We start from the raw sequence: 144179 nt of genomic DNA, 5'->3' as shown, positions 1-144179 counted from the left end.
TCTCGCTCATGCTCTCACTCTGGGACTCTCGCTCTCGGGCTCGTGCTCTCGCTCTCGGGCTCTCGCTCTCTCGCTCTCCCGTGTGCTCCCTCCACGTGGCTTGGTGAAGGGGCCTTCTCCATGTGGCTTGGAGAAGGGGTCTCCAGGCTGCTTTAAGAGGCTCTCGCCATGTGGTTTTGAGGAGGAGAGGAGATCTGTGCGGTTTGCAGGAAGAAGGCAGTTTGCAAGGAGGCTGAGAATCCAGGCGATCCTGCATTGAGAGCTGGAGGGCACCACAGCACAGAAAGGACCTCCCCAATCAGATTGAATGATTGGCAGCTGCTGGTAAAGCTGAACTGTGTTGGGAAAGTAGGGAAACGGTTTCTCTGACTTCCCTAAAACTAGCCTGGTTTGGAAGTGGGGGAGGCAAGGATATGTGTTTGTGGGTATTTTAAAGAGCATAAGACTTAACAACAGAAATCCGCAAATAACTAAATCTATATAACTGTTAAATAAACAATTCTTTTTCTTTTCACCAAACTCTGGTATTGAGAGTTATAATTTTGGCGGCGGGCAATCGGGCCCCTAACTAAAGAGCCCGTGGGTTTGTTTTCAATTGGAGCAGCCCAGGGGTTCTGTAACAATAGCACCAAAAAGAATAAAATATTTAGGAATAAACTTGAGCAAGGAGTTGAAAGACACTGAAAACTACAAAACATTGATCAAAGAAATTAAAGAAGACGCCAACAAATACAAAGGCATCTGTGTACATGAATTAGAAGACAATATTGTTTAAAGGTCCGTATTACCTGTGATGGTTAGTTCTATGTGTCAATTTGTCTGGGCCACAGAGTGTCTAGATATTTGGTAAAACATTACTTTGGATTGTAACCCTGGCTGGTTTAGCTCAGTGGATTGAGCGTCGGCCTGCGAGCTAAGTGTCGCTGGTTCGATCTTCCAGTCAGGGTACATCAGAGAAGGAAAACTCTGACTCCAAAAAACCTCCACTGCCTTGCGGCATACCTCTTCAGGGGAAAGGCTAAGGGAGTAAACCCCGACAGAAAATCCGGAGCCGGAGTCCCTAAGGCGGTTTGACGTTGTAGTCAACACCGGCAACTCCTGCGGCGCACCTGAAGCCAAGCTGTATTGACTCCGTCTTTCCCTTGGACCCTTCAGCTGCGAAGAGAGGGTGGGTCTGCTGCATGGGCAACAGCAGACCCTCCATATCACCCTGCCCAGGCTCTGTAGCTTCAGCTTCACTGGAGAGGACACTCCAGCGTCATCGCAAGATGTCGATCCAACACGGGAGGAGGCAGATACCGTGTCACTCCCGAGTCGGACTGCACAGCCATTCTCGGAGGTGCAGATAGACTCTTAAGAAGCTACACCATCGTCTCTCGAGACGGACGGCTGCCGACGACTTTGGATTGTGTGGGCCAGATGGCAATAAGTAGCTTACCTGAAATATCTTAATCCCCACTTCACCTAATATCTATTTTCAGCCCAATGAGTTGGACTCTTATTTTCAGCTAATACCCAATGAGGAAGAAAGTTTTGCTACTAGACCAAACCAAGGCACACCAGATGAAGGGATTTCATTAACTTTCTTGTAAAAACAAACAAATGAACATTACTCTGGATGTTTCTGTGAGGGTATTTTGATGAGATTAACATTTAAATCAACAAATTCAGTAAAGCAGATCACCCTCTCTAATATGGGTGGGCCTCATCCAATCAGTCGAAGGTCTGAATGGAACAAAAAAGCTGAACTTTCCTACAGTAAGGAATTCTTCCTGCATAAAAGCCTTTGGACTGGTGATTGCTGGGGGGCAGGATGATATAAGGGGGCTAAATCGTAATGGAAAAAACACAGTCCATATTAAATAAAAAAAAATAAAACCATAATGAGATATCATCTCATTAAGATGGCTACCATTAAAAATAAAACAGAATGTAAGGGACCAAAGATGGTGGTGAAGTAGGTAGAAGTTAAATTCACCTCCTCCCAGGACCAAACTGCAATTACAACTAAATTATAGAACAATCAGCCTGAATAATCAACTGAAGGCTGGCTGAACAGAACTCTTATGACCAAGGATTTACAGAAGTGACATCAAAACTTGTAGGAGGGGCAGAGACAGGAAATAAGCTGGCCCCATGCTTATGTACAGTGGTTGAGAATCCAAGGGATATATATCTCAGCTGCAAAGGTCCCCCCTGAGAAGGACAGGGCTCCCCAACCCAGACCACCAGAGCTGGAAAGAGGAGCCCACATAACATTTGGCTGTGAAAAGCATCAGTGATTCTGAAAACCAGGGAGAGACAAGGGTCTGCTAGAGAAAAATGTGCCCTCTTAAAGGGCCAATGCATAGAATCTCCTTGGAAACCACCTGGGGCTCCACTGGAAGAAAGGTGGCTCTGAGTGAACTGGAGTCAAAGAAGGAGAGACTGAATTGTGTGGATCCAAGGAGAAGGCTAAAGTAACAACTACCAAGGTCCTTGTGCTGAGTCCCTCTCTCACACACAGCAGACATCATCTCTCCTAGGTCCAGAACTCCCCTCCATGCAGCATCAGCCTGGTTGAATGCACTAGTTCCACCCTCTAGACTACTTGTGGTTCTGCCCTGATGAGCCTGTGCCCTGCAGAGGAGTCAGCTACCTGAAGCCAACCTGGACTGATGGTGCAGACTTTTTTTTTTGGAGGGTTCTTGAGGAGGTCCAGGCAGACTCAGGGGGTGTCAAAGACAGGCATATAGATAGACTGAGTTGTGTGGCTCTGAGCAGGAGTCATTTTCCCTTGCATGCCCTACCAGCACCACCATTCCTATGCAGAGCCCTCCCTTCACATGTCCAAACCCTGGTCTTTTTTGGTCTGATAAACTCTGCTAGCCTCACCCTAATGACTTCCTGAGACCCCGCCTCACCACAAAGGTCTACAGTCCCCCAGCAGGTGGTGGCTGGTCTTGGTGTACCCTGAGAATTTTGTTGAGCAGCCTGAGACCCAGGACTGGCACTGAGTTTGAATCTGTGTCAACAGGGTAAACACAACTAATCTGTGCCTGATGACTCACTGAGAACCTATCTCAGACAACTCAAGTACTACCAGAGGCTCTTTCAGTGACTGGGCCTAACAAGCTAACAGCAAGTAGAGGCAGATCTCAGGGTGCTTTGGGCCTTTTGCTGACTTGCCACCATACTCTGTTCTGGTGGAAGCTGGCTTTGAATATTCTGGTTCACCCTTCCCACACACACCCAGGCCTACCAGAGGCAGCCACAAACTGTAGATTGCTTTGTAACTCAGAACAAGTCTAGCCCAGTGCCAGTCACAAGAAGCATCTGACATTAACCTGCACCAGAGTCACTCTCCAACAGTCCCAGAACCAACACACCCAGTGACAAACTTCAGACCACATCAGAGCAGGATCCAATTAGTTCCACAAGCAGCACACCCAAAGGGAGATCTCGGCAGGCACTAGACACTTCAGGGACAAATTCCATTTCATGGGTTTAGGTCCCGAACAGAAGCTTCCACACTATAGTTGGTACCAGTCAGTCAACCTAACCCATGAATGGGAAAATAGCAACCAAGACTCAGCTAGAAAAGAGGGCACACAAAATCCACACAGGGGACATTCCTGGAACACTTAGCTCAGGTGAACAAGGGAGAGAGATTACACCACTGAGCTCCACAAGACACCTACTACATAAGGCAACTATATCAGACTGGGACACATAGAAGATCTACATAATAGATAGAAACAAACACAGAGAGGCAGCCAAAATGGGGAAACAAGAAACGTGCTCCAGATGAAAGAACAGGAAAAATGCCCACAAAAAAGAACCAAATAAAATGGAGGCAAGGTATTTCCAGATACAGAGGTAAAAAATAATGATTATAAGGATGCTCAAGGAACTTAGGAGAATGAATGAACTCAGTGAGGACTTAAACAGTAAACATAAAAGAGGACACAGAAACCATAAAAAAGAACCAGTCAGAAATGAAGAATAGAGTATCTAAAATGAAGAATACACTACAAGGAAGGCACAGCAGGTTAGATGAAGCAGAGGATCAAATCAGCAATTTGGAAGACAGGAAAGTAGGAAACACCCAATCACAGCAGCAAAAATAAAAATAATTTTTAAAAATGCATATGGTTTAAGGGACTTCTGGGACAACATGAGGCATAACAATATGTACATCACAAGACTACCAGAAGGAAGAGAAAGAGAGAGCAAGGGATCGAGAATCTAGTTGAAGAAATGATGACTGAAAACTTCCCTGACTTGGGGAAGGAAACACACACAAGTCCAGAAAGTACAGAGAGGCTCAAACAACATGAAGCCAGAAAGGTCCAAACCAAGACATGTCATAATTAAAATGTCAAAAGTTAAATAAAAAGAGAGAATGTTAAAAGCAGCCAGAGACAGTTACCTAAAAGGGGGCTCCCATAAAACTATCAGCTGATTTCTTAACAGATACATTTCAGGCCAGAAGGGATTGCACAACATATTCAAAGTGATGGAAAAGAAAGGACTTACAATCAAGACTACTGTACCAGAAAAGCTATCATTTAGAATTGAAGGGCAGATAAAGAGCTTCCCAAGTAAGAGAAAGCTAAAGGGATTCATTACCACTAAACCAGTATTACAGGAAATGTTAAATAGACTCAAGAAGAAGAAGGAAAAGAGGAACATAGTTATAAAGAATAAAATGGCTCTATTTTCTGTCCTAATGTCTCGGACAGAAAGGGCCCAGAGGTTTGAAAAAAAAAAACAAAAGAAAGAAAAGAGAATAAAATGGCAATGAATATGCAATTATCAATAATCACTTTAAATATAAAAGGATTAAATGCTCCCATCAAACGACATGAGATCGCTGAATGGATAAGAAAATGAGACCCATACACACAAGGTCTGTCCGGAAAAAGTCCAGCCACTGTTAATGTAAAAATAACAGCTTGTGTAACTTCGATGTAATCTGGTAGTCAAGGAGAGTGGACTGCAATGTGCATGTATGAACAATGACAACTTCACTGTACTAGTCAGTGGGAGTGGTAGACACCGTTGAGTGAGCATGTGTACTGTGCGGCCATCACATTCAAAATGACTGAGCGAATAGAGTAACAAATCTGCATCAAATTTTGCATTAAGCTTGAACATTTCTCCATGGAAACTATTCAGATGACTCAGAAGGCCGCAGCTATGGGCAACTGGTGATTGGCAGCTTCATCACAACAAAGCGCGTGCTCATGCATCATGTCTCATGTGTAGCTTTTGGTGAAACATCAAATCACCCAGGTGACTTGCCCCCTACAGCCCAGATTTGGCATCCTGTGACTTATGGCCTTTCCCAACACTAAAGTCACCTTTGAAAGGGAAGAGATTTCATACAGTCAATGAGATTCAGGGAAATATGATGGGGCAGCTGATGGCAATTGGGAGAACTATGTAAGGTCCGCAGGTGCCTACTTTGAAGGGGACTGAGGCATCATTGCCTTATGTACAATATTTCTTGTGTTTTCTTCAACAAATGTCTGTTTTTCATATTACATGGCTGTATACCATCTGGACAGTCCTTGTATGCTGTCTATAAGAAACACACCCCAGAAAGAAAACACACAGACTAAAAGTAAAGGGATGGAAAAAGATGTTACGTGAAAATGGAAATGACTTAAAAAGCTGGAGTAGCAACATTTGTATCAGACAAAATAGATCAGTAAGAGACAAAGAAAGACACTACGTAATGAAAAAGAGAACAACAAATTATAGCCAACAAAAGGATATAATCCTTGCAAACATTTATGTACTCAACATAGGAGCATCTAAATATTTAAAACAAATATTGACAGACATAAAGGGAGAAATTGACCATAACACATCCCACTGACTTCACTGGGTAGATGTTCCAGACAGAAAATCAACAAGGAAACAGCAACCTAAATGACACATTAGACCAGATGAATTTAATTAATATTTTTAGAGTGTTTCTCTGTAAAGCAGCAGAAATACATTTTTTTCAAGTGCGCATGGAATAGTTCCTAGGATAGATCATATGCTAGAACACAAAACAAGTCTCAATAAATTTTAAAAATTTGAAATTATATCAAGCATCTTCTCTAACCACAGTTGCATGAAACAACAAACAAACGAGCAAAATAGAATCAGTGACACGTGCCAGGCTGCTTTTGCTCTGAAAAGATTCCCAGAGAACAGTCTAAGATTTTACAGCAGGTTTATTGAAAGAGGAAAGAAGAAAGCGTTAGAGACAAAAGAAAACTTTCAGTCGACCTCAAGAGCCTGTTGAAGTTCCCTGTCTATGTGTCTGCAGGCACTGTCTCTACACCTTTCCGAATATACATTTCAGTTAGGGTAAGTTTACCCATCAACACATTTGGCAGGTTATTTACATCTCCCTGCTTTTTCCCCACCAGGCCAGTCAATATATCATGTGAGGTTCATCAACATTTCTTCTGGGAATGAGCAAAGTCCATTTTTATTATGGGAGAAGCTGGGACCAGGTTAATTTGCATATGGTTCATTTGCATACCTCAAAAGTCCAGTGGGCAGTCCCGCTGCTGCCATGTTCTGACAACATGGAAATAAGAAACAAACTGACAGTGACCAGAGGGGAGGGGAGAGGGGGGATAATGGAGGAAAGAAGGGGAACAAGTATAAAGTACCCATGGACATGAACAACAGGGCGGGGATTGACTGTGGGAGCAGGGGATGGGAGGGGCAGAAGGAATGGGGAGAAAATTGGGACAACTGTAATTGAAAGACAATTTTTAAAAATATAACATTTTTAAAAAGTGAAAGAAGAAGGCAGAAGATTGAAGTACAAAAGCTGAAAAAGAGGCTGAAAAGATTCAAATTACATGATGGACTTGACTCACTATCACTAGTTTTAAAGATAGAAGAAGAAAGTTACTAGCTTAGAAACCTGGGTGACCTCTAAGAGCTGGCAGCAAGGAAATGGTGACCACAGCCATAAAACCACGAGGAACTGAATTCTGCCAATAACCTGAGTGAGCAAAGAAAGTCTCTCCTAGAGCCTCCAGAAAGAAATGCACCCTTAGTTCAAGAAGCACAGAGAGTCCCAATGAAGAGGAACCCCCAAAAACCCACTCCAAGGCACATCATAATTAAAATGGCAACATTCAAAGACAAAGAAAGAATCCTAAAAGCAGCAAGAGAAAAACAGCAAATAACATACAAGGGAGCTCCGATAAGACTATCAACTGATTTCTCAACAGAAACACTACAAGCCAGAAGGGAATGGTCAAAAATATTTCAAGCAATGAAAAACAAAGGCCTACAACCAAGAATACTCTACCCAGCAAGGCTCTCATTCAAAATGGAAGGTGAAATAAGGAGTTTCTCAGACAAAGGAAGACTAAAAGAACACATCTCCACCAAACCAGCATTGCAAGAGATGCTAAAGGGAATGTTTTAAGAAAAAGAAGAAAAAAAGAGGAAAGAAACACAGCTACAAAGGGAAATGAATAAAAAGATGTCAATAATAACCTTAAATATAATGGATTAAATGCTCCAATTAAAAGACATAGGGTAACGGAATGGATAAGAAAACAGGACCCACATATTTGCTGTCTACAGAAACACACCTCAAAACAAAATATTTACACAGACTGAAAGTAAAGGGATACAAAAAAGTATTCCAAGCAAACAAACATGGGAAAAAAAGCTGGGGTAGCAGTACTCATATCAGACAAAACGGATTTCAAAGCAAGGGCAGTAAAAAGAAATAAAGAAGGACATTTCATAATACTTAAGGGAACAATCCATCAAGAAGATATAACACTGATAAACATATATGCACCCAACATAGGAACACCCAAATACATAAAGAAAATACTAGAAGACCACAAGAAGGATAACAGCAACACACTCATAGTAGGGGACTTTAACATTCCATTATCAACAATAGACAGATCTTCGAAGCAAAGAAACACCAAGGATATACAAGCATCGAACAACACACTAAATCACATGGACTTAACTGATATATATAGAACTTTTCACCCCAAAGAAGCAAAATATACATTCTTTTCAAATGCACATGGGACATTTTCAAAGATAGACCACATGATAGGACACAAAACAAGCCTGAACAAATTCAAGAAAATTGAAATCATATCAAGCATCTTTTTAGACCACAATGCCTTGAAACTAAAAATCAACCTCAGAGAAAAAAAATCAAAGACATCCAAACTCATGGAGAACGAATAACATGCTATTAAATAATGAATGGGTTAACAATGACATCAAAGAAGAAATCAAGAAATTTCTGGAAACTAATGATAACGAACACACAACAGTCCAAAACCTATGGGACACAGCAAAAGCAGTCCTAAGAGGGAAGTTCATAGCAATACAGGCATATCTGAAAAGGATAGAAGAATCTCAAATAAAAAATCTAACCCTAAAGCTACAAGAACTAGAACAACAACAACAAACAAAGCCTAGGGCAAGAAGAAGGAAGGAAATCATCAAGATCAGAGCAGAATTAAATGACATAGAGACAAAACAAACAATTCAAAAGATCAACAAAACTAGGAGCTGATTCTTTGAAAAAATAAACAAAATCGACAAGCCTTTGGCCAGGCTCATCAAGAAAAAAAAGAGAGAAGACCCAAATAAACAAAATCAGAAACGAAAAAGGAGAAATCACAACTGATACCACAGAAATACAAAGGATTGTAAGAAATTACTACAAACAACTGTATGGCAAGAAATTTGACAACCTAGAAGAAATGGACAAATTTCTAGAAACATATGACCTTGCAAAACTGAATCAAGAAGAAGTAGAAAGTCTCAACAGACCAATAACAAAGAAGGAAATTGAAACAGTAATCAAAAATCTCCCGGCACACAAAAGCCCTGGACCTGATGGCTTCACAGGTGAATTTTACAGAACATTTAGGGAAGAACTAACTCCTACCCTCCTCAAACTATTCCAAAAAATCCAAGAAGAGGGAAAAATTCCAAACTCTTTCTATGAAGCCAGTATCACCCTAATTCCAAAACCAGGTCAAGACACAACAAAGAAAGAAAACTACAGGCCAATATCACTGATGAACATAGATACTAAAATCCTCAACAAAATATTGGCAAACAAGATCCAGCAATACATCAAAAAGATCATACACCACGATCAAGTGGGATTCATCCCAGGGATGCAAGGATGGTTTAACATTTGCAAATCAATAAATATAATACATCACCTAAACAAAATGAAAGACAAAAATCACATGATCATATCAACAGATGCAGAAAAAGCATTTGATAAAGTACAACACCCTTTTATGATGAAAACACTCAGCAAAAATGGGAATAGGGGGAGCATACCTTAACATAATTAAGGCTATATATGAGAAGCCTGAAGCCAACATCATACTCAATGGACAAAAACTGAAAGCATTCCCCCTGAAATCAGAAACTAGACAAGGATGTCCACTCTCTCCACTCCTATTCAACATAGTGTTGGAAGTCCTAGCCACAGCAATCAGATAAGAAAAAGAAATAAAAGGCATCCAAATTGGGAAATAAGAAGTAAAACTATCATTATATGCAGATGGCATGATAGTATTCATAGAAAACCCTATAAACTCCACTAAAAGACTACTTGATATAATAAGTGAATTTGGCAAAATAGCAGGGTACAAAATAAATATACAGAAATCTAAGGCATTTCTGTACAACAACAATAAAATATCAGAGACAGAGACAAAAAAGAAAATACCATTTACAATAGTAACAAGAAAAATAAAGTACCTAGGAATAAACTTAACCAAAGAGATAAAAAACTGTACTCTGAAAATTATGTAACATTGAAGAGAGAAATTAAGGAAGATATAAATAAATGGAAGCAAATACCATGTTCTTGGATGGGAAGAATCAGCATCATCAAAATGGCCATACTACCCAAAGCAATTTACAGATTCAATGCAATCCCTATTAAAATACCAATGACATATTTCACAGACCTAGGACAAATACTCCAAAAATTTATATGGAACCAGAAAAGACCCCGAATAGCAAAAGTAATCTTGAGACAAAAGAACACAGCAGGAGGAATCACAATGCCAGACATCAAACAATACTACAAAGCCACTGTGATCAAAACAGTCTGGTACTGGCATAAGAACAGACATATAGATCAATGGAACAGAATAGAGAGTCTAGAAATAAATCCAGGACTATACAGTCAACTAATATTTGATAAAGGAGGAAGGAACATAAAATAGAGTGAGAAGAGCCTCTGTAACAAACGGTGCTGGGAGAACTGGACAGGGACGTGCAAAAAAATGAAACTAAACCACCAACTTACACCACACATGAGAATAAACTCAAGATGGATCAAAGACTTAAATGTAAGACATGACACCATAAAAGTCCTAGAGGAAAACATAGACAGGAAAATCTCAGATATCCCACATAACAATATTTTCACGGATACATCTCCTAATGCAAGAGAAATAAAGGAAAAAATAAACAAATGGGACTACATCAAACTAAAGAGTTTCTGCTCATCAAAAGAAAACATCAGCAAGATGAAAAGGAAACCAACCATATGGGAAAACATATTTGCCAATGATATCTCAGAAAGGGGACTGATCTCCAAAATATATAAAGAGCTTATTTGACTCAACATCAAGAAAACAAACAACCCAATTAAAAAATGGGCAAAGGAACTGAACAAACACTTCTGCAAAGAGGACATACAGAGGGTCCATGGGCATAGGAAGAATGCTCAACATCACTAGCCATCAGAGAGATGCAAATAAAAACCACAATGAGATACCACTTTACACCAGTCAGAATGGCCATCATCAACAAATCAACAAACAACAAGTGCTGGCGAGGATGTGGAGAAACGGGAACCCTACTGCACTGTTGGTGGGAATGCAGACTGGTGCAGCCACTATGGAGAACAGTATGGAATTTCCTCTAAAAACTAAAAATGGAACTGCTTTTGAACCAGCGATTCCACTGCTAGGATTATACCCGAAAAATCCTAAAACCCTAATTCAAAAGAACTTATGCACCCCTATGTTCACAGCAGCCCTGTTTACAATAGCTAAGTGGTGGAAACAACCTAAGTGCCCATCTGTAGATGAGTGGATCCAAAAACTGTGGTACATCTACACAATGGAATACTATGTAGCAGAAAGAAGGAAGGAACTCCTGCCATTTGCGACAACATGGATGGAACTAGAGAGAATTATGCTTAGTGAAATAAGCCAGGCAAAGAAAGCAAAATACCATATGATATCACCTAATACAGGAAACTAAAGAACAATACAAACAAATGAACTAAATAGGACAAGGAACAGAATAGCAGTCAATAGGGGGGAGGGGGAGGGGAGAGAAGGGGATAAGTAAGGGAAGGGTCCAGTCAGGGAACGTGTATAAATGACTCATGGACATGGACAACGGGGTGGGATATGACTGTGGGAGAAGGGGTGGGCTGGGTGAGGGAGAGCAATGGGGAAAAAATGGGACAACTGTAGTTGAAAAACCAAAAAATAAAACTAAAAAAAGAAAAAAGAAATGCACCCTTAAATATAATGTGATTTTCACTCAGTGGGACCTGTCAGAGTCTGACCTACAGAGCTGTGAGATAATAAGTTTATGTTCTTTTTAAGACAAAAGAAGAAGTTTTAGCAAAATAATTAGATCTTTAAAGTTGAAAGCAGCTTTTTATGGTGGGTTACCCAGTCTACAGATCTACATATAGTTACCACTCAAAAGTTATTGAATTATCACACAAAGGAGCACTTTGAAATTTTTTCCTAAGGCAGGATATTTCTTTTAGCAGAATTCCCATACTTTAGTTTGAGTCAGCAGTAACATTTGTGCAATTACAGAGCACATGTAGGAGCCCTAAAAGAATTGTATTGTAAATATAATAATAACATATTAACTTATACGGGGCTTCTTCTATTTGTGATATCAGTTGGTTGCTTCTCACAGGTCCCCAGGGACCTGGCCCACAACCCAGACATGTGTCCTGATGGGAATTGAACCAGCAAACTTTTAGTTTGCAGGCTGGCACTCAATCCACTGAGCCACACCAGCCAAGGCATCTATTCTGTTTCATTGATCTGTATGTCGAGGGTTTTTTTTGGTAGTATCATGCTGTTTTGATTACTATGGCATTGTAGCATAGTTTGATATCAGGTAGCATGATCCCTACAACTTTGTTCTTCTTTCTCAAGATTGCTGTGGCTATTCGGGGTCTTTTGTAGTTCTATATAATTTTTTGGAATATTTGTTCTAGTTCTCTGAAATATGCTGTCTGTATCTTGATAGGAATTGCATTGAATATATTGACTGATTTGGGTAGTTGGACATTTTAATGATGTTAATTTTTCCTATACATGAACATGGTATGTTTTTATTTATTTGTCTCATCTTCAGTTTTTTTCTTCAGTGTCTTATAATTTTCTAAGTACAGGTCTTTTACCTTCTTGGTTAAATTTATTCCTGGGGATTTTTTTTGATGTAGTTGTAAATGGGATTGTTTTCTTAGTTTCCCTTTCTGATATTTTTATGATTAGTGTATAAAAATGCAGCTGCCCTGCCAGGTGGCTCTGTTGCTCAGTTGGTTGGAGTATCATTTCATCTTGTACACCAAAATGTTGTGGGTTCAATACCCAGTCAGGGTCTCTCTTTCTCTTTCTCTCCAAAAAAAAAAAGAAAAAAGCAACTGATTTCTGGATATTTATTTTGTGTCCTGATAATTTACTGATCAATTCTAGTAGTTTTTAGTGTAATATTTAGAGTTTTCTGTATACAACAACATGTCATCTGCTTCTTGCTTCTTGAGGTAGCCTTGTATTGCTATAAAGTTCTCTGTTAGGACTGCTTTAGCCATGTCCCATAGATTTTTAGGTTGCTGTGTTTTCATTTTCATGTGACTCAAGGTAAGTTTTGATTTCTTCCTTGATCTCTTTGTTAACCCATTCATTGTTTTGTAACATGTTATTTAGCATCCATGTGTTTGTGTGTTTCTCTTTTTGTAACTGATTTCTTTTTTTAATATACTTTAGATTGCTTTTTTAAGTACACACTTAAGTACACATGTGTGTACTTAAACACATGTCCCTGGCTGGTTTGGCTCAGTGGATTGAGCGTCGGCCTGCGAGCTAAGTGTCGCTGGTTCGATCTTCCAGTCAGGGCACATCAGAGAAGGAAAACTCTGACTCCAAAAACCTCCGCTGCCTTGCGGCATACCTCTTCAGGGGAAAGGCTAAGGGAGTAAACCCCGACAGAAAATCCGGAGCCGGAGTCCCTAAGGCGGTTCGACGTTGTAGTCAACACCGGCAACTCCTGCGGCGCACCTGAAGCCAAGCTGTATTGACTCCGTCTTTCCCTTGGACCCTTCAGCTGCGAAGAGAGGGGGGGTCTGCTGCATGGGCAACAGCAGACCCTCCATATCACCCTGCCCAGGCTCTGTAGCTTCAGCTTCACTGGAGAGGACACTCCAGCGTCATTGCAAGATGTCGATTCAACACGGGAGGAGACAGATACCGTGTCACTCCCGAGTCGGACTGTACAGCCATTCTCGGGGGTGCAGATAGACTCTTAAGAAGCTACACCATCGTCTCTCGAGACGGACAGCTGCCGACGACGACGAGATTGCTTTTTTATTTTTACTTATTTTTCCTGATTAGATAACAATAATACCTAATTCAATTAAAAAGAAAATAGAAAGAAGAGATTATAAGAAAAAATAAAAATAAAATAAAATAAATGTGTAATGACATAATAGGGTCACTGTCAACAGTCACTGGCATACATTATTTTCCACATGTGTATTTCTACAACTACTAAAACAACAAAGCGTAAAAAGCAAACAACAGCATCAAGTCTATTAACTTGAGCCATCTTCCAACCCTCTGGCCTCTCATAACCTTAACTTTGCATCTGACTGTTGTAACTTCCATTTCTTACAAAGAATGGCACCATTCCCATCTTCTAACTATATGAACTTTTTGCTAGTAACATATATATTTCCCATTACACTGAAGAAAATAAAACATAAATGGCAATAAGAATCCTGAAGTTGGTTAGAGTTACCAGGTTTGTAAGAATAAATCGATATTTTTAAACTTTCATATTTTGGAAATAAAATATTCTTAACTTTCAAAAGAAGAAGCAAAAATTTTTTCAAATAAACAATCTAATCTTACACCTAAAGAAACTAGAAGAAAGAACAACAAACAAAGCCCAAAGTGAGCAGAAGGAAGGAAACTGTAAAGATCAGAGTGGAAATAAAAAAAATAAAGTCTAAAAAAACAATACAAAAGATCAATGAAACCAAGAACTGATTCTTTGAAAAGATAAACATCATTGTTAAACCTTTAACCGGACTCATCAAGAGAAAAGGAGAGAGATCCAAGTAAATAAAATCAAAAATAAAGGGGGGAAAAGGAAAAGATGAAGGGCTCAAGTAATGCAAATAGGCAAATAGGTAGTTACGGAATAGTCATGGGAAGTAAAGTACAGCGTAGGAGACAAAGTAGCCAAAGAACATATATGCATGACCCATGGACATGGACAGCAGTATGGGGATTGTCTGAGGGAGTGGAGGGCTGGGTAGATGGGGGGAAAGGGGGAAAAATTGGGACAACTGTAATAGCATAAACAATAAAATATAATTCAAAAAAATAAAAGAGGTAATAATTGACTCCACAGAAATACTAAGAATTATAAGAAACTATTACAAACTACTACATACCAACAAATTAGACAATCGGGAAGAAATGGATAAATTCCTGGAAACATTCAATCTCCCAAAACTGAATCACGAAACAGAAAATCTGAACAGACCAATTACAACTAACAAAATTGAAGCAGTAATTTAAAAAAAAGACTCGCAGCATGCCCTAAGTTAATTGGAGTGTCATGCCATAAACCAAAAGGTTGCAGGTTTGATTCCCAGTTCAGGGCACATACCTAGGTTGCAGGTTTGACCCCTGGTTGTGGCACATATGGGAGGCAACCAATTGATGTTTCTCTTTCTTATTGATCTCTCTCTCTCTCTCTCTCTCCCCCTATCATCCCCTTCCTCTTTCTCCAAAAGCAATTGTTTAAAATGTCCTCAGTAGAGAATAAAATAAAACTCCCAACAAACAAAAGTCCTAGGCTGGTTGACCTCACAGGTAAATTTTAAAAATTCAAAGAAAAACTAACACCTATCTTTCTCAAACTATTCCAAAAAAATTCAAGAGGAGGGAAGACTCCCAAGCTCATTCAATGAGGCCAGCATTATCCTAATTTCAAAACCAGATAAAGATACTGCAAAGAAAGAAGATTACAGGCCAATGTCCCTGATGAACATAAATGCAAAAATCCTCAACAGAATATCAACAAATCAGATCCAGCAGTACACTGAAAAGATCATACACCATGATCAAGAGGGATGTATTCCTGGGATCCAAGATTGGTACATATTCACAAATCAATTAATGTAATACATCATATAAACAAAATGATGGGTAAAAATCATATAATCATATCAATAGATGCAGAAAAAGCATTTGACAAAATCCCCCATCCATTTATGATAAATACTGTTAGCAAAGTGGGAATAGAGGAAACATACCTAAATGTAATAAAGGCCATATATGACAAACCCACAACAAACCTCATACTCAAAGGGCAAAAACTAAAAGCGTTTCTCTTAAGATCAAGAACAAGACAGGGATGTGCACTTTCATCTTTTATTCAGCATAGTACTGGAAGTCTTAGCTACAGCAATGAGACCAAAAGAAGAAATAAAAAGCATACAATTTGGAAAGAAGGAAGTAAAACTGTCATTTTTTCCCAGATAACATGATACTGTATATAGAAAACTCTAAAGATTCCACCAAAAAACAACTAGAACTGATAAATGAATTCAGTAAAATAACAGGATACAAAATAAATATTCAGAAATTATTTGCATTTTTATACACCATTAATAAACTATCAGAAAGGGAAACTAAGAAAACAATCTCATTTACAATTGCATTGAAAGAAAAAAAAAAGCCCTGGCAGTTGGTTTACTTGCTCGGAGTGTTTGTCCTGTACACCAAAAAAAAGTTACGGGTTCGATTCCAGTCAGGGCATATAGCTAGGTTGTGGGTTTTTGTGAGTTTGATCTCTGGTCAGGGCATGCACAAGAAGCAACCAATAGATGTTTCTCTCTCTCTCTCTCTCTCTCTCTCTCTCTCTCAAATCAATGAACATATCCTCAGGTGAGGATTAAAAAATAATAATTAATAAATAAAATTCCTAAGAATAAATTTAACCAAAAAGGTAAAAGACCTGTACTTGGAAAATTATAAGACACTGGCCCTGGCTGGTGTGGCTCAGTGGATTGAGCGCCAGCCTGCAAACCAGAGGGCCGTCAGTTCCATTCCCAGTCAGGGCACACGCCTGGGTTGGGGGCCAGGTCCCCGGCTGGGGACATGCAAGAGGCAACCACACATTGATGTTTCTCTCCTTCTCTTTCTCCCTCCCTCCCTTTTTCTCTAAAAATAAATAAATAAAATCTAAAAAAAGAAAATTATAAGACACTGAAGAAAAAATTGAAGAAAATACAAACAAATACAAACATATACCATGCTCATGCATAAGAAAAATTAATGTCATTACAATGTCCATAATACCCAAAGCAACCTATAGATTCAACACAATTCCTATCAAGATTCCAATGGCATATTTCACAGACTAGAAAAAATAATCCAAAACTTTATATGGAATCACAAAAGACCCCAAATAGCCACAGCTTCTTTAGAAAGAAGAACAAAGTTGGAGGAATCATGCTACCTGATGTCAAATTATACTACATCAAAACAGCATGGTATTGGGATAAAAACCAGATATATAGATCAATGGAACAGAATAGAGAGCCAAGAAATAAACTCACACGTATATGGTTAATTAATGTTTAACTAAGGAGGCAAGAACATACAATGGAGTAAGGATAGTCTATTCAATAAATGGTGTTGGAAAAACTGGACAGATATGTGAAAAAAATGAAACTAGACCACTTTCTCACACCAGATACAAGAATAAACTCAAAATGGGTTAAAGACTTAATGTAAGACTGGAAAGAGTAATGCAAAAGAATATACGCACCCCTATGTTCATGGCAGTGTTATTTACAATAGCCAAGAGGTTGAAGCAACCCAAGTGCCCATCAATGAATGAATGAACTAATGAATGAATGAATGAAGAAACTGTGGTTTATATATACAGTGGGATATTATTCAGCCTTATAAAAGAAGAAAATCTTGTTATATGCTACACTATGGATGAACTTTGGGGACATTATACAAAGTAAATAAGCCATTCACAGAAAGACCAGTAGTGCATAATTTTACTTATATAAGTAAAACCTGAAGTAGTCAAGTTCATAGAAACAGAAAGTAGAGTGGTGGTTATCAAAGAATGGGGGAAGGGGAAAAGGGAATTTTTTATTTAATAGACATAAAGTTTCAGATTTGCAAGATGGAAATTTTTGGAGATCTGTTTCACAACAATGTGAATATATTTAACATTACTGAACTGTGCATTTAAAAATGATTAAGATGGCAAATCTCATTTTATGTTACATGTTTTTAGCACAATAAAAAATAACCTAAGCCCTGGCTGGTGTGGCTCAGTGGATTGAGTGCCAGCCTATGAACTAAAGGGTCACTGGTTCAATTACCAGTCAGGGCACATGCCTGGGTTGCGGGCTGGGTCCCAGGTTGGGGGCATGCAAGAGGCAACCACACATTGAAGTTTCTCTCCCTCTTTTCCTCCCTCCCTCCCCCTCTTTCTAAAAATAAATAAATAAAATCTTAAAAAAAAAAAAAAACCTAAAAAAGAAAATCCCTGACTGCAGGGTAACGCTTAGCTTGAACTGGGGCACAGATTAGAGACAGGGAATACAGTGAGGAGGCTTTGATAATTGTTCACAGGAGGGATGTTCTGGGCTTGGAGCAAGACAAATTGAATGGAGTGGAGACAAGGTGAGGTTTTCAAGAGACTGTTAGGAAGTAACACTGCCAGTAGTTTAGGAAAGGTGAGAAAAGTCAGAGTGGCTGAGATTTTGAACCTGGATGATTAAGATAATTATTATGCCATTAGCAGATAGGTAACTCAGGAAAAGAAAGTGATTAGGGGTGACAAATTTGGTTTGGAACACATTGAATTTGAGGAGCACATGGGATAGCAAAGTATAGATGTCAGGTGGGCAACTGGAAGCACAAGTGGGGAACTCAGCAGACTTCCTTTCAAAGAGGTCGGAGCTGGAAGTGTCAAGTGGGAGTTTTCTGCTTAGAGGTGGTGGTTGAAAGCAGGGCCACCCTAGAGCCCACAGACCAAATCAAACCCACAATTTGGTTTTGTATAGCTTGTGGGCTTAAAAACAATTTTTCCATTTTATTTTTTATTTATTTTTTTGAGAGAGGGGAAGGGAGGGAGAAAGAGAGGGAGAGAAACATCAGTGTGTGGTTGCCTCTCACACTCGCCCAACCGGGGACCTGGACCACAACCCAGGCATGTGCCCTGACTGGGAGTTGAACTAGTGACCCTTCGGTTTGCAAGCCAGGGCTGAATCCGCTGAGCCACACCAGCCAGGGCAATTTTTCCATTTTAAATGTTTATATAAGTACCTACAAAATTGCCTCGATTTTGCCTCTTGGCCCACAAAGCTGAAAATATTTATTCTCTGACCTTTGAGAAAAAGTGTGCCAACTCTTGGTCAAAACCATGAGTGGTGTCGAGGGAACAGCATCATGGGTAAGTAAGAGAACAGAGGGAAACCCAGAATGAAGCAGCAATAGAGATCAAGGAAGGAGAGTGCTTCAAGAAAGATAGCTAGGCCAAAGTGCCAAGTGCTGCATGGAGTGTGACAAGTGCCATCTGAGTTTGGCAGCTATCACACCTTTCGGGGTTGTTATGTTGGCAACCAAATAGAGTGATGGAAGTGGTGAAAGCAGAAGTCATCTTAAGGAATGAAAAAGAGAGAGGGTGATGAGCAGGTGGGAAGCATGTTTAGAATATTCTTTGAAGAAGTTTAATGTTAGCATGAATTGGCATAGGGCGGAATCTGAGTGGAAGGCCAAGGAGGTGGTCTTAGAATGGAGGAGATATGAGTTTGTTATATGTTGAGGAAGAGGAGATGTAGAAAAAACAACTAAAGAGGCACATGGGAGAGAAGAAAGGCCTGGCAGAGGCTCTATGCAGTGGGAGCCAAGGCTCCTGTCACGGGAGACTGGAAACAAAGAAGGGGGTGGTTCTTCCTCAGCCAGGGCACGAGGATGTCAGGGAGAAGCAGACAGGCTTTTCAGTGAGGAGGGTGCTCATATAGCATAGGAGGAAACAACTCCTTCTGCTAACTTGGGCATCTGGAAGCTAAAACAGGAAGCAGAGAGCTGTCCTGGCCTGGAGGCCATCCAGAGAATGGGAGCGTGGAAATGCAAGGTGGCGCTGAGAGCATGACTCACCATGGGGTCCTGGTTGGCGAGAGAGGTGGCTGAAACCAGATCAGGGTGGCTTGCAGGGCTAGAAGCCCAGCTGAAGACAAGCGACTTAGGTGGAAGGAAGAAAATGGAAAGAACCAGGGGTTCTACTCAGAAAAGAAGATTTCCAAGTTTTAACTCTTGAAAGTGAAACTCTGAGTGAAGAAGGCATCCTAGGTGTGATGAAACATGTGGGAGGCTGAGTAACAGCGGAGATGGAGCTTACTGAAATCGAAAGGAACAGTTACGTGGCTTCATTTTTTCCTCATCAAATGCCTGGGAAATAAAAGATGAAGAAACAGAGGCACTGAGAGGTTAAGTAGCCGGTCCAAAGGCACGCCACTAGGAAACGGCAGACTTGACATTTGAACCCAGATCTGTGACTCTGATATGCAGATGACCGTGTCATGGAAGAGACCTGGTGCTTTTCTGTCACTAGGGAGAGAGTCACACAGATGGCATGGGAAGAGGAGGACAATGTCCTCTGGGTGAAAGCACAATTAGGTACAAAGTCTGAGCAGTGGAAAAGGAATAAGGAGGGTTTCATCTGTAAAACCAGCCTCCTAAATTAGGGGCTTGATTTTTATGTCTCTTGTCCTTGGCCACTTTTCACTAAGGTGCTTCTCTGGAGGTTATTATTAGTATGTGGCATATGACAATTTGCAGAGCACTTTCACTTCTCCCTTTACCTTCGTGACAGTCTCTGAGGGTATCAATTATTACTATTCTGCTCATTTTCCTGACAAGATACTCGAATGCTGATTTGTCCATGAAGGCACAGGAAGTCACAGATATGAGCAAGCAGCCTGATACTGTGTTTTTCCACTGAGCCATCTAAGTGAGTGTCGGACTTACTGCCCCTACTCCTGTGGTTGAAGAGATTTCCGGCTCCAGCCCCTTCAGCATGAGGGGACTGAGACCAGAATGAAGTGGTCTGGAAGAATGAGAAGCCCCATGTGCCTGAAACCATATCCTCAGAGAGAACCATTGGAAATCTTACAAAATGGCAGAAATAACGACAGACATAGCTTGCACTTTCAAAGAACACATCGGTGGAAGAGAGAATTGTTTTTCAAATTACAATCCAGTATGCTAATTTCTATTCCGTTCTTGTGCACACTGTACTGTGAGAACCTAAAGGAGAAGCAGTTACTACTGTGTTGCGAATTCAAGGCCAGCTTCTGAAAGGAACAGCTTGCTGGTGGATAAGGAGGCAAATGTGTTAGGGCAGAGCAGGGGGTAACAGCATGCACAGAGGCACAGAAAGAAGTGCTGACCCATTTGGCAAATGAACTTTGCAGCATGCTTAGAAAGTGGGGTGGTTGTTAAGGAGCCAATAACAGGGGTCTTGTGTGGCAAGCTCAGAGCATTGGCCTATATACAGGGGAGGGCGGAAGGTCTACAGTTGCATTGTGACATTATTTTTGAGTTGGTAAAGCTATTGTCATGATCGTAACCTGCATGCCTTTTTACATACGAACAACTGTAACCTACTATTGCCCACCCCTGTACGGAGGGCAGTGGAGAAGAGCATTGTTGAGTTTTGAACAGGGAGGTGATATGATCGGGTTTGTATTCTGAGTAATCTCTTTGTAGACTGGCAGGAGTGGGCACTGGAAAATCAGATAGGAGGCTGTCACAGTAGGCCAGGTAACAGATGCCAGCTTGAACCAGGAGGAAGCCTAGACAGGAGGAAAGCTATTTGAGAACATCCTTGTATGAATGTGTTTGAGCACTTGTGCTGTTGGGAGTGCTGAATCATAGAAGTCACGCCTGTTTACTGGAGACTGCCCAGTTGCTCTCCACAAAGGCTGGCCAGTTGAAGTAGGCAATGTTCTTTAGAGCTCCTCAACTATTTTCTATTCTCTCTCTCTCTCTCTACCTATAATGGTCTTTCATATAAACTCTTCCATGGAGGAGATTGTATTCTCTGCTGGTGGATAAATAAAATCAAAAGCTTCATTTTAAGCATGTGATTTCCCACGTAGCCACGTGGCTCCCTTCTTCCTTCTCTCCCACTGTTCCCAAGCTCTTCAACAGATTGAAAGCTGCATTTCTTTCTTGTTGTTACTCCCAGACAATAATCTAAGTGTGCAAGAAATATTGCCTCTTTATTGCTTTTGGAAATCAACTTAATTTCAATTCTGCACCCCATCTCGGCAATGTTGGAAAATTCTACCTGAGTCATTCTTGCAGTTGCTGACTCCTTAAGATCAAGACTAGGTCTTGGAAACTTCCATGGTCCCAGACATCTGGTCATCAGTTGTCTGGAGTATGAAAGTTGCCATTCATCCATTCATCATTTCCTGCCCATTGTTGCTCTGTGGGAAGCTGAGGAAATCTGTCAGATGGCTGGGAGCCTTGCTGTTTCTGGATGAACCTGAGATGGCGGGCTACTCCAGTTTGGGAAATTACCAACTCCTCAGAGCACTACGAGAAAACAGGGTCAAGGAAACCATAGTCTTCCCTCTCCTCCCTTTACCAGGGTGATGGAAGGTGGGATTAGAACAGATAGCCCACCTCTGGCCCTGGCCACATGAGCTCTTAGAAATCAATGTCCCTTCCTGGCTCTCCAATCCATCCAAAACCAAGTCTTGGCTAGAGACAAGTGCTGACAGCTGCTGGGCCTACAAACAGGTCCTCCTTCCAGGCACATGGCAGGACTGCACTGCCAGTGCCCCCTGAAGTCAGGAGTGGCCATGTGGCTTGCTTCGGCCAGTGAGGCTTTAGGAGATAGTGTGCAATTCATCTCATTCTCATCCCACTGAGGCAGTGACCATGAGAGCATGTGTCAAGTAGGGCCACCAGCTACCTGAGTCCTTGAGGGACTACAGTGAGCCATGCTCTCACCAAGCACTGTTGAACATCTAACGTGAGTGGAAAAGAAAGTTCTGTTTGGTTAACCCTCTGGGGTTGGTGGATTTTTTATTATCACAGCATAGCCTTGTTTAGCCTGCACTGACAAACTTGGGTCTTACCGGAGTGCTCTCTCCCAGTCAACCTCCTGATTCATGTGGCCACAAGAGGTGGAGCTTGAGCTTCCTCACTTTGGGCACAAACTTGTACAACATGGCCTCTGGCCCCAGCCTCATGCCCTTTGCCTCACTTGACTCACTTTGACCTCTGCTTTCTCATGATATACTCTGGAATACTGTATCAGTCAGCATGCTTTTGGCTATGAGTAAAACCAGACCTTCAGTTTATAGAAGCAGACCTAAGGCAGAAACTGGAGCATGCCAGAGAAATGACAGATGAAGCAAAAGGAACCTTGAAAGATTTCAGGGCTCAGAGGACGCAAGTGGAGAAGTTCATTAGCAGCATAACAACCTGGCTGACAAAACTAGAGGAGTCCTTGGTGAGCTGTGCCCAGACTGAGACCTGTGAAGCGCTGAGGAAAGTCAAGGTAGGTGACAAACTCTCATTAAGTGCTTACACTCCAGTGGAAATAGTAGTTCTCCCGCTTTGTGGTGACTCTACTCAAAATACAACCTCTGCTCTTAATTACTTATAGTAACACAAGACACAGCCACGTAAGTAACGGGTAAAGAAGTCAATGCAAAATGAATGATCTAAAAACAACAAAGCATGCATTGCCATAGGGTCTGCTTATAGGTTGTACTTTGTTATTATTATTATTATTATTATCATTATTATTAAAAAGGTGACATCTATAGAAGTGTTTGAATATCCATGAATTTTCAAACTTGATTGCCAAATAGTTTTTCCTCAATTATTTTTATTGGTTAGTATGACTGCTTTTATAGACAGAAGTGTGTATATATATATATATATATACACACAACCCTGGCTGGTTTAGCTCAGTGGATTGAGCGTCGGCCTGCGAGCTAAGTGTCGCTGGTTCGATCTTCCAGTCAGGGCACATCAGAGAAGGAAAACTCTGACTCCAAAAAACCTCCGCTGCCTTGCGGCATACCTCTTCAGGGGAAAGGCTAAGGGAGTAAACCCCGACAGAAAATCCGGAGCCGGAGTCCCTAAGGCGGTTTGACGTTGTAGTCAACACCGGCAACTCCTGCGGCGCACCTGAACCCAAGCTGTATCGACTCCGTCTTTCCCTTGGACCCTTCAGCTGCGAAGAGAGGGGGGGTCTGCTGCATGGGCAACAGCAGACCCTCCATATCACCCTGCCCAGGCTCTGTAGCTTCAGTAGAAGCTACACCATCGTCTCTCGAGACGGATGGATGCCGACGACGAGAAAACAAGTAAGTGATAAGGACTTTTATTCTCTCATTTCATAAATCCACAGTGGTCCCAGGTTTTATTCAGGAGCACAAAGCATGTTCATGTTTGTTCTTAGGTTTGTCACACCATAGCTGTAAGATGGTATCTCTGTATAGCCAAAGTCAAAGACAAGAAGCTGGGGTGTGTGTGGAGGGGGGGCATTCTTCACCAACGTCTTTTTTAAAGCAGGAAACCCTTTCCCCGAAGCCATCCAGATGATTTCTCCTTATGCATCATGGTCCAGAACTCAGCCATCATATCTGCTACTCCTACTTACAAGAGAGCCTTGGAAAGTGAGTACCTGGTATTTCCAACCTGTGTTGTGGGAGAAAGGCTCTTGCAGTGGAGAAGAAATGGTGGAGGACGATGGATGTCAGGCAGACAACCAACAGTCTTCCAGAACCACCATCTGCCCAAGCTTCATCCTGCTTGCTTCTCCACAGGAGCATCTTCAAGTGGACATCTCACTCCCTCCCACACAAGAAGTGACCTCATGATTCACTCTGAGGTGTGGGTTTGCTTCTGCTCCTTCCCACACTGCTGGGGAGATGAGCACCTGGGTTATGGCACACCTGAGCCACAAAACGGAGTGTGATTTGTAGCTGAAACACCCCTTGAAGTCTTAATGGCAATCCTTAGAGAATTTTGATTCCTCTAACTCCTGTGATTGTTAGAGGGGCTGGCATTCCTTTGAGAAAGACAAAAAGGATATGGTTACTTTGAGGAGGTTTCCCACACTCTTAGATGCAAAGGAGTTTTCAAAGTGTCATGCAAAGCTTTGGTGAGGTACTTGATGCCTACATGTCTAGTGGTAGTGGCGGGAGGTGGGGGGTGGATAAAAAATGAGGTCAATACCACTTGTAAAAAAAAGTTGCTTCTCAGTCCTAGCCTGGACAGGAATTTCCTGTCAGGAACTTGCTTGCCTCTCTCTCCCTCCAGCTTCTCCTGGGAGCTGTAGTAGTAATCTTGAAGAATAAATGTGCCCTATTAGAGACCAAGGTGTCAGGAAGACTTAGAAGGTAGGAACAGGTGAGGAGAGAGACCCCCAAGATCTTCTTTTGGTCAGAAACAGGTGTAAGTGTCACCCAATCAGAGGAGCCCAGCCATCTGGCTCGGAGTGGGCGTGGAGTGAAGTGTTGAATATGATCGTGGACGCTGAGATAAATCCAGCAAGCTGGATGATTGGCCAGTAATGAACGGAAGACTGTGGCTTGCTCTGACCAACAGCAGAGAGCGGGAAGCCTCATCCTCCTTTTATTAGGATTTCAAAAGTTATTAGAACAGGGGATGTGACATTCCAACCAACAATAGGAGAATTTTACAAGTGAAAGAACTCTTACAAAGTGTCATTAATATGTAAAATACAGTCAGGGTAACTCCTGGTTTAGCTAGCACCTATCGGGGAAGCAAAGCAGACCCATTAATCCTCAATGCCAGCTCCATTTTAAGACTTCATTAACAAGGAGACAGATGGAGTACACAACAGAACTCACCGTTCCCAGGATTCCATGACCCAGTGGCCTTAACAGCCTAAAGCCGAAAGCGGAGACAAGATTTGCTCATCATCTCCTGGGTCATGGGACGACACCTGGGCGGAGGAGCATGAGAATGCCCCTACCCAGAGATCTGTGTTCCTGCAACAGTGGGGGCTTGTGCAAGACAAAGAGAAAGCTTTCTCCATAAGGGTCTTTACTAATGGGCCCAATCCAAGCTTCCAAGGAGTGTGAATGGCCAGTTCACAGGATAGGTAGGGCTATTGCAGGTAGAAAGGTGGAGAACAGGGCAACTCTTTCTTTGGAGGCTACCTAGCCCAGCCAATGAGTAGGATTTGTGTCAAGCCAGCATTTAAATCCTGGCCCTGCCACTGATTTGCTGTGTGATCCTTTGTGAACCTCACCTTCCTCTACTGCAACATTATTTACAATAGCTCAGAATTGGAAGCAATCCAAATGTCCATTGATATATAAATAGATAAATGAACTGTAGTATATCTATACAAGGAATATTATTCAGCTTTAAAAAGGAAGGAAATTGCCCTGGCTGGTGTGGCTCAGTGGATTGAGCGCTGGCCTGAGAGCCTAAGGGTCACTGGTTCGATTGCCAATCAAGGCACATGCCTGGGTTGCAGGCCAGGTCCCCAGTTGGGGACACGTGAGAGGCAATAACATATTGATGTTTCTCTCCCTCTCTTTCTCCCTCCCTTCTTCTCTCTCTGTAAATAAATAAATAAGACAGAAGTTATCAGAGTCCCAAACAAGATGAACCCAAAGACGCTCAAACCAAGACACACTGTAATTAAAATGGCAAAAAGTAAAGACAAACAGAGAATCTTAAAGGCAGCAACAGAGAGACAGTTAGTTCCCTACAAGTGAACTCTCATAAGACTGTCAGCTGATTTTCTCAACAGGAACCTAGCAGGCCAGAAGGGATTGGCAAGAAATATTCAAAGTGATGGAAAGCAAGGACCACCCTGGCTGGTGTGGCCCAGTTGGTTGGAGCATCAACCCATACACCAAAAGACTGTGAGTTTGACTCTTGGTCAGGGCACATCTGAGGTTGGACACCCCCAAAACCAGAATTTATTTTTTTAAATTATATATTTATTCTCACGTATTTAAACTTCAGTCACATTTGAAGTACTCTCCATTCAATGCAATATACCTATCAATAAACTTTTTCCACTGTTCAAACAGTTTTTGAACTCATTGATTTGGATGCTTTTCAGTGCTTCTGCTGGTTTTTGTTTCACCTCTTCCACTTAAGCAAAATCTTTCCCTTTAAGGAATTTTCATCCTGGGAAACAAAAAAAAAAAGTTACTCGGGGCAAGATCAGGTGAAGACGGAGGATGGGGTAATGCCACTTTTCGGAACACTTAGCATGGTGTGGGCAGGTGCACTCATAAATCAGTCATGATGAAATGGACCAATGCATTGAACAAGCTTTTTAAAAATTTACTGAAGTCGAATGCAGCCTTTCACAACAACACCAGCTAGTACTGATACCTATGGGTTCCTAGAACACTCACCTAGTAGGGGAAGCCTATACTACAAGAGGCCCACACTCCACAAGATAATCTCTGTTTTGGGGGGGTTCCCTCCTTGTACCTAGGTTGTGGGGTCAATCTCCAGGCCGAGAAGCCTACGAGAGATAACCAATTGATATTTCTCTCTCACATCAATGTTTCTCTAACCCACAACTCCACGCCTTCCCCCTCTCTAAAAGCAAATTTTAAAAAATGTCCTTGGGTGAGGATAAAATTTTTTTTTTTTTTACTCTACCCAACAAAGGGATCATTTAGAATTGAAGGATAGATAAAAGAGCTTCCCGGACAACAAAAAGCTGAAGGAGTTCACCACTACCAAACCAGTATTACATGAAATGTTAAAGGGTCTTCTTTAAAAAGAAGAAGAAAAGAAAAGATCAAAAGTATGAACAACAACATGGCAAAAGAAATACATATCTATCAATGATTGAATCTAAGAAACAAAATGAACAAGCTGAACAGAAACACAATCATAGATACAGAGAAAATTTTGACAGTTGTCAGAAAGAAAGGTGGTTGGAGGGATGAGCAAAAAAGGTAAAGGGATTAAGAAGCACAAATTCATTGTTACAGAATGGGGATGTAAAGTACATCATAGAAATACAGTAAAAAATATTCTAATAATTATATTATGGTGTCAGATGGGCACAAAATTTATCGGAATGATCACTTAGTAATTTATGTAATGTCTAATTACTGTGATGTACACCTGAAACTGATATAATATTATATGTCAACTGTAATTGAAAACTTTTTAAATTTTTTAAAAATGAGGCTCCAGAAAGCTCCCTTGCCCTTGCACCACATGAAGTTATATAGCAAGAAGATGACTAACTATGATCAAGAGGTAGATCCTCACCAGACATTTAATTTGCCAGCATGTTGATTTTGGGCTTCCCAGCCTTCAGATCTATGAGAAATAAATTTCCGTTGTTACTAAGCAAAAAAAAAAAAAAAAAAAAAAAGAAAGAAAGAAAGAAAAAAAAAAAGAAAGGAAGGAAATTGTATCATATGCTACCACATGAAGAACCTTGAAGACATTAAGCTACATGAACTAAACCAGTCACAAAAGGGCAAATACTATATGACTCAAGTTATATGAGGTCTCTGGAGTAGTCAAATACATAGAAACAGAAAGTAGAATGGTGCTTTCCAGGTGCTGGAGGGGGAGGGGGAATGGGAGGCAGTGTTGAATGGGTACAGAAGTCCAGTTGAGGAAGGCGAAGACAGCTCTGCAGATGGATGATGGCGATGGTTGCACAAACTTGTGAATATACTTAATGCCACTGAACTTTGCACATAAAAAATGGTTAAGATGTGAAACTTCAAGTTATGCATATTCTGCCACAATTATTAAAAATTGCATGCCCACTACCAAAGTAAAAGAACTTACATTAGAATAATAAGTATTTAAATTAAATGACTCAAACAAAGGGCCTGATTCCATGTTGACATACAGTTCTTACTCCACCCAATAATTGTGGGGGGGGGGGGAGGCTGAGAATCAGACGTAAAATGTAATAAATAGTGTATTCTTCCTGATATTTATAATAATTCAAAATAATCTAGACCTTTAAAGTTTACAAAAAGCAACTTCAAAGACATATCCCATTTTATCCTTTCAATATACTGAAATGATTTGGGATTTTGAGGTTAATGTGATGTTCTATATGTGAAGAATATATTGCCTATCATAAACATGTATCTATGTTTCCTTGTCCAAAAAATGGTTAAGATAGTAAGTTTTATGGTATGTATACTTGCCACAATTTTTTAAAGATTTTATTTATTTTCAGAGAGAGGGGAAGGGAGGAAGAAAGAGAGGGAAAGAAACATAGATGTGTGAGAGAAACATTGATCAGTTGCCTTTTGCATGCCCCCAAACCAGGGACCGGCTTGCAACCCAGGCATGTGCCCTGACTGGGAATCAAACCAGTGATCTTTTGCTTTGGGATGATGTTCAACCAACTGAGCCATGCTAGTCAGGGCTATTTGTCACAGTTTTTAAAATGAGAAAAAATAACAATAATGCCCGCCTGGCTTATCTCCCCAGGGAGCTGTGGCAGGGAGTTAGAGAGATAAGGATAGGAAAGACTTAGATAAGACCCTGTAGAAAAAGGAAGGAGGATTCCTTTCTGGAAGCTCCAACCTCAAAAGTTTAGTCCACCCTTTATGAAGTCTCATAGCAGTTAGCTTTAACCTCACATGTACGTTGAATACTTTGGCACCAAAAGCGTTTGGGCCATCCTAACGGCCAACTTCTCTATCCATCAGGGAGCCAGCAGAGTTGCCAAAGATACCCCCCTTCCCTCCACACCCATGGCAGGGTTACCCTCTCCTGCCGGGTCAGAAGGGAGTCGATGCACCTGACCAAGGAGCCAAGACCAAAGGCTTTTCCCATTTTTATTCAATAAACAACACCTTCACTTTCTTCCTGGCGACTCTTGGCAGCTCGTTGCTGGTTTCCTATGTACCCCAGCCCTGGCCCTGTAGTCTCCATCTGGGGGCCGAGGCTTTTGAACATCAGCGGCTGCAGAGATGCTTCCTGCTTTCTCTCTGCACCTCATACTTGCTTAGCATCCCCCACCCCCACCCCCGCCACTCTCCCATAGGTAGCCAATGTTCCTGACACTTGCACACTTGTTATTATCTCATTGAGATGGTCAAGAGGGTTAATTCTTGATGTCAACATTATGAGCTTGGTTACTACTCTTAAAGATAATGTTCGTTAACAGCTGTATTTTGAAATTCTCATTGCCTCAACACTATTGTCTAGTGGTTTTCCACTCGTGCTACGCATGGCAATTACCTGGAGAGCTCTTGAAAACCATCCACGCCCAGACACCCTCTCTGGCCTAATTAAATGAGAGGCACAGCACAGTCATTACTATTCATCAGGAGTAATTACCTCTCCAAGTCTTTGTACCAGTGGGGCTCAGTCCTTGATGCACAAAAAGAATCAGCAGGCGAGTTTGGTCAATATGCATCCCATCTCTCCCATCCTGAGGAGGGCCTTTTAAATTTCAAGTAGTTGTTTATTTCTGTACTCCACTCCTGTCTCTACCCCCATTCTTTCTAAAAACTTCTTTTTCTCAAATCACCTTTTCTCATAGTGTACTCTGTAGTGATAATAGTGGTGTTGGAAAAATAGGGTAGTCAGTGACTGTGGTTGGCTTATAATGGCTCCCAAAGATCTGTCTAGTCCTAGACCCCAGAACCTGTGAATATTATCTTATCTGCAGCATGGTGTTTACAGATATGATTAATTTAAAGATCTTGAGATGAGGAGACTATCTGGATTATCTGGCTGGGCCCTAAATGCCATCACAAGTCTCCTTAGAAGAGAGAGAAAGAGGGATATTGGACATACAAAAGGCAGGGAGGCCATATGAAGACAGTGGCAGAAATTGGAGTGATGTGGTGGTCACAAGTCAAGGCAAGCTGGCCAGTAGCCACCAGAAGCTGGGAGAGGCAAAGAACGGATTCTCCCCTAGAGTTCTGGAGGGAGTATGACTCTACCAACACTTTGATTTCAGACTTCTGGCCTTCATCACTGTGAGAGAATGGATTTCTGTTGTTCAATTTGTTATGGCAGCCTTAGGAAGCTGTTACAGTGACCAAATGAGTCTGGTAACTATTGTCTTTATAGCAGAACTTCTTGAAACTTTTTCTATGCCAATAGGCATTGTTTCGCAAACACAGGCCCTAGACAGGTGCTCTTCAGAACCCATGTGGTACTAAGTCACATGCTAGTCATAAGCTATGACCCAAACTCACAGCACTGCAAGTCGTATGCATGCAAAACCTTTAAGCATGAGAGTTACAGAGGTATATATATCAATCATGCATCTACTCCTTCAGAACCTACTATCCATTCAGTAAATATTTATGAGCACCTATTAGAAATGATGCAAGGCATTGGGTATATAGTGATTTAAAAAACCAAAATCATCTTTCTTGTGAAAGTATATTCTAGTGGAGTAGCCAATAAAGAAATAAGCAAATAAACAGCAGATGGTGATGAATGTTCTGAAGAATATAAAACAAGCTAAAGGGGTAGAGAAGGATGGGGAATGGTTACATTCAACTGGGTATCAGAGAATGCCAAGCATTGCACCAGGTGATTTACCAAAATTAATCTCATGTAATCCTCTCAGCAACAATTTTATCTTTATCATATGAAGTAGGTATTATCTCCACTTGGCAGATGAGAAAATTGAGGCTCAGAGAATTGAAGTGATTTGGCCAAATTATACAGCTCTTAAGTGGCTAACATGGGACTGAAACCCAGGCCTGCTGGACACAAGACAAAGCTCATTTACTACCACCATGTTACACGATTCCTGTATTCAGTTGGCCTCCCATTGCGATCCTCAGCCAGCCAACTTAATTGGCCTGCCTTGGCCTTCCTATACTTGTTCAATGATTCCCAGTGGAATGAATGGTTCCAAGGGTGAGAAGGTTGGGGGCAAGAAATTAGATGGCAAAAAATACTTCAAGTCAGAGACTGGCCCTGCAGAATTACTTCAACATATTTCTATGTTTGGAAGGTAGACATAGGGTACTGAAACTTCCTGCTTCCTCCCCTGGGTCTTCTTGCCTCTCTTTTCTGTTCTGCCCCATCAGCTGAGACCCTCAGGGCAGAGCCACAGGGACTCACTAGAGGCAGACTGGGCTGGAGTTAGCCACAGGTCCAGGTAAAGGGATGTTTTTTTTGCCTTCATAGCTCTGAGCTGCACCTCTGGGTCCTAAAGAGTGTATAGGACTTGGGCAGAGACCAGCCAAGCAGGGGAAACTTGGGGTATGCTTGCAACAGCATGTGGCCCAGTTTGGCTCAAATATAAGATGCACAAAGCAGAGTGGAAAGTCGGGCTGGGCAGGAGGCTGGGACAAGATCTTGGAAGGGCTTGAAGGCAGGCCAAGAAAACAGCCTTCATCCTCTGGCTGGTATTTGCCAAAGCGTGTCCTGCTCCTTGTCAATAAGTCGGAGTTCAAAGAGGGTACACAGACTTCCAAGACTTGACATGAGAGCAGAGAAAGAGGCGAGGGGCCACAGTGGATGCCGTCTTCATGGCAAAGATACATGGAGACTCGCTAGAGCAGATGGGGCTGGGGCTAGCCAGTCAGTGCAGTGGAGTCCATCTCTAAATCATCTTCTATCTCCCCTTCCCTGCCACCCCAGCCTCCCCGACTTCAGCTAACACTGTCCCTCCTTCTAACTTCTCTCCCTGAACCTACCGGCCCCCAAACTATCTCCCTTCCTTCACCCCACCCTCTCCACCCTCTTCAACCACCTCATCCTGTGCCTCTCCTACAAATGCAAGCACTTCTTTAGCTAACGTTACAAGCTACAATAATATACAAATACTTGGGATAGGTGTGTGAAAGACCACTATTCATTAGCAAATATGCAAAAGAGAAAAATTCAGGCTAGTTCCACACAAGGGTTTGTCCTAAGCCAGACTCCAAAAACTCTAGCATCTTTAAAAATGTTATTTGGGTATTTTTAGAACCTGACAACTCAGCTTTAAGCTTTAGGGCACTGTTGGTTTCCATGGTAACTATCCCTCAGTCCTGACTCCTGTCCTTCATCTTCTGTCCCCAAGGCCAATTGCAGAACACCTGAAGAGCTCCCTTGTTCCAGGAAGCGGCCCAGCCCCCGCACTGGCTCAGCCACTCTGAACCTTGCTTAGGGATTTGCATGATGAACAGCACACCCAGGCCAGGCACAGTGTGGGGGAGGTGGGGGCGGAGCAGTTTCAGACTCCTCTGCTCCTCTTAAGTTCACATAATGGCCTTTTCAAACCCAGACAGTAGAGCAGAGTGGACTTCAAGCCAGACTGCTGGTTTTGAAATCCAGACTCTGTCACTTATTAGCTGTTTAACTGTGGGAACTTACTTGATTTATTTGAGTCTGTCTCCTCATCCTTTTTTTTGTTTTTGTTTTTGATCCTCACCCCAGGACATTTTTCCATTGCTTTTACAGAGAAAGGGGGAGAGAGAAATATCAATGTGAGAGAGAAGCATTGATTGGCTGCGTCTCGTACATGCTGGAACAGGAGATCCTACATACCCTCAGACTGTATCAGTGATCAAACCAGCAACCTAGGCACCTGCCCTGACAAGGAATTGAACCCACGACGCTTTTGTACTTGGATGATGCTCCAACCAACTGAGCCACACCAGCCAGGGCTGTCTCCTCATCTTTAAAACAGGAATAAGAATGGCACCTATCTCAAAGGCTTGTTAGAGGATACGTATGTGTAAAAGTGCTTCAAACAACACCTGGCACATAATGAGTGCTACATAAGCATTACTGATTAAGATTATTGTTGTTGCGCATCTGTCACATCATCTACAGACATTTTGACTGAGTCAGCAATTAATGTGGTATTCTGTGAGTGAGGAACCTGTGGTTATCACACGGGAAAGCAGGTTTTCAATTAGGTGTCTCCTCAAGCTCCTATTAAGTCCAGTTTCTGAGCCCAGTCCTTTTGCACCTGCAGCGCAGAGTACACAGCCCACCCAGCTGGGCTCAGCATCTGGAAGGAATTTCCCACCCCATTACCTCTGAAGACTTGGGCACAGGACTCAAAGGAGCATTCAGGCTGCACAGCCAAAAGCATCAGCGCTTTGACCAATTCTGCAGCTGAGACGAAGCCCAGGCTTAGGCTTTCCAGTCTTAGGTGTGCTAGCTCAGAGCAAATGAAGCTGCCCCATGGGTGTTCCCAGTCTTGGGGAGGACTTCAGCAGCCACAGTAAGGAGGGCAGCTACCAATTCATATAGAGCAATGACCATGTGCCAAGCATTGTTTTAAGCACCTTTACATATATGGGCATATCAACTCTTTTCAGCCAGAGAGGGAAACCAAAGCATAGAGCAATGACACAAACTATGCAAGGTCACACAGCTAGTCGCACTTCAGAGTCAGGAGTGCAATCTGGACAGCCTGCTCCAGAGTCCATGTGCTTGTCTCCTCTGCCACACTGACTCACATGGGGCTAGCGCAGCTCTGGCCAAACAAGCGCCTATGCCTGAACCTATGCAGTGGACTTGGTGCCTAGTTGGGGAAATAGGAGCTCAACACTAATAGGAGGCAGGACTCAGGCCATGGCAGCCCTGCATTGGACATTGTGGACAAAGTTCCCAAGGTCACTATTGCATGCTGGTGGCATTTTAGGAAATTTGTTTGGCTGGCTGAGAAATTTTCCAGGAAGCTGGAGAGGCCAGGCAGGTAGAATCCAGACTGGAGTCAAGCCCATCTTCAAGGGGCCTCATGCAAGGTCCTGGGAGGGCTGATTAAAGCACAGCTGGGTACCTTCTAAGGTGAGGACCCATAGAGGGATGCTCCTCAGCAGCTTGTGCTCAGTGGAGTACCTTTGGGGTGAGCACTGTGGTTTCTGGGGTACACCTTTTCTTCTTCGTGGGATCCAAGCAGTAGCCAAGAATTCCAGCGCAGGCTGCCTGATGCTCAGAGACAGTGACCTTCCTGGCAGGGGCTCCCCTGGCTTCCCAGGCCCACTTCCATTTGGGAAAAAGAACTCCAGACTCTCAACTTCCGGCCAAGATGGAGGCCTAGACAGGCATGCTACAGCTCCCTCCACAACTAAGAAGGAATACAACTACCTGAAAACTAGAGACAACCAGAAGTCCCAGAAAACCGAGCTGCATGGAAGTCCAACAAACAAAAATATAAAGAAGAAATACTCATCCAGACAGGTAGGAGGGGCAGAGCCAGGGCGGAGAGGATGCAGTGTGGTGGTGGCAGCAGCGGCAGGCCGGCAGAAAGTGCAGTCACACACTTAAAAAAGTCGGGAGGGTCACCTGGGGAGCTCTCCTAGCACCAGACCAGACCTCACAGCTCATAGTCCCAGTGCCGGGAAAAATAAAGCCTCATTGCTTTTGACTGTGCAAACCAGTGGGGGTTGGGGTGAAGGAAGAAACTGCTGGTCTTTCAGCAGAGTCTGGTTGTTAAAAGGGCCCCCACAATCCTAGAACGTCCACAGACCTACCCACTCTGGGAACAACGGCCAGGGCAACAGCTAGAGAGGTGCCAGCCCCATACGGAAGTGGAAGAAGTGCTTCGAAAAGGGGCGAGTGCTGAGCAGGCGACATTGTTCCCTTTTGAACCCCTCCCCCACACACAGCACCACAACATGGTGAAATTGGTCACCCTCTATTGGCGAATACCTAAGGTTCCTCCCCTTCAATGTAACAGGAGTGACAGCTCCACCTAAGGCACAGGCAAACAAACACAGGACCCTGTCAAGATGAGGAGACAGAGAAGTATGGCCCAAAAGGGGGAACGGATCAAGGTTCCAGTGGGAGAACTGAGCGACGAGGAGATAGTCAACATAACAGGCGCAGAGTTCAAAACACTGGTGATAAAGATGCTCACAGACTTGACAGATATGCTTAAGTACGGCAAACAATAAGGAAAGAAGTGAAGGCTATGCTAAATGAAATGAAGGAAAATCCACACAAAACCAGTGGTGAAGGGAAAGAAACCAGGGTTCAAATCAATAAGGAAGAAATAAACAGTCAACCAGTACAGAATGAGGAAACAAAAATTGAAAAAAATGAGGAGAGACTTAGGAACCCCTGGGACAACTTTAAACGTGCCATAGGGGTGCCAGGAGAAGAGCAAGAAATTGAAAACTTATATGAGAAAATAATGAAGGAAAACTCCCCAAATTTGGTGAAGGAAATAGACACACAAGTCCAGGAAGCACAGAAAGTCCCAAACAAGCTACACCCAAGGAGGACCACACCAAGACACTTCATAATTAAAATGCCAAAAGTTAAAGACAAAGAGAGAATCTTAAAAGCAGCAAGAGAAAAGAAGAGAGTTACCTACAAAGGGGTGCCTATAAGACTGGCAGCTGATTTCTCAAAAGAAACTTTGCAGGCAAGAAGGGACTGGCAAGCAGTATACAGGGTGATGAAAAGCAAGGACTTACAACCAAGTTTATTCTGTTCAGCAAAGCTATCATTTAGAATGGAAGGGCAGATAAAGTGCTTCCCAGACAAGGAAAAGCTAAAGGAGCTCATCATCACCAAACTATTATTATATGAAATGTCAAAGGGACTTACTTAAGAAAAAGAAAATCAAAATTATGAACATTAAGATGACCACACACTCACAACTATCAACAACTGAATCTAAAAAATAAAAACAAAATCCAATGAAGCAAACCAGAATAGGAACAGAATCATAGGTATGGGGATCATTTGGAGGCTTATCAACTGGGAGGGGGAAGGGGGAGAAATGGGGAAATGCTGCAGGGATTAAGAAGCATAATTGGTTGGTACAAAATAGACAGGGGGAAGTTAAGAATAATATAGGAAAGGGTGGAGCCAAAGAACTTATATGCATGACCCATAGACATGAACTAAGGGGGCTGGGATTTCTGGAGGGAAGAGGGGAACTGGGCAGAGGGAAGCAAAGGGCAAAAAGTTGGGACTACTGTAACAACATCATCAATAAAATACACTTAAAAAAAAGATGGAGGCGTAGGTAAACTCTGCTTGGCTCCTTACACAACCACAGCAAAAATTATAACTAGATTACAAAACAAATATCACCCAGAGTCATTAGAAAATTGATCTGTATGGAAGTCCAACAATCAAAGTATTAAAGGAGTCACATTCATCCAGACGGGTAGGAGGGGCGGAGATGTGCAGAGAGGCACGGAGATGTGGAACGAGCGATCCCACACCCAAGTGTGATGGATAAAAATTGGGAGGGATATACCTCGGGAGCAAGGGATGCCAGACCCACACCAGACCGCAGAGCCCCGGATTCCAGTTCCAGCAAGGTAAGTCCCCACAACTTCTGGCTATAAAAACCAGTGGGGGTTGCTGTCGTGGAAGAAACTGTGGGATTCTCAGCAGTCTCCTCTTAAAGGGCCCACAATGGACTTAGGACTTATGCAGGCTCACTCCCTCTGGGCAACAGCTGGAAGGGCACCAGTGGCATACGGGAGAAATTGAAGTGTCTGGCATCAGAGCGAGTGCTGGAGGACAACTTCTTCCTGGACAGAATTCCAGAGGCCAGGCAGCAGCATTGCCCCCTTTTGAGCCCTCCCCCATACAGAGCCACAGAGTGGCAACACCATATCTGAGACTCCATCAACCTGATTTCACATGGGCTACCCTTTCCTGGTGATTACCTAAGTCTCTGTCCCATCAAGCTTACCAGTGTGCTTTTTTCTACAATAGGCCATGCTACTAAGACAGCAAGTCAAAACAGCTCTACCTAATACACAGGGAGGCTGCCAAAATAAGGAGACAAAGAAGTATGGCCCAAATGAAAGAACAGAAAAAAAAAAAATAAAGAAACTCCAGGAAAAGAGCTAAATAAAGTGGAGATAAGCAATCTATCAGATGCGGAATTCAAAGCACTGGTTATCAGGATGCTCAAGGAACTCATTGGGTAATTCAACAGCATAAAAAAAGACACAGGCAGAAATGAAGGATACACTAAGTGAAATAAAGAAAAACTTACAAGGAATCAACAGTGGAGTGGATGAAGCCAAGAATCAAATCAATGATTTGGAACATAAGGAAGAAAAAGCATTCAATCAGAACAGCAAGAAGAAAGAAAGAATCCCCCCGAAACAAGGATAGGGTAAGGAACCTCTGGGACAACTTCAAGCATGCCAACATCCAAATCATAGGGATGCCAGAAGGAGAAGAGCAAGAAATTGAAAACTTGAGAAAATACTGAAAAAAAAAAAACAAAAAACTTCCCTAACTTGGAGAAATACATAGACATACAAGCCCAGGAAGCACAGATTCCCAAACAAGTTAGACCCAAAGAGGACCACACCGAGACACATCATAATGAAAATGCCAAAGTCAAAAGATAAAGAGAAGATCTTAAAAGAAGCAAAAGAAGAGAGTTACCTACAAAGGAGTTCCCATAAGACTATCAGCTGATTACTCAAAAGATACTTGGCAGGCTGGAAGGGACTGGCAAGAAGTATTCAAAATGATGAAAAGCAAGGACCTACAACCAAGATTACTCTATCCAGCAAAGTTATCATTGAGAATCAAAGGGCAGATAAAAGAGTTTCCCAGACAAGGTAAAGCTAAAGAAGTTCATCATCATCAAGTCATTATTATATGAAATGTTAAAAGGAATTATTTAAGAAAAAGAAGAAGGTAAAAACTATGAACATTAAAATGACAACAAATTCAAACCATCAACAACTGAATTAAAAAAAAAAAAACTAACTAAGCAAACCACTGGAAAGGAACAGAATCACAGATATGAAGGTCATTTTGTGGGTTATCAGTGAGGAGGGGTAAGGAGGAGAATGGGGGGAAGGGTGCAGGGATTAAGAGGTACAAATTGGTAGGTACAGAATAGACAAGGGGATGTTAAGAACACTATAGGAAATGAAGTTGCCAAAGAATTTATATGTATGGCCTATGGACATGAACTAAGGGGGGGATTGCTGGAGGGAATGGGGGGTACTGGGTGGAGGTGGGCAAAGGGGGTAAAATTAGGACAACTGTAATAGCATAATCAATAAAATACATATAAAAAAGAACTCCAGGCTCTCATCTCTTGACACCCTCTGAAGGACACAGGTCCCAATCTCTTTTCTTCATCCAGTCTGAGCCAAGGATGGGTTCACTCTGAGAGCCTCAGGCACAGCCTATATTCTCTGAGGGACCCTGGGGGGGCTCTGAGAAGGCGCTCTCAGGCTGCTAATACCTTCCGCTCTGTGAGCAGGCAGCGCTAACTTTCCAGGTTCATTGAGGTTTGCAGGAAAAGTCAGGAGGAACTCAAGGCTGAGAGGTAGGAAGTAGCTAGAGTGGGAAAAGGGATCAGCCCAGGAGTCCCGGTGGAAGCAATGTGAGCCCAGAGGGAGGAGAGGTAGGGACTGAACTGTCCCCAAAGGCCACAGACAGGGACCATTTGTTCCCAGGCAGCCTTCTCTCCAGCTTCTCCCAAGGCCTCTAAGCCGGTCCTGGGAATAGCATCTGACAACAAACCCATTGTGCATGAGAGATATTCTTTCAGTAACTGTTATTTTGATGCGATTTCAAATTTGCACAAAAGCTGCAAGAATAATACAAAGAACTCCATTATACTCTTTCCCCATATCACCAACTGTTAGCAAGGCTCCCCATTTGTACATCCTCTCACTCTGCCCACTTCCCAAGTCACGTGAACATAAGTTGTCAATGTGATGGCCCCATTGTGCATTTCCTACACATGAAGACATTTTTTGACATTGTCAAGATTAGCAAAATAGCATGGATCTAAAGTTTTTGTCTAATCTCTACGCTAGATTCAAATTTCACCAATTGTCCCAGTTTGTTAGCTTAATTTTAATTTCCTTTTTGTTGGCTTTACATTAATACAGTTCCCAGGTAAAACATTACAGACAGGCCAAAGCAGTCCCTTGTGAACACCACTCTCTACCCTGGTCCCTCCAACCCTAATGGGCATTACAGTGTAACAGGAAGAGCACGAGGACTCTGCCACTTGCTGGCTATGTGGCTTTGAGTGCGTTTCTTAAACTTTCTGTGTTTCTGTCGTCTGTAAAACAGGAAGGAATGCGAATAGTAACAATATCATAACTATCACATAGTTATGGGTATTAAATTAATTCATCCCAGTAAAGCTGTCGGAATAGTGCCCAGCACATAGTTAAGTAATCAGCTGTTATTATTATCCTGTTTGACTTCCTCTGTGGGCAAGTGCAGGGAATGTTAAAAAGCAAACGTTGGGCCTGACGATGACTTCCTTTCCAGGGGTGGCCCAGCTGAGCAGTGCAGGGGGACAGCCTTCTCCTGTTCCCTGAGGGAGCAACTGGGACTTAAGTATCCATCAAGGTCAGGATTCCATAGTCAGATCTTCGTGCACTGGTAAGGTTGCCACCTGTACCTCCGGAGAGTTTGCACAGGCCCGTGCTGAGATGGAGTCCCAGGTACAGGGCAGAATGGGAACAGATGGCGTGCGATGGGCTGGGGACTTCTGGGAGCATTACAGACTGTCCTGGGGGTCATTGCAAAAGGGGTCTGGCACTAAGCATATTTTTGCTGGGTCCTTGGGGCCACTCATCCTGGAGATTCTGACATTTCTTCTCCCTGGCGAGTGGGGAGGAGCAGGGCGAGAAGAACGGGGATGCCGTGAGGTTTACCTAAGTTTCTTCTATGACACACTGCTGGGTGAGCACCTGCCCTCACACAAGAGGCCCGCTTGGGGGCATGCGGTGAGTCTGGTGTGGCTCCTGAAAGAACCAGTCCTCGGGCCATGGTATTCTTGCAGGGGGCTGGCAGGGATCTCAAGCCTAGCAGTTAGGATAACACATCAGAAAGTAGCCTGAATAGGGATCTTGTTACAGAAGCCCTGGGCTATTCCAATTGAAACAGAACCCACGGGCTCTTTAGTTAGGGGCAATTTGCCCGTGGCCAGAATTATAACTCTCAATACCAGAGTTTGGTGAAAAGAAAAAGAATTGTTTATTTAACAGTTATATAGATTTAGTTATTTGCGGATTTCTGTTGTTAAGTCTTATGTTCTTTAAAACACCCATAAACACATATCCTTGCCTCCCCCTACCAAACCAGGATAGTTTTAGAAAAGTTAGAGAAACCATTTCTCTACTTTCCAAACACAGTTCAGCTTTACCAGTAGCTGCCAATCATTCAATTCTGATTGGGGAGACCTCGTCTGTTATGGGGTCCACCAGCTTTTAATCCAGAACCTCGTGGATTCTCAGCCTCCTTGTAAACTGCATAGTTAGTCCTTTTGTAATCCATGTGGTCAGTCTGTTCCTTTTCAAAGCAGCAAGGTATGTCCCTTCCTTAAAACTGCATCGTCAGACCCCATTAAATCCGCATAGTCAGCCTGTCCCCAGTTTAATTCACATGGTCCGCCTTTCCCCAGTTAAATCCACATGGTCAGCCTGGCTAAAATGTCTGCTGCTTATTTTTAAATCCCTGACTCCGTCCTCTGATGCAGTGAGTGTGGTAACCAGTTCTGACCATTCACAGAACCTCACACAAGCTCTGTGTGCTTTCTCCATACCATCCCCTGGTCCAAGTCCCCTCCCATCTACCTGAGGCTTTGGCTTCATTAAAGCCATTTTGCATAAGAAAGACACCAGCCACCAGCCTCAGGCATGTGGAGGCATTCTGAAAGCTGCTTCCTTCTCCCCATCCCCCAGCCGCAAACTCTGGGGTTTTTTTGGAACACCCCTGTTTCTGTAACAATCTTGCCAGGAATCCTACGAATTGACTGGCCTGGGACAAGTCACTTCACCACTCTGAGCTCCCACCTCCATTCTGCAAAATGGGTACAGTAACCTCTGCCTTCCCAGGTGGCTGACGGGTTTTTAAAAAGAGGTCATGTGTGTGAAAGTTCGAGCTTGCTCAATGGAAGCTATTTTTTATTTAACAGTTTCCAGGCACTTCTGGGGGCAGGATGACAGGAAGATCATCGTGCCTGGTGTCTGGCCTGTCCTCTACCCTCCTGCTCTCATGTGTACCTTCTTTTCCAAGAAGACTGACTGTCCCTGGGCTGACAAGCTCTTCCTTAAACTTCCTTGCCTTGGCACCTGCTTTTCCCACAGCCTGAATCACCTTGTCTCCCTTTGCCACCTGACAAATGACAGCAACATCCTCCTTCCTTGGTCCCCAAATCAGTGAGCACCCCATAGCTTGGGAACTCACCACCACTAGCCTGGACTTCCTAGGCCCCAGCTCTTTGCCCCAGCACTTAGAAAAGGCTTGCCTCTCAGTAGGGCTCAGAGCCGCAGGAAGAGGGGCACAGGAAGGGGTGGTCCCCAGTCCCCAGGCCTTGGGTGACTAAAGCTCTCCTTCTTTTGGGAAATTCAGGGCCAGCAGAAGGAGGCCTAGAGCCCAAGCAGAGCCTGGGGCAGACCTCCGCCCCTTCCTGGGGCGGGGACTCTGGTAAATTTCATGCAAGGAAGGCTCTACCTCAGCCTAGGCCACTGCCTGAGCCCCATGGAAGCTTGGGCCTCCCTGAGCCTGCTCCTCAGACAGCCTGGGGCCAGTGGCTGAGTCCCGGGGTTCTGGGAGCAGCCTCCGGAGTCATTCCAATGATCTGGAGAACAGGCTGTGAGGTCACAGATGCTGAGAGGGAGGAGGAGGAAATGGCCCCCTTCCCTGGCTGGTCTGACAGACATGGTGGAGGCCCTCCTTCCTGTAAGGGGCTGGGCCCAGGGCTCAGACCTCCTAGCCTCCCATCTCCCAAACCACAGCCCAAAGGTGTGAAAGAAAGAAAAAAAACAGGGGGAGGGGTGGCCAAGAACAGACAGGTGCACATTTCACACCTTGACCGCAGGTGGGGCCCGGAGCAGCTTCACTCTGACTAACTTCCTCCTCAAGCTTCCCCCAGCTGCTGCTCAGGAGGGCAGAATCAAGAAGCAGGTGAACCCTTCTATCGTAACTCAGAGTACAAGACTCCTGGCTAGATCTGTCTCCCCAACGGCTGGGCCTGCCTTGGACCCCATCTGGGGGCTGCTAGGAACCAGAGAGGATCAAAGCAGAGGGGCAGACAAGGGCTTAGCTCAGCACCATGACACAGACACCTTCCAAGATCTCAGGGCTGGGGAAGACTGCCGAAGCCCACTGCACAGCTGCCGTTTTGCAGCCTAGGTGGGAAGGAAACTGCTGCTCGCTGGACCCCCATCCTCTGCCAGACACTTCCCACATATGTCCCTTGCAGTCCAATCACACATGCAATCTCTTTATTCCTCCTTTTCAGATGAGGAAACTGAGGAAGGGAGGCAAAATGGTTTGCCTGACATCACGCAGCTGGGAAGCCAGAGCCTTAGGCCGGGACTGGCTGAGCCTTCTCAGCTAAGGTGAGCGGCAGCCTTTCTAGACAAGCCATGCTCAGGACAAAGCCAGACCTGCTCATCCCATGGGGTAGCACACTCTATCCCAGGGCTCCCTGGCGCGAAGGCTCCCAGGGACTCCAAGTCTGTAGCCAATACCCCTCCCACTCAGCATTCTCAACTGCGTACCTGCAAAGTGCAAAGGCCTGTGCCAGGGGCCTTACAGCCTTGGTTACCTCAAATTATCTTATAACAACACTGCTGAGGAGAACACTTCAAATTAGCTATGTCATTTGTCCAAGGTCACACAGCTCGAACAGAATGGAGTCAGGGCTGGAGCCAGACAAGTTCAACGTTCTGCCCACTGCATCATGGCCACACAGCTAAGCGGCCACACAGTGAGCAGCTCTCTGCACCTTTGCAAAGCTCTTGTCCAACATGCTCTCATTTCTCCTTCCCAGAAGCCCGGGAAGGTGGAGATTATCGTCCCCATGTGACAAACGAGGAGACTGTGGCCCAGGAAGAAGATCAGGGGTCCTTAGACTGAAATTCCACATGAACTGGTAACTTGCAACATACATTTGGAGGACCCACAGCGGGCTGTCAACTCCTGCCGACAGGAGATAACTTCCAAAACTCTCAGCTATTTCCACCATCTTCTCATAAGGAAAACATTCTTTTAATACCGAAAAGGGGATAAAGGACAAACTTGCAGGATAGAAGACCGTCCTTCAGGTTGAACAAACAGAGCTTTGGGTTGTTCCCCTTTCTCTCGTGGGTAGAAGCCCAGCAAACAGAAACTGTTCATGTACCAGCATCAGGAAGCTGTGGTCCTGGCTCCCACATCTCCTCCTCCCCTGGCAGGCAGTCAGTCACTCGCCAAATCCCTGCTAACCTCCATGGCTTCTGGAACCCTCCCAGTCCCTTCTGCTGACACTGCTCCTGACCTCCTGTCCTGGCCCGTGCAGGTGACAAGCTATTTGGAGCAAGATAGTCACACACCTTCTGTCCACACAAGGTGGGGAAGGGCCTTGGGGCTTCGCCAGTATGCATCCAGTCAGTAAGTTTGAACTGAATCCCAGGCCTTAGACTGGGAGCTCTTGTGACGTGCTCTGGCTGAAAAGCAGACCCCAAGGCTATGGGCCAGCATTGCCTCTCTGTCTCCTTTTCATCTGCGGGGAGAGAGGAAAAGCGGAAACTGCTTGAGAAAGGCAAGTTAAGGGCCCCCTTTCCCCGCTGATAATGAGAACAGGGTGATCAGGAGGGGAGAGGAGGGTAGGACAGAGCTGAGGGCAAGGTGGGGAGCAGGACTACCCACAGTGCTCAGCCAGAAAGGGACTGATTGCCTCCACAGACGCTGTTTACAACTTCTCCTCAAAATCGGGAGGTCCCCATGTCCTGTTCTCCTTCCCCAGTCCCTTTCTTCTTGCTCCGGGAGCCACTGCTCTCCTGTACTTGTGGTATCACTAGCCCCTCTTTCAGACTTCTAGAACAAATCTCTGTATCCAAAACAACTCAGCATTGTTTTGTGTGTGTGGTTTTTAGAATTTACGTAAGCAGTGGCAAACTATACACAATCTTCTGTAACTTGCCTCTTCCACCATGCGGTCACTGGCTTTTTTAGATGCATTCATGTTAAAATATATAGCTTTAGTTCACTGGCACTTTAGCTGCATGAATATGACATAGTTTATCTATTAAAATAAAAAAAAAAAACTGAAGGCGGTGTGATGAGAGGTAAAAGCAGAGAGAGTCAGACAGCCGTGGGTCCAGTCTTAGCAGCCACCTGGTGAAGACCTTTCTCCTTTCTGGATTAGTCATAAGGATAGCCCCCCCAGCCCACTCCGACAAGAGAGCTGTGTGGTTGGAATGAGGTAGTGACAGAGAAAGCACCAAAAGCGACATCTGGCACATAGCAAGGTTGTTACTAGTCCTTGCCCCTGTTGATTAGCAAGAAGGGGCAATAGTAAAGGACTAGATTTAGTGTCATTAATTTCTTTTCAACACTTTGATTTTTTAAAAGAAGGGCAATATCCTTTACAGTCCTAACATGTTTAGTGGTCCATTCTACAATCAGGCAAAAATGGACTCCAGCCCCGGACGAATGAGCATAAATTCTCACTGATTTGAGCGCTGGCTGCACCAGTGCAAGAGAAGCAGTCCTTTCCCTGTGGGAGGCAGGGCTGTCCTTCACTTTCCAGCAGCGCTGCTTCTCCCTCAGACCTGTCCCCTGGGAGGCCCTGCCTCTGCCCTTCCTGAGGCCTCAGACTTTCTTGCCCTAGGCAGCTTCCCTAGCCAGGGGAATGGCTGGGATGGGAGCTCCATGGCATTGGCTCTAGAGAGGTCTGGTGTACATAACCCATGGAAGAGGAGGCTGTCGAGAACCACACGAAACCCTCACTTCCTCTGTGCAGCACAGGTTCCCAACCACAAGCACCAAGCAGAAAGACAGGCAGCACGCGCCTGGCAGCCAGAGCACCAGTCCAACCATGTTCTCTGAGGTAAGTGCCACTGTCCAGCCAGGCCAGGCCACTGTCAGGATGGAGAGCCCAGGACAATAGGGGACTGGCAGGGCTGGCCCATGAGCCAGCACCAGCAGAAGGTGGGTGAGTAGGTAGAAAATGCAGCAGTTGTGTAGAATGTAGAAGGGGCACCAGACAGGGAATTAAGAGCCCACCGTGGCTGCTGACTTGTGCCAATGACCACCCAGTGAGTCATTTCCCCTCTATGGCTGGTGTCTCACCTGCAAAATCCAGGAGATAGAGGATTATCCCTAACACCCTCCAAGGCGCCCTTCAGTTCTGACTTGGAACTTTGACTCCTCTGTGCTGGACTGGACTGGCCCTGGGGAGGCCTGCCGCTCTGGGGTGGTTTGTGGGAGAAGAGGGGGAAAGACTATTTCTGCTAGAGCTTGTTGGAAGAGCACCCGGTGGGTGGCAGTCCTTGGTGTAAGGGAGGGAAAGAAGGGGCAGAAAGCATGCATGGGGGGTACAGTGATTTATGCAGGGGCCCCCTGGGGAACAGGAAGTTGGGGTCCCCAGACTAGGGCTGAGTAGGGAAGAGTAGGTCCAGTGACTAGGAGATAGTGGGGTGGTACGTGGGAAGGGAGGTGGTAGAACTAGGTGTGGCCGGGACACTGAAAACAGCAAGCCTTAAAGGAAGAGAAAGGAGAAAAGGGAGGGGGAGCAGGGAGGGCTCTTGGCACAGGAGGAAAGCTTTCGTCCAGCCCGCAATCCCTGGGCTAAAGGCATGGCCCCAAGGGTGAGGGCAAATCAACCTTTGAGCAGTTACTTGGTAGAGCCAAGGGTGCACCCAAGGCATTCAGGAGGCGTGGCGTTGGAAGAAAGGTGGGGACAATTACAGGGTGTGGCCCTGGCCTCAGAGCTTGCCTTGCAGTAGAGCGGCTAAACTTCGGAAGGAGTCTGTGTACAGGGTCTGTATCCTCCGTCCCTCCCTCCCTCTCTCCACAGTTCAGTGACCACCTCGAGTTCCTAGGCTCTGATACTGCCCTGTTGCTGGAAAACTATAGCTCTTCCTCTGACTATGGAGGAGAAAACGAGAGCTACATCTGCTGCGACTCATCGCCCTGCCCACAAGACTTCAGCCTGAACTTTGACAAGGCCTTCCTGCCAGCCCTCTATGGCCTCCTGTTCGTGCTAGGGCTGCTGGGCAACGGCGCAGTGGCGGCCGTGCTGCTGAGCCAGCGAGCGGCCCTGAGTAGCACCGACACCTTCCTGCTCCACCTGGCTGTGGCTGACGCCCTGCTAGTGCTAACCCTCCCACTCTGGGCAGTGAACGCTGCAGTCCAGTGGGTTTTCGGCTCTGCGCTCTGCAAAGTGGCAGGTGCCCTCTTCAACATCAATTTCTACGCAGGGGCCCTCCTGCTGGCCTGCATCAGCTTTGACAGGTACCTGAGCATAGTGCATGCCACCCAGCTCTACCGCCGGGGCCCCCCCGCCCGCGTGGCCCTCACTTGTATAGTTGTCTGGGGGCTCTGTCTGCTCTTTGCCCTCCCTGACTTTATCTTCTTGTCGGTCCACCATGACATCCGCCTCAATGTCACCCAGTGCCAGTACAACTTCCCACAGATGGGCCACACGGCTCTGCGCCTACTGCAGCTGCTGGCTGGGTTCCTGCTGCCCCTGGTGGTCATGGCCTACTGCTATGCCCGCATCCTGGCTGTGCTGCTCGTCTCCAGGGGCCAGAGGCGGCTGCGAGCCATGCGGCTGGTGGTGGTGGTAGTGGTGGCCTTTGCCCTCTGCTGGACCCCGTACCACTTGGTGGTGCTGGTGGACATCCTCACGGACATGAAGGCCCTGGTCCGCAACTGTAGCCGAGAAAGCCGTGTGGACGTGGCCAGGTCCATCACCTCAGGCCTGGGCTATATGCACTGCTGCCTCAACCCACTGCTCTATGCCTTCGTGGGTGTCAAGTTCCGAGAGCGGATGTGGACGCTACTGCTACGTCTGCGCTGCCTGGGCCAGAGTGGGCACCAGCGGCAGCTGCCATCTTCCCGCCGGGATTCATCCTGGTCTGAAACCACAGAGGCGTCCTACACAGGCTTGTGAGGCTGGGCTGGGGGGGGTGAGCCTTTCATCACACAGCCTGACTCCCACCATGTTCCAAACCCCTCCCTCCCTCTCCCCTGGGTCTGGCTCCCCAGGTGCGTACTCTTGGGGTTTCCTGGCAGCCCTAGCACCACCAGGTCTCACAGGGGGCACCCTCCTGGCTCTGGGGACGTCCGTCACTGCTCCTTAGTTGCCAAGCCCCATCCTGCTGATTGAGAGATGGCTGCCTTGAGACCCTTCTTTCCTTGGCTCCCCAGAGCCCCACCGCCCTCTTTACCCAGTAATTAGACCTTGGCCTTCCCTATATGCAAGGAGCTTAAGGCACACAGCATGGTGGAAGCTGCCCCTGTGGAGTCTTGGCCCAGACCTTCAGCCCAGAAGTGACCAGCTATGGTCCTCAAGACCTCTGTCTTTGCTCATTTTTATGTCTAAAATTCTATGCTTAAGACTTTTCAATAAACAAGAGCATCGGGACCAAGGTGTACTAGTAGTGCATCATTCCAGCCCGCCCTTCCCAGGCTCCGGGACGCCCTTCCTGCTGCTCCTTGCCTGTGCCTGGCACTGTGCCAACCAATGCTGCCTGTGTTAATGTTCATGTCTGGCCCACTCTCTGCCGTCCTGGGCACTTCCGTCATTCGTAGGGAAGCACCTAGGTACATGGGTGCAGGGTAAACAGTCAACCGGGTTGCTGGACACTGAGCAGGCATGTTTTAGGGAAGGGGCCTTCAGACATAAATAAGACATGGTTCCTGCACTCCAGATGCTGAGGAGAGCAGGGAGGATGCACAAGACATAACAACACCCCGCAGTCTAGGCCACGAGGCAAACACGTGGTGCACACAGCAAACCTGGGGTCAGAGAACTGTGGCTGGAGCCATTTGGGGAGGCTTCCTGAAGACAGAAATGAACAGACCTTAAAATAAAAGGCAAGCGCTATTTCCAGGGCAAAAAGAAGGAAAGATGGTGTTTCCAGGCAGAAGGGAGGGCAGAAGCAAAGGTGGGAAGACTGAAAAGAGCAATGCTTACTGGAGGAATTAGATGTGGTCCCAGCAGAATAAAGGATTCAGGAAGGGAAGCGTTGAACACAAAACTGAAAGCTAGTTTGGAGTCAGGTGATGGTATTATAAAGACTAATTAGAAGGCAGTCATGGTTAGTCAGGTTATAGGTACTGCAGGCTTTTACTAGGGAAATGGCAGTGGGATGGAAGAAAAGCAATGAGATCTGATGGTTAGCCAACAGTCGTTAGCACAAAGGCCCCCTGGAGTGGGCTGTGAGCAGCATTTTTCCATGGCTATAGCTAGGGTGGAACTGCATGGAAGAAATGACCAGGGCTCCCCAGGAAGGCATGTGACAGGGTTACTGAGTTCAGACAGGGTCCCAGACCCTCCCTTCGTGGGGGTGGAACCACGGCACTGTCAGCTCCCTTTAAGTCAGCAGCGTGCCAATGATCCAGTCTCACAGGCTGGCCGGGCCTTCACTGAGACAACAGATATGGCTGGAGGCGGGACTACTGAGGAGCCACCCAAGGATCTAGCTGGGAAAGCTTGTTCCACCACCCTGTGTGCACAACCGATCCCATCTAGACTGCTGGTTAGACTTCCATGTGTGGTCACTAAAGGAACACTAAGCATTCACAAAACAAAGGAAGGATGGAAGGAGGGACAGTGACAGAACACATCCAGCCTCTAAAAAAAGCAATGACACCGGACCAGCAAAGATGTGTCTATACTCTACTCCCCAGAACTTTGGAAGCTGTTACTTTACGTGGCAAAGGGGACTGAAGTTGTCTACCAGTTGACTTGGAAAGAAGCTTCTGGATTATCCAGGTGGGCCCAATGTTATCACATGGATCCTTAAAAGTAAAAGAGGGAGGTGGAATGGGAGAGAGCCAGAGAAACAGACGTCGCAGGCTTTGGAGATGGATGAAGGGGCCACACACCAGGGACTGCAGCAGCCTCTAGCAGCTGAAATATACAAAGAAACTGCTCCCCCTATGCCCCCCACCTCAGGGCCTCCAGAAAGGAGCACAGCCCTGCCCACACCTGGATTACAGCTCAGTGAGGTCTGTGCCCACTCCTGACCTAGAGTTTTAAGATAATACGCGCATGTCTGTGGTAATTTGTTAGAACACCAATAGGCAACAAATAACAACACTGATTCCATCCACATCCCAGAGAGCTCCCAGAGGTGGGGCAGCTGCTGAAAACCTTGTGAGCAGTCACAAGAATCAGAGAAAAACCCCAAACAGAGAATGCTCTTTCTGGCACATGCAGGAGAGCTTCAGATGCCCGGGGTCCCAGACAGAAAGAAGACTCCATGGCTTGTTCTGCTTTCAGCACAGGTTGTTAATGAACAGACTTTGCTAATGAGTGAATTGCAGAAAACACTTTATTTTTCTATATTATGAACAATTACATTGGCCCAGATGACAAGAGTAAATTGATGAAGTATGTTTTTTTTTAATCTTCTGAGTGCCGTGCGTACCTCGAAATTTGCGTAAACATGAAAAAAAATTTTTATCAATATATAATCTGAGGTACAAAAAAAAAAAAAAGAACAGAACATAAAATACAAGTTATTCCATTGTCATTTACATTTTATAGCCATCGAAAAAGGAGTCGCTGGGAGCGACGCTGGCACTTTTGAAAAAATTTATCAGTGTCGCTCACAGCGACGTTGGCACTTAAGGAGTTAAACATGTTCGCTTTCCAATGTTCTCATTCTCTCAACTGAATGTTATTCGTATTCTCTCAACAGGCCACTCTCAAAAATGTATTTTGCCTTTGCATTTTGTTCTATACATCACAACTATGGGGTGTAAGTATGTTGTACTCGTTACAACCATAGAGTGTAAGGAAGACACATGGTGGGTCCAAAGGGCCTCCAAGTACATCCAAGGGCACAATGTACTGAACAACAGAACACTTGATTAAAGATCACTAACAATATGAAGCTATAAGAAGGATTTAAATTCTAATGTAACTTACAGACACAACTATTTTTCCAAACTTTCTTCTCAATCAAAGGACTAGGCTCATACAGATATCCTCTCATAAACTCAAAGTGTTTTGTTTTGCTTGCAGATGAAATAATTGCTGAGCTTTCTCATCACATCACCATCGGTTATGCCTTTCGTTGCCTGCTTGATGGTTCTGTAATGCTGTTTCATATACTTGGCAACTCAAAGGGCTTTTTCTTATTTGCAGACAAAATAACTCTTGCTGAGCTTTCTCATCACATCACCATGGTTTACGTCGTTCTCATCCTCGTTGATGTTTCTGTAATGCTGTTGCATATACCTGGAGAAGGGTCTAACACGCGACCTGACGGGGGTTCCATCTTTGCAAGTTAACGGCAGCATGACCACCTTGCGCTTGCATGTGGAACAGGTATAGAGCTTGGTTTTCAGCAACTTGGTGCAGCGGCCAATCCTAAAGAGGAAAGCGACACCACACAGCAAAGGGTCAGTCACTCTAACTCGGCCTGTCCTCTGAACTGCTGGCTTTGGGTCCAAAGCCAGACTTTTCTGGGGGTTCTCTGAGAGCAGGACACCAAAACAGCAGCAGGGGTCAGGCCAGCTCAGAGTAGGAGAGACTGGAGAAAAGAGGACATGGAAAGGAGTAGAGATGTTTTATTTACTCCTCAAGTCAGAGAGCCGATAGAAATCACTGAAGAGCCACTTGGAGGCCATAGTAAAAAAAATCACTGGGAGCCCTGGCTGATGCGGCTCAGTGGATTGAACACTGGCCTGCAAACCAAAGGGTCACTGGTTTGATTCCCAGTCAGGGCACATGAGTAGGTTGCACGTCAGGTCCCCAGTTGGGGGCATGTGAGAGGCAACCACACATTAATGTTTCTCTCCCTCTCTTTCTTCCTCCTTTCCCCTCTCTAAAAAAAAAAAAAAATCACTGGGAAAAGTCTGAGGATAAGGGTCTTACCTGGCTTTGCACTTGGTACATTCATAGTAAATCTTGTAGTTAACCGTGTAGTTATGGCAACGGGTGATCAAGGGCAGCTCTGGGTGCACCATGTTGCACATTCTGGCATAGTTTTTCCAGTGCTTACCATGTAAATCACGGATGCCATCCAGCCGCCAGGTGGCTGCATGGCATAGTTCATGGACCAAAGTATCTCGGACTCGGTCTTGAAAGAGGAATAAAAAGAAACCATGAGCACTTCTACTGACTCCCTTTGGGTCACTACCCAACCAGCCCTGGACTCTCCACCCCACCAGACAAGAAAGCCATCATAGATAAGCACATGCAGAGGTAGGAGCAAGTGTTATGTTGCCAGGATTCTGAAAGTGAAATTTCTACCCACTTTAAGCCTATCAATATGGTCAATGCAGCGAACCTTGAGAGGGTGAGTGTTTTTGAAGCAGTTCCAACCTGCTCATCTTTTTGTGGGATGTCACTGTCAGAAACACTTCTGGCCAAGACCGGCTTTCCATTCTCCAGGAATGTAAGTGGACAGGGTGGGGAAGCAATCACCCTGGCCATGGGATTTGGTCAGGAGAAGCGTCATGGAGAAGTTGGGATCTGAGCTGGGACTTTAACAATTGATTGGATTTGCAAAATGAAAAAAGCCATTCCAGGCATGAACAATGTGAACAAAGTTTGAGGCCAGGAAAAGCATGCGATCCATTCTGAACGTCAGTGGGAAGCCAGCCTCACCGGAGCATAAGCTAGTGGTGAAGCAGTGGGAGCCCAGGCTGGCTGAGAGGTGAGAGGCATAGCGGTAGACTAGGATGTGGCCATGAAAGCCAGGTTCAAGGCACTGGCCAGCCCTAGGTTTCTTAGCAGGAAAGCAATGCAGTGTGCAGGAGACTGAACGGTGCAGGGAGAAGAGGGAGGTGACGAGGGCCCATACCTGGGCAGAGGCAAAGATGGAGGAGGAATAATGATAGGAGAGTCATTATGAAGATTTGGTGATTGGCTAGATACAGGGGACCTTGAACCTCAGTTACTGGGAGAATGAAGCTGCTGCTGCTGTCAGCAGGGAGCTGTAGAGAGAAAGGCCTACTAGAAAGATGGACAAGTGGGACTCCCAGGGGTGGAGAAACATCCAATAACAGTATCCCCTAAGCAACACACAGTAGGCCTGTCCACCCAGGAGTGACAGGCAGGCAGAGCTGTGCTGCAGGCTGCCAGAGAACACCAGCAACTAAGAGTAACTCAACAGGTGCAGTGTCAGAAGAAAAGAGCCCAACAGGACAGCTGCCATGCTCCTGCCATTACCTGCAGAGTCGCAGACTTTAGAAGAAATAATAATCTGAGAGTAGTGCTCTTCTGGGTTACGGAATAGGCAAGAGATGCACACGCCAGCGGAACTCAGCATCTTATTATTCCAGTAGATGTCCATTTTCTTTGGCAGCTGAGAAGAACAAGCAAACAGTGAATGAGAAAGCAGTTCTAAGTGGACCAGAAAATGTTAACTCAAGAGTTTTGCAAAGTGAAAACTTCTGGGGAGAATAAAAGCCAAGCAGAAGCCCAGGTAAAGACAACTAGCAGGCCATCAGGACACGAGGCAGACCGCTGAGAGCACCTTGGAGTGCAGCCAAGGTTTGTGCTCCCCAGCACGGAGACCAAATCGGGGGCAGCCAAGGAGGGAGGGACAAGCCAGCTGGCGTAGATGTGACCCGTGTGTGAGTTCAGTGGCACAACGGGTTCCGCTCATCAGCCATCTGATGTGACATCAAGAAAGGCACCAAAGAATGGAGCCTTTAGAACAATAGAACTTTCCCTGCAGAGATGATAAAGTCTGAAAAACATCATGCCCGAAGGGTCTGTCTCTGCCTCCAGATTCTCTTCAATCTGGTCATACCCCTGCTTCTGACAGAGGAGCTTCTTTCAGCAGCCACTTCCTATCGTGTCCCTGTGCAGTGGTGCCTACTGATGTCAACCGAAGCTCCTTCAGCTTGATTCCCGAGGCCTTCCATTATCTAATCCTATGCTATCCAAAAAAAAAAAAAAAAAAAAAAGCCAACATGTATTTCTGACTGTATCATAAGTCCTGTTCTAGGCCTTTCGGGTGTATTAACTTACCTAGGCCAAACAATAATTCTATGAAGTAGGAGGTACTATGATTGTCCCCATTTTACAGACAAGGGAACTGAGGCCAAGAAGACTTAAGTCACTTGCCCAAGGTCACATTATTCTTCAACAGGAACCCTCTCTTCCAGATAGTCAAACCTCAACAGATGCCCTGTCCCCCATCACTGTTTTTTTTTTTTTCCCTCCACTTACCATCCTTCAAGAACCAGAAGGAGTCTCACTTCCTCCAGGCAATCCTACTTCCTGACCACTCAGGCACTCAGTGATTTCCTCTCTGTTGGTCTCCTGTGGCAGTAACAGTCTGTACCATGTATTATAAACCACAAACATTCTCTATTTCTTTCACACAAGCATGTCTCATCTCCCCACCCAAGGACAGGACATGTACTTAGCACATCTGCACACCTCACAACACCCAAGAGTGCTGGGCATGTAGCAGGTGCTCAATAAGGGCTTCTTCATTGATTTTACCTTGTTATTGAAGATAGTCTTGTTGAACAGGGCATACAATCTGTTGACCAGTTCATCTTTATTTCTCTTGAAGTTCCTTCCAGAATACTCCTTTAACTTTTCAATGTCACGCAAAAAACATCCAGGTATGTTGCAATTAAGTTGCCTATGGAAGAAAATTCAAGTGAGTCTCATATGGCTAAAGAAATATGTAGAAGAAATACATGTGCGCAGGTCAAGAAAGACTTGGAAAACCTGCTGATCCCTCCTGTTTCCAGCTCCTTATATGAGGGTGTTTTCCAAGGTTCCATTTACAGCCTTTTCCTCCTCATTCCTTACATATGCTCAGAGATGCAAGGCCTATGGTTTTAACCTCAACAGGAGTGCTCCCACACGTACATCTTCAGTCTCAATCTCTCTCCCGAGGTCTAGTTCTGAGTTTACGATGAACTGTCTGATGCAATTTTCCAACTGGCTGATATGAGCACATCTCCAGCTCAATGTGTTCTAACAGGCGGAAAACCTCAAAGCCTTAATTCACTTCTCCCTCATCCTATGTCCAATCGTGCACGAAGGCAAACCGCTGTCTCCTTCCCACCTTATTGTCACCACCGTAGATAAAGTTCCTGTCCCCCACCTCTTTATGGGATATGAGAGCATTCCTCTGTGTTCCTTGCCTCCAGGCTCTTTTGCTTCTAATGGAACCCACAAACATACCTCCATATTAATTTTCCTCAGCCATGTTCCAATTATGTCCCACTGACTTCTTGGCCTGGCAATCAAGGCCCAGGTCAAGCTGGTCTTTGATTTCTATTTCCAGCTGCCATTACCACTCTGAACAAAGTGGGAAACTCAAATGTGCCCTGGATGGGAACTGCGATTTCCCACAGTTCCTTCAGGCCTCGGTTTAACCTATTTGCCCATAGCCTGGAATGACTGTGTCTCCATGAAAAACAACTATCTGTGTAGTGCTTTATAATTTGCCAAGAATTTCCTTTTGCTTCATGATAGCCAATCCTCACAACCACCATCCAAAGAAATTACCACCAGTCTTATGATATCCACTTTGCAGATAAGGAAACTGAAGCTCAAAGGTTGTGACTTAGCCAAAGTTCACACAGACACAATCTCCTGACCCAAATCTCGTGGTCTTTCCATTAGACCACTATTGCTGCCCCACCTTTCAAGGCCTAATTCAAATGCACAAAGAGTAGTGGTCCACAAAGAAAGGACTAGCACTTGTCATAACTATTTGTTGAAACTAAAGTATTTTTGTCTTGGCTGGGAATAATCCGTAAGTCCAAAGAGATGAACCACAGAGCGGGAAAGATAACACATGAGCAAACATGGGGAGGAGAGTTTCTGATTTAACAGAACACTCATTAACCCTTAAGTCACAAAATAAACCCTATGTGAGGTGGCTGAGGCAGAGAGAGGGAAAAAGTACCCCATCGGGCAAATGCAGCTAAAGGAAGGTTCTTCATCCCAAGGACTAACATTTCTGCCTCAAGTTACTTAGTTCGGAAAGCAAATTTGTATCAGAAAAGGCGGTAGATGAAGACCTAAACCCTCTGCAGACCTCAGCAAGAACAGGACCCTGTAGGTGTTTGTGCACACATGAAGCGGGCCTTGTGGCTTAGCACACCTTCACCTCAATGTCTGTGCCACTTGACTGCAGGCTGAGCATCTCCACATCAGAGGAGTCAACAAGACCCCACATGGGAACATCAGATACGATGACCAGTAAGCAGCCTCCATAAGAACGATGCTAAGCACAACAGGAAGCCTACAGACTGAAACAGGAAGTACCAAAACAACAAGGAGCAGTCCAGACAGGCTAGCCTCCTTTGCATGATGCAGAGAAAAATGACAAAGGGTAAGCTTCTTCTTTTGTTACACTCTCCAGTCAAGCAACCGGGCAGTGACCCAAAACACACGTTCCTATAGGCAAAGCGGCTTAGATACGTATCTAGGAATCCAGAGGAGAAACTTTGCTGAAAGGGGAGCCATCTTAATAGAGAATAAGCCAAGCTGCTGTCAGCTACCTTGCCCAGAGAGAAGCGCAGAACCAGAGCCTCTCCTCAGGCCCAAGTTGCTCTGTTGCCCAATGTTTGACACATCATTTTTCTCCCCTTCAGATGCATTTATGGACCCAAACCATGGGTAAAAAAATAAACAGACAATCCTTCAACTATATCCCTTCTCTTGTAAGGTAATTAAGATCTAAGTATGTATTACTCCTGAACGCAAGTAAAAAACAAAGGAAGTTCTGCTTATTGCATCATGTTATTAAGGAAAAAAATGAGCAATTCCTGGGATCCAAATGAGAAAATGTATCAATTCCTCGCTTCCTTTAAGTATTAGCATACCTTTGGTCTAAATGGCCCATTGTTTTCAGGATCACTTATATATAGCTTAATAAAAATAAAGGAACTATAAACAATCTATTTCACGCTAACATCTAATAAAGCTTGAAAAATTTGCACGAACACATACAAGTAGTCAGAGTAACTGAGTTCAGCCAAAGCACTAGAAAAACCTGGAAGACAATCCTGACTCTGCCCTCCCTCTGATCCCAGTGGATTGAGACAACACATCTGTTCTGTCTTCTCACCACTTCCACTGCGTTTGCTTTGGTTGAGGGCAAACTGGTGGCCATGAGGCTGAGGATAAAAATAGTATCTTGTTTGGTTACACATCACTCTTTTACCCAAATTAAAGGACAAAGAAAACCTCAGAGGCCAGAACAGCTGCTGTGGCTAAAGGGCTCCAGTTGCCTGGGGAACTGCAGGGGTCTTTGTCCAGCTCTGTTAGGGGACAGGGAGGAGGCGGTCAGCAGACTCCTCCTGCTCATGCCTTCCCATTTCAGGGATGGAAACTTTGGCCCCTTCCCCTACCAGACTCCTTCACCCCCTTGAATCCCTCAACATGTGCCCAGTGGGCTACTTAATATCTCACTATCAGGCAATCAATTCCTGTTCGGTTGAACATAAGCAGCACATACTCATGCTCATGCTGGTGTCGTGGCTGTTGAGATCTTGCTGCTCGGAGTTTCCTCTTTGGAGGCTCGGCTGGCTGAGCCCGCTTTCTCTTGGGAGGCTCGGCTGGCTGAGCCCGCTTTCTCTTGGGAGGCTCGGCTGGCTGAGCCCGCTTTCTCTTGGGAGGCTCGGCTGGCTGAGCCCGCTTTCTCTTGGGAGGCTCGGCTGGCTGAGCCCGCTTTCTCTTGGGAGGCTCGGCTGGCTGAGCCCGCTTTCTCTTGGGAGGCTCGGCTGGCTGAGCCCGCTTTCTCTTGGGAGGCTCGGCTGGCTGAGTCCGCTTTCTCTTGGGAGGCTCGGCTGGCTGAGCCCGCTTTCTCTTGGGAGGCTTGGCTGGCTCGGCTGGCTCAGCCCGCTTTCTCTTTAGAGGCTTGGCTGGCTCGGCTGGCTCAGCCCGTTTTCTCTTCGGAGGCTCGGCTGGCTCGGCTGGCTCAGCCCGCTTTCTCTTTAGAGGCTTGGCTGGCTCGGCTGGCTCGGCTGGCTCAGCTCGTTTTCTCTTCGGAGGCTCGGCTGGCTTTCTCTTGGGAGGCTCAGCTGGCTCGGCTGGCTGAGCCCGCTTTCTCTTGGGAGGCTCGGCTGGCTGAGCCCGCTTTCTCTTGGGAGGCTCGGCTGGCTGAGCCCGCTTTCTCTTGGGAGGCTCGGCTGGCTGAGCCCGCTTTCTCTTGGGAGGCTTGGCTGGCTCGGCTGGCTCGGCTGGCTCAGCCCGTTTTCTCTTCGGAGGCTCGGCTGGCTTGGCTGGCTTTCTCTTCGGAGGCTCAGCTGGCTCGGCTGGCTCAGCCCGTTTTCTCTTCGGAGGCTCGGCTGGCTCGGCTGGCTCAGCCCGCTTTCTTTTTGGAGGCTGAATTTTCTCTGAAGGCTGAGTCCCCTTTTGTCCTGTAGGAACAGCTGGAGAGAGAACAGTTAAAGAGATAAGAGTTCGTTTGTTCCCTGAAAATTGGTGCCATCAAGCAACTGACAGAAACCCAGGAGCAGCCCCCACAACCAAGCCCAGAGCAACATCTACAAGCAACAACGGTCTGTCTGAAGCCCGCATACTGCTCCATCAGTCAGCATGAAAGATTTTACGGCTGGTGATGCAGAGCTGCCAGCGGAATAAGCTGGGTAGGATTCTGTCACAGGCCCCAAGACATACAATGAGTCACAGGAGCAGGAGTGCCTTAGTAGAGGCGGGTCTAAGAACTGTGGGAACCCAGGAAGGAGGAGCAACTCTGACTTATCACTTCTTATAGGAAGTGACAACTGGGCTGGGTCCTCAGAAAAATGGGATATTCTCGGGACAACAGGCTCAGGGAGAAAGCACTCTAGGCAGATGGAATGGTGACTACTAAGACTTGGGTGTTCCGCCCCATTCCTAGAAAGAACCTCTTCATTGCAATGGTGGCCTCCTTTGGCTACCGGATAGCTACTGAAATAGCACAGGGCTGGTAGGCAGGAAAGGCAGACCCCACAAGACAGGCATATGCAGAGGAAAGGGCAAGGCAGGCACAGCTGGCACACTGGATGGGCCAGGCACATTCCAGGGGACAGGGATACTTGCGTTGACCAGCTTACCAGGTGTCACACATATATGCTTGGTTTTACATTTCGTATTCTTTGGTTGGTCCTCCACAGGTTTAATATGCTCATCAGCTGGCCTCTTTGTGCAGCTCTCTTGTCCAGCCTGAAGATCATTTGGTGGGTGGGAGAGATTTCCACCAGTATTAGATGGCTCCAATGAGGAGATAGCAAACTGCATCATCATCTTTTCAATTAAGGAAATCTGGTCCTGAATAGATGAACTGTCTCTTCTTGTCACAGGGGACTCCATGTCACTAGCATCATCATCACTGATGGGTGCTGGCAACTCCTGGGGCAAAGACTGCTCATCAGTATCAGATACATCTTCCAGAATCTCATCTGAAATTCAAGAGGCACAATCACATATAAGCAGACTTCCTCCACCCCCACCGAGGCCTCCAACCAGATTATTGAGGAGAAATTTAACAAGCAGGAAACTGTGGCATTATGAATCACAGTTAACAATCAGTTATTTTAGATTCTTTTCCCTCTATTAGTTTTTTTGCTTTACAGAGAACAGGGACAGATTAAACAGCAACCCAAGTCCAGTGGCAATTTTCAAATCACATTCTCTGAACAGCACGATGTAGGTGCTCAGAGGTTTCCAAACACAGCAGCTGTGCAGACTTGTATATTTTCACTGGTCCACAGAAAAATAAGAGACAACAGAATAATAGAGTGGGTTTTTCCCATCAGGTTCAATTTCTATAATTTAAAGGACTGTCCTTCATTTTGAGATTAAGTCCTCACAAAACTTTCGATGCTTTTTACTTTATGAAATTATGGTGATAGTTGGAGCATATTTCCATCATTGCACAAATTAAAAATTGGCAATTCTATGCTTGCTACCAAAATGTAATTTTCTCACTCATCCCTAAGTGCAAAGCACTCAGAACCACTGGTGTAAGACAGAGGAGTTAAGTCCTGATGTCAGCACTGAGAGACCCTGGGGACATTCAGAAGGTCACATGAGGGGTAGCATGTCTAACACCAGATGCTTTCAGAGGTCTGTTCAGAGCTCAGCTTCTAGGTTTCTATGATTCTCAATGTAAAAAATATAAACCAGAGCATAGGCAAGATATGAAAACGTATTTATGGTGCAAAAATTCTTTATTGTAAAATTGCAGATTTGGGAGAATATATATTGAGACCCTCATCCATTATATGAATTATCAAAGAACTTTAGATATGCAATAAGGGAAGAGAAAGGAGTGGGTGTTCCTATGGTAAAGTCATTTTTCCTAGAAAATGTAAAAGATTTCCCACCTGCAGTTGAAATTCTAAAAATAAGAATAGTAGGGACACGCTGCTTACAATCCCTGAAAATGACCTTGTGCGGTTAGACGTGAGACGGGAAGTATGTGGTTAAAGCTCTCCGGGCCCTTTTTTTTTTCTGCCAAATTACCAAAATTCATTACAGTAACAAAGGAAACGCATGTGGAGAACAGTAAAGAGACAAAGACAGTTCTTTGGGGCCTTCTTCGTCCCCACATGACTGCAGTGGATGCTCACAGGTACAGCCCACTGATCAGAGAGGCAAGAGCAGCCTGAGTTGCAAGTTCACCCTCAAGAGACTATGGATCTTCTGATTCAAGGAGTCAGCACCCAGTGCCCTAGGGTGATGAATTGGTTTCTGGCTCCATCGCTCATGCTTTAGCCTACAGCTACTTCCCTGGGGGAACCCCTTTGCATGGCAGCACCTGGACCTCTGTCCTGTTCAGGCACAGCCAGAGAAAAGGAAGAAATGAAATTTGAGTGGACAGGGGGGAAAGCGGCAGAATAAGATTCTAAGCCACCTCTCGTTCCCCTGCTCTCATATCCCAGGTTAGCTAGGAAACTCTAGCTAATGGTCGCCCTTGGGCAGTTATCAGAGGAGTAGCCAGTACTTGAACTAGGCACTGACGTATCCTGGCCTACACCTTGTACTGAGCAAACAAAGATGAATAAAATACCATCCCCGATGCGTAAGAAGCTCCTAGTCTTCCTTCATCTTCCCATCCTCTGAGGAGGTTCTGAGCCAGGAAGTGAAGCTCCACACCTCCCACAAGTTAAAAGGATGTCTGCATCCACAGAGGCAGGGAGTGGCCTCTGAAAACAGGCTGTGAGAAAAACAGGAATCTCTAGAAAGCACAAAGGAAGTAGCGGAAGGCAAAGACAAAGAGCTAGATGGGGAAAGCGTGATTCCCTTAGAAGTCACCACCTGCTGGCCCATGGTCATCACCCACTCAAGTCTCCGTGGGACAGAAAGGAGCCCATGCCAGTTTTTTCCTCTTTATCACTCCCACAGAGAGAAGAATGAGAGGCAGAAGGAGGAGGAGCAGAGCAGCCTGCCTTCACTCTTCACAGTCCCTGGTCTTGACTCGCTTCCCTCTGCTCCCTCGATATAGTGCTACGTAGGTGAGAACTCTACTAAGAGAAATGCCCAGGTCTGAGGCAGCAGCAGGAGCAGCTGCAGCCATGTTAGGAAATCTACCAAGGGGTGCGGGCATCCAGCCACATCCACACCCAGCGCACAGGAGGAAAGCAATGGTGGCAGAATGGCCCAACAGCTGCCTTATGCTGAAATGCCTGTGTGTGACGGACGAGCCCGCAGAGTTCAGCTGCTTCTCTAGGGTTGCGGTATACTTGCCTTGGTTATGGAATTTGAGGAACTTGGCTTCCTTCTTGTAAGGCAGCTGCTCATCAGAGTCCAAGTCAGTCATCATGCAGCTGAGTGATGAGATAGGGAAACACCAAAGAGAAGCGTGAATGCAACATTCTTTTTGCGACATTTGCTACCTTTTCTCCAACGACTGGGATTGTTTGGGAATGTGTTCGTTTGTTTTCCTGCAGCAACTCTGTTACCCTTCCTTGGAGCCACTCAATCATTATTCCTGACTTTCCATCTTTCTATTCAACCTCTCCATCTGTCTCAGTCCTTTCAGGAGGAGGTATCTGTCAAGTACTGAGAGTGAAACGGGCTACCAGAGGGCATGCATTCCAACACCAAGGTTAACATCGACATCCAGCTGCCTGAGAACAGTAGAGGGCAGATTCCTTCTCCCCCGTGCCCCGAGCCAGCACCACCCCCCCTCAGTGACAGACTGCTCTGGCAGGAGTTAACCTCAGCAGTACCCCTGTACCACCCAGGGTGCTGGTGCCAAGCGAGCACCCCACCCCTCTGGGGCCTTCATTCCCTGGTATTCAGGTCAGAGGTTCCAGAAGGTTGAAATTTGCCACCTCTCTGTATTTCCCAAATAGTGTACAATAAGCCTGATACACCTTTATGATGAGGATGGCTAGGGGACTTGTCTACACCTGTTACACATACAAATCCATCCATCCGTTTCTACCATATTCACCACTTTTAAGCTGCCAAGTTGATAGGTCTTTGCTATCCTGTTGACCTCACTTCTTTCCCTCAACTCCTTCCCAGAGTTTAGCCACAGCCTTTTCATACCAACCTGATCAGTTCCTTGGGACTGTGTAAGCAGTATCCATCTGCTGGTCCAACCCATTCTATGCAGCGCAACTTTGCTTCTGAGTTTTAGCTCCTCAAGTCCAACTCCTTACCTGGACGTCCGGTGTGTAGGGTCTATTTTTCACCAGCATGCACAGGAATAGCCTTCCCAATGGTTGATTGATGGTGTCTGTTCTGACCACTCAGGCAGCCATCCTACCTAATCTCTCTCTGTACTCCACTGGTTGGTAAATGTTTTGAATACCAGCCCTGCCTATAGGCCCCTTAATTCCAACATGTCCCAAAGTGAACTCATCACTTTCCTCCCCAAATCCACCCTTCCTATAGTATCCCATAGAGAGAAGCTTCCCAGCACTGAGCCAAGATCTGTGGGCACTCCTGGCAGGTCCCTTAAAAAAGATTTCCTTTACATATTTAGTCTAATAGAGGCAGAAAGAAACCAATTTTTCTATTTAAAAAGAGATACTTTTTAATTTATCAAATAAGGACTTTAGTATATATAATACTGTAAACCAGATTACTTCTAAGGATCTATGATAAAGCTATTTAAAATATAAATAACAGTGATGGAAGTATTCTGCATCTTTGATCGTGGTAATGGTTACACTATAGTGTACAATACAGTATATGAATTATGTCAAGATTCATCAAACTGTACATCTAAAAAGTGTGAATTTTGCTGTATGTAAACCAAACTTCAATAAACCTGATTCAAGTATAAATAATAAAACCGACCATTTCCAATAGATGGCTTTAGACGAGGCACTATTTGATTCCAGAATTTCAGCTGACTGCAACTGCTGACTTCAAATCACTTGAAATCACTTGTCACACACTGGTGTCAGGCTTGATGGCTACGTGTTGCAAAATAATCAGCAGAGATAAATCAGAGCTAGCTAGAGAGAATTTTCCCGCTTGACAGTGCTATTTGGCTTGATGTGGGGGGGGGGAGGTGAGAACAGGGATGACCAATTCACATTTCTACAGAAATTTAAGGAGTCGATGTGGAAACCACAGCCATTTAGCACCATATTTCAGATTTGTTCCAGTAATTATTATAGCACCTCCTTTAGTCTGGCACCTGGGCAACACCTGTTCATCTAGCTCTGGCTAGATCGGAGGGCTCCTTAAATAGGAAGATAATGCTGAAAGATAGGAGAGGGTCAGACCGCAGAGGACTTTAACTACTGGACTAAACAGCTTGACTTTCCTATGACAAGCAATCTAAATAAGGGATGGTATGGCCACAGCAGTGCCTCTGGAAATTAACATGGAAGTGGGATACAGACTAGATCAAAGGACAAAGAGATCAAGGTGAAGAGCCACTTAAAAAAAAAAAAAAAAAAAAAACTTTTGCACTAACACAAGAGCAAAAACTAATCAAGGCCTGCACAGTGGAGACTAGAAGTTAAGAGATGGTTCAGAGATATTTTGAAGAAGAATCTGATTAGATAGTGGGCTGGAATCAAGGAATGTAATATTTTGAACCTGGTTGTGAGATCGAGCACCTATTATGACCCTGAACACGGTGTTTACAGAGGAAGAGTGATGTCTATTCTGAAATCTTACCCAAAACGTTGTTCCTTAAAAAAGGTCAAATTTCATTAATTCTACTACTCACCGCTCATTCCCTTCCTTGATGTCCCTTCTGGCCACAACTAAATCAGAGAAAGAAAGGGCATCAGCATCAGAAAACACCTGGAGCATGACGAAATCTGGTTACCCATGTTTTTAACTCCCTAAAACCAAAGTTTGTAAATTGGAGCTGGTTAAAATTTATGATGGACTCGCATATTTCCCATGAGAGACGGAGAGGAAATAAAAGGAGACCCAGAATGAAAAAGGTATCGGAATCAAATTAGAAAAGGAGCACAAGAAACTTCCAGAGAGAAGGCCCTACAAGAGACGAACCCAGGACCAGCTCACACCCAATTTCCCAAATCACATTTCAGTCATCTCTACAAAGACATGGTTCAATCACACTTTAAAATGCAAATTACTGTCTTGAATGTAGTCTACTTACAGGGCTCAAGTTCTTCACCACTGGCTGAGTCCAGAATAGTGCTACAGCAAAAATAAAACACATATTGTTTTAAAGGAAAACTACTAATATCATAAGCAATCAAATGTCAAAAATCTCAAATGAAGAGAATGCTCAATCATAGTTTCTGAAATGCAAATCGGTTTTAAGGGCTTATGAAATTAATATCACAATAGGGGAGTGAAGAAAAATGAGAAGCAACTTGTTCTTTACTGGAGAATCAAAGACAGGGGAAGAATGTTATTTGAGTATCCTTAGCTATCAGTGAAAAGCCTGTTTCCTGCCTAATGATCTCTTTCTATTTAAAGATATAAAAGTGATTTCTGCCCTGGCCAGTGTGGCTCAGTTGGTTGGAGTGTCATCCCGTAACCGAAAGGTTGTTGGTTCAATTCCCTGTCAGGGCACATGCTGGTTGAGCCCCAGCACATACGGGAGGCAACCAATCAATGCTTCTCTTTTGCATCAATATTTGTTTCTCTCCCCACCGCACCCCCACCCCACCTTCCTCTCCCTCTCTAAAAGCAATGAAAAAAAAATGTCCTCAGGAGAGGATAAAAAAAATAAATAAATAAAGACATAAAATGAGAGAGGAGCCACAGAGGAAAGGACTTCAGGATGAAGAGAACACAGACAGGAAAAGGGCTAAAAGGGCAAAATAACAAGGAGGACAACTCTTGCGTGAAGAGACTACTATCAGTGCTACCATTGGTATTTAGCTACAGAAGGGGAGCAAAGGGAACTAGACATTGTAATTAATAAACTGGGGAATCTAAGCCTGTTTGCTTGCTTTGCCAGGAAGCTACAGCTTCACACTCCGCCAAGGGGATTAACACTCCTCCTGTTCCCCTGTCCTGAACAAGATTGTTGAGGGACCCAGGAGGAGGTGCTGGACCAAAGAGGCCTGCCAGTCTCAACAGGGAGTGTCGTAAACCCATCCAAAGTCTGCAAACGTTTGGGAAGCTGATTGGTTCTTTTGAAAAGGCACCTGGTCCGTCCCAAACCCAAGCTCCTGGTTATAATACCAGGGGGAAAAAAGAAGTGTTCTCTCTCTTTCTCTTGCCCACCCGGTGATACACTCGCCCTGTGCACTTGTGTGTTCTCTCTCTATAGCTGTGGCCATAGCGGCTGCTACGGACTCACGTGGACTCTGCCACCAGAGCAGCTGGGAACAGCACTAAGCTACCTGGATGGGGACTGAGACCGCCTAGCAGCCATATGCAGGCTCCAAAGGACTAGGCTCTAACATGAAGCAGAAACTCTGGACACTGGCTTTTGTGTTGGCCCTGCTGAGGACAAGATTGCACCTTTTCCACTGCAGGACAGAGGGAGATGTGATATTGAAACCCCAGGGGCAGCTTCTATTTCCACACGAATAAACCGTGCCACACCACAAGCTCCTATGCATGAGTCTTTGGAATGCTTTCCTTGTGATCCCCATGGAGGGACTTAATCCCCACCTACAACATTGGGACTACTCTCTAGATAAACAGACAAACACTGGAGCCCACTTCTTGGGGAGGAAACAAAGGGTGATTTCAAAGCTGCAACTGCTCCCTGCCTGGAGCTATGATGTTAGGGCCTCTGGCTTCTCTGCCTCACTATCTGCCAGAGACCTTGAACTCATTCTTTCCCACCCCGTGGCACCCTGAGGTGAGGCCAAAGCAAACCAGATAGTAGCTGGAAGCCACCCAAGTGCCCATCGACAGATGAGTGGATAAAAAAGCTGGAGTACATTTACATAATGGACTACTTACTCAGCCATAAAAAAGAATTAAATCTTACCATTTGTGACAGCATGCAGGGACCTGGAGAGTATTATACTAAGTGAAATAAGCCAGTCAGAGAAAGAAAAATACCATGATTTCACTTATATGTGGAATCTAAAGAACAAAATAATTGACAGGCAAAATAGAAACAGATTCATAGGTAGAGAACACACTGGCAGCTGTCAGAGGGGAAGGAGGTTGGGGAAATAGGTGAAAGAGGTAAAGATATTAAAAAGTACAGATCTGCAGTCACAAAACAGTCACAGGGATGTAAGGACAGCACAGGGAATATAGTCACTAATATTATAATAACTACGCACGGTGCCAGGTGGGTGCTGGAAACATCAGGGGGAACACTTTGTAAAGGGTGTGATTGTCTAACCACTATGCTGTACACTTGAAACTAGTATCAAAAATATTGAATGTAAACTTCAGTTGGGAAATGAAATTTAGAGTTAAAAAAAAAAAACAATTTTGGGCTAACAAATAAAGTACGAATTAGACTTTGGTTGATAAATGAAAACCAGTCCCTGACCCTTTGCATTATCTATTTCAGTAGCACTTTTGCCTTCAAACTGCCAAAACACCCTCCCCCCTCTGTGAATGACCTCGTCTCATAAGCCGCTGGGAAAATAGAAGCAATCAGACAAGAATGCTCTCATCCTCCCACCAGCAAACCTACCGACCTATCTATAATGACACCCAACTCCCTACCCTCTGTGTTCTCAACAAGAACATAGCTTTCCTACCACTAAGCCCAAGCCCTCCCTCCCTTGTACTTTGGATCTCATCCCCCTCCAGCCTTCTCAAGGATTTTATTCCTGCAATTTTCTGTGCTGCATTATTGTCCCCTCTCCCCTGGATCTTCGTTTTACTATCCCTAGACCCCGTGGTCCCCCAATTTTACATTTCTAGCATTGAGCTCCCCACTGAAATCCAGCTATCTGGGTAACATCTTGGGCACTACTAAGTATTTAGAACCTAACACAGCCAGCACAGAACTCTGGATTTCCTCCCTCAGTCCTGTTCCTATGCCAGTTTTACCCATCTCAGTCAATGAGTGGTACCACCATCTACCCGGTAACACAAACCAAAAACCTAGGAGTCATCCTTGACTTGTATGTTTCTCACCTCCCACATCCAATCCATCAGCAAGACCTATTGGCTCTACCTCGAGAGTAAATTTCATCTAATCTAAGACATTACTCATATGTACCTCTAAGGAGGAGAAAAACACTGCCAAATGACACACTATCAAACATAATGTACCCCAATTTCAGAAATGTTCCAATGGGAAAAAAAATGTCTCAGAACTGATGTACTACAGTGTATTCTATATTCATCCAGCTCTCTCTAACTCCACTATTACCACCCTACTCTAACTAACGTCACTTCTCACCAAACTTCTGCAGATCTAGCTCTTGGGCCTTGGCTGTAAAAAAACTATTTTTAGTTCTTTTAGGGCTATTGTGAAAATTAAGATAATGTCTGCCCTCCTATAGGGTTGTATACTTCTCCCCCACAGCACTTATCACACTATACTGACTGTTAACATGTTTCTATCTTCCATCCCAGACAGTAAGCCATGCAAGGATTTGGTAGTATATCTGCTTCACACTATTCAGCACAAAGTCAGTACTCAAAAAAGTATCTGTTGAATAAATGAATGAATGAATCTCAAAAGGTGGTTCCAAGAACCCCTTTTTATATTTTCTACCCTCTCACCTATACCCCGATAGAGCCTTATCTTTAAAGGATTTTGCCTACCATATCTCACTAAGTAATAAAATGGGACAACTGTAATAGAACAATATAAAAAGTAAAAATAAATAAAAATAAAAAGGAATTATACATATACATCCACTTATGCAAAAGTTTGAGGTGCAGAGTCAGTCCAAAGAAAAAAACAAATAAACACAAGACTAACATATTGTCTGCATTAATGAAAATACAGCGCCCGGACACAGATGCAGTGAGAGTAGGTGGAGAGACTGGCAGGTTGTTGTAGAGCCTTAAGGATGACCTCCCACCACAAGTTAAGGATCTGGTCTTGCATCTGTAGCTTCAAAAACTCAGGTTTCTCAATTCTTCATCAAATGCTAGAGGAGTAACTCCCATCAACCAACCAAATTTGCAAGGGGCTGACTGATTACTGCGCAGGAGAACTAATACCAACCGTCATCCCTGGGCACTCTCCAAAATGGGGCAAATGATGGAGGGTCACACAGAGCGCTAAGATTCTACCTTGTGCACTTTTTAAAATCACACACACATATTAATTTTTTTTTTTTAGTTGAATGTTGCCAACAAGCATCTTCATGCATTTAATTACTTTCACAAATTGGATTTTCCTAAAATTGATTCCCCCAAGTCAAATTACTCAATCAAAAGTACGACCAATTTTACAGCTCTTGGTACATTTGCTTAATCATTTCCAAGGTGTATCAGTTTACAATGTCAGTAGTATCACTATAATAGAATTCAATATTTTGAATTTGTACATTTAATAGGTAACTTTTAAATTAGCGTTTTTTATTACTTCTTAAGCTATGTTTGTTTGCCACATTCTTTTGCTGATCTCCCCCCTCTTTAATGACTATCACAAAATAATGCTTACCAAAGAGTTTTGTGACTGATAAAGAACACTGAAAAGAGAGGGGAAGAGGAACACTTTATGCCTGTTCTTTCAACAGTCCTACTCCCTAGAGACAAACAATGTATTTTATTCTTTTAGAAAGTTCTTAAGCATATGCACATACCAGCACAAGTCACTTTTGTTTTTAATCCTCACCCAAGGATATGTTTATTGATTTTAGAGTAAGGGGGGAGAGACAGAGAGAGACAGAAGAGAGAGAGAGAGAGAGAGAGAGAGAGAGAGAGAGAGAGAGAGAGAGAGAAAGACATCAACTGGTTGCCTCCTGTATGCGCCCTGACCAGAGATTAAATCTGCAACCTTTTAGTGTATAGGACAAGACTCCAAGCAACTGAGCCACCGGCCATGGCCACACAACTGAAAAAAAAAATTATTATGCTATATGGATTGTTCCACAGCTTGCAGTTTTTCACTTGATATATTTTAGTAGTCTCTCCATTATCAGTACATATAGCTCTTGTCACATTTTTTCGATTAACCAGTTTATTCAACATTTAGGACATTTAAGCTTCTTCCAAATTTGTGCTATTACAAACAATGCTGCAGTGAATATCCTTGTATGTATGTGTCTGCGTACTAGTAATTAAGCCATGTATCCTTCTTCCACAGAACCTGAACAAACACCAAAATAACCTGTGCTTGTTTACAGATGATTAAATGAACATGAGTTACTGGCAAAATGGACATGGGAAAGGGGGAAAGGAGTCTAGACAGGATAAGAGTGAACTACAAAAACAGCATGTATGATAGAACCACATTTATGCACTTATGTGACTCTATGTATACAGAAATTAAATGAAATTGTTCTAAAAGAAAAAGTCCTGAGGGGGTGGGTTGGGTGGGGGAGAGAAATTGGGGGAAAAGGGGACAACTGTAATTCAAAAACCAAAAATAAAAAATAAATAAAAATAAAAAAAAAAGAAAAAGTCCTGATAATATAATAACTGGGTTAAAAAAAGGAACTTCTAAAATTTTGATATTGCCAGATTACCCTCCAAAAAGGCTGCACCAATTTATAGCCCCACGCTGACTGTATGAAATTGCCTGTTTCCCTACAAATTTCTGCGTGTCATCAAATTTTTTAAAATCTTTGTGAATTTGATATATGAAAAATTATATCTCATTTGTATTTTTTTCCTGAGAATTATCTTCTATATCTTTTTACCCATTTCCTCTTTTTCCTTTTATTGATTCTAGAGACAGGGAAAGGGAGGGAGAACGAGAGAAACATCAATGTGAGAAACATCGATCGATTGCCTCTTGCACATGCCTCAAGCAGGAATCAAAACCAAGACCCCCAGGCCTGCAGGATGACGTCCAACCAACTGAGCCACACTAGCCAGGGCGTATATCTTTTAACCCATCTTCTATTTGTTTTTTCACCTTTTAAAAATTATGACTATGCAGCCCTGGCCAGTATGGTTCTGTTGGTTGGAGCGTTGTCCAATAACTGAAAGGTAGTGGGTCAGATTCCCAGTCAAGGCACAGGCCTGGGTTGCGGGTTTGATCCTGGTCCAGGCACATGTGACCAACAGTCCTGGCACGTAAGGGAGGCAACCCACTGATGCTTTGCTCTCACATCAATGTTTCTCTCTCTCCCTTTCTATCTAAAAAGCAATGAAAAAAATGTCCTCAGGCGAGGATTAAAAATAAATAAATAAGTTGATATGTAAACGTTCTTTGTAGCCTTTTGTCATAGGTAATGCAAATATTTTGTATCTTATCATTTTTATGCTTTTAATATCAAACCTAGAAAGACCTCCACTTCAAAATTATTAAGAAACAAAATCCGCGTACATTTTATAATATTTTTAATGGTTTCCATTTTTATTTTAAAATATTTTACCCACATGTAATTTGTTTTGGTATAACAGTAGTGAGGTAAGAATCCAATTCTTATTTTTTCCCCAAATGGTCAGCCAATTATCTTTAAAATATTTGATTTATCTATCTTTTCTCCACTGATCTGAAGTGTCATTTTTATCACAAACTAAAAATTTTTAAGTATTTGGATCTATTTCCAGACTCTGTGTTCTGTGGTTTCTATATTCTCCCATATTATACATTTATCTGCTTGTCTGTGAAGGAGGAAAACAGGGCAGTGTCCCAAGAGAAGACTTTGAGGAGGTAAGACACCTTAAAATACTGTACCTCCTTACCTCAGAGGAGAAAAATACTACATCTGTATACCTCTAGAGGGCTTCACAATGAAAAGTAACATAAGGGCAGGTTTGAAGTTCTTCAGAATGAAAAAAATTCCAGATATTACCCTGTACACATATTCAACAATGCCATTGTGTTACTTAATGGAGTTGTGCATTCCTGGCCACTAACAGAATAGCAGTCCCCAACCTTTTTGGCACCAGGGACTGGTTTTGTGGAAGACCATTTTTCCATGGACAGGGGAGGTTGTGGGAGGAGATAGCAGACAGAGCTCAGGCAGTAATGTGAGTGAAGATGCTCTGGCTTGTCTGCTAAGACAGGAAGCAGAAATCAGGCAGTAACGCAAGCCAAGCTTCGCTCGCCTGCCACCCTGCTCCTGCTATAGCCAGTTCCGAACAGACCACTGCTGGTACCGGTTCTTGTCCTGAAGGTTGGGGACCCCTGATATAGAGGATTGGGTAGGAGGTTGGATTCCTGTTATTCTAAAATCCTTTTATAATTCTCATTTTATAAGTAATCAAGTTATACACTCTACAGACTCTAAATAAAACAAACATTTTTTGAGAAAGTCGTTTTCCAATAGAGTAGGACTAAACTAAGAGAAAAGAGAATTTTTCAAATCTCACCAAATTTCATCCTGAATATCTGAGTCGACATCTTTTTTTCTGGGCATTTTCTTGCCTGTAGTCAAGACAAAGATATACTTTAAAAAAACCAAAAGCCGGAACCAATAATACATTTCAACATTGTGCATTTACTTTTGAGCAGCTTCTTCGCCCTAATTTAAAGGCAAAATTTTGCTCTGTGTAATGAGAAGTATTTACATTTCTTTGTTGCAGAATGCCTGGGTGGAGAAAACTATTGACACAGCACACCATACCACTATCCCACCTTGCCCCGGATCAATGAGACAGCCCAAAGCACCTGATATCGTCACTCAACCGCCACGTGTTATGGAGACGTGCAAGGACGATCATTCCTCCACATTGTAAGGTTTTAGCATGCACTAACCCCTACTCAGCCCGGGGCTCTCTTTCCCCCCAATTTCCTACCCTGCATATCAGCCCTCCACTCTCCCAACGCCTTCGTTTTCCTTACTCCTGCCTCACACCTCAAGGAAGTCTACCTATCAAGCTTCGAACCTTCAAATCTCCCCCTCCCCTCCACCTCCCTAACACCTGCTCCCAGGCAATCTTACACAAACCGGGCCACCAGAGCCCACACACGCCTCCATCCAACCACTACCCTCCCACTCCCATTTTCTGCCTGTAGCCAATCAGGCCTCAACTCCTCCACTCACCCCCCCCACCCCCCCATGTCCCGCTTTTCTTCATCAGGACTTAACATTGGCAGACCTAGACCACGCCCCCACCCCCACTGCCAGCCAATCAGGCCTGGACTCTTTCACTCACCCCCGCCCATAACCACTGCCCCCCTGCTTCTGCTTCTCCTCATCAGGGCGGTTTACACCGGCAAGCCTAGACCACGCCCCCACCCCCACTTCCAGCCAATCAGGCCTGGACTCTTCCACCCACCCCACCGACGACCACTGCCCCCTGCTTCTGCCTCTCCTCAGGAGAGTTTTTACACCGGCAGGCCTAGACTGTGCCTACCTCCAGCCAGGCAAGCATCGGCTCCGACTCACGGTCCCACCCGCCCGCGCCCCCTCCAAGCCTCTCCTCGTCAGGAGAGCTTACACCGGCAGGCCTAGACCCCTACCCCACTCCTGCTTCGCCCCTGCAGCAAGCCTTGCATTACTCAGGCAGATTCCCCCGCTTATGCCGCCCAAAACCGCTTTTGCCGCTCAAAACCGCTTTTGCCCCCGCGCCCACTTTTATGCCCTATTCCCACCTTAGCCAGCCCGCTTAGCCGGCTGGCCGGCCTTCTACAGATCAGGCATCAACCACCCCCACACCCCCGCCACCTTCCCCCCGTGACTCACGCCTCACTCCCCCAGCCGTTCTGCAGTATTCGGCCCCTAGGCCCTCCCCACACACCCCTACATTCCCCACCTTTAATTTAGCAGAGTTAATATCATTAACAACAACAACAAAAAAAACCTTCCGGAGGCTTTTTAAAAAGTAGAAACAAAGTATTTTTCTAGAATCTCCATCCCATAGTTCGCGGACAATGTCCAGGGTGTACAGCGGTCCTGAATTAAGTCTGCTCAACTAGGGTGAGCTTTCAAGACTGTTCCCACTCCACTACCCACCGCGGGCCCTTCTGTCACCTACCTGCTTCTGCCGCCTCTGGAATGGGCCGATCGATCCTGAGGTCCTGAGATCCTGCAAACCGGAGATCCCGCGAACCGGAGATCCCAAGCGGCAAAAGACCAAACTCCCCCTGAGCACACGCTTTTATAGAGCCCGGTGGTGGGCGGTTAAGATCCAGGGTGATTGTGCCCGCCCTCTTTGTACCCACCTATCACAATCTTCTTCCCCAGGCCTGGTTATAGGCTGACTTACACTTGGCGCTATAAACTGAAATTGCAACAGTTGGTAATGCTCCTAGAATCAGGCCTCTCCCTTTCGGGAGGTACCGCCTATATCCTGAAATTGCCACTTTCTGCAGAGCTCAGGGACCCCCCAGTTAATTTTTGTAGCTAGGCAATCCCTAAATTAACTTTTTGGCTGACGGGAGGAAACTGAGCTGAGTCCTCCCAAAGTTGCTACATCCTTAGGAGGACTTGGACAAACGAGCCCCGTTCGTTTCTTCCTTGAACCGCCCGAACCGCTACAGCGGTCTGCTTGCTCTCCGAAGAACTCCGAGCTGGAGGGAGGGGGGAGGGGCACCTAGACCCTTAGATAAGAGCAAAGCAGCAGCCCAACAGTGCTTGGCAACGCTGGCGTTTGCTTCCAAAAGCCTTCGAACCCGGGAGATAAAGAGAGGTTGGCTACTTGAAGCTTTTTGGCACTCGCTCCAGACACACTGAGAAAACCGGCCGGGGGAAGCAAATGCTTTCTAGATTGTGCCCGTTTCTCCGGCAGGCACCTGTACGTTTTCGTTTAACCATTTCGCCAACAGGACACAAATAACATGTCCCTGCATTTAAAGGTATTAATAACATTGAGCTTATTTCATGCTAGGCACTGCTCCCAGTATTTTGTGTAGATTTAATCCTTACAAGCACTTGAAAAAGTAGGCAGCTTTGGCACTCTCACTTCAGGGCAATCACATCCATGGCTAGCAAGTGGCAGAGCTGGGATTCAAACCCCAGAAATACTAGTTTCAAAACCTGAACTCTTAAGCACCGAACTGTCCACATATGTAAAAGTACTTTAAATTGATAGGGAATTGGATAAAAGACACATCATTATAATCTTATCTCTTTAACAAATTCGCACCTTCATCTCTCTACAAGCCTCTCCTATAAAAACGGAGGTTACGGAGCTGTGTGCTTCAGAGGTTTGGGCGATGAACTTGAATGTTAACTGTAGTTAATACTACAAGCCACGTGCTTCCAGTAACGAGTGGGTTAGGACTGGAATCAAATCTTAAATTACACGAGTTTATTCAAGGTGCACAGGAAATCCTTTAGTAACTAATGCAGATTTCTAATAAACAGAAGAGGATGGAAGTAAGAACTTTTCTGAGTAGGTTACTGGACCTTTCTTCCCTCACTATCTTTTAGTTAACAGCCTAGTTTGCATCAGGGCTTTGAGGGTCACAATCCACAGAAATTGAGAGGTAAATTACCTGAAATTTAATTGAAAAAGGATTCTCATTCGTATCTCTGAGAAAACAGGCAGCTAAGCAGCCTGTTCTGGTCCCTGATGCATGGCTGTTTGTTTTGGTTCCCTCCCTCACACCAGTGGCTGAGTTCAACCACTGTACAGAGCAGGAAGGGGACGTCCATGTAAAGAGAGAGACAAGGGTAGTGAAGCCAGAGCAGTCACAAGCAAAACAGGAACAAGCATGAATGGGTGTGCTGGGAAATGCAGGCTTTGTCATCCTAAAGGACCATGTGCCAAGCCCACCCCTCCACCACACCTGGCCGAGAAAACAAAATAATTCTTAGTCTCTTAGCCGCCCTAGGAAAATCTGGCCTTGTAGTCTGGAGCTGTTCAAATGTAGGTTTCATCATTGGATGACCTGAGTATTTTGTCCAACACTCAATGTAACAGAACAGAAACTACATCAGCCATATTAAGGGCAAATCATTCATTTATTATTTAAAGATCACAAGACAACACCAGATTTCTGTAGCACAATTTAAATGTTTTACTTTTTTGATAAAGCATAGCATAATAGAAAAAAACCTCATTTCCAGTAATATCTATATCTCTATTCATAATTAAGTCTTCCATAGACCTGTTACCTGGAAACCAAAGCCTGTCACAATAAGCAAAGCTTTAACCAGAGTGGCTACTTTTCGTGCCAGAAAAAAGCCATCCCTATAGGAGGAATGATGTGCTATGGAAAAGGGCTGGAAGGTCACACAGCCTTGAGGGCACTAGAAGTATATCACCCTATTATTCCACATTAAGTAGTTTGGTGAATTGCAAATATCACTATCTGCAACCATGCTGGCAACCTTTAATATTTCCATCAGATAAAAAATAAATTAAGGAATTCCCTAAACCGATGTTCTTTGATTCACACTGTTAAAAGATAACACAGTTCATTAACACATAATTCTGGCTAAGAATTATACTTGAGACTCCTTGTTCAGGTTTTGGTTAACAGTAAGACTTTCAGAAATTCAAGTTCTTATTAATAATTTGTCAGCTAGAATACATTCAGGCATCAGCTGCAACTACAGAATAGGTACACTGCCTCAGTGCTTTGGAAAGACACTATAATCTAGAACACTACTAGCAGACAAAAAATTATCTGTTACTGGATAGCATAAGTGCAGTACAGCAAGACAAAACATATCCATATGTTGGTTTGTTTAAGCCTCGAGTCCTCCATCCTTTGTTGAAATTCAGTAATTTTATTCCTGTGGTTTAAAAATCAAGCTCCATGTGGCCTAAACTGGAATTTGTACTTCAAACCAAATAGCAGTACAGTCCGCTACTGCTGAGGCCGAATATATACAGACTCCAAGACCAAGTCCGTAAGACAGTTAGTACATAATTCCCCTAGAAGGTCTGAAAAACAATAACTCATATATATAGCTGGTCCTTTAGTGCTTTTTACCTATAACATATCTTTGATGGAAGTTGTTTAATGTAGTCACAAATAAGTATAACTTACTGATCAAATATTTGAATACTTATACTTACCTGGGATTTCATTTCTGCTGACAGAAATAGGAAGAACAGGACTCACTTTAAAAAAAAAAGCAAACCTTAGAAAGGAAGGCAAAACTTTTATCACACACTATCACTCTGGCAGCAGCATAGAGGGGCAGTTGAAGGTAAAAACACTGGTGAAGTAGGTGAAAACTAAGCCAAAAAAAATCAGTATTATTATCATCAATGATAGTACCACAACTGTGCCCTTCATAATTAATAATCATTCTTATGAATTTCCATTTGGCACCAGATAATGTGTTTCAGAGAAACACTCCAGGATGTTCTGAATCAGACTTGGTTTTGTTAGCTGAGTTACGGGAGAAATTTTAAAGTAGGGTTAGGGGAAGAAAATAGACTAGAAAAACAATTCTGAGCCATCATCTAAACCAACAAAGCACTGATAGCTCCAAACATTAGGTCAGACAATCAAACAACTGATATAGACTCAAGTGGTTTATAAAACCTATAAAAGACTACACCAGCAAAGTTTCCATTAATCTGTAGAACTCAGAAACTAAAACAAGGAGTAACATTTTAGCTTAAAACCTTATCTCAAGAGAATCATATATACTTCACATGAATAAAACACCTGAAACCAAACATTTTTAAAAACTCCAATACCCAAATATAAAGAAGAAATCAATTCAGAAGATTCAATCAAGCCACAGAATCACAAAAATGGCTGGACAGTTCAGATCTCCCTACCACACTAAGCATCCCATGGCAGACCAAGGGCGAGCAGACCTTCCAGACCTATGCACCATCTGGTTGCTGCAAAATTCTATGGAGATTCCTTGTAGAACAGCAGTTTCCATCTCTTGGGTCTCTCCCTATCTTGCACGAAGCAACTCCGGCTGTGCTATTCTATTATCATTATTTGTCACCCATCTGTAGCATGATACTTATACAGACAAGTAAAAGGTCCATTATCTAGTTCCCTTTCCCCTGAAGGTTTAGGCTCAGGTAGGGAGGCAATTCTGTTGTGCACAGTCTTTAGTTAGGCCGACTCAGTGACTTCAACAGGCTTAATCATGTGATCGGGTTTGTTGCCAGCTGCGTAATGCTCCCACATCTGTAGATAGAGCCGCTCTAGTTCCATTGTGTATTGTTTGGTGTTGAAGAGAGGGCTAGATATTCTCTGTTTCCAGACTTTGCCACGAATTTTCTTCAGGCTGAGTAATTTAAAAAGAGAGAGCGTGCGCCAAGTTTACGAACAGAGCAGAGACTCAGAACTAGCCCCCCTAAATACCCAGTCATCTTTGGTAAAATGCATAATGAAACTTCACATGACCTCAGTGCTGAGAAAGGGTCACAACTAACATAATGCTAACACTTATTGAGTTCACATCCCCTGAGAAGCTGAGTTCTTTCTTAAACAAGTATATCCAGAAGATACCAAACTTCTTCCATTTCATCTCATTTCTACCTTTAAAATATGACACATCTATTCCTATACACTCTGGTTAGAATATAAACCGCTTACCCTTTTGGTAAACAATTTAATAATGTGTATATTAAGAGCCTCAAATGTTCATAACTCTGACAATCAAAAACACTTTTAAATCTACTCAGAAGAAATAATCAGAAATGCAGACACACCTGGCCATGCAAAGATCTTTACTGAAGCACCATTTACAATAGCTAAGGCACATATACAAGATATAGTATTTGGTTTACTAACAGAAAATATTAAATGTAAACTCTAATTGAAAAAAAATATTTTAACAAAAATGAAAATAAAAAGTGGCTCTAATGTTTGTTGCAACAGAACTAGTGAAATGGTTGTGTATATTTATCTCTGTTGGCCTCAACCCAACCGTGACCTTATAAAAATGCTACCTTCCAAATAATACTTTTGTGCTCTAGTTTTTTATAAGTTCTGTATGCCAATGTAAGAATGGCTAAACTGTGGTACATCCATACAATGAACTACTGCTCAACAATAAAAAGGAATGAATACTGAGGGAAGCCAAAAATATGGACGAATCTCAAAATATTAGGCCTAGTGAAAGAAGCCTTTAGGAGTACATGCTGTATGCATTCCATTTGTATAACATAAAATTAATTTATGGTGGGGAAAAAATTCAAAACGGTGGTTGCCGAGGATTGCTGAGGGCACTAAATGAGAAAGAGGCATGAAGGAACTTTCTGGAATGATGGAAGTATTCTATATCTTGTTAAGGGTTTGGGCTTTAAAGGTTAATGTAAGATTTGTATATTCATTGTATATAAAGTCTGCCTCAGAAGAAAAAAATTAAAAAATATTAAGTTAGTTAATAATGTCCACATTCTGAAGTATTTGGGGAGAACAGTACTGATATCTGCAATTTAATTCTAAATGTATCAAATAAGACAGACTGCTAGATGAACAGAGAAATAAATAGATGGACATATATGTAATAAAACAAGCATAGTAAATGGTAGTGGTGGAATCTAGACAGTAGGTAAATATAAGTGTTTATTATATAAACTTTAGTTTTCCTTACAAAATATTGACAAAAAATATTGTATGAAATCAACTACATTCCAAAAAGTTAGAAAAAAGACACTAAATTATTTGCTGTAGCTATCTCTAGGATGATGGGCATGAAAATCTTTTTAATTCCAGGGCTCAAAATTTTCACTCATTTTCCTCAGATGTATATGATGCTCAACAGAGAAAATTATGAAAACACTGAACATCTGCTGAATGCTCAGTACAGATCAAAACCTGCTGTGTTTTACACAGAACACCTCTTTTAATCCTCACATCTCTGCAAGGTAGGTACTGTTGTTCATCCCCATTTTGCAGATGGAAAAACCCAAGGCACATAGAAACTAATTTGCCCAAAGTCACAAGCTTGTAAGTGGGAGAGCCTGGATTCAAACCCAGGCAATTTGACTCAAAGACGGTGCTTCTTTACACTTCTATATAATATGCTACTTCTTAGAAAAACACAGACAAAATAATAATCATAATAATAATAACCCATAATACCCAAAGAAACATCTCAGTTAAGAGAGAAACACTTTTTCATTGTATGGGTAAAGCGTCATTTTCCTAAGCATCACCCCTATTAACTCCCACCCATTTGGGGGCATGTAAGTTATGCTGTTTCTTCTTTATGCTATAGTGAAGATGTGGCATTATTATGGTCAAAGCGCTGGCATTTTAAAAAAGAATCTTTTAACTTTGAGGAAGGGTTGTACCAATTTACTCACCAATGTATGAAAAGGCCAGCACCTCAATGTTCCCTCATCATGGGTATCATATTAAAAATCATTTGTTTTATAAGCAAATAATGGGTATGCCTCAATGTTATTTTAATGTACATTTCTACTACAGAGATTGAAACTTTGTCTTGTTACCCATTTGTATTTCTACTTCAGTGAGTTGTCTGGTGATTTCCTTGTTTATTTCCCTATTAAGGGATTTAAAATGTAAATGTGCTTCAGTCTTTATATAGCCAGGCTATTAATATCTTACATAAAAAGCAATTTTTTGCTCTTATTTGTCCTTTTAATTTTTTTTAGTCACTTTTATTCAGCCATTTAAATCTTTACATAGTAAAACCTATCGGTCACTTAATTTATGAAAGTTTAGAAGGTTCTTCTCCCATCCAGAGATCATGAAACTCATTCACCTATTTTATATAACCCTGATTTTATTATTTCATTTTATAGCACCTATATTCTCTTTAACCTTCCCTGATTCCCTTCACTTTATCATATGATTCATTCACAGAAAAGTTTACTTACTATTCTAGATCAGTTCCCAGTTTCACAGCTATATCTTCATATTCTTGTCTATTTTTAGCAATAAGCTCAAGACAACCTAAACAAGTGAGCTGGGAAGCTGCTACTCGGGAAGCCAGAGTTTCTCCTGTAATAAGAAAAGAGACAAATTGCTCACGTGAGAATGCAAATAGCACGTGGTTATTAATGTTAGTTATGCTAAGTACCCACACAATGCAGATGAGGGAAATGGAACCAAGTGCTCGGAACAAGTCTCATTATGTTTTTCATCCTCCTCCCCTAGTACACACAATTTCGCCTGGAGATTCTAAAAATAACAAGGAAGATTTCAACGATTTAGCAGCAACTTACCTGGCATAGTCACCATGGGTGTCCCAGCCCACAGGACATCCATGCCTGTAGTGTGCCCATTACAGAGTGGGGTGTCCAGGCAGACATCTGCGAGCTGGCCTCTCCTGACATGTTCCTCTTTAGGAGCAACAGGTGAAAAAATGATACGGTTCTGGGGAAGGCCCATGTTTTGTGCGTACTGTTGGATATTAGGTTCTCCTACTGCTGGAAACCGCAACAGCCACAGCACGCTATTGGGAACACGCTTCAGAATCTAAAATAGGGAAAATAACTATTATTAATAGCAGCTCTCCCCTTCTCAAGAAGGGCTCCTCTAGGTCTCTAATAATTTGGTCACACTGTATTCTTTTCGCCCAGATAGCAGCCTACTCTGAACTTGTCTTTCCTTCATATAGATGAATTAGATCAACTGAATATCGGCTACTGTTCTAAGCTGTCTCCGAAGATAGTTTTAAAAGAAAGAGGAGGGCACTGTCTGGGTATCTCAGATGTTGTCCTGATACGCCAAGGTTGCAGGTTCGATCTCCAGTCAGGGCACATAAAAAGAATCAACCAATTAATGTATAAACGAGTGGAGCAACAAATCAATGCCTCTGTCTCTCCCTCTCTCTCAAATCAATAATTAAAAAACAAAAGAAAAAAAAGAGGGCACTGATGTAAGAAGACACAAAACCAGACACTAATTGGCAAAATGTGAGGCTATGTCCTGTGGGAACTGATGCTGGCAGTGATTTTGTAGAGGAGATAGCAATTTCCATTTCAAATTTTAAATCTCCCACCATAACACAACAGTTAGCTTACACTCGCCCAACTTTATTAGCCTAACCCAGATCAGGTGTCAGTAGACTTTTTCAGTGAAGGTCCAGAGAGCAATATTTTTGTCTTTCCAACCGCACGGACTCCGCGCTAACTTTAGGCTCAATTCTCCCCTTTGCACTGGAAGACAGCCACAGTCAGAATGTGAACCAGTAGGTATGGTTGTGAGTCAAAAAAATCTGATTTATAAAAGCAGGAAGTGGGCTGAATTTGACCCACAGGCCACAGTTTGCCAAGCTCTGATTAAAACCTGTATCTACTCAATGTACCTCACACATTCACCGTGCCTTCTCTGAAAGCCACAGGAACAGATGGAATTTCAGAACTTGGACTATTTCAGATTTTTAACAAGTTGTACAGTGTATGTATGTAGTCATTACACCCTCAGCAACGACTCCCTGTAAACAAACAGCAGTGCTTCTGCTTCAAGATGCAGAAATATTCACACTAAATGAAATAAAGAGAAGACCATAAATAGAGTAGTTCAGGTCGTTTTGCTGCCAAATACATTTGCCACAAACATGTGACAAAACTTTTCAGGTACCAGTTTTTTTTGTTTTTTTTTTTAATATTAGGAAGTGAAGGTTAAGGGATAGTAAACCTGCATTCACCTGCTTCCTCTTCTCCTCCACCCTACCCTCTCCAAAGGAAAAAAAATGATGAGACAACTAATCAGAGAGGAAATCAACCAAGAATCATCTCCATTTTTACCTCTCTAGAACAAGAACGAATTATGGGTACCAAAGGTTAGAACCTTCAGAGGTCCTACTTGTGAAAACTGGTCCGATGAGCTCGATGGTAATGGCATAAATGGATTCCTTCCTGGTTATAGTCCTACAATACAGGAGTCCCTCTCTATATCACGGTTCACTTATCGCGGCCTCACTGTATAGCGGGATTTTAAAAATATTATATTTAATTATTTATCGCGGATTTTTCTCTATATCGTGGGCTTTTGTGGTACTGTGTATGTATGTTGTTAAAGTTACATAGGTTTAAGAGTGTAGAATATGTTTAAGAACATAAGTAGTGTTTATAAAAGTGTGGGAAAGGTTAATAAGGGAGTGGGAAAGGTTAATAAGGGGCTGGGAACGACTTCTAAGTGTGTGGGAAGGGCTTATAAAGCCTTAAAATACATATAAATACTAAAACAAATGTAAGGTTCCTACTTCGCGGATTCTCACCTATCACGGGGGGTTCTAGAACGTAATACCCGCAGTAAGTGAGGGAATGCTGTATTGTAAGAATGTTAAATACGGGTGAATGTTAAAACGTGGGTGAATAAGCATGAAAACTTTTGCTATCAGTTCAAATCATGGGTTGGCAAACTATAGCCTGTGAGCCAAATCTCGCATGTTGCCTGTTTGTTGAAAATCAAATTTTATTGGAACACACCTACACTCATTCCCTTACATAATGTCTATGCTGTTTTCCTGCTACAAGGGCAGAGTTCAATAGATGTGACAGAGAGTGTGGAATGCAAGACTGACAACTTTAACCATCTGGCCCTCCAAGAAAGTCTGCTGATCCCTGTTTCTGAATACATAAATTTAAAAGGTTCATAAGGTGTTAAGACATTGGAAGGAGAAATCAAAAATGACTTAAAAGGTTACAACTCTTTGGAAGATTCAAAATGAGCACAATACACCGGAAGGTCAAGACAGCACAGTAAGTGAATTACAGCTAAAGTACAGAACGATAATCATTGAGAACCACCTGAGGACTGGCTGATCAGAATTCCTGTAACTAAGGATGTAAAGAAGCCACATCGGGGCTGGTAGAAGTGGCAGAGACATGGACCAGGCAGGCCTCACACCCATGGTGCGGTGATTAAGAAGAGGGATATCTTGGCTGAGGAGGTTCCCCATGAGGAGCTAAGGGTCCCAGGCACACATTAGGCTCCCTAGCCCAGCACACCAGTGATGAGAAGGTAAGTCCCCATAACATCTCACTGTGAAAACCAGGGGCACTGTGTCCCAGATAGACAAAGGGCTGCTGGAGACTGAGGCAGGCTGCTCTTAAAGGGCCAGTGCACAAACTCCCTCCCTCTAAGCTCCAGGGCAAGGGCAGCAGCTCAGAAAGCACCAGTGCATATGAGGGAGAACTAAATGGACTATCTTCATGGTGAGGGCCGGAGGGCGGTGGTCAGGGCAACTCTCTCCGGGGACCCAAGCACTGGCAAGTACCACTGTTCCTTTATTGTGCTCTCCTCCCACCCAGCCCACCCAATGGAGGCAGATACGTAATCCGTGCTCCCCTTTAACGTGGCTGGCACTGTACATCCTGCCCTGGTGACTCCCTTCACCAGGCCCGAGTCTCTTCCAGTGGGTCCTCCACAGGAACAGTCTGCCTCGGCTAATGCTGCAGACTCAAAGGACTACAAATCTCACAGGGGTGGTGGCTGCCCAAGGCTTGTGCTGCTGACTTTCTCAAAGGTCCTCAGAACGCACAAAAGTAGTGGGCGCCCTACGCTCACGCAACAGACTCTCTCCAAGGTCCACAAACCCCATACAAGCAGGGGCTGGCCTCACATAAATTATAACTCCTGCGGCAGCCCCAATCTTGCACAAATGCTGTCTGTTTTCAGTCTAAATCAAGAGCCCCTCCCAAGAGGTTCCAGGGGCCAGCTTCGAGGTGCATCAAATCTCCTCCCCCAACCAGTTCCACAACAGACATACCCAGAGGGCGAAATCAGCTTGAATAAGAATCCTGCTAAAGTGACTGTGAACAGGAGGTGTCAGCCCCCAGACAACAGCTCATCTGTGGCAGGCACGGCCAGAGCACACAGCTAGTCAGTGGGAGGGTCAACTCCACCTGCTGACATATCAGCACCAATTGAGGCCTAACTACAGCAGGGGGTGGGGGTGGGGGTGGGGCGACAACCCACACAAGGAACATCCCTGGAGAACCCAGCTCCGGTGGCCTGGGAGACTGTGCCACTGAGCCCCACAGGACACTTCCTATATAAGGCCACTAGGTCAAGACTGAGAGACGAAACAGATCTATCTCATACATAGAAATAAACACAGGGAGGCAGCCAAAATGAGGAGACAAAGAAACATGCTCCAAATGGAAAACAAGACACACCACCATAAAAAGAACTAAATAAAATGGAGGCAAGCAATCTAACACATACAAAGGTCAAAACACTGCTTATCAGGATGCTCAACAAACTTAGGGGAACAACAGATGAACTCAGTGAGAACTTAATAAGGAGATAGATACCATAAAAAAGAGCTAGTGAAAAATGAAAAGTAAAACAACTGAAATGAAGACTACATTAGATGGAATAAACAGCACATTAGATGTAGCAGAAGACTGAATCAGCAATTTGGATGACAAGGTAGTAGAAAACACCCAATTGGAACAGTAAAATGAAAAAAGAATTTTAAAAAACGAACACAGTTTGCCCTGGCTGGTGTGGCTCAGTGGACTGAGTGCAAGTCTGTGAACCAAAGGGTCACTGGTTCAATTCCCGGTCAGGGCACATATCTGGGTCATGCGCCAGGTCCCCAGTTGGGGGCCCGCCAGAGGCAACCACACACTGATGTTTCTCTCCCTCTCTATCTCCCTCCCTTCCCCTCTCTGTAAAAATAAATAAATAAAATCTTTAAAAAACAAACACACACACAGTTTAAGGGACCTCTGGGACAACACCAAGTATAACAATATTTGTATCACAAGGGCACCAGAAGGACAATAGAGCAAGCAAGGGATCGAGAACTTATTTGAAGAAATAATGACCGAAAACTTCCCTAACCTGGTGAAGGAAAAAAACACACAAGTCCAGGAAGCACAGAGTCCCAAATAAAAGGGACTCAAAGAGGACCCCGCCTGAGACACATTAATTACCATGGTAAACGTTAAAGACAAATGGAGAATCATAAAAGCCTCAAGAGAAAAGCGGTTCCCTACAAGGGAGCTCTGATAAGACTGTCACCTGATCTCTCAACAGAAGTATTTCAGGCCAGAAGGGACTGGCAAAAAATATTCAAAGTAATGAAAACAGTGATCCAAGATGTCACTGAAGTAGGTGGATGTTACACTGACCGCCCCCAGGACAAAACTGAAATTACAACTAAAATACAGATCAATCTAAATAACCAACTGAAGAGTAGCTGGAGAGAAGTTTCAAAACCAAGGATTTACCAGAAGAAGCCACATCGAGACTGGGAGGAAGGGTGGAGTCACAAAAAGGATTGGCCCCATTCCCGTGGCCGGTGGCTGAGATTCTGGAAGGATATCTCAGCTGCAAACGTTCCCCCAGGAAGTGTGGGGTCTCAAACCCATGCTGGGATCCCCAGCCCAGAGCACCAGAGCCAGGAAGAGGTGCCTATATAACATCCGCCTATGACAAGCAGTGGGGATTTGGTCCACCAAGGAGAGAGACAGGGGTCTGCTAGAGACTCAGGCACCCTCTTAATGTGCTAGTGCACAAAATTCTGTTTGCAGCCACTCACCCTGGGCTCCGGCGGAGGGAGGGTGGAGTAGACTAGAGTCGTGTCAGGAGAGACTGGGGTTTGTGGCTCTGGGGAAAAACCTGAAGAGACAACTGTCAGGATACCTGTGCTGAATCCATCTCCCACACTGCAGACAACACTGTTCTTGGGTGGAGCACTCCCCTCCTTACGGCATCAGCCTGGGGGAATACATTAATGCCACGCTCTGCAATCCTGTTACCCCACAATGTAGAGCTCACACCATGCTCAGGAGATAGCTGCTTGGACTGGCATGTAGGGAGATCCATGCAGACTCAGGGGATGTCAGTAACTGAGGTGTGTGACTTTGAGGCAGGGGCCATTCCCTCAATCTCCTGAGAACTTGACTGGTAGCGCCTGTCCTGCATGGGAAATCTGCTAGCCCTATCCTTGGGGCTCCTGGAAGCCCCACCCTCCCAACTCCTGGTAAGCCCGCCCTGCTGAGCTTCGGCTCATGGCATAATCTAGGACTCATGGGATTGCTTGGCTCTATGACAAGGGTCATTTTTCCCTCAAACGCCCAACCAGTGCAGAGCCTTACCTTCATATGGTCATATCATAGTCTGTTGTGGCCTGATCAAATATGCTGGCCTCATCCTGCCCCACCACAAAGGTGTGCAGGCCCCGTGCAGTGGTCAGCTAGACTTGATATATCCTGGGACTTTTGCTATGTGGCCTCAGACCCAGCATTGGCACCGAGTCTGAACCTGTATCAATCTGCTGAACATCACTCATGCCTACCTGGTAACTGAGCACCTACCTCATGCAACTCGAGTGCTGCCAGAGGATCTTTCAGTGACTGAGCCTAACAGGCAGTCGATAGGCGGATGCAGGCAGAGGCAGATCTAGGGGTGCCTTGAGCCTTTTGCTGACCTACCCCAGGCTCAGTGCTGGTGGAAGCCAGCCTTGGTGCACAGGTTGGTCCTTCCAATCCACACCAAGGACAAGCAGAGGCAGCCACAACCTGTGGATTGTTTTGTAGCTCCAAATAAGTTGCCCACGGCCAGTCACAGGCAATGACTGAAACTAACCTTCACCAGAGTCCCTGCCAACAGGTCCCCAAAGGGACACACCCAGTGGCCAGATTCAGACAATATCATAGTAGGATATAATTAGCTTCACAGGCAGCATATCCAAAGGAAGATCTCAGCAGGCAACAGATCCTGCTGAGGCAAAATCCACTTAGTGGTAGTCAGCACCTGAACAGCATCTAATACCCTGCGGCCAGGGTTGATCCTCACAGTCATTAAGCTTCAGGGCCCTTCCCACGAACAAAAAGGCCAATAGCAATCAAGACTCAATTACAGGGTGCTGGGCGGAGGGGAGCAAAGGGGAAAAAACTGGAACTATTGTAACAATACAATCAATAAAATATACTTAAAAAATAAAAAAAAATAAAAAAATTAAAAAAAAAAAAAAAGACTCAATTACAACAGGAGGGACCACATAACCCACATAAGGCACATTTCTGGAGCACCCAGCTCAAGTGACCAAAGAGACTGCACCACTGCGTCCTACAGGACACCTACCACATAAGGCCACCCCACGAAGACTGGGAATCGAAACAGATCTATCTAATACATAGAAACAAACACAAACAGGGAGCCAAAATGGGGAGCAAAGAAATATGCCCCAAATGGAACTGAAGAAATCTTCAGGAAAAAAGCTAAATAAAATGGAGGCAAGCAATTTACCAGATAGAGGAAAGTAGTAAGAACTTGAACAGCATGAAAACAGACATAGAAACCACACAAAAGAACCAGTCAGACATGAAGAATACATTATCTGAAATAAAGAATACACTAGAAGGAATAAACTGTAGGTTAGATGAAGGAGAGGATCAAATCAGCAATTTAGAAGACAAGTTAGCAGCAAAGGAAGGAAGGAAGAAAAAGAAGTAAAAAATTGAGGGCATTTTAAGAGACCTTTGGGACAACATAAAGCATATAACAACTTCTACATTATAGGGGTACCAGAAGGAGAAGAGAGACAGCAAGGGATCGAGAACTTCCCTAACCTGATGAAGGAAGCAAACACACAAGTCCAGGAAGCACATAGAGTCCTAAACAAAATAAACCTAACAAGGCCCACACCAAGACACATCATAATTAAACTGCAGACGTTTAAAGACAAAGAGAACATCTTTAAAGTAGAAAGAGGAAAGCCGTTAATCACCTACAAGGGACCTCAAGTAAGAATGGCAGCTGATTCCTCAAAGAAACATGCCAGGCCATAAGAAACAGCCATGAAATATTCAAGTGATGAAAAGCAAGGACCCGCAACCAACACTATTTTATTTTACCAAGCAAGGCGATCATTAAAAATGCAAGAACAAATAAAGAGCTTCCCAGACAAGAAAAAGCTAAAGGAGTTCATTACCACCAAGCAATTATTACAAGAAATGTTAAAGGATCTTCTTGAAGGAGAGAGAAAAAGAGAAACATCATTATAAAGAATAAAATGGCAATAAATAGGCCCTGGCTGCTGTGGCTCAGTGGATTGAGCGTCGGCCTGGGAGCCAAGTGTCGCTGGTTCAATTCCCAGTCAGGGCACATTACTAGGTTGCATGTCAGGTCCCCAGTTGGGGGCGCGTGAGAGGCAACCACACAGTGATGTTTCTCTCCCTCTCTAAAAACTAAAATAAATAAACAAATAAAAAAATAATAATAATAAAATGGCAATAAATACCTATTGATAATCTAGTATTTCCTTCCTTCCTTCCTTCCTTCCTTCCTTCCTTCCTTCCTTTGTTTCTTTCTTTTCAGAGAGAGGGGAAGGGAGTGAAGAGAGGGAGAGAACCATCGATGCGCAAAACAAACATCGATCAGTCACCTCCCACAGCCCCAACAGGGGACCAGCTGGCAACCCAGGCATGTGCCCTGACTGGGAATAAAACCAGCGCCCATTTCCTCTGCAGGATGACGCCCAACCAACTGAGCCATGCAGGCAAGGGCTTGATAATCACTTTAAATGTAAATGGCTTAAATGCTCCAGCCTAAAGACACAGGGTAGCTGAATGGCGAGGAAAACAAGACACACACACATGCTATCTACATGAGATCCACCTCAGAAAAAAAATAAAGGGGTGAAAAAAGATACTTCATGCAAATGAAAAGAAAAAGATAGCGTAGCAATGCTTATAAAAGATAAAAGAGACTTTAAAACAAATGTAGGAGCACCTAAATATACCAAGTACATATTGGTGGACATAAAGGGAGAAACTGACCATAATACAGTCATAGTAGGGGACTTTAACACCCCCATTGACTTCACTGGATCGATGCTCCCAAGAGAAAATCCACAAGGAAACAGCAGCCTTAAATGACACACTAGACCAGATGGATTAATTGATATCTTCAGGTCATTTCACCCCAAAGGAGCAGAATATACATCCTTTTCAACTGCACAAGGAACATTTTCTAGGATAGACATGTTAGGACACAAAACAAGTCTCAATAAATTTAAGAAGATTGAATAATGGTATGAAACTAAAAATCAATCACAAGAAAAAACCTGAAAAACACACAAAGATATGGAGGCTAAATAACAGGTTTCTAAATAACAAATGGGTTAACAATGAGATCAAGGAAGAAATTTTTAAAAATATCTTGAAACAAATGAAAATGAGAACAAAACCACTGAAAATTTATGGAACACAAAAAAGTTTTGAGAGGGAAATTGAAAGCATTACAGGCTTATGTCAGAAAAAAGAAAAATCTCAAATAAATAGTCTAACATTACACTTCAGGGAACTTGAAAAAGAACAACAAACCAAATCCAAAGTTAGTAAAAGAAAGGATATATTAAAGCTCAGAGCAGATATAAACAAAATAGAATTAAACAAACAGCAAAAATCAATGAATCCGACAGCTGGTTATTTGAAAAAAGAAACAAGTTTGACAAACCTTTAACCAGATTCATCAAAAAAAGAGGACCCAAATAAATAAAATCAGAAATGAAAGAGAAGTAACAAATGACACCACAGAAATATAAAGGATTGTTAATAAATCTTACAAACAACTATGATTACAACTAACAAAATTAAACCAGTAATCAAACAATTCCCAGCAGACAAAGTCCTGGGTGAATGGCTTCACAGGTGAATTTTATCAAACATTCAAAAAAGAACTAACACCTCTCCTTCTCAAACTATTCCAAAACTTTCAAGAGGAGGGAAGACTCCCAAGCTCATTTTACAAGGCCAGTATTCTCCTAATCCCAAAACCAGATAAAGACACTACAAAGAAAGAAAATTATAGGACAATATCCTGATAAACATAAGATGCTCAAATCCCCAACAAAATATTAGTAAACTGAATCCAGCAATGCATTAAAAAGATGATACACCATGATCAAGTGGGATTTATTCTGGGAATTCAAAGTTCGCACAGTATCTGCAAATCAACAAATGTGATACATAACAAACGAAATGAAGGATAAAAATCACATGATCATATCAATGAATGCAGAAAAAGCATGTGATAAAATCCAGCACCCACTTGTGAAAATTCTCAGCGAAGTGGAAATAGAGAGAACATACCTCAACATAATAAAGGCCGTATATGAGAAACCCACAGCTAACACCAGACTAAAGGGGGAAAAATTAAAAGCGTTACCTTTAAGATTTGGAACAAGACAGGGACGTCCACTTTCACCTCTCTTATTCAACACAGTGCTGGAACTCCTAACCACAGCAATCAGACCAGAAGTGGAAATAAAAGGCATACAAATTGTAAAGGAGGAAGTAAAACTGTCATTATTTGCAGATGATTTAATACTGTATATAGAGAACCCTAAAGATTCAAAAAAAAAAACTACTAGAACTGATTAATGAATTCAGTAAATTAGCAGTATACAAAATAAATATCTAGAAATCTATTGCATTTTTACACACCAATGATGAACTATCAGAAAGGAAAAGTAAGAAAACAATACTATTTACAATTGCATCAAAAATAATAAAATACCTAGGAATAAATTTAACCAAGGATGTAAAAGACTTGTGCTCAGAAAATTATAAGACACTAAAGAAAGAAAATTGAAGAAGATACAAGTAAGGGGAAGCATATAAGTACTATGTTCATGAATGGGAAGAATTAACATCATTAAAATGTCCATACTACCCAAAGTAATCTACAGATTCAACACAATTCCTATTAAGATACCAATGGCATATTTCACAGAACTAGAACAAATATTCCAAAAATTTATATGGAATCACAAAAGACCCCAAATAGCCACAGCAATCTTGAGAAAGAAAAACAAAGTTGGAGGAATCATGTGACCTGATATCAGACTAGACTACAAGGCCATAATAATCAAAACAGCATGGTACTGGCATAAAAAGATATATAGATCAATGGAGCAGAACAGAGAGCCCAGAAATGGACCCACACCATTTATGGTCAATTAATATCTGACAGATTAATATTTGGTACGAACATACAGTGAGATGAACACAACGCAATCTATGAATGGTGTTAAGTTGGACAGACACGTGAGAAAAAATGAAACCAGACCACTTTCTTGCACCATACACACGAATCAATTCAAAATGGGTTAAAGACTTAAATGTCAGACTCAAAACCATGAAAATCCTAGGAGAGAACACAGGCCGTAAAATCTCGGACATTTCTCATAGCAATATTTTTCTGATGTATCACCCCGGATAAGGAAAACAAAAGAAAAAAGATAAACAAATGGGACTACATTAAACTGAAGTTTTTGCACAGCAAAGGAGACCATCAACAAAATGAAAAGACAACCCACTAAATGGGAGAGCATAGTCTCCAATGACACATCTGATAAGGGGTTAATGGCCAAAATCATAAAGAACTAATAAAACTCAACACCAAAAAACCTTCAAACAATCCAATTTAAAAAAGGCAAAGGGCCTGAATAGATAGATACTCCTCCAAAGAGGACATACAGATGGCCAGCAGACATATGAAAAGATGCTCAATGTCACTAATCATCAGAGCAATGCAAATTCAAACCACAATGAGATATTACCTCACACCTGTCAGAATGGCTGTTATCAATAAATCAACAAACAACAAGTGCAGGTGAAGATTTGGAGAAAGGGGAATCCTTGTGCACTGCTAGTGGTAATGCTGATTGGTACAGCCACAGTGGAAAGCAGTATAGTTTTCTCAAAAAATTAAAAATGAAGCTGCCTTATGATCCAGAGATTCCACTTCTGGGCATGTTTCAAAGAAACCGGAAATACTAGAATATACGCACCCCTATATTCACTGCAGTTATTTACAATAGCTAAGATGTGGAAGGAGCCCAAGTAATCATCAGCAGATGAATAAAAAAGCTATGGTACATTTACACAATGGAATACTACTTGGTTGTAAAAAAAAAAAAGAAAGAAATCTTATCCTTTGAGACAGCATGGATGGACCTGGAGAAAATTATGCTAAGTGAAATAAGGCAGTCAGAGAAAGACAAATACCATATGATTTCATTTACATTGGAATCTGATGAAAAAAATAACAAAACAAAATGGAAACAGATTCCTAGATACAGAGAACAGACAGAGCTGTCAGAGGGGAGGGGTTAGAGGGGCTGGGTAAAAAGGGTGAAGGATTAAGCAAAGGAAAAACATCTCATAGACAAAGACAATAGTATGGTGATTACCAGAGGGAAAAAGTGGGTGGGGCAGGTAGAAGAGGGTAAAAGGGGGATAAATGGTGATGAAAGGAGACCTGACTTGGGGTGGTGAGCACACAACACAAGACACAGATGATGTATTATAGAATTGTACACCTGAAACCTATGTAATTTTATTAACCAATATCACCCCAATATATATTTTAAATATTTTAAAAATAGAAAGTAAAATACATGGTAACACCTAAAAAAAAAGACGAAAGGACAGGGCCTACAACCAAGACTATTCTACCCAGCAAGGCTGCTATTTAGAATTGAGAGAGAAAAGTGTTTCCCTGACAACCAAAAGCTAAAGGAGTACATCACCACAAGTATTACAGGTTATGTTTAAGGGACTTCTTTAAATAGAAAATAAGAGATCAAATACGAAAGAGAAAATATAGGAAAGAAAAAAAAGTCTCACTGACACAGGCAAACATTTAGTAAAAGCAGTGGGTCAACTAATTATAAACCTAGTACGAGGGTTATTCTTTCTCCCTCCCTTTCCCTCTCTCTAAAAATAAATAAATAAAAATCTTCTTTAAAATCCTGTTGTAAAATAAATAAATAAAATACCTAAGAATAAATTTAACCTAGGAGGTAAAGAACCTGTACTCAGAAAACTATGCCATTGAAGAAAGGTTTTGAAGAAGACACAGATAAATGAAAGGATATACCGTGCTCATGGATAGAAAGAATTAGTATCATTAAAATGTCCATACTACCCAAAGCAACCTACAGAGTCAATGCAATCCCTATGAAAATGGCAATGGCATATTTCACAGAAATAGAACAAATAATGCTAAAATTTATATGGAACCACAAAAGACCCCAAATAGCCAAAGCAGTCTTGAGAAAGAATGAAGTTGGAGAAATCATGCTATCTAATATCAAACTATACTACATAGCTATAGGCAATCAGAATATCCCGGTACTGGCATAAAAACAGACACATAGATCAATGGAACACAATAGAGAGCCCAGAAATAAACCCACGCCTACACAGTCAATTTATCTTTAACAAAGGAGGCAAGAATAAACTACAGGGTAAAGAAAGTCTCTTCAAAGTACATGGTGTTGGGGGAACTGGACAGATACATGCAAAAAAATGAAACTAGACCACTTTCTTACATCAGATCCAAGAATGAACTCAAAAATAATTACATAAATATAAGTCCCAAAACAATAAAATTCATAGAGGAAACATATGCAGTAAACTCTTTATTATCACTCTAAGCAATATTTTTTGGATATGTCCACTTAAAGGAAACAAAGGAAAAAATAAATAGGACCACATTAAACTAAGAAGTTTTTGCATAAAGACACCACCAACAAAAAGACAACCTACTGAATAAGAGAAGATATTTGCCAATGATAGATCCAATAGGAGTAAATATCTAAAATATGTAAGGAATTCATCCAACTTAACACCAAAAAAAACCCCAGCCAATTGAAAAATGGGCAGAGAACGTAAATATATACTTCTCCTAAGAGGACACACAGATGGCCAACAGACATATGAAAAGATGCTTAACATCACTAATCACAGGGGAAATGCAAATTAAAACCAAGAGATAGCACCTCACACCTGTTGGAATGGCTATCATCAGTAAATCAACAAACAAGTGCTCGTGAGGATGTAGAGAAAAGGGAAGCCTCATGCACTCTTGGTGGGATTACAAATCGGTGCAGTCATTATAAAAAATAGTATGAGCTTCCTCGAAAAACTTAAAATAGAACTACCATATGACCCAGCAATTCCACTTCTGAGCATTTATCCCTAGAAATCCAAAACACTAACTTGAAAATATATCTGTACTTCTAGCCAACATATGGAAGCAACTTAAGTGTCCATTGATAGATGACTGGATCAAAATGTGGTACATATATAAAGTGGACTATTACTAGGCCATAACAAAGGAATGAAATCTTATAAATCTTACCATTTGTGACAACACGGCTGGACCTAAGAGGGTATTATGCTAAGTGAAGTAAGTCTGACAGAGAAAGACAAATATCATATGGTTTTACTTACATGTGGAATCTAAAGAACAAAATAAGCCAACCAAACAGAAAGTAACTCACAGATACGGAGAACAAACTGATGGTCACGAGATGGGAGGGGAGGTTGGGAGAATGGGTGAAAAAGTTGTGAAAGGAAAGAAGTAGTACAAATCGCCGTTTATAAAAATAGCCACGGGAGGGCAGTAAAGCACAGCACAGGGAATACAGTCAATATTGTAATAGCTACGTACAGTGTCTGAGTACTAGACTTATTGGGGTGATCACTTCCTAAGGTATATAAACATCTCATCACTATGTTGTACACCTCAAGTAATATAATACTGTATGTCACCTCTAACCGGGTGTGGAGGCAGCCTCAGCAAGATGACTTGTACACAGAATCTTTACCAGTCTCTCAATATTAATACCAAATCCACACATACTCACATTTGCCCACATCTGCAAAGTAGAAGGGTCAATTTTATATAACTGATTAAAGTTACAATACACAATGGCATCTTCCGGTAACCCGTACTGAGAACGTGTGGTTACAATAATGGTACGGGGAACCTCCTCTCCAGTGGCAGCCTTATTGTTGATCTAGAACAAGAAAAAGCATATGATAATTATATCTAAGGTCACCATAGCCCAATATTTTTTAATCACTGAAGAATCCTTAAGATGCAAAATGGTATAACTATTGAGAGTCATGTCACTGATGTATAATAAGAGAAAATATTCATGACATATTAAGTTAAAAAGAAAAGTTACAGCATTACCTTAATTTGGGCGGGGAGGAGTGCACTATGGAACTTCTCAGCCAAGTTATCTTTAAAACCCTATTAACCCAAGAGCAAGGTTTTGCTCACTCTTCTTTGTGAATGAAATGTCCTTTTCTAAATCATACACACCCTTCAAGGCTAAATTTAAATTATTCCTCCAAACACCCTCTACTAACACTGTCTCTCCTCATACTGATCGTCACTAATTATTGAGCACCTATATAACCAATTAAGAGTCTTATATAAGCTTGCAATTCCCACACACCTGAGTACTGCCTTACATTGTTCTGTGACTTCCTTTTTGTGTGTAAGACCGTTTCACACACATGGGCATTTGTGTTCTACACTCAAAATTCTGTCTCTGGATATTTCAAGAACTACACTTCTTTTAAGTCAAACATATCTGCTCACATGTCTGCTCTACTGTTTCCAATGCCAAGAAACCAAAGGGAAAAAGAACACAATACTGTCTTTTTAGCCCACACGCACAGTGAACGATTATTATTAATTCCTTTACCTCCTATTAAGGAGCTGACCTGGGATCAAAGAGTTCATTTTGATGACCTTTGGTATAAAATGTTGTGCAAATTAACATTTTTAGCTCCTAAGAGGTCGAAAATCTCTTTGCCTTATGATCCCTCAACAGAGCTACATATTCACTTATTCAAGTATGCGTTATATATTTATTGAGCACATATTACACTACCGTGGCTAAGACACAGATCCTAAAATTCAGTGGAGAATACAAAACCAGGAGATTATGCGTTGCACTGGACGTAAAGATAGATCCCAAATCCTACAGAAGTTATAGTACACAACGCCATCAGGGAAATCCAAATTAAAACCACAATGAGATACCACCTCACACCTATCAGAATGGCCATCATCAATAAGTCGACAAACAAGTGCTGGCGAGGACGTGGAGAAAAGGGAAGCCTCATGCATTGTTGGTGAGATTGTAAATTCACTCACTCACTGTGGAAAACAGTATGAAGGTTCCTCAAAAATTTAAAAATACAACTACCGTATGACCCAACAATCCCACTTCAGGATACTTATCCAAAGAAATCTGAGGAAAAAGATAGGAACAGATTCTTGGAGGAGCTCTCTGAACTGAAAGTCTTAAAGATGAGTACAAATTAACTAGGGAAAAGGATGAGTTAGTTACAGGACCAAGTACACCATTGCTGAGTGAAGCCCCAGCAGGAAATAACAAGATACAAACACAGCAGACTCTCACTAGTGTAACCTGCTGGCTGAATCCAGGAAGCTCTTAAAATCAGACAAACCTATATAAGATGCCAATTTCCACTTAACTCATTTCCTCACCTACATAACAGGAATAATTATGCTTACCTGCTAGACTTACTATGAGATTTCAAGGAGATGAATATATTCCTAGCAGTACATATTATACTTTATTTCTCTTCTCACCTGGGTAGTTGCCAGTCCGTTGCTAATACTGAATCCATTAATTGTTATCTGAATTTGTCCTCTGTTAATCATTTCAATAACTGCTTCTGCAATAGTATTCATAGGGATAACTGGCATATTAAGAGCTGTATTACTGCTGTCTGCATTCTCTCCTCCTTCAGGACATTTCATCTTTAAAAAATGGCACAAGATACATCATTAGGGAGAAGATCCTAAATACAGATAACTTTATTTCAATGACAATATTGTCCGGGTTCTGACCTTGATAATTTTCACATCTGGTAAACTATCAAGAAATGCTTTGAGGTCAATGCCATTCAGAACAATCCGATTGTCATAAATGTGCCCATTGGACTTAAAATCGATGACTGCCTTTTTCTAAGTGGGAGGGGGGGAGAAAAAGTTTTTAGATGTCTTTTAGGATGTATAGGGACAACAGCAAGAAAACAAATGACTACAGTCCTTTGCAGTTCCCCCACAGCACTGATTTTCTACCTACCTTCAGATGAGGGAACATATTAGCATGATCCCCAATAAAGAAAGTATGAGGCATATAAGCTAGTTTCTCAGAATACTGCTCAGCAACTTCAGCTGGTGAGGTCTCCTGATCAGTGATGATATAATCCATGAAAAGTGCCCCACTAGTTCCAGGGTATCCCAGCCACATTGCCTAAAAGAAAAAAATATCAGACCAAAAACTAAGAACCTTCATCCAACAGGTCTAAAATTAAATAAATAAACAAACTAGGAGGATCGACTTCGTTAGCCAGGAGCAATCCAAATAGAATTTTAGACTAACATAAGTGCTAAAGTGTTTTTCCAGTTTACAAAAGAACACAGAACAACTGCAGGGGCAAGTAAAAGCTGGTTTACACTTTTGAGTGTGCCAAACACAGTTTATTCCTTTTTTTAAAATCCTCACCCAAGGATACGTTTATTCATTTGAAAGAGAGAGAGAGAAACATTGACGGGTCGCCTGCCGTACACACCCAGACTGGGGACCAACCCTGCAACCTAGGTATGTGCCCTGACCAGGGATCAAACCCACAGCCTTTTGGTGTTGGGGAAGATGCTCCAACCGAGTCACTCAGCCAGGGACCCAGTTTATTCTTATGTTTTTATTTATTAATTATTGTTATTATTTATCTGTGTTATAACTGTAGACCTACTTTCGCCCATCCCTGTATTTATACCCAACTTTGAAAAGCGTGCCTCTGTATACATGTACTGTGAGCACTGTGTTCTACACTCAGAATTCTCTGACCCTGTGCATTTCAAGAACTATAGTTTTTGCCCTGGCCAGGTGGCTCATTTGGTTGGAGAGGCTGCAGGTTTGATCCCCAGGCAGGGGATGTACAGGAGGCAACCAATCTGTTTCTCTCTCACATCAATGTTTCTGTTTCTCTCTCTCTCTCTCTCTCTCTCTCTCTCTCTCTCTCTCTCTCTCTCTCTCTAATTGGGTGAGGATTAAAAGAACAAAAAAAGAACTATACTTTTTTTCCTTACATCAGTCTGCTCTATTGTTTCCTGTGCTAGGTAACCAGAGGGAAAAAAGCACATTGCTGTCTTTTTAGCCCAATAAACATTGTGAGCAATTAGTAGTTCCCTTACCTGAATAGGAGCTGGCCTGAGAGCAAAGAGCTCATTTCGAGCTCCCTTGGTATAACCATTCATGTTCACAAGAATGTGTATACCATCCTGATGGATGCGATCAGCTGCTTTTCCATTGCATGGAATCTATGGGATAAAATAAAATAAGGACTCGTTATGTACAATCTCAGACTAATTCAATTAGTTTTAATGGCCTTAAGAATTCCGATTCCCCAATGCAAAAGAGGTAAGAACACAAATTATACTAATGCAGGGTAAAGATACAGTTAAGTGCCATTAAAAATGGGCCCATAGCATTACAGAAACAGAATAGGTTTGACCTGTGAACAATACCGGTTTGGACAATATGGGTCCTCTTATATACAAGTTTTTTTTCCAATAAATAGACTGGAAAGTTTTTAAGAGATCTGTGATAATTTGAAAAAACTCAGACAAATCACAGCCTAGAACTATTGAAAAAATTAAGAAAAAGTTAGTTATGCCATGAAGACATAAGATATATACAGATACTAGTCTATTTTATCATACTCTCATAAAATGTACACAAATCTATTATAGAAGTTAAAATTGATCAAAACTTACACACTTACAAACCATACATGATTCCATTTGCAGTTGAGGGAAATGTAAATAAAGATGTGGTATGAAATCATAACTGCATAAAATTATCAAAATTATCTGTAGTACATACTGAACTACTCTAATAATTTCATAGCCACCTCCTGTTGCTATGGCAGAGCTCCACCATTGCGGGTATCTGCTTAAAACACCATGTGACGCTAATCATCTCTGTATGAGCAGTTCATCCCCCAGTGAATTGTGTACGGCAGTCAGAAGTGATCTCTGCGGTTCTTGCAGACTTCTCATCGTGTTTGGTGCAATACTATAAACCCTGAATGACACCATGGGACCCATGGAAAGTGCCACTAGTGATGCTGAAAGTGCTCCCAAGAAGCAGAGAAGTCATGACACTACAAGAAAAGAGTTGAACTGCTTGGTATGCTCCACTGTAGACTGAGGCCTACAGCTGTAGTTGCTAGCTGTTTCAACATATATGAATCCAGCATAGGGAACCATTATAAAAATAAGAAAGAAAGAAAGAAAGAAAGAAAGAAAAGAGCCCTAGCTGGTTTGGCTCTGTGGATTGAGTGCTGGCCTGCGAACCAAAAGGTCGCCAGTTCGATTCCCAGTTAGGCCACATGCCTGGGTTGCGGGCTGGGTCCCCACCTGGGGGTGCCAGAGAGCCAGCCACACATTGATGTTTCTCTCCCTTTCCCCCTCCCTTCCCCTTTCTCTAAAAATAAATAAAATCTTAAAAAAAAAAAAAGAATAGTATAGGAAAAGGTGAGGCCAAAGAACTTACATGCACGACCCATGGACATGAACTGGGGATGGGAGGGAATTGCTGGAGGGAAAGGGGTACTGGGCGGAGGAGAGCAAAGGGAAAACATTGGGACACTTGTAACAGCATAATTAATAAAATATACTTAAAAAAAAATCTTGCGCTTTTGTGAAGTACCTTTCTATCTCGTATTGAAAGTGTGGCTTTTATGTGAGTGTCAAACTGCTGTAAGAAAGGCATACCTAAAAGATTAAAAATGGAACTGCCTTTTGAACCAATGACTCCACTACTAGGATTATACCCGAAGAATCTTGAAACCCCAATTCAAAAGAACTTATGCACCCCTATGTTCATTGCAGCACTGTTTACAATAGCTAAGTGCTGGAAACAACCTAAGTGCCCATCTGTAGATGAGTGGATCAAAAAACTGTGGTACATTTACACAATGGAATACTATGTAGCAGAAAGAAAGAAGGAACTCCTGCCATTTGCAACAACATGGATGGAACTAGAGAGAATTATGCTTAGTGAAATAAGCCAGGCAAAGAAAGAAAAATACCATATGATATCACCTAATACAGGAAACTAAAGAACAACACAAACAAAGGAACTAAATAGAACAAAGAGCAGAATAGCAGTCAATAGGGGGGAGGTGAAAGGGAGAGAAGGGGGATAAGTAAGGGAAGGGTTTAATTAAAGAGCCTGTATGAAGGACTCATGGACATGGACAGCGGGGAGGGATATGATTGTGGGAGAGGGGGTGGGTTGGGTGGGGGAGAGAAATTGGGGGAAAAGGGGACAACTGTAATTGAAAAACCAAAATTAAAAAATTAAAAAAAAAAAAAAAAAGAAAGGCATACCTATGTAATCAAATATGATTTGAGAAAAAGCAAAGTCATTATATGACAACTTAAAGCAAAAAGAAGGTTGAAAGATCTCAAGTTGAAGAATTTAATGCTAGCAAAGGATGGTGTGATCGTTTTAGAAAGAGGTTTGTCTTAAAAACGTCAAGGTAACAGAAGTACCTTCTGTCAACCAAGATGAAACAGACGAGTTCCCAGACACCATTAAGAAAATGATTTAGAAAGAATATCTACTTGAACAGGATTTTAATGCAGATACAAGTACCCTAATTTGGGGGAGGTGAGGAATGCCACAAAAGACATATACTAATAAGGATTTACAGCAGGAAAGGAGAGACTCTGTTTTGTGCAAACGCAGCTGTGTTTATGATCAGGAATACCCTTATCTGTAAAGCTGCTAACCTCCACCCCTCACTCCCACCCAGCACTGCAGGGAAGAGATAAACGCCAGCTGGCAGTCCTTTGCTTTTACAAGACGACCTGGACAACAGGAATCCTAAGGACCTTGCCAGTAAAGACTGCCTTTTAGGCTCTTTTGCTATTGGACAATGCCCCTGGCCACCCAGGACCCCAGTTCAACACCAAGGGTATCAAAATGAACGACCTGCCCCCAAGCACAACATCTCTAATTCAGCCTCTAAATAAGGGAGTCGTAAGGACCTTTAAGGCTCATTACCCATGGCACTCTATGGAAAGATTTGTCAACTCTATGAAAAAGAACCCCGACTGACAGAATGGCATGGAAGGCTGGAAGGATTACACCACGGAAGATGCCATCGTTGTTATAGGAAAAGCTGTGGATGCCATCAAGCCTGAAACAATCAATTCCTGCTGGAGAAACTGTCCAGATGTTGTGCGTGATTTCACAGGATTCATGACAGAGCCAGTCAAGGAAATCATGTAAAAAGGTTGTGGATGTGGCAAAAAAAAAAAAAAAAAAGTGGGGGGCTGAAGGGTATAAAGATAGGTGTCTTAGAGAAACTGAGCAGCTAAGAGGCACCATGCTGGAGGAATTAACAGAAGATATCTTGATGGAGACAAGTACTTCCAAAGCAGGGCAAGCAGAAAAACTGACATTAGGCAATCTGGCAGAAGGGTTCTGATTTGATTGTTCAAGACTGCTTTTGACTTCTATGATGTGAGCCTTTCTATGATATAGGTGCTGAAGCTAAAGCAAACGAGGAGAGGGGTTAGTACCATATAAAACATTTTTTTCAAAGATTTTATTTATTTACTTGCAGAGAGAGGGGAAGGGAGGGAGAAAGAGAGGGAGAGAAACATCAATGTGTGGCTGGCTCTCTGGCACCCCCAGGTGGGGACCCAGCCCGCAACCGAGGCATGTGGCCTAACTGGGAATCAAACCAGCGACCTTTTGGTTCGCAGGCCGGCACTCAATCCACAGAGCCACACCAGTCAGGGCCATATAAAACATTTTTAGAGAAATGATGAAAAAGCAAACACTGCGGACAGAAATTACAAATGTATTTCTGAAAAATGCCAAGGCTGCCTGCCTGTTATGCCTCCTCTTCCGCCTCTACCTCCGGAGACTGCAAAACCTACCCCTCCTGTTTCTGTTCCTCCTCCTCCTCCGCATCCTCAATGTGAATCAGAGGACGAAGGCCTTTAGGATGATCCACTTCCACTTAATGAATAGTAAATTATCTTGCCGTGCAGTTAGTAACGGCAAGAACTGCATGAGTCATTTTTGTGTCATCATTGCCTACGTATTCATCGATGGAGAACATCGTGTGCAAGACCCGTATGGAAGTTCACAGCCTATCCTCAAATAGGTATAAGATGAATACTATTTAATATAAAGTTAAAAATGTGTTTTCCTGCACTTTTATAACTTCGCTTTCAAAAAATTACATTACCATACAGGATGTCTATCAGCCTATAATCACAGGTGAATGGTTTTTAAAAAAATGTAACAATGTTTCTAAAATTGTTATGAATATGATTTAATACTGCATGCCACAAGAAATTTTATTACGATTCATTCATGAGTGTCTAGGCTAGGCTACCATGAAGCAATCATAGCAATTACACTGGACTACCATAAAGCAACCATATTGCTGCTGCTTCATTATCAATGCAGGAATCATCATACTTGTAAATAAATGTCTATTTTTCACATTATCTTTTCATTTTTAATGTCTAGTGTTAGTAATACACATAACAGTGTTTTGAATCATCTAAGCCAATATTGATTAGGTTCTGACAGATGACTCATCTTGTAAACAGACAGCATTACGGTATTGATAAACACAGTACAGTACTACAAACGTATTTTCTTTCCATTATGGCTTTAACGTTTTCTTTTCTCTAGCTTACTTTATTGAAAGAATACAGTATATAATACATATGACATAAAAAAAACGTGTTGACTGTTTATTAATAAGGCTATTAGTAGTTAAGTTTTGGGGAAGTCAAAAGTTATACATGGGTTTGCGACTGCACGAGGGTCAGCTTCCCTAACCCGTACATTATTCAAGGGTCATCTGTACAGATGAAGAAAAGGTTATTTCTAGACTGAATGTATGAATAACAAGGCTTCATGGAGGAATTGGTATTTGAGATGGGCCTTCAAAGATGGACAGGAGTTTAAGGAAGTTGGACAAAATACACTCTTGTAGAGAACGGTATGAATAAAGAATCAGAGTAAAGTGCACGGTAGGTTTAAAAAATGGTGAGCCCTGGGTGATGTGGCTCAGTGGTCGCAGCACTGGCCTGTGAACCAAAAGGTGCTGGTTTGATTCCCAATGAGGGCATACGCCTCAGTTGCAGGGCCAGGTCCCTGGTTGGGGGCATGTGAGAGGCAGCCAACTGATGTTTTTCTCCCTCTCTTCCTCCCTGCCTTCCCTTCTCTCTAAAAATAAATACAGAAAAACTTTTAAAAAAATAGAAATATATATAAAAATTAAAAAAATAAAAAATGGTGAGTAGATCCCTCCCATTTGGTATAGAGTATACATGAGGATGAATGGTGGGTGAAAAGTACTGGCAAACAAGGTTGTGGTCAGACTTAGGTTTAGAAGGCTATGCTTAAGAGTTTAGACTTCAGTCAATAAGCACTGAGTCCTTTAAGATGTCAGAGGTGAACAGCAGTATGATTCTCAGTCACAAAGACTCCACCCCACATCAAAAATGGTTATGTATACTCCCGAAGCAACAGCTATACTGCAAAAGACGTCAGCACACAAGTCTTACAACCCTCCTAAGACTTTAAAAACTCATATATGAATTACAATATATACTATATATTGCATATCACTCTTAGTCACCAAAGTGGCCAACAGAGTCTATACAAAAATAACTCTAGTCTACACCCTCAAATTAAATTCCCTCAGAGGTTTCAATCTTAATTTATCATAAAACTTATTCTCCTAGAAGAAATAGCAATAGAGCAAGTATAAAAGAAACCAAAGGCCAAGGCCCATGAAATAGAGAAACCATTTTTAAATGATCTATAATTATTCTTTTTCCAAGCCACCATTTTGTTCAATTTATTCAGTTAATATTAAGCATCTACTGTCACAAGCCCTGGCTCAATCCCCAGAGAAGTTTTATGTCCAAGCACAAATATACCACATTTCTATTTCATTTGCAACCTCAGCAAAATCCATGCCTCTTATAAAGGTAAATGATCAAGGAAATAAGATCAAAGCAATTGCCTACAGGTAGCAACTGAGCTTAAATACCTGTCATACAAAATACAAGCTATGTGCCAATACGTTTATTCATTATTTGCTCAAAACCAAAAGGTGGACGTGTAAGCATTTCACCTACCTGAGAAAGATCAATGAAATGATTAGCTTCTGCCATCACCTTCACTCGGAAGTTTGTACCATCATCTGGGCTCAGAGCATAACAGAACACCTAAAAGGCAGCACACAGTACATTTAATAACCTTGGCCCAAATCTCTCCAAAAAGATAGCAGGCTTAACATCTAATGGTGACAATAAAGCCACAATGTGGCTTTGCTTGGTTAGTTTTATAAATAGTGACTCTAGGGAAACACAAATCTTACCTCAAATTTATCAGGATTGTGCATGCCTGGGATAGACTGCATGAGGTGAGAAGTAGGATGATTCCCAAAGTCAGAACTCACGTATCCTACACGCAGTCGACCATCGCTGAGCTTCAAGTCCTTTGGATGTTCATATGGTGGTTTATGAAGGACATTAATCTACCAATGGAATCCAATGCTTGTTAGTAAAGTTGAGTCTACATGCAAATTTGCATCTAGGAAAAAATGACTTGAAAACACAACACCAGACCTGCACCTCACTTCTATTGGGAATGGTTTACCCAAAATACTTCATTTAATTCACATAGCCGGTTCGATGCAACCTCAGCAGTTTATATAATGTTTCATACTTTCAGAAATAGCCTGAGCAAACCTAAAACTTGTAGGAAGGAAGCAGTGTAGACAGAGCATGACAAACTCTGCATTTTAGAAATTCTGTAGGAAAGCATTTGAAAAAAATAAAACAGAATTATACCTAGAAGTCCAATATATTCTGCCAAGCAAATTTCCACCTTTGATCAAGTACGAACTGCTCTAATTCTCATAAGTGAATATAAGTAGTCTGGCCAAGATGGAAGCAAGGTAGACATCCTTCACCTCCTTACGCAACCATAAGAAGGAATATATCTACCTGAAAACAAAAACAACCAGAACTACCAGAAAATCGAGCTGCATGGAAGTCCAACAAACAAAGATATAAAGAAGTAATACTCATCCAGACAGGTAGGAGGGGCAGAGCTGAGGAGCCAGGGCAGAGAGGACGCATGTGGTGGCACCGCCGGCGGCAAGGCAATGGCTGCAGCAGCCAGCAGAACAAGCAGTCTCACATTTTAAAAGCTGGGAGGGACGCCTAGGAAGTGATCCCAGTCCTAGAGCAGAACGTGCAGCGCACTGTTCCAGGGCTTCATAGCCTCTGACTGTGAAAACCAGAGGGGGTTGGGGTGGCATAAGAAACTGCCCATCTCTCAGGAGAGTGCATTTAGAGGCCCCCATAGTTCTAGAATGTCTGCGAACCCTCCCCATCTGGGAACCACGACCAGGGAAACAGCTAGAGGGGCACCAGTCACGGGAAGCAGATGAAGGGACTGGAAAGGGGCAAGTCCTGAGCAAGTGACATTGTTCCCTCTCTGACCCCTCCCCCACATACAGCACCACAACGTGGTGAAATGGGTCCCCAGCACTGAGGAATACCTAAGGCTCTGCCCCTTGCAGTAACACGTGTTACAGCTCTACCTAAGACACAGAGGCAAACAAACACAGGAGCCTGTCATGATGAGGAGACAGAGAAGTATGGCCCAAAAGAGGGAGCAGATCGATGCGCCAGTGGGAGAACTAAGCAACGAGGAGACAGCCAATCTAACAGACACAGAGTTCAAAACACTGGTGATAATTATGCTCACAGAAATGACTGAGTACAGCAAATGCATAAAGGAAGAAGTGAAGGCTATACTAAGGGAAATGATGAAAAACCCACACAAAAGCAATGGTGAAGGGAAGAAAGCCGGGATTCAAAGAATGTACTATAAAATAAGGAAGAAATAAAACAGTCAACCAGTACAGAAGGAGGAAACAATTGAAAAAAACAAGGAGAGGCTTAAGAACCTCTGAGACAACTTTAAATGTAACAACATCTGAATCATAAGGGTACCAGAAGGAGAAGAGGAAGAGCAAAAAACTGAAAACTTATTTGAAAAAAATAATGAAAGAAAACTTCCCTAATTCGGCGAAGGAAATAAACATACAAGTCCAGGAAGCAGAGAGAGTTCCCCAAACAAGCTAGACCCAAAGAGAACCACACCAAGATACACAGTAATTAAAATGCCAAAAGTTAAAGATAAAGAGAGAATCTTAAAAGCAACAAGAGAAAAGAAGAGAGTTACCTACAAAGGAGTTCCCATAAGACTATCAGCTCAGGGTTAGGGGGAGCCATGGGGGAAAAAGTGGGACAAGTGTAATAGAAAAAACAATAAATAAATAATTTTTTTGAAAAAGACTGTGAGTTGATTCCTCAGAAGAAACTTTGCAGGCAAGAAGGGACTGGCAAGTATTCAAAGTGATGAAAAGCAAGGACCTACAACCCAGACTCCTCTATTCAGCAAAGCTATCATTTGGAATGGAAGGGCAGATAAAGTGCTTCCCAGACAAGGTAAAGCTAAAGGGGTTCATCATCACCAAGCCATTATTATATGAAATGTTAAAGGGGCTCAATTAAGAAAAAGAAGATCAAAACTATGAACATTAAATGACGACGAACTCACAACTATCGACAAATTAATCGAAAAAAACAAACTAAGCTAACAACAAGAACAGGAACAGAATCAGAAATATGGAGATCATATGGAGGGTTATCAGTGGGTAGGGGGGAGGGGGAGCATGGGGGAAAGGTGTAGGGATCAAGCGGCATAACTGGGAGGTACAAAATAGACAGAGGGACAATAATAATAATAAAATAGCCCTGACTGGTATGGCTCAGTGGATTAAGTGCTGACCTGTGAACCAAGAAGTTGCCGGTTCGATTCCCAGTCAGAGCACATGCCTGGGTTGTGGGCCAGGTCCCCAGGTGGGGGCGTGTGAGAGGCAACCAATGGACGTTTCCCTTGCACATTGATGTTTCTCTCCCTCTCTTTCTCCCTCCCTTCCCCTCTCTCTATAAATAAATAAATAAAATATTTTTAAAAAATAGTGAAGTAAATGGAGAAGCCAAAGAACTTATACGTACGACCCATGGACGTGAACTAAGGGTTGGGTATTGCTGGAGGTTAAGGGAGGTACTGAGCAGAAGGAGGTAAAGGGGGAAAAAAATGGGACAACGGCAAAAGTATAACCAATAAAACATATTTTTTAAAAAGTGAGCCCTGGCTGGTATGACTCAATGGATTGTGTGCTGGCCTGCAAACCAAGGGGTTGCTAGTTCAACTCCCAGTCAGGGCCAGGTCCCCAGTTGGGGGCGTGCAAGAGGCAACCACAAATTGATCTTTCTCTCCCTCTCTTTCTCCTTCCCTTCCCCTCGCTGTTAAAATAAATAAATAAAATCTTTTAAAAAAGTGAGTATAAAATACCACATTTTATTAAACATTATGGTTTTTAAATTTTCACTGACTTTATATGGGTTTCCGGTGTACAATTGTATAACACATCATCTGTATGTTGTATTGTGTATTTACCACCCCAAGTCAAGTTTCCTTCCATCACCATTTACTGGCCCCCCACTACCCTCCTTCTACCTCGCCCCAACCCCTTTCCCCTCTGGTAATCACCATACCGTTGTCTGTGTCTATGAGACTTTCTTTTCCCTTAATCCCTTCACCTGTTTTGCCCAGCCCTCTCATCCCTGCGCTTCTGTCCCCCAACAGCTGTCAGTTCTCTGTATCTATGAGCTGGTTTCTATTTTGTTTGTTTTGTTCATTGGATGCACCTGCCAAGTATTATGCTGAGTGAAATAAGCCAAAGAAAGACAAGTACCATCTGGTTTCACTCATATGTGGAATCTAATGAACATTATAGTTTTCAAATTAAAGGAAACCACCATCAGTGCATTGTTAGCATTGCAGTTAAAACATTCCACCTTGTGGGATGAACTAGGTTCTACCTGAAACAGCAGGCCACAATGGAAGGCGCTTCTGTGGTGGCTGACAGTTTCCTGTCTCATTTTGGGTGGTGGTCACCTTATGATAACTGACCAAGCAACACATGGGCTCCATGTAGTTTCTGTATGTGTTTTATTTTACAACAGAAGGATTAAAACAAAAGATTCACACCTTATCCAAGCAGAGGTTCCCATGCCTCTCAGCAATAGCCTTCCTGAAGCCATGAGAAAGAGGATAAAGCATACTATGATGAGGGTGCACAGAAGGCAGCCTATTCTTCTCTAACTGGTCAGCCACAATGCTGACCAACTTCTTCATTCGCTCATCATAGTCTGTCCAATCACAGACAATCTAGAGGAAGCAAAAACAGAAGTTATACAGAAAACCCTGTTCCAAGAGTTTGCATTTTATTTGTCCTCAGCCTAAAGTAATGTCAGTCACATAACGTATTAAACAGCACTGGCTCCAGGTGGGCTTTAATACGGCACATAACACTACAGAAGTGATTACAACATGGCAAGCCAGTCCCCGGCCTGTTCTTCTTTACCTGCAGGCAATGAGCCAAGTTGCAATAAGCATCAGGAAAGTCAGGTTTAAGTTTCAGAGCAGTGCGGTAAGAAGCTATTGCTTCTGGAATATTTCCCGAATCCTGGAAATAAATAGAGCGGAGTGGTTAAAATTCTGCCGAAACTCAAACATTGGGTGCTAAGAGAGGCACACAGGATAATAGACAGGAGTACCTTGTGAATAGAAGCCAGATTGCTGTGGGCATCTGCAAATGCAGGGTTAATCTGAATGGCACGAGTGTAGCACTGCAAGGCTCCCTGGACATCCTGCATCTCCTTTAGCGTGTTTCCCATGTTAGAGTAGGCATCGGCAAAGGTAGGACTGATTCTAAAGGAGAGGACATGGGTTTCATATATCAGATACAAAAACCTTTAACCCCCTGTAATAGCAATGTAGGCTGTTGTTACAAGTCTTTTCAGCCCTGGCTTGTGTGGCTCAGTGGATTGAGCACCAGCCTGTGAACCAAATGGTCGCCGGTTCGATTCCCAGTCAAGGCACATGCTTGGGTTGTGGGCTGGGTCCCTGGTTGAGGGTGTGAGAGGCAACCACACAATGATGTTTCCCTCCCTCCCCCTCTCTTTAAAAATAAATAAATAAAATCTTTAAAAAAAAAAGTCATTTTAGCACATGCCAAATGCCAAACATTTAAAAATTCAAAAGACAAAAAAGGAAGGCTGTGAGTCACTTACCGAATAGCCTCTTTATAATGCATCAGCGCTTCCTGCAGTTTTCCCTGCTGCTGCAGTACACTTGCTAAATTTGAATGGGCAGCAGCAAACTCTGGGAAGACCTATGGAGAGTCGATGAAACTGAGGTTCAAAAACACTGCTAAAACAGCAGTAATGACAACCACAAGAACTTTGCTCAATTACCTTTAGATGCCTACATTTCTCCCTACCTTCCCCAGGCCTACTCATTCTTCAAAGATGAGGAGCTCAAATTCTATTGGGTGGGCCAAAAAACTCATTCAGTTCTTTCCGTACAATGGCTCTAGTAGACCTTAGTTGCCTTTTTTTTTTTCGCCCCCACCTCCTTAGTTGCCTTTAACTTCATTTGAAACAATATTCTTAGATTGTATTGTGACAGCTGTCATATCAACGTGTGTTTTTTAAAAATTATCAAAATTGATGAATTTTTGTGCAGGCATTTTGATACTGACAATGAAAGAAGATATGCAACATTTTTGGCATATTATGCAACATTTTTGGCATATTACGCTTTATTATTTCAAGAAAGGTAAAAACACAACTGAAACACACAAAAAAATTTTGTGCAGTGTCTGGAGAAGGTGCTGTGACTGACCAAATGCGTCAAAAGTGGTTCGCGAAGTTTCTTGGTACTATTGACATTTTGGCCAAACAATTCTCTGCCGTGGCGCTGCCTTATGCATTGGAAGATGTTTAGCAGCGCCCCTGGCCTCTGCCCACTAGAAGCCAATGGCAGGAGACAGCCGACACGCTCAAAATATCCAAACCAACAAACTTATTGGTGAAAATGAAAAATGTGTCTTTTATTTTACGGAAAAAACTAAACAGACTTTTTAGCCAACCCAATACCTCTTCCTTTATTTTATACCTCTCCTTGTTTCTTCATCTTCATTTATGCTGATCACTCCAGTTTCTCTCTTCTGAAATCTCTCCCTTCCAAACTCCTACCACAGCTGCCAACCACTATTACAGTCACCAGGCACTGAAATGATATATTTATTGGTATCTTCTCTTGAACTGTAGCTTTCTGTTCAATTTTTCTGTGCAGATCTCATCTACCCATAAAGTAACAAACTCAATGCAGGAATCTTTTTAAATGTCGCACACAACCTCACTCGCACCCTAAGCGTTCGATTACTGGTTCAATGAATGAGTCAACCACTATTTTGACAAAAGAGATGGTTAACGTGGCAAACTTAAATGCCCTCCCTCTACTATCACATAGACAAAATACCCAGCCCCATCACCCTCCACATACTTCTAATGCTTTACGATACAAGCGAACTGCTTCTTCAATGTTTCCCTGTTCTCGTTTGATGTTGGCTAGGTTATTCAGTGAGTCTGCATGGGTGGGACACAGCCGGAGAGCTGTATTATAACAATCTTCTGCCTCAGCAACCTGGAAAACGAAGCAAACTATTCAAAACCTACACAGCAGAATCAGAGAACCACCACTGATACTGTTCTAACAATCGCTTAGTTAAGCCTAATGGCTGGTAAGATTCCAGAAAATAGGTATTTTTGCTCTTCTTCCTCTCAACCAAGCCCCGAAGGGAAACGATTTACCACCTTGATACTTAATATGTTGCAAAAAGACATTTTTAAACCATACCAGGTAACAAAGAGGCAGACTGAGCAAAAAACCTACCATGGCTGGTGTGGCTCAGTGGATTGAGCACTGGCCTGCGAACCAAAGGGTTGCTGGTTCGATTCCCAGTCAGGGCACATGTCTGGGTTGCGGGCCGGGTCCCCAATTGGGGGCACTCAAGACACAACCACACAGTGATGTTTCTCTTCCTCTCTTTCTCCCTCCCTCCCCCTCTCCGTAGTAATAAACAGTCTTTTAAAAAAAATCCTTACACTGCCCTTCTCTTTGAGAGCATTGGCTAGGTTGCAGTAAGCATCGGGGAAATGTGGCTGCAGTTCAATAGCTCGCCTGTAGGTGTCTATTGCCAGATCTATTAGGCCTTGCTCATAGTATACACAAGCCAGGTTGCCGTGCACCACTGCGTGATTTGGACTCAAGCTTAGAGCACGAAGGTAAGCTGCCACAGCTCTGTAAATAAAAACACACACACACAAAATGCAACTAATTTTTAACGGATGCTTTGTTACATGTAATTCATGCTATACTATACCTAAGTATATCAATTAATTATAATTAGTTACAATTAATTCATGCTATAGTATAGTTAACCTCAATCAAAATTATTATACCTTTATAAAATATATTTTTACACTGACAAGTTTTCTATTCGCACATACGAAACAGGCTTTCTTTTTGACAACACCAAAGTTAAAAGTCAAGATTTACTTAGCTTTCTGAATCAGATCAAAGGAATAAGTTAATCTAAAAGATAAGCATTTCAACATTTTTATAATAAATAAAATTTCAGCTGAACTCTGAATGAGGGTATAACGGCTTTGTGGAAAGCCAACAATCAAGTCAGGCAACAATATCTATAAATAAAAGGTAACAAAACAGACTTAATCAGGGAAAAGCAACATACTTTAGAAAAGGAATATTATTTCAGTGGACCACTGTCATAATTTCAGTCTAAACTCTCAAGTGTCAATACAACAAAGACTCAAAATTTATCAAGTAGAACATCCTCTCACCTGTCAAAAATCCGTGCCTCTTTCAAGACATTTCCTAAATTGATATAAGCATCCAGAAAATTGGGATCAAGAGTGACAGCCTGAAAGATACAAGACAGTTACTTAGAGCAAGGTAAAATTTCAGATTAACTTCCCAATTTCAATTTTTTATTGAGATCATTTTAGACCTCCAGTTACATTTTCTAGTACATTAAATCCTATTTCTTTCATTTTTAAAATCCAATTATTTTAGTGCCTGCTCGTTATTCACAAATCTCAATGTTATCAAAATAACTTCTCTTGTAATATAAGAACAAAATGTGTCCAGAAGGGAAAAAGTTTTAATTGGGTCTACTCCAAGTTCATTGAGCTGAGTACTTCTAATGGTTGTCCTTATTTTATAAATGATTAATCAGCCTAATTCTTCTAAAATATAATGGCAGGAAGAAGCAGCAAACTCTAACTAAAAGATTCTTTATACCTCAGTAACTACAAGTACATAGGCAGTAAGACCTTAGTAAACTATGTAATTAAGAGTTGTATACACAAAAGAAAGAAAGAAAGAAAATTGTTAAAAAAAAAAAAAAAAATAGTAACAAAGCCCTGGCTGCTGTGGCTCAATGGATTTAGCGTCAGCCTGCGAACCAAGTGTCGCTGGTTCGATTCCCAGTCAGGGCACATGACTAGGTTACACATCAGGTTCCCAGTTGGGGGCGCAAGTGAAAGGCAACCACACAGTGATGTTTCTATCCCTTTCTCCTTTCCCTTCTCTCTAAAAATAAATAAATAAATAAATAAATAAATAAATAAATAAGATTGTTTAAAAAAAGAGTGTGTTGTATACACAGTAAGATATATTATTACAAGGAGAAACTAACCATTAAATGGTTGCATCCAGACAGTTATAAAGTTTCTTAAAATATGGCCAGATATATCTAGAGCAGTGATTCTCAACCTTGGCAGTATATTAAGAATTTGCCTTCTAAAAGGTGCCCAGGCTTCATCACAGGCCAGTTAAATTAGACCCTGTGAGGATGAGGCCAGGACATGCGTGTCTTTTAGAAGCTCCTAGTGTTCAACCAAGGTAGACCATCACTGAGCAAGAGAGGTGCAGTAACTGGAAACCTTAACTGAAACACTGAAAAGGTAAAGGTAGTTAAGTGACTGTGAATACGTTCAAGATTCATGAAGCATACTTCCTCTTCACTTAGATGGCAACTCTATGGTACAGACAGCATAATGCTGTTGTGGAATTATGCCCCTGAAACCTGTATAATTTTGTTACCAGTGTCACCCCAATAAAGTCAAGAAAAAGGAAAAAAAGCATGATGCACTTAACTTAGACTGTCTATCATCACAAATGTCTACCCCCAAAACTTGTTTTGTTATGAAAAATTTCAAACATATACAAAAACAGAGGAATATAACAAACCCCCAGATCTCCATTATTCAGCTTCAACAATTAATCATGTTCAATCTTATTTCATCTATATTCCAGTCTAACTCCCCCTCTTCCCAGATCACTTTGAAGGTAACCCCAGACATATCAGTCCACCTGAAAACATTTCGAAATGGATCTCAGGGACTGGGCAGAATACTTTTTTCTCCCAACATAACCGCAATACCAATATCACACCCATGAAACTGAGAGCAACTCCTTAATAACAAATAGCCATTCAGTAGTGCAATTCCCTGTCAATTTTGATTCAGGATCCAAATAAGACCCATCCAATTTGTCAACATGACTTTGTCAGTTTCTTTTAATCTTTTAAATTACAGGTTTAATTTAAATCTCCATTTTTATTCCTGTAATTTGTTGAAGAAATCAGATCACTCTCCTATAACAGCCTCCCATGGAACGGATTTTGCTGATTGCACCCCTATGGTGTCCTTTTAACACATTTCCTTGTCCCATGTAAATTGGTAGTTAGAACTACAAGCTTAATCCAATTTGGGTTCTTTTCTCTTTTTGCAAGGCTACTTCCCAGGTGGAATTGTTTACTTCTATCACAAGGTACATGATGTCTGATTTGTCTCTTTTTTGCCACTGATAAAATTCCTAAATCTATTCATGGTGAGACTCTGATTCTATCATTCCTTCTTCACTTATTAGCTGGAATACTTTTATTAGGAGAAATTTTTCCCTTTCAACTAGTGGGTTACCCTGAGGTCCAGTTCATACAAGAGAGGGAAGACATAAGCTTTATTCTTCCCTTTTCATCCAGTTTTCAAAATGAGTTGCTCCTTATCTTCCAAAGGTGATCAATGAGTTTCTTCTAAGTATAATCATGAATTCATGGATTTTAATGTACCTGACAAGTTTCAATATATTTCAGCTATTTTTTTCCTACTGATGCTCAAGTCCCATCTTTAGCCAGTAGAAACCTCTTCTAGTTGCCTCCTAAGTTTTTTTTGACACAATCGGGTGATATATCAAAGCTTCCTTGCTTTCTGGTATAACACTCCAGATTAATTAATTTCTGGTAAAGCACCCCAGATTAATTTTGTACATTCCTTGCTCTAGATCTGGAATCAGTCTTTTCACCAAGAATTCCTCTTTACAGTAAAACTACCTGTTTGTTTTTTAAGATTTTTTTTTAATTACTAAAATATATTTTCAATGCAAAAGTGGAAACTGGCATATAATATACCATCCGGCAAATGCTGCAGTAGTATTGTCAAAGAAGCAAAGATATTATGTGACTGGTTAGGTAAAGGCCCAATATTTAGTTCTAGGAAAAAACATCTCGCACACATAAGCACTTCCTAAATACCAATTATTAATTTAACGACTAACCTTTTCAAAATGATGAATTGCAAGCCAAATTTCTCCTTGTGCATTGAAAACACAGCCAAGATTACTCCAAGCTACTGCAAAGTTCGGTTGCGTCTCAATTGCTTTCAAATAACATGCCTTAGGAGGGGTTAATGAAAGAAGATGGGAGGGGAAGGAGGTAGAGGGTAAGGGGAAAATTTGTAAAGGGAAAAAAAAAGATTGGGGGGGGGGGGAAGAAGGTGATATCATTATTCCTTCTCTGACCAGTCAAAAGTGACCCTGCAGCATAGGCTCGCTTGCGCCAAAACTAAAGCGCTGCCACAGCTGGCTGCTCCTGCGCCTGCGCCACCAGAACCCAAGTGCAAACCACCATGTTCAGTTCTGCCAACCAGTGGACCAACCCTTTTACTGGGACTTTTCTGGGAAGTCAATTGCCTTAAGACTCTATGCTAGACTTGTTTTACCTAACACCTAAGAACTTGTCATGCTTGCAAGTGGTCTCTAGAGGGCGCCACTTAACGCCAACTTTTCCCACCCATCCCACAACCCCAGTTTCCCAAAGTGTGTTCTCTGAGGTGTTCATAGGCATCACTGGAAAAAGAGGATTTCATGACCAAACAAATGAGAAAAACAGATTTCTCTACTACAGGACTTGCCTAAGCCTTGAACAGTATATACAGGGTTCCCTGATCTCAGCTGACCGTGGACCTCTTCTTTCACTGGGCATTTTATTTTTACTAGAATGCACACTATGAAACACATTTTGGGAAATGCTGCTCTAAGCCGTAATGTTCCTCACTAACAAACATCAAAACTATGCTACGGAGGAGAAAAAGGTTTTTCTGCCAAGTCAGATATAAACCGAGGGTGGCAGTTACGTCCTTGCGATGTCCCTATCTCCCACGGGGAGGATGAGGCTGAAACCTCCTATGACAGGACTGCACCTGGGTTGAGGTCCCTGTAATGCGAGCGCAAACATCGCTTGCGCAGCCTAACAGCACCGCACTGCGCAATCGCTGCGAACTGCTGCGCTACATAGAACACCCCTAGACGCAGCAAACGGCCAACCAGATCCATTAATCTACTAGACAGGCCCATTGACAGTATTTGCTTAATGAGATTAGCTGAACTTGAGGTACGTTAAAACCCAATTTTATCCAAAAAGGCTACAGAATAGGACTGAGGGAGCCAGTCAATCAGATTACTCATCTAGTCAACCGTTCACAGGGGCTCATTCGCACGCATTGCGCGTTAACGCTGCGCAGCCTTTGCGCTACTGCAGGGTCACAGCGCATCATCAGAAGAGCAGAATGCTGCAATCCAAACAAAGAAGAAAAAAGGAAAAAAAATGAACAACAAGAAGAGTTAGAAGCTTTTACTAGTAAATTATCTAATAATTTTAATATCAATTAACTTTTACTTATCTTTGACAGAATTTGTGGCTATAGTTTAAAACATTCTCTTACATAACTTGCTTGTAAATAAAATTATTTTAAGCTGTTTCTGAAGCCACAAGACAGAAGATTCAGGCATGGAGGCAAATTGTTTTGCTGTGGCAGTTACAAACCCGTTACCATATTTCTCATCATGTGACTTTTCGGTGCGTTCCTTGCTGGAAGAGGAGGAGGTGTGTGTCTGCCCTAGATCCAGGCCTCGAGCTCCCTTCAGCGAGGCACCTTACGCATGGAATAGGAGGTTTCACCCACCTGAAACCTTCTAAATACAATATCAATGGTGAAAAACCAAAAACAAGAGAGAAAATAAAAACAAGATCATTAGTAAAAGTTCAACAAAGCAATTGAAATTCTTTGGATGTCTATTACATATGGGAATGAGGACAGTCTCAAGTCTGTAACATGGGAAACATGCAGAAGGGAGAGGGTTAATCAGGGCTATTGCATACAGCAGGGGTTTTTGCTGGAAGAAAGGCTCTTCGTTTTCTACAAAGACAACATAATTTTGCTTCCATCTACTAGGAATATGCTGGCTTGAATTTTCAAATGCACTGATTACAAAAGAAATACATTGCATTTCACTCAAGAGTATTTTCTTGTTCACTAGTTCTCACAAAAACAGAATAACATTTTTCAAACTAGGTGTCTCCAGAGCTCTGAAATAAAGAAGTCAGCAACCTAAGGCAGGCGCAATGTCTCAGCCTAGACCGATCTCTAAAGCTGCAGTGAAGTGCAATTCATGTTAGCTGTCCGCTTGGTGGGGTGACAATTAATAGGAGCTTATCAAATATTTGTTCTATAAATTACCAATTGGATTTATCGGCTAAGATTGAAATCAATTACTACAATTCATCAGCTGGAAACCTACATAAGGTTAATCCAAGGTGTCAGCAGAATTTATGAGCTATGCACTTAAAACTAGTGCCTTTGAACATGAGACGGTGCTAAAAAGCCTTCTTCCTCCCTGGATGAAGCAAACAGACAGCTACGCTGCGCATACACTCCACGCATTAGCATGCGCGTGGGGCTCAGAGCAACAGGTGGGAGTTTCAGAAGCATTCTGGTTTCTCCCCACTCCTCACCCCTGCAGCGCGGTTGCGTAAGGTGGCTTGTAACAAGACAATTTCACTTGTAAATTTAATTTAAAATTATACCAAATGCTTTAATAACCCAACCTGGTGTTCAAATTCATTATTTGGAAACACAGAATGCTAAAAGCCACCTTTCCACTTTGGCAAGTTTTCTTTCGATCAGTCCATTTCCCAAACAAACCAGCTTTGTCCTGACTTTTTTCTTTTAAGGAGGTGGGGTGGGGAGGAGTAAAAGAAGGAAGTAAGGAAGAAAAGAAGGTAAGACAACTAGGATTGGAAAAGAGGAAGAAGGAACTTGGAGGAGGGAGTGGGGACAAGAAGGGGCAGGATGTTCCAATTATTTAATTTGCAATCATTTTAACAGCCTTTCTTCCACTGTAAAAAGGGTGAGGAAGATGAAGGGAGGAAGGTTAAATAAGAATTTAAATGCCAGTATTACAGGGTAACATTTGGATGAAGTTCTTCTCCACTTACAAGCCACAAAGGACTTAGAAGAGCAGCATTTTCAATGGCACCTGCATCATAAGGCGTCTTGAGCCAAATCACAGGCGCTCTGCTTGTCACCAGCAGGCAAGCCTCAGATTTGAAGGAATGTTATTTATTCCCACATAAGATCATGTCGGAGCCCATTGTTATAGAGATGATCTAGCTCAGCAGAAAGGCTCCAAGATGTTCAGGTTCTTGCTTTACCCCCAGATTTAGAACAGATATGCCAAAGCCTGGCCCTGCTCTAGTCTGAGGCGATTCATGCCGTCAGTTTTCCTCAGTTTCTTAGGACTGTTTTTGTGAAGACAGCTCAATGAAGAGTTGAAGACTTGGCAAAGAGTACAAGTTTTCATAACACTGATGTTTAAATGTGCTCTAGCAAACACCTACCTTGGCTTCTTCCAAGCGACCCAGGGCTTTGAGCAGGTTCCCCAGGTCACTGCGAACACAGTACAAATCCTAGAAACCCAGAGATACCGTCATTAATTACACTCTTTCTCAGCCAAAAATAGCTTGGAATAACTTTTATGCATCTGGCTTCCTGTCATTTTATTCTGTTAATTAAAGCTACTGCTTGACAAATGTTAAGTACAGAACCACAATCCCTCAACCTCAATTTCAAACTCCAAAAAGTTCCAAAAACTCACTTGATTAAGCTTGACCTCAACCGGCATAAAGTTATTTATATAATTTATTGATCCCACTTAGTGTGAATACTCTTTTTTTATTTTTATTTTTTGCAGAAATATAAATTTGCTGCAAATTTAGGAAGGTGCTGCCCCAGACCCACCTAGGAGTTCTATATATGATATTATCATCTCTCTAACATTCTAAAAATTCTGCATTTTGAAATGAATTTGATCCCAACAGTCTCAGCTGCAAGACTATGAGCCTTATTATAGCTTCTTTTCCCCTCAAATGTTAGTCATGTTAAAAAGAAAAACAACAAATGTTTGTTCAACTATTTTGTTCGCGGTTATAATGAATCACTCCTATATCAAGGGCCAAAAATTTTCCATAGTAAAAAGAAGAGAGAGAGTATTTAGCCACAGTTAGCTACCAGCAAACCTATCCCTAGGCTGTCAGGCATATTTTAAGAACTTGACTTCATTTCACTGTTAGAAAGAAGGATTATCATCCAACCAAAGCTTCAATCCTGGCACCTGTCACTCATTAGTATTCAGTGCCATTGGAGTTGGGTAGGTGAGTAATGAAAAGCAGTTGAGGCGCGCACATTCTCCTGGCTGTGAGGGTGTGCCCGGCTCTGCAGACTCGTGAATAAAGGCCTCGCTTTACTCCTCAAAAAAAAAAAAAAAGAAAAGCAGTTGATTCTGCTTTTTCTTAGCAGCACAACTGTGTTGCTAGTCATCTGACTCACCAGTCCGTTCATCACTATGAAAAGACATGTTATCCGAACAGTGAGTCTAAATTTTTATACATCCTTTTTGGCCTTTGTCAGTCCAATCTATTAGTCAAGAAGCAGGGGCAATGGCAAGAGGGAGTATAGGCTTATCATTCCAAACTGTTCCATGGGTGGAAGAGCCTTAAATTAAGTCCTAGAAAGTGCTAAAGTGTCATCGCAGATATTATTCTGGTGCAACTGTATTAGAACCAGGTGATTAATTTCACCGATGAACAGCTTTTGTGATTGCATGTTATCATCCAACAGGTGAACCAAAAGTCAGCCAGCAAATGCTCTCCAACAATAATCATCCAAGGAGCTCGCCCCTTTTATACTTTATGGGTCAGACCCTGTCCCATTATAATCCACAACTTTTTCCAACACATCCCCCCAATTCCTAGCCAAGTACTGTACACACAATAAGCACGCAAATATTTAAGTGTGATCCCTGTGTGGCAAATTGAAACGGCAGAGCAGACAGAGAGCAAGTCAGAGAAATGCGCTCCAGCAGGCCAGAAAGCAAGCAAGCGCTCACAGTGTAAACTACCTACAGAGCAGGTCATGTGACAGGAACTGCAGCCAGCCTCTAGGATTTAAGAGTTGCCCCCCATTGATGGCTAGCAGGAAAAGGGGATCTCTGTTCTACAGCTGTAAGAAAGTGAACCCTGTCGACACCAGTGCACTTGGAAGAGGACCCAAGCCCTAGAGGAGTACACCTGGCCAACACGTTCATTTCAGCCAGAGATCTGCAGCAGAAAATCTACCCACTCTGTGCCCAGACTTCTAAAACCAGGAAGGAAAAATATTTGTATTATTTTAAGACACTATCTGTGATAACTTTTTAGACCACAACAGGAAACTAAACACTTAAGCTTTTCACGAATTTTAGGGGCTCAGAAGATGCAAAGGAAACCATTAAGAACAAAAGCAAACAAAAAAGCCCCCAGCAGAGCAGAGAGGAATAGAAACACCATGGTTTCCTGCAGTGCAGCTGTATAGAACTCCCTTAGGGTTGGCCATACCGGATCAGATCCATCATCTACCCCATCTGTCTGTCCATCATGCAATGACTGGTGTTTTGGGACAGAATGGCTGTCCCCACTGACCTCAAGCACAAAAGGCTAATATTAATACTAATTCTCAAAAAATTATAGATTGCACAGTTCTTATTACAAACTTACCCTCCCCTAATGAGTCCAAGCACCTTTTAACCCTATTTATATTCTCAGAAGTAATGAATTCTATAATCTTCACATCTACTTTGCATGATTTTCTCTACACTTTAAGAGTTATCCTTCTGTTTTGGCAAGCCATGACTGAACAATCTATTCTGTTCATACACGCTCCTACTATACCTGATTATTGTGGTTATACAGAGCTTTGGACTTTTACCAATTCCTATGTATGTCTTTTCTGAGCCATAATAATCAGAAGTCTTGCAATAATTCTCCAACAATGACCCTAATGGGCTATACATCATAGCCAACTGTTGCATAATTTTACCCTCTAGTTTCTATAAACCCTTGGATGACTGCCATCCCAGTCCTGAGAGTGTATCAATCTATATTTAGTTCTATCATCTAGATCCATTACAGCATACTAAATCAAGTGAGCACAATGACTGTAGTTAAAAATAGATAATCTTCCAGGATCACTATAAGATAATCAATAAGGCAGTTTTAGAAAACGTAAAGCATACCATATTAAATATAACAGTGAAATCTGATTCTCCCACTTGAGGATCCGAACCTTATGCATAAACAGTTAATTTCTAGAAAAGTCAAGGATACCACTGTTCTCCCCAAAGTTCAAAACCTAAGACAAAAATTGTTTCATTTGTCAAGTCAAAACAATGAATGTCTGCTAAGAGAATACATTTCTCAAACCCAGGCCATTCTGTCCATTCCCAGGTTAGTACTTTATAAGCAAAGCTTTATTCAACTCAGTAACATATCTGGAACACAGAGAAAAACACAATCCTTACCCTAGAGGGCATTACAATCTACGTGGAAAGGCAAGGCATACACATTAAATGCTCACACAGGGTAAAAAGTTTTAGGGAAGTAAATGAACTCAAAAAAGAGATTTAAGCTGGGCCTTAAAGGATGAGTAGGACTTTATTTTTTTTAAAGAGTTTACTTATTTATTTTTAGAGAAAGCGAGGGAGGAAGAAAGAGGGAGAGAAACATCAATGTGTGAGAGATACATAGATCGGTTGCCTCTCACACGCCCCCAACTGGGGACCTGACCCGCAACCCAGGCATGTGTCCTCACTGGGAATTGAACCTGCAACCTTTTGGTTTGCAGCCTGGGACTCAATCTGCTGAGCCACACCAGCCAGGACATGAATAGGATTTTAATAGACAAAGGAGGAGGGCATTGTAGACTAGGGAAAAGAGTGTGAATAATGGTAATGAGATGGAAATGAGTAAGAATTTCCTGTATATACACCCCTCCTAAGATAGTATCTACTTCCTGCCTTTCCTCCTAGAACTGCCCCACCCCAGCCTCACCACCTATTAAATATATACACACATACACATTAAGTAAAATCGGGTTGATAAAAACCTACGGCTCTTCACTACCTCTCAAATTAAATTCAAACTCTTTAGCCTCTCTATTCTTTCTAAATCTTCCAATAGACTCTCTGCTCCTACACTCACTTCTTGTTACTACTTGACTCACCACTTCAGCCAAGGAAGTCGACTTGCTATTTGCCTTCCTACAGAACGCTTAGGTTATAAGCACCCACTCAAAAAAATCTTGATTAATACTCTCTAACAGTAATCATCTAAGGAGCTTACACCTTTTATACTTTATGGGTCAGATCCTGTCTCATATTATAGTCCACAACTTTTTCCCAACACATCCCCACCCCCGATTCCTAACAAACTACTGTACACACAATAAGCACTCACATATTTAAATGTGAACACTCACGTGGCAAATTGCAACGCCAGAGCAGAGAGGAATAGAAATAGATGGTTTCCTGCAGTGTAGCTGTACAAGTGAGACTAGCGACAGTAATAATTAACATGACAAGCCCTGGCTGGTGTGGCTCAGTGCACTGAGAGCTGGGTTGTGAACCAAAGGGTCGCTGGTTCGAGTCCCAGTCAGGGCACATGCCTGGGTTGCGGGTCAGGTGCCAGTTGGGGGGCACGCTAGAGGCAACCACACATTGATATTTCTCCCCCTCTCTTTCTCCCCGCTTCCTGTCTCTCTAAAAATAAATAAATAAAAATCCTTAAAAAAAAATTAACATGACAGTAACACGTGACAATCAGGATGCCGGTAACTCTCAGTGTTGTGCATCCACAATCAAATCGGAAGTAATGGTTCAACAACCTCTAGGCTCAGAAACAGGGCTCCTTAAAGAAACTCAGGATTACAGATAGCCATTTTACAAAGGGTAATTTTATATATAATTCATAAAAGGGATTGCCAGGTATGGGCAGTGCTAGCAAGCCATTGTGTGAAAAATTACCAGCTACAATAGCACCTTCAAATACGCTGAACTAAAATGTTAGTGAAATTATATATTATATCGTTCATCATTACAAGAGACAATTCAGAAGGTAAAAATATGAAAGCTCTGTCTTAAAAATAATTCCTATAAACAAGTCAGACTAACTTATAAATTGACATACCATGAACTTAAGAGAATCAACACTGCGGAAAACAGGTTACCAAGAACACTACCTTAACACTTTACTTTTTCACTGCTGCAACACCAAAATAACCTGAGTTTCGTGAAACACTTTTCATAGAATGCAAACTACATCTGTAATTCAGGCCAACAACTCACTGCCAGCGGGAGCACAAATTAGGAACAGACTCAAGATTCTGTCAGTACTGACCTGACCAAGGCACTTTGACAGTGAATATAGTTACGACTAGATAGCCTGAAATACATTAAAACATGCTTGCTATGGTATACATGGGTAAAATCCAGGCAGTTTGCACAATCCCTCTTCCATTCTTACTGGTAAAGACAGAGAAATAAAGTAGCACTTCCCACTAGTAGAATAGAACCAGATGGGAAAGCATAGCTAGTCAATGCCTTCGAGGGTCCGTGCCATGATTTATTTTAGTACTACCTTAATTTCTTTGGAAGGAGGTAATGATAAGTTTCCTGTTAACAGGCCGGAGACTGAAAACCGTGGTCCTGTCTCCCACTTCAATTTTCCCTCCTCGCCATACTCCTCTGGTTTGGTAGACTGTGAGCAGCAATGGCTGCTCTGCTCCACATGGAGGTCTCTGGAAACCTGAACCCAGGGGATCAGAGCTCAAGATGTTTGGAGCTACAGCTATGTGAGAGGGCAAAGGTGAGCTTCCACCCAATCGACAAGTGAAGGGTGAAACCAACTCTGATTAATAAAAGGAAAAGAATTTAACTGTGACAACTAGGTGCACAAGTGAGCCCTGAGCCTTGGCGAGAACTGGACCTGAGTCCCAGTGACAGTACATACGACAGGGTTCTCTAAAACTTTTTGGCGGTAACTAGCTGGATAGTACTGTAATACAAATTACAAAATACACTCAAATTTTCATATAAATGCATTGAGTAGCTCTGAAAAATACATAAGAAATAGGTTTCATGGATACCTCCAAGGAGGATAGCTTCAGGCTTTTCACTGTATCCATACATAAAGCAATAAATAAAAAAATTTTTGCCCTGGCCAGTGTGGCTCAGTTAGTTGGATAATCTTCCTATAAACTGAAAGGCCGCAGGTTCATTTCCCGGTCAGGGTACATGTCTAGGATGGGGATTCTGTCCTGGTCAGGGCGCGTGCGAGAGGCATCTGATCCATGTTTCTCTCTTACATCGATGTTTCTCTCCGTCTTTTTCTAAGATCAATAAGCATGTTCCAAGGTGAGGATAAAAAAATTGTTTAGCCCTGGCTGGTGTGGTTCAGTGGATGGAGCGCTGGCCTGCAAACCAAAGGGTCGCCGGTTTGATTCCCAGTCAGGGCACATGCCTGGGTTGCAGGCCAGGTCTCCAGTTGGGGGCGCACGAGAGGCAACCACACACTGATGTTTCTCTCCCTCTCTCCTTCCCTTCTCCTCTCTCTAAAAATAAGAAAAGTTTAATTTTACACTCTCAAAATTAACTGAAAAAATAACTGTTTAAATAGATATCGTGAGAAAAAGTGATTTCAGCTCTTTGCGCAAACTACTATATCAAGCTTCAGTTCCCTAACCAGTAAAACAGGGATTAAGGGAGAGCAGGAAATGATGAATGGTTTTCAAACTGTACTCAGGGGGCTGCCTTGAGGGGTACATGCTCTCTGGGCATGTCATCCCCATTTTATCTTTTATTTCCTCTCTCTTGAATGTTTGCTTTCTAGATATTCAGGCTCAGGTTTTAATACCCCCTTCACCAATACTAGCTGTGTGATCCCCCCCCAAAATTACATAACTCTTGAGTCTGATTTTTATAAATTGGTAAAATTGAAAATAATACCACCTATTTTGAATGCTCATTGTGAGCATTAAGACCAATGTCTGGCCCTGGCTGGTGTGGCTCAGCGGATTGAGCACCAGCCTGCAAACCAAAGGGTCACCAGTTTGATTCCCAGCCAGGGCACATGCCTGGGTTGTGGGCCAGGTCTCCAGTCTGGGTGCGTGAGAGGCAACTGCACATTGATGTTTCTCTCCCTCTCTCTCTTTCTCCCTCCCTTCCCCTCTCTCTAAAATAACTAAATAAATCTTTTTAAAAAATACCAACATCTGTAGCAACTGCCACAGTGTCTTGAGCACAAAGTAGGCTTTCAATAAACAGCAGCTGTAATAGTTCCTTACTAACCACTTCCAGGGTTACTGCGAAACTAAATGCTACAGCTTGGAAATGTCATCTCAAGTTTTTCTGGATTCCTTCCATCCCATCTCTTCACCACTTACCTCTTAACTTCCTATCTGCCTTCTATCCCTAACCACATCAAAGGTTCTGAGGGCAAGTGTTACACCTGTGTAGCTTTCAGAGACTAACGCAATGTGAACTTTATGTCTGCCAGCTCTGCCTCACTTCCTCCTCAGAAAACAGCTGCAATTTCAACCAAAACAAAACAAAACAAAAACAAAAACAAAAAATTAAGACCTATTCAAAAGCTCAGTGTGGATACTACCACTTCAACTCTACCACTTATAATTATATTGAAAGAAAACAGGACAGAATATTGAGGAACAAATTGTGCAGCCTAATTTTCATGTCACTGATCCATACACAGATACCGTGTTTTAACTGTTTTACATTACAGAGTATGGTCCTTCATCCACTATTCCTTGAAAACCAATTAACTGTCACAAACACCTATTAGAGTTTATCCAAATTTAATCAAAACAGCCCCCAAAACAATGTCATGTGTTCTGTACATTCACAGCATTATAAAGAGTTTCTGGCAATAAGGATAATTTTTATGCTTTCTAATATAACTTGCTAGATAAAACAAATTTAAAAAAACATGATATAGGCCTGATCAAAGCAATTTCAGCATTTTAAATAGACAAACATTTCTAAACTCTTAACTTTATTCCATGTCTGAAGTATCAAACTGTTTCCTGCTGGGCTTTTGTGAAGGGCAAATAGTATAACCACTAAAATTGTACTCACAGGATTGTACTGAAGAGCAGAGACGTAAGCTTGTACTGCCCCTTCCATGTCACCTGCTGCGACCAATGCGGCTGCCAGGTTGATATAACCATCGATGAAATCTGGCTTGAGACGCAGTGCATGCCGGTAATGCTCAATTGCTTCCTGCAACTGTCCTCTTTCCTTGTACACATTCCCCAAATTCGAATAGGCTTCTGCCAGAAGGGGGTTCTGTTTAATTGCCAGAGTGCTAAAGTGAGCAGATCTGGAAAAGGCGAAAAGTGTTGATGCAGGTGTACGCAGGACCCTGGGCTATTGCTAAATTACGTAACAATGACATTATCTTTAAACTAGTGCACAGGCAAAATTCTGGAAATGAAAGTTTTTCAAAAGTGGAGGTATTCCAGATTTCAAATTGGAATGCTCTTTTTCCTTATGAGATAAAATTCTTACTAGAGTCTTATTACCAAACTGCTGCATTGTAAACCATTATCATTAGGATCAAGAGTCAAAATGCTATGGGCATAAGTCTCACTTTCCATTTGTTGATAAGACTTAATGACACACATCTTTAAATGTCTAAATAAACCAGAATGACTATTAAAAGGAAAAAAAACACAGATTCTCCCCTTCTGATTAATTCAACTGATCAGCTAAAAGTAGCATCTCAAACAACCTAACGACAATCTTTAGAACTAGAATCACATATGTACCTCCTACCACAGCATACACACCATTATTTTTGAGTATTCTGTCCCTCGAGATGACACGTCTTACAAAGGTGAGACTGAATGCTCACATGTTTATACTAAGAATATTTATTACCTGATCAGAGTCAAGTAAGCAGCAGGCTTAGGTGGAAAAATCTAGAAAAGGTCCCCAGTCATACTGATAACATCACCCCCACCACAAAGGAGGGAGAAAAACTGGCAGCTGGGCACGTCACAAGTGAACAAGACAGCAGATGTGCGTTGGTGGCTCGGCTGAAACCCATTGGAAACATTTCAAGTTCAAATATTTAAGTATCATTTTCAAGCTCAGCATCCAGAGGCAGCAAGCACCGGAAGGTACCCCCACATCTCCTACCTGTCCAGCCTTCGACACTGGAAGTGTATAGACGAAAGTAATAAAAGCACACCAGTATTGTCTGGCTCTTGTCTCCAGAGCTGCATGCAGTGTCTTTCAGCTGCCTCAAAATCTCCTGCCTGATACTCTCGATGTGCCAACTCAGCTAACCCTTGGAAGGAAAGCATACGTTTCGTTGGTTCTGGAGAGTCATCAAAACATTTGAGGGAAGGAGGGGGGAAAACAAAAAGTTAGAAATGCGAACAAAAAAATGTAAAAACATGGCATATTAAACTTAAAGATGAAAACGCTTGAAACTATGTAAAGCACTAGAGTGTTCTGCACATTATATATAACCCCCAGTTAACATCAGGTGCCGAATTGGCATTTTTTTAAACTGAGCCATTAACTTTCTTTCCCAGACTAGATAGAAATATTTGCTTTCAAATAAGATTACATTTTATGACTACAAATACTTCATATTTTTACATTAAAAGTCAAAGGTAAAAAAAAAAAAAAAAAGTCAAAGGTAACATTTAAAGACTCACTAAACAGTATTCCTTATTGTTAACATGTCAAAACAAAATATAAAACATGATTTTAAAGGTTACAAATGTTGAACCAGAATAACATACTGCGAAACTTAATACTTTTTCCCATGTCTTAGGTTGGATTTGGGGAAGGGGTGAGGATGGGGGTAGGGTAGAGGGGTACTGGCAACAATCTCTCTCTTAACCTGGGGGGGAACAGAGGATGTGCTTTTACTGAAAACTATATTGACACTTTTGTGTACTTCACAATTTAATTTAAGGGCAACACTAGAAACAAACATAAGAGGGGAAAAAACTAAAAGGAAAGGTGCTATTTTAAAAGCAGCTGATAAACAAGGTGAATTCATCTGTCAAGAGCCAAAATATTTAAAGGGGTCAGCAAACATTTTAAATAAAGACTCAAGATTATATTGCTTCTCTAACCACCCCACACTCACAATGAAACCAAATCAGCTAAATCCCAGCCATGCTGGTTTAACACTGGCATTTTCCAAAGAGCCCTGACACTGACCAAAGGATTCAGACATTGCAAACAACCTTATATAAACCGTGCAGTTACCTACAACTTAAAACCATTTGATACAGTGCAACAGAATAAATAATAAATGAGAGTACTTTGCTGTGTCTAAGTTACTTAACTCAGATACATAAAGATATAGCCCCTGGAGGGTGGGGGGTGGGTACACAACAACACACCTAGGTCTCAACTAGAACACTTTCACTTAAACAATGACATTGTGTTACTGGAATTTCACTAGATGGTTGCAATGGTAAACCATGTACAAATTACTTAAATTCTACCAAGGTCACAGTGACCAGCTCAAATTTGAGCCAAGCTCCCCAATCATTAGACCTGGCAAGTGATCTGTATACTCAGGAAAGCAAAGTAAATTTCCTGAACAGAATACACAGCTGACCACTAGTAAGCAAGAGCAGAAAGGCTTAACATCCAAATCTGGGGGACATAGTATCTCTAATAGAAACTGGAAAATTATATTTTAGACGAGTCTCTAGAAATCCTTAGCTCATTTTAACACACTGCTTTATCAACTTTTAAAAGCCACCTATCTGTTTCAACACTTGAAATGACAACTCCCTCGAATAAAAGAACACACATTGAAAAGGGGAAGCTAGTACAGACGTTAAATCTTTTAAAAATCCCTTAGAGGGAGGGAGGGAGGGAGGGGAACACTAATTATTAATCTTATTACCCACAATCAAGGCTAAAATACGACCGAAGATTCACCTATCACTTACTGCTGCGCAATGTCCAAAACCAATAAATAAAACCCTGGACAGATCTCAACTGAGACACAACAACAAAAAACGAACCTCATGGGAACCCTTAGAACTGCAGCCCAAGCTGCCCACCCCCCTGCCCCAAATAGCCTCAATAGGGAAAGGCAGCTGAAGGGCACTCCTATAATTTGGTTGTTTTCTTATGTTTAGTTACCAAATGCTCTTGACTGAATAGTCTACAAGAGCAACCGCCTTGCACTTGTGCAGCCAACACTCCAGTTGCTTTACAAACTCTTCAAGCAAGGATGAAAACTTAAAGAAAAATACACGCCCTATGAATAGAGAGATACTGAGCTCAAGAATGGGGATGGAAGACCCAGAGGCGGCGGCGGAGGAATACACGGAGAAAGTAGCACAAAGCAACAATTTGGCCCGCAGTGTGGTCATGCCAAAGCACCCGCAGCCGCACCCGCACCCGCACCCAGGTGGTTTCTGCCCGAAGGTAGGCAGTGGACCGCTGGACTGGCAACCTCGCAAAGGAAAGGGTGTGGTTCCCCGCGGGAGGGGCGGGAGGGTGGGAGGGCCGGGTGGGAAAGCCAGGCTCAGTGGAACTGGGCGCTGGCAAAAGGAACCCCTGGAAATTTCCGATCTAAATTGGGGCCGCTCAACCGAAGGAACACACCAGCAAGGCGCTGCCCAGCGGGGTGCTGCTCGATACCCCCTCGTCTCGAGGTGACTTATAGCACGCCGAGCAGCTTTCGATCATTCTTAGATGATGCAAAGCGAGGATACGATTACATCGGGATGGCACCCCCGCCCTAGACTGACAGAGGACCAAATCGGGCTAAGGAGAAAGGACTCAAGTGGGGAAGAGGAGGGGGCGCTGAGCTGAATTAGGAGAGAAAACCGTAGCGAAGGAGAGTGAAAGGACAGGGATTCCAACGCAGTCCATTCCGAGACATTCTAAGCGTGCACAGGTGACAGAAGCGTCCCGAGCGAGTGGAAAGCTGGTGCATTTGTGACATTAAAAAAAGGCAAAAAAGGAAGCAAAAAGCAAGGCAGAGGAAATGTTTGCAAAGCAGACGACAGTGCAAAACCATATCGGATGCCTGCAGACGACGGGAAGCTCAGCAATGCCACTGATGTCATGGGGATGGCTAGAGGGAAGGGAGGGAGGGTGGTGAGAGGCAGGGGACGGCGCGAGACCCCAACGGGGCGTCTGCCAAGGTAGAAGGGACACCGGTACCTGTGCTGTCGGCCACGTTGCCCACGGAAGACGCCATCTGGAGCTCCTTAAGGGAGAGCGAGAAGGGGGTGGATGAGTCCCGCTGTGCCGCCACTACTTGCACGAACGTTTCTAGCGGTAACAATGAGAGGGCAGCAGCCGTACCAGTGCTCTGGCAGGCTTGAGCGGTGGCAGCACTTACAGGCTTCGAACCTTAGGAACTCGGGCTGCTTATCTACCTCTCACGGTCTTGAAATGGCGGCTACGGCTCCTCCGCCGAAACAACACGGGACGGAACTACTTTCTGTTACAATTAAGTACCAGCGCGGAAGGAAGGCGACAACCAGCTCCGCCTACAAAATGACTATCAGATTCTGGGTAACCTTCCGCGCAGGAGCCATTGCGACAAACAGGATTGTGTCCAGGGCGCAATGGAGTAACCCTGTCAGCCCGGCTTTGGGGTTAGGGCACTGTCTCTGGTAGTAGTGTCCAAGTTTTTTTGTTTTGTTTTGTTTTTTTACAGTAAGGCATAATGTTGGAAAGAAATCGACACACGTGAATAACACATTTTTGCCAAAGTGGTGTATAGTCTATTACCTAACCAAGAACGTATATGTTCACATAAATAAATACCAAGACGTCTAAAAAAGTTTAATCAACTGTATTCCTACAAAAACGGATAGTTACAAGGCTGATTTGGTCAATTCGGAGCGAGTAAATTTAAAGTGGTTATATTTCAAAGGCTGAACTGTTTGAAACGATGGAGGAGAAGGTTCCAATTTGAACATGTCTTAATTCTGACTTCAGCCATTGATTTGAGCAGTTTGATGAAAAAGACTGGTCCTTTCACAAAGCCGAATGTACCCACACATCTCAGATTTTGACCATTCAACCCGAAACTTCAAAGTCATTTTGGTATTCAGATAGTTCTGCCCACAGTGTTAGGGCAAACGCTTCCTTACTCACGGACATGCTGAGAATTTGCACTCCAAAGGCAGCCATAAAAATGTTAAAGGTAATTAATATCAGTCAAAAATCCATGACTTTTATCCGAGTTATGATTTCATTTTCATCAAATAAATTTGCAAGTCCTCACAATCGGTGATTTCATTTAGCTCAACGCAGTGCAATAATGATAAATGAATTCACTTGCCTGTCTACCTAAACCACGCCTCTAGATTGAATCACAATTGCCTGTATTTCCTTGAACAAATTAGTTGTTAGAATCCTCCTGCAGTTTCAAGTCCACCGTGTAGACATTTTGTCACATTAGTATTTATACCTCATCTCTTGTTCCAGAAAGGTTTAAGGTAGCTTGACACATCATCAAGAAATTATTATAAAGGACTTTTTCTTTCAAAAAGTCATGATCTAGGAAAACAGGTCAGTGACTATTCAAAATGTTTTTATACTACCTAGCCATGTGACTACATTAAAAAGAAAACAAGTTCTTAAGTTCTGCTTTAATTTGAGACAGTTCACAAACTCTTAATTATGCAAATAACACAGAGAAAGTTGCTAATATCAATGTTATTGCCATTGCATGCACTACACAAATTCTCCTGGAAACTGGGTTCTAACCTCTTAATTTTATTTAACTGGTAAAGCATTTGTCACCCACCCACCCTCTCATAAGTGCACCCATGTGTGGTGAATAAACCCAGCTTTTCTTTTAGAACAGACCTCTCAGATTCCACTGGCAGATGTTTAGGCCATACTGATTAGTGGGGCTAGCTAATTAAGTTAAAATCTTGTTAAATACCAGGTCCTGTTCCCAGTCAGGCAGGCTTTTTGGGTCATCCATGCTTGTGGTCCTTATCCTGAGAGAAGAGTTGGAGGATATTATGACACATTTTGCTGCCCTACAAGCTGGATGGTGGGGCTCACAGTGGGTTAATAAGAGCCCACGTTGGAATCTCAAGAACCACGTCCAGGTTCCTTCCAGAAATAGCACCTGGACCTTTTAGTTTATAGCAGTTACTTTAGCCAATCAATGAATATTTGTATCTGTATGTGCAAGGCACTGCGGGGGGCACAAAAATCAAAGAGATCTTTGCCCTCTAGGAAGTTGAAGCCCAATTAGGTGCAAAAAAAGCCACTAAGGCATAAAACAGACGAGTATCGTTTAGGTGATAAAGTCCGTTAGTGTCTATAAATATCTGGGGGTGGGGTGGGGCGGAGAGTCACGTCAGTCTGGAGGAGGGTGACGAAGAAGGCCTGACCAGAGCATTGAAGGAGACGCTTTTGTGTGGTGTTTGACGCCGATTCTGTTTATCCCCCTGCGTTTTACGTGCAGCAAGTCTAAATTCAGATCATCTCAAATCAGTCAGCCGGTTCTTCAACCCCAGTTCCAAAGTTTGCTACTGTAATAACACAACTAGCCGTGTATTCATATCCTGTTACTGGGTGACAAGTTACTGCAAATCTAGCGGCTTTAAACTGCCTCCATTCACCAGCAGTCGCGCCCTCGCTGGGCGAGCGAGCCAGTGAGCGAGCGAGAGGGGACAAGCTCTGGCCGCTGTCGCCGCTGTGGCCGGCGCCGGCGCCGCCAGAACATGGCTCCGAAGGTTAAATGGAACTGGAAAAATACATGCATGTAGCACCGCCGTCTCTCCAGATGTTTGTCGCTAATATTCCAGAGAGATGCGTGCTTTCAGATTAGGTAACTAGGCTTAACGAGGAGAATTAGTCTTCAAACCTTACAGAAATCTTTGAGCCTGAATAAAAGTAAAGAACAAACGGATTTCATGGTAGTACAACAATCGTCACTGGCCAGTGAGTTTGGGGAGAACGATTCCTTATTTGGTAGCTGCTATGGTAAAGATACGGCCAGCTGTGACATGCACAGTGAAGATGAAAACGGTGCAAAATAAAATCAAAGAGTGAAAGCCTAACGGGTGTATTTAAAAGGCGGCTTTCTGCAGAACAAAAGCAGAAAGGCAAGGGGAGCAGCACCCTCAGGGAGCTCTGCCAGCTGGGGATAGCTTTCCTCTCTGGGCATCAAGAGGCTTTCAAGATGTGGGAGCCCAAAGCTCAATAAGGTCCACTTCCATCACAATCATCACTAGCGTCCTACCCCTTGGCCTCTTGTCCTACCAACTCTGAGGAGGCGTGTATCAAAATGGAGGAGGTGAGAGCCAAAGCCCGGCTCCATTCATCCAATCCAAGTCCCACACAGAGTGATGTTCGAAAACATTGTCACCGTCTTCGCCTGAAAAGTGAGCGCCAATCACAGAATAATTCAGTAAGGGGTTCGGAATCTCAGAACGGAGACTTGCATCTTCACCTCGATGAACACGTGCTGGAGTTCTGGGACTTCGCCTTCAAGACTGTGTTTGCTATTCTGTGCCTGCAGATGAGGGCCTGGGGCCTTCGGAAGGATCACCCAGCTATTTCCAAGACAGCCGCTCCCGAGGAAGTCTCCGCGATTCCTTCTCAAGTTGCAGAGGACTCTTTCTCCAAAACAATAATCTGGTAGACCAGGACCTAGCCGTTTCCCAAGAGACCTTGTTCATTGGCACCACAGAAGTCACATTACGGAGCCCCAGAGCGAGTCGTGATGATGGCCCTCCACGCTCTCCACTGCTACCTCTAATGCAGAACCATAAAATCCAAAGGAACCTCATCGGGCTCACCAGCAGCATAGATGACCATGTGGCAGAAACTATGTGCTACCATTTAAATTTGTATCTTGACTCCATTCCTGGGTTGCAAGAGTTTGACTCACTGGAAAGTAGTGGTCATGGGGTTGTGATATGCCTTATAGAGGAGCTGGTGTGGCTCAGTGGATTGAGCACAGGACTGCGAACCAAAGGTTCCCTTTAAATGGCTTATTTTCAAAGATAGTGTTGAAGAAACATACCCATATGATGAAACGCTGAATTTACAGATACATGGAAAATTACTTTTTTGAAAATGATTTTCAATCTCATAACTTAAGAAATATTTAAATTATGAATTGGCATAATCTTAGGTAACATGATGCGATCTGCAACATGTCTTTTTCAATACCCTTTTCTAAATTATTTTTAAGGTTGTGCTGATACTTTTGTAACAAGTTGAATTTTTCTGTTGCCTTGATTTTCATCTACTGGTTTGTATATTTTTATTTATTTATTTTTAATAATTTATTTGTTTATTTATTTTTAGAGAGAGAGGAAAGGAGAAAGAGAGGAAGAGAAACATCAATGCGTGGTTGCCTCTAATGCGCCCCCAACTGGGGACCTGGCCCACAACTCAGGTATCTGCCCTGACTGGGAATCCAACCGGCAACCCTTCGATTCAGTCTTGTGATCAACCACTGAGCCACACCAGCCAGGGCTAATATAAGATATTTAAACTACTCTTTTACAAAGCTCTTTATTTTAAAAACAATTTTGGAATGTATATTAGGTGAGTTGAAAGTTCTTGTGCACCTATGGTACATGGCAGGTATCATCAGAGGGCCACTTATATTGATGATAATTGTTGAAATGACTTCATTTTTCTAGAAGCATTGCATGGACTATTTGTGAAAGCATGGTGCACAGAGGTCTTCAGATTGTCTGAACCCTAATTTTATCAGGTGTACATAGCTTGATCCCCACATTTTTCTCCTGTGCTACCACGTGCATAAGATCTAGCTATTTAGAGTCAAGTTAAGATTATTCTGAACTTCATCTAAATGTTCGAAAATGTTATTTTGTGTTGTTTTGGAGGGCAAATATTATACTGTTCTATTCAGAGAGCCAGTTTTTAATGTGCTTTGGTATATCCATAATATAAAATACTTTAAAGAAATATACCATTACAATGCAATCTGAAATTGTTAGGTTCTGATAGTGTATTGATAAAAAAAATAAAAGCATTTGTCAAGAAATCAATTAAATTTGTAAAGAAAAAAGGCATGCGATGTGGTCTGCTTTTGTACAGAGAGAGTGATACGACTTGGGTAGCAAACATAATGTCAAAGAGTCTGGTTGAAAATGGAAGGGGAAAAAAGAGAAGTAGAATTTCATCCTCTAGTTTGATCTAAGTACATTTTAATTGTATTTTCGGATTCGATAGACAATTTTGTTAAATAGTCTAATAAGCAACAATTTTCAGTTCCATAAATAACTTTAAATTTCTAAAATAAAGTGTCGGGACACTGGCAATCACAAATTTCGTTTCTTTTAATGCTTTTCTAATCCTGTAAAGAAGGTTTTTTGGTAAACATCCTTTTTATTAATCAGACATGACATGGCAAAATGTGTAGTAGCTATTCTGAAAAGTGTTATAAACTCTACATCTAGAGATGATGAGAAATTCTTTAAAATTTTTTTTCCTTTTATTCATTAATTTGAGAGAGAGAGACAGAAACATTGATCTGCTGCTCCACCCATCTATGAATTCATTGTTTGATTCTTGTATGTGCCCTGACTAGGGATCGAACCTCAACCTTAGCATAGTGGGATGATGCTCTAACCAACTGAGCTACCCAGCCAGGGCCAAGAGTATAAAAAATTCTTATGGAATTTTGTAGTAAGTATACATGTTGGGTTAAGGAAATTTTATAGTCATGCAAAAGTGTGTCATGAAATTAATCCTTGCAATTCAGATTGCTGTAGTTTATACTTTTTCTGTATGTTTCAAGTCAAGTGTGTACCGTTTGTACTGAGAACCCCACAGAATGAATCATTCCAACTGCACTGATTAATATGTTGTTTGATTTATAAACAAATAATACTAACTTTTTGCACATTTCTGGAAATAAATTCTATAATAATTTATATATCTGCATCTAGATACAGTGTAGCAATAAAAATTTCAGTAAAACACCCTGGCTGCTGTGGCTCAGTGGATTGAGCATTGGCCTGCGAGCCAAGTGTCGCTGGTTTGATTCCCAGTCAGGGCACATGACTAGGTTGCACATCAGGTCCCCAGTTGGGGGCGCGTGAGAGGCAACCACACAGTGATGTTTCTATCCCTCTCTTTCTCCTTTCCTCTCTCTCTAAAAATAAAATAAAATAAAAAATAAAAAATGAAAAAATGTCAGTAAAACAATATACACACACAGACACACACACACCAAAAAAATGCACATTTATTTTCTCAGTTTCCATGGATTAAGAATCCAGGCACAGGTTAACTGGGTCTTCTGCTCCAGGTCTCACAACCTAAAATAAAGGTGTCCATTAGGCTACAAACTCATCTGAGTCTTGGGGACCTCTTCTAAACTCCTGCGGTGGTAGCAGGATTTACCTCCTTGTGGTTGCAAGACTGCGGTTCCTATATCCTTCATGGCAGTCAGCTGGAAGCCACTCTCAGCTCTCAGAAGCAACCCACATTCCTCAGCACCTGGCCCCCTCCATCTTCAAAGTCAGGAATGGAGAATCTTTCTCGGGTCAAACACCTCTCATACTTCGAATATCACCAGAAAGAGCCCGGTCCCTCCCGCTTTTGTAAAAATTGTGATTAAAAAACACACACACAACATAAAATTCACCACCATGTTAACTATTTTAAGTGTACAGTTCAGTAGTGTTAAGTACACTCACATTGTTGTGCAATAGATCTCCAGGACTTTTCATCTTGCAAAACTGAAACTAGAATCTTCATTACGCAACATCTCCCCATTTCCCCCTCCCCAGTCCCTGACAAGCGCCATTCTACTTTCTGTTTCTATGAAGTTCACTACTTTAGATACCTCCCATCAGTGCAATCATGCAGTATTTGTCCTCTTGTAACTGAGGAGCCAAATCCCTTTAAAAATTTTTTAAAAATTTATTTTTAGACAGGGAAAAAGAGGGAGAGGAACACCAGTCAGCTGCCTCTTGCACATGCCCCAACCAGGGACCTGGTCCACAACCCAGGCACGTGCCCTGACTGGGAATTGAACCAGTGACCCTTCAATTCTCAGGCCAGCACTCAATCCACTGAGCCACATGAGCCAGGGCTATTTTCCCCCCACCTCTTTAAACCACCAATTGAAATCCTTTCTGATTGGAATCTTTATGATGTCCTATTTACCAGACCTCTGATAAAATGATTTTAATTAGTCTAAAATGGGACCTAACTAATCAGTCTCTCATGGGCTCGAGATCAAGCCGCTTCTTTTCAAAACAGACACAAAAACAAAATCTAGAACAGAAGACAAAGTTCAAACAAACAAGTACTCCTTCAAAAGGAGGGACTGAGACTAGTCTTAGAATCTTATCTCACACCACCCTCAAATTCATTCATGCCTCAAGCTATTGAAAAAGTTTCCATTGGATTTCTTTTGGCAAAAGTCACCATTGGCCTCCCAACTTTTCAATCTTGATGTTACTGACTTCTCTGTGCATTTGACACTGTGGACAATCACCTCTCCCTCAAAATGTTCTTGTTCCAAGGTTTCCATCACATTGAATTAATTCAGTTTCCTGGTCATTCTGTACTTCTCTGGCCAAACGTGTTCTCTCCTTTTTTACTCTCTTCCCCTCTTCAGCATTTAAATGCTAATGTTCCCCAATGTTTTGTCAAGAACTGTGAAGGGCCTGACCATTCACCCCACTTACACAGTTATGTACTTGATATGTATGAATACTAAAGAAACACATGGCACCTGGATCAGAGACACAAGGTTTTTTTTTATTAATACAGCCAGATCAGCAATCACAGTAACACTGACACATCAGCTCCCGAGACCCAGACTCACCGGTGACAGTATGAAAACTGATGGAAACTTTCTGTGTGAGTGACAGGTTCCAGCCCATAAAAGAGGGGCTGAGAACAGTGGATTTTTTTCCACTTACATATGGGGGAGAGACAGCCAACTGCTCCCTTCCAAAAGGCATGGAGAGAGAAATCCCTCTGCTCTTGGAGACAGAATGAAAAGGATCTTGCTTTTCATACTAACCTTTGTAATATTAACATGTTTTTCCAAGGGCCAGATAAGCTGTGCCTCCAGCTTTTATAGCCCAGACAGGTGTCTCCAAGGTCTGAGCTTCATTCCTTTGTAAGCATTAATTCCTGCGCTGCAGTTTTCCTGGCTCCTTGGAAGCTTCACCTGGGGACCTAGTACTGGCTGTAATCATTTGGAACTCTTGGGCAGAAAAGTTTTATTGTCCATTTGGATCAGAGCAGTTAACCAGACAAACAGCTAGAGACAGCATCCTAGTGGTAGATGAAAAGTGAAATGCATCGAGGGGAAGTGAAAGCAAACATTCTCTGCCTTCATATTCTCTGCCTTCATACTGTACATATTCTTGGACCTTAGATGGCAAGAGTTTTTAACAGGCCTCTGGGAAATCCAGCCAAGTTTTATTCCCCATGCCAGGCCTCTCTTGTCTTCTCATTTCACTGAACATGCTCTCCCTGGACCACCCCACCAGCTCCTGTCTTGGTGTGGGCCTCTTTGGGTTCATCTTGTTTGGGACTCTCCATGTTTCCTGAACTTATATGTGCAGTTCCTTCACCAGGTTAGGGAAGTTCTCTGTCATTAAATGCTACCTGTATGCTAAGAATTTCAAACATCCCACTACCTGCTAGATATCTATACCTGGAGGTTCTACAGGCGCCTCAGACTCCACATGTTCCAAGTGGAACTCTCTGTCCCCACCCCCAAACTCTTGCATTCTCTACATTAGTTGATAGCAGCACCATCAGTGTCACACTACAGTAATGGTTGTCCCCTTTATTTGAATAGCCTTTTTATATATGGAAGAAGTTCCATGTTATGAGCTCCGCCTCCCTCCCGTAAGAGCCACAACTATTTGCCAGCCTCCCTTGTATGCAGAACACAAGTCAGGGGACTTAGGTTCCTTCAGTCAGAAACACGTGCATGTGACTCAGATTTGGAACTGAGCAACCATGAAGAAACCAACTCTATGCAGAGCTTCCAGTTTCCTTTCTTTCTTTCTTTTTTGCTCTCAGGGAATTTCCAGTGTTTTTAAGGTTCACTTCTTGCAGCAGCAGCAGAAGCAGTTTCCTGTTGTGCTGGGGGTGGCGGCACTTGTCTCTTCTGACCACTTCTGCTATGGTTGGGGATATAGTTTGTGGAAGCTTAGCCTCTAACTTTGTTCTCCAGCCCCTCCCGACAACTGTGGGAGGTCCTCCATATCCTTTTTTTAAAAATGCCTTTTCATCTCAGCCAACTACAATCAGCCTCTGGGGCTACCAACTCATCTCTCTGATAAATCCACACCCTGTCATGTAAAATAAGACCCTGCAGTGGTCCTTGACTCTCCCTCACCACCAACATCCAATCAATCCTCCATCCTGTTCATTTTATCTCCTAAGTATGTCTTGATTCGGATCCTTCCACTTTATCCCAATGATCACTTCCCTTGTTTGGGCCCCATCACTTTGCATCTGGACCTATTACAATAGCCTCCTAATTAGTCTCCCTGCCTCCAGCCTTGTCCCCTTCCAATCCCAGCCTCCCACGCTGTTATTACAGGGAATTAAAACATACGCCCAACTGTGTCATTCATTTGCTTTAGAAACCTCATTACTTGCCACTTCCTATTTTGAAAATGTTTGCGATGACAACATGGAACCACTTGTAATTACACCCTCTGCACACGTGCGTGCACATAGACACACTTCTATCTCCTGGCTCCATGCCTTTGCTTGTGCTGTTCCCTCTGACAAAAATGACACACACCCCCCATCTTCACTTAGCCACTTTCTGTATATATCTTTCAAACATCCACAGGCTGTGAGGGGTGACTGCCTCTTCTTCTCCTTATTCCCATAATACCTTGTACATACATTTATCACTGCACTCACCAGCCCAGACTGTGAGCCCTCTGAGGAGACAAATGAAATCTGAGTTTGTATAGTATATATGTATATAAAATCTCCTCCATGCTTACTGTAGTGCATGGCAGTTAGTATACACAAATTATTATTTGATAATTGATTCATAAGTTGATTGACTCAATTCAAACATGACTTCTATGAAAACTTTGAAAAATCATTAAAAAATCTGTTTTACCCATATCTTATGCCCAAGTTTTCTTTCATAGTATTATTGAATTTTGTCCTGTATCATTTTAGTTGATCAGTTTGGCCTTTTCTATTTTTATTGTTTTATTTTTATTTTTATTTTTTTGGTTGGCTAAATGGCCATTTGGGAAATTGGCCAGAAAAGATTCAGATAGCGCAGGGGGATTAATGTTTGTCATGGGGGAGGCTTCCATTGAAAGCAATGGAGGCTAGAGCCTGGGTCCTACTAGGTTGAGTTCCCGGGTCTAGGGGTACTGGAGAGAGCAGGTGAGCCACTCTGGGGGCTTGAAATTCCTGGAGATTCCCTCCTCAAAGTCCTCAGATCACTTCACCTTGGTTCCTGGAGCTCCTCGGCCATTCCACAACTCTCATTACCAGGAAGTGACTGGGTTAGGAGGCTAGACAGCTGTAATGGTGGGAGAGTGTGGTGGGGAGGTGCCCTATTTTGTGCTTCAGATCATCCACAGTCCCTGGATGCTCTACACCTTCCTTGGAGAGCCTCCTATTGCATACCTGTTGCTCTCTGAATTCCTTTGATTGCCAAAGGGGGGCTGGGTTGGGGCTGGGTGAAATAAAAAAAAAAAAGATTCATGAGATCACATATGCAGGGTATATAAGATGACCAATCATATAAGTTTGGGGGTGCCCTGAGATGTGGGACTTAAAAAAAAAGACTGAATTTAAAAAATCTCACTTCATATATAATTATAAGTACTTTGAAAGTAAGAGGTTGGAAAAAGATATGCCATGCAAACATGAACCAAAAGAAAATTTGACAAACTAGACTTTTGAGTAAAACTATAACTAATTACCAAGGAAAGTTTTAAAACTTTCTGGAAAGGAAATCTCCAGGTCCAAAGGGTTTCACTGGTGAATTTCATCAAATATTTAAATAATAAATAAAAATAAACACACAAAATCTTTCCCAGAGAACATAAGAAGAGGGAATACTTCCTAACTCACATAACCCTGGTATCGACATTAGATAGAGACAGTAGAAGAAACCAATATGTCTGATAAACATAGATGCAAAAATCCACAACAAAATATTAGAAGATTGAACCCAGCAATATATAAAAAGAGTAATACAACACCACCAACAGGGGTTTATCCCAGGAATGCAAAATTCTATCATAACATCTAAAGAAGAAAAACCACATGATCATATCAATAAATGGAGAAAAAGCATTTGATAAAATACATCAATAATAATAATAATAACTTTCAGGAAAGTAGACTAGAGAAGGAATGTCTCAACCTGAAAAAGAGCATCTACAAAGTTACAGCTAACATCATATTTAATAAAGAAAGAGTGCATACTTTTCTCTTAAGATTGGGAACAAAGCAAGGATATCCACTTTTACTATTCCTATTCAACATAGTATTGACAGTCTTAGTGCAATAATGCAAGAAAAGAAATAAAGCCCTGACTGGTGTGCCTCAGTTGGTGGGGTATCATCCAGCAAGGTGGGGGGGTTGCCCATTTGATTCCCCATTGGGGTGCATGCTGGGTTGTGGGTTCAGTCCCAAGTCAGGCACGTACAGGTTGGGGCACACACAAGAGGCAAGGTCAAGGCATGTAGGAGAAGCAGCTGATGGATGTTTCTCTCACTTTGATGTTTCTCTCTCTTCCTCTCTCTCTACTCAAACTCACTCCCTCTGAGCTCCAGCACCAGGATAGCAGCTTGAAAGGCACCAGCGGCATACAGGGAGGAACTGAAGTGTCTGGCATCAAGGCGAGCTGAGGCCATTGCCCCTTTTCTGAAACTTCTCCCAACAGAAGCAGCAAGCTGGTGCCATATCTGAGACTCCATCAACCAGGCTAACACTGTTTGCCCCACCCTGGAGATCCCCTGAGGCTTCATCCCACCCAACTTAAAGGCCCACCCAAGCTGCTTTTCCTAATAAATGGTTGGTTTTGGCTCTTGCTTCACAACTTCCTAAATCCTATCAAAAAAGCAATAGCTGGCCTTAGTGAGTCCCAGGCCCTGTGCTAGCAGCAGCCAGCCAACATTCACAGCTTCGTTTTGCCTGGGAATGTCCAAGCCCAGCCCCTGGCCTTTTTCATTTTTTGTATTGTTGTTCTATTACAGTTGTTCCATCTTTCCCCCATTGCTCTCCCCTGCCCTGCCCACCTCCCCCCTTCTCCCAAAGTCAATCCCCACCCTGTTGTCCATGTCCATGGGTCATTTATACTAGTTCCTGAAAATTTCTTTAAACCTTCCCATCCTGCCATCTTCTGGACCTTTCCAAAAGCAGTTAGTGGTTCCTTCCTCTACACACTTTATACATTCCTCTTTTTTTTAATTGAGGTAAAATTCACATAACATTAACCATTTTAAACTATATAAATCAGTGGTATATAGTATATTTAAAATATTGTGTAACCATCACCCCTATCTAGTTCCAAAACATTTTCATCATCCCAATGGGAAACCCCATACACATTAAGCACTCACTTCCCATTCCTCCCCTCCCCCAGCCCTTAGCAACAGATAATCTGCTTTCTCCATGGATTTATCTATTCTGGACATTTAATAAAAAAGAAACCAGCCCTGGCTGGTGTGGCTCAGTGGATTGAGCACCGGCCTGCAAACCAAAAGGTCATTGGTTCAATTCCCGGTCAGGGCACATTCCTGGGTTGCGGGCTGGTCCCTGGTTGGAGGCATGCATGAGGCAACTGATCAATGTTCCTCTCACACATTGATGTTTCTCTCCCTCTCTTTCTCCCTCCCTTCCCGTCTCTAAATAAATAAAATCCTTTAAAAAAGAAATCACACAATATGTGACTTTTTCACATAGCATAATGTTTTTAAGGTTCATCCATGTTATACCATGTATCAGAACTTAATTCCCTTTCATGGCTGAGTAAAATTTCATTGTATGCCCATATCACACTTTATTTATCCATTCACCCATTGATGAACATTTCAGTTGCTTCCACTTTTTTGCTATTATGAACAGTGCTGCTGTGAACATTTGTGTTGCAATTACTTGTTTTGTGTTGAATGCTCATTTTCAATTATTTTATTTATTTAGGCTTAATTTAAAATATTTTTTAACTTTTCAGTTGCACTTGACATACAATATTATATTAGTTTCAGGTGTATGCTCCAGTGATTAGATGTTATATAACTTACTAAGTTATCATCCTGATAAATCTTGTACCCATCTGACACCATACATAGTCATTAGAATAGTATTGACTGTATTGCCTATGCTGTACTTTACATCCCCATGACTATTCTGTAACTACCAATTTGTACTTCTTAATCCTTTCACCTTTTTTTATCCATCCCCCTAACCCCCCTCCCATCTGGCAGTTGTCAAAATGTCCTCTGTATCTATGACTGTTTCTCTTCTTCTTGTTCATTTATTTTGTTTAGATTCAATTGCTGATAGATATGTATATCTTGCCACTTCATTGTTCATATTTTCATATTTTTTAAATCTTTTCTTGTTCTTCTTAAAGAAGACCCTTTAACATTTCATGTAATACTGGTTTGATGGTGATAAACTCCTTTAGCTTTTTTTTTTGTCTGGGAACCTCTATCTGTCCTTCGATAGTTTTGCTGGATAGAGTAATATTGGTTGTAGGTCCCTGCTTTTCATCACTTTGAATATTCCTTGATCTTCTGGCCTGCAAAGTTTCCATTGAGAAACCAGCTGACAGTCTTATAGGAACTCCCCTGTAGGTAAGTAACTGCTTTTCTATTGCTGCTTTTAAGATTCTCTATTTGTCTTTAATCATTTGCATTTTAATTATGATGTCTTGGTGTAGGCCTCTTTGGGTTCATCTTGTTTGAGACTCTCCATGTTTCCTGAACTTATATGTGTAGTTCCTTCACCAGGTTAGGGAAGTTCTCTGTCATTAAGTTTCCAAATATATTTTCAATTTCTTGCTCATTCTCTTCTTCTGGCACCCCATGATGCAAATGTTGGTAAGCTTGAAGTTTTCCAGGGGTTCCTTACACTATCATCATTTTTTTTTTATTCTTTCTTCTTTTTGCTGTTCTGATTGGGTGTTTTCTGCTTCCTTATATTCCAAATCGCTGATTTGATTCTTGGCTTCATCCACTCTTCTGTTGATTCCCTGTAAATTATTCTTCATTTCAGTTAATGTACCCTTCACTTCTGATTGGTCCTTTTTTATGTTGTTGAGGTCCTTACTAAGTTCATGGAGCATCCTTATAACCAGTGTTTTGAATTCTGCATCTAGTAGATTGTGTGTTTCCATTTTGTTCAGTTTTTTTCTGGAGTTTTGTTCTGTTCTCATTTTGGCAGCCTCCCTGTGTTTGTTTCTATGTATCAGGTAGAGCTGCTACGTATCCCAGGCTTGGTAGAGTGGCCTAATGTAGTAGGTGTTCTGTAGGGTCCAGTGACACAGCCTCCCTGATTACCCAAGATGGCCACTCAAGGTGCAACCCCATCGTGGGCTGTGTACACCCTCTTCTTGTAGTTAAGCTTTGATTCCTGTTGGCACATCAATGGGAGGGATTTACCCCCAGGCCACTCAGCTGCAAGAACTGGCTGCAACAATAGACTATGGTGGGGGATCAGCTGTGCAGGAGCCCACCCCACAGAGCAAGACTTACTTCATCTGGGCTCTGGTGCCTGCTGAGTCTGCCTCTTGCATGTGTCACTTGTGGAGGTGGTTGGATGTAGGTGCTTTGATGTGGTCTGAGCTGTCCAATACATGTACTCACTCTGTGGCCTCCCAGGATATGCAGGCTAATGTCAGCGGCCACCTGTGTTCTGCCTGGGGCCACCTGGCATGAACTACAGAGAGATCTGCAGATAGCTGCTACTTGTGCTGGGCTTGACGGTGCCTGGGAAAGGTCAAGCCGCGAACCAAAGCTGGCTGCTGCTAGTGCTCGGCCTGGGGCACTTAGTGAGAGGTATGCGGCTTGCTGAGGCCAGATGCTGCTTGTCTGAAAGATTTTAGGAAAGTTTGAAACATGAGCCAAGATAGGCCATTCCTATGGAAAAGCCATGGCAAACAGCTTGAGTGGGCCCAAGTTAGGTGGGGCAGGGACTCAGGGAATCACCAGGTTGGAACAGTGTGAGCCAGGTTGATGGAGTCTCAGATATGGTGTTCGCCTGTGGGCTCTGTGTGGGGAGGGATCATTAAAAGAACAATGACCTCTGCCAGCACTTCAGTTTGGGAGAAAGTTGCCCCCCACTGCAGCC

General features: G+C 42.7%; 3 protein-coding genes and 1 pseudogene across 5 annotated transcripts; 2 read left to right on the top strand and 2 right to left on the bottom strand.

Moving 5' to 3' along the window:
* The first annotated feature begins 45026 nt into the window (after positions 1–45026).
* CXCR3 (C-X-C motif chemokine receptor 3) lies at positions 45027–47652 on the top strand. The gene is made up of 2 exons (XM_090264624.1): positions 45027–45111; positions 46081–47652. The coding sequence occupies exons 1-2, from the start codon at positions 45100–45102 to the stop codon at positions 47176–47178; spliced, it is 1110 nt and encodes a 369-aa protein (XP_090120750.1). The 5' UTR covers positions 45027–45099; the 3' UTR covers positions 47179–47652.
* Positions 47653–50360: 2708 nt separating this feature from the next.
* On the bottom strand, positions 50361–60976 carry GCNA (germ cell nuclear acidic peptidase). The gene is given in 7 exon segments (XM_090264014.1): positions 50361–50610; positions 51118–51322; positions 52417–52552; positions 53704–53848; positions 56687–57602; positions 58269–58613; positions 60904–60976. Coding segments are annotated over 7 exon segments (2070 nt in total).
* A 13527-nt stretch (positions 60977–74503) lies between these two features.
* Positions 74504–129297, bottom strand: OGT (O-linked N-acetylglucosamine (GlcNAc) transferase). 3 transcript variants are annotated; one of them, XM_090263963.1, is made up of 22 exons: positions 129060–129297; positions 126045–126225; positions 124980–125223; positions 117358–117426; positions 113958–114074; positions 111182–111261; positions 110423–110618; positions 109821–109961; positions 108545–108645; positions 108029–108182; positions 107836–107937; positions 107460–107639; positions 103702–103860; positions 103460–103549; positions 97466–97591; positions 96354–96524; positions 96116–96232; positions 95855–96025; positions 94086–94238; positions 79684–79936; positions 79336–79459; positions 74504–76769 (listed from the first exon to the last, which is right to left on the bottom strand). In XM_090263963.1, exons 1-22 carry the CDS (start codon positions 129094–129096, stop codon positions 76595–76597), a joined length of 3141 nt encoding a protein of 1046 aa, XP_090120089.1. In that variant the 5' UTR covers positions 129097–129297; the 3' UTR covers positions 74504–76594. The 3 variants fall into 3 exon arrangements, with proteins under 3 accessions (XP_090120089.1, XP_090120090.1, XP_090120091.1); XM_090263964.1 differs by having other exon boundaries at positions 126045–126195; XM_090263965.1 differs by lacking the exon at positions 94086–94238.
* A 2407-nt stretch (positions 129298–131704) lies between these two features.
* On the top strand, positions 131705–132863 carry LOC149990514 (suppressor of cytokine signaling 6-like; annotated as a pseudogene).
* Positions 132864–144179: the final 11316 nt, after the last annotated feature.

Source organism: Furipterus horrens, unplaced genomic scaffold, assembly GCF_987537825.1.
Source record: "Furipterus horrens unplaced genomic scaffold, mFurHor1.1.pri manual_scaffold_17, whole genome shotgun sequence".
In the NCBI taxonomy this organism is placed as follows: domain Eukaryota; kingdom Metazoa; phylum Chordata; class Mammalia; order Chiroptera; family Furipteridae; genus Furipterus; species Furipterus horrens.
Note: the sequence above shows the minus strand (reverse complement) of the source record. Positions and strands in the feature narration are given on the sequence as shown.

Bases quoted from the DNA above. Each gene is read 5' to 3' on its own strand.
- OGT (XM_090263963.1), bottom strand. From the start codon at position 129,096: ATGGCGTCTTCCGTGGGCAACGTGGCCGACAGCACAG. The intron at 126,226-129,059 runs GTACCGGTGTCC...ATGACTCTCCAG, and splicing joins CAACGTGGCCGACAGCACAG to AACCAACGAAACGTATGCTT. The intron at 109,962-110,422 runs GTAAGGATTTTT...TTCGTTTTCCAG, and splicing joins CTCTCAAAGAGAAGGGCAGT to GTTGCTGAGGCAGAAGATTG.